A 130541-nucleotide genomic window follows, 5' to 3' on the forward strand; every position below is an offset into this window, starting at 1 on the left:
CAGGATGGGAATGGGGAGAGAGGCAGGATGGGAAAGGGATGGGGACGGGACAGGATGGGAAGGGGTTCTGGGGAGAGGGGCAGGATGGGAAAGGGATGGGGACGGGAACAGATGAGAATAGGCTGGGGAGAGGGGCAGGATGGGCAGGGAATGGGGACAGGGACAGCACGGGGACAGTTTCAGCATGGTGGGAAGGCGCCACGAGTTTTTGAGGCAGGATGGGGGAGAGGACGGTGGGAGGGGGCCAGGGCCGGTGGGAAGGGGAGCAGGGTGGGTGGAAGGGGAGCAGGATGGGTGGAAGGGGAGTAGGGTTGGGGGGCAGGGGAACAGGATGGGGGGCCAGGGTGGGTGCAAGGGGAGCAGGGTCGGTGGAAGGGGAGCAGGGTTGGGGGGCAGGGGAACAGGATGGGGGGCCAGGGTCGGTGGAAGGGGAGCAGGGAGGGGGCCAGAGTCGGTGGAAGGGGAGCAGGGTGGGGGGCAGGCCGGCGGGAGGGGGGCCAGGGTGGGTGCAAGGGGAGCAGGATGGGTGGGAGGGGAGCAGGGTTGGGGGGCAGCCCGCCCGGGGGTCACCCCGCACGTACCCGTGCTGCAGAGGGAAGCGCACCTCCTCCTGCGTGGCGATGCGGCGCCGAGGGACATCACCTGCGGGGATGGGGACAGGCGGGACAATGTCCGGATGGGCGGGGGCACCGCGGGGGTCAGCCCGGGGAGGGGGCGAGGCCGTGGCCATAACCTGCCCCCGAGGCGCTCAGCGGGGGCGGTCTCCTCGCTCTCTCCTTCTGGCGCGGCCGAAGTCTCCGGGCAGCTGTCGGCAGCTTCCTCCTCCTCCTCCTCCTCCTCTTCTTCCTCCTCCTCCTCCTCAGACGGGGCCGGGGACTCCGGCTCCAGCGGAGGGTCGAGCTCCAGGGACCCCCGCGGCCCCGCGTGGTCGCCGCTCTTCAGCTCGGCGTTGTCGCCTGAGGAGCCCAAGGTCGGGGACGTCACCGGACACGTCACGGGGACCGCGTGTCCCCTCCCCGCGCTGCCCGGGGGCCCCGGTGGTGCCAGAGACCCCCGTGGGGCTGGGGGTCCGTTCCTCGTGGGTGACCCCCCGGTGTCCCCCCGGTGTCGCACGTACCGTGCAGGGCGGGCGGCGAGCCGGGACCACCGAGCAGCGGGGCGGGGCGAGGGGCTGGCGGGCAGGAGGCTGAAGGGGCCGGCGTGGAGCGGGGGGCTGGCGGCCAGGTCGGGGGGCTCCTCCAGGGACGATTTGTCGCCCACCAGCTGCGAGTCGTCCATGGCGTACAGGTCGCCGGTGCCGGGTCTGGGGAAGGGGGGTGAGCAGCGGGGCTGGGGGCGCACGGAGCCGCATCTCCGCTCCCGGGGAGTTCGGGGGATGTGTTTGGTGTGGGGGGGGGTGGAATGGGGAAAAAGGCTCCGGCAGCAGAGGGGTTAAAGGGGTTTGGGTAACCTCGCCCCCCCCCCCCCCCCCCAGCCCCGCCTCCTCCTCCTCCTCCTCCTCCTCTGGGAAGCGCAGGAGCCCAAAATGGCCGTGGCGATGCTCAGCGGCGCGGAAGTTCAGGCGCTGAGGAACCGCCTCGTCACGGAGCTGGGAAGGACGGGAAGGCCGGGGAAGGGCGGCGGGGACGCGGGCCCGCCCCTCTCTCTTGCCCCCGCACACGGCCACGGCCGCCTCCTCCCTCCATCCATCCATCCATCCATCCATCCATCCCTCCATCCATCCTCCTCCTCCTCCTCCATCGCCGGGGGCTGCCGCTGCTGCCCGGGCACCGGGGGATGGTTGTGCCCCCTCCCCGCTCCACCACAGCCCCGGGACCCCTCCCCGTACCTCTGGCCAGGGACTCGAAGGGTTTCCAGGGGGTCCTCGCTGAGGATGTGGGTGTCCTCCAGGCGGGGGGCGATGGGCGACGCGTCCCCCAGGCACCCGCTGGCCCTGGGGGCCAGGACGGGCCCCTCCGGCCCCGTGCCAGCGCCTGCAGCCCCGTTGTAGCTGCAGATCTTGAGGTCTGAAGGGAACAACCGAGCGAGAACAGACCCTGAGACCCTCTGAGGGTGACAGAGCCGGGGGATCCTCGCTGCTGTTCCCGGCGCTGGGACACCCATGGGTGACACCCCGAGGTGTGCCCAGCCTGGTTTTATGACACCCCAACGCCTTCTCCAAGCTGTGACCGGCCAAACCCCATCCAGGACGCTGCAGGAGGGCTCAGAGCAGAGATTCCCCAAGGAACCTGCCCGACTCCACCAGGACCCAGCGCCGCATCCCAGAGCTCTGCCAGCCCTCCCAGGCTCCTACCTGGCTGTGCCTCCTCCAGCTCCTGGCTGCCCACCAGCCCACCCCCCGTTCTCCGTAATGGTGCTGCTGGCGGTGCTGGGCATCTCTTTGGCTGCGCCATCGGCGTCTCCCCGGCCGGGCTCCGGCTCGTCCGGAGCCAGCGGGAAGGGCTGCGAGTCCGAGGCCCGCCCCGCCTCGTAGAAGCCGTCGGGCCCGTTCTGCATCAGCTCAAAGCTCTGCTCCTCGTGGAAGGAGTCGCCGTAGAGCTCCTGCGAGTCGAAGTTCAGCCCATGGGCCCGCCGGTGCCGTTGCCCCAGAACTCCTGCCCGGCCGCCGCAGGTTGGTGCCGTGGCCCGGCGACGCCGGCCGGGACCCCCGCGCCGGCCACGCCGTTGAGGGGGAACGGTCCGAGGGCGGGCCGGGGCGCCGTCCTTGAGGCCACCCGTGGGCGCGTAGGGCGCGTAGTCCCACAGGCAGTCGTAGGTGCGGAGGGGCTGCGCCACGGCGGGCGCCGAGCCCGGCGAGAACGTCCCTGAAGTGCCGGGGTGGGATACAGTAGAGAAGCCATTGACATTCATGCCCCCGTTCAGAACCTGCGAGGCGGCGGAGGGACGGCGGGGGTCAGCGCCGCGGGGGCTCTCCGGTGGGTTTGAGGTGGGTCGGTGACCCCAAAAAACCCTGCTTGTGCCCCCCACCCCGGGCCGTGCCTGGATGGAAGCGGGGTGGGGGGAGTTGGCCGTGCCTGGATGGAAGCGGGGTGGGGGGAGTTGGCACGGTCCCCGTTTGCCAAACCGGCTCTGCCACGGCACCGGGCCGAGCGCCGTGGGACGCCGGGGATTAGCCGAGCGCTTGGCAGGGCTGTGCCGGATCAGCTGACCGGCCAAATCCACGCACGGCCCCCGTGCCGGCGCCGCGGCTTTTCTAGGCCAAGGCGGCGGCAGGGACGCGCAGACCCCGGCCTGGCCCCACGCGCTGGAGCTGCTGCCGGCCACGGCCCCTCCATCCCTGCGGGCCCTCCTGTCCCTGCAGCCACCTCATCCCTGTGTCCCCTCTGTCCCTGCAGCACCTCATCCCTGTGTCCCCTCTGTCCCTGCAGCCACCTCATCCCTGTGTCCCCTCTGTCCCTGCAGCCACCTCATCCCTGTGTCCCCTCTGTCCCTGCAGCCACCCCATCCCTGCAGCCCCTCCATCCCTGTGTCCCCTCTGGCCCCACGGCCACCCCATCCCTGTGTCCCCTCGGGCTCCATGGCCAACCCATCCCTGCCACCCTCCCATCCCTGTGTCCCCTCTGGCCCCACGGCCCCTCCATCCCTGTGTCCCCTCTGTCCCTGCAGCCCCTCCATTCCTGTGTCCCCTCAGGCTCCATGGCCACCCCATCCCTGCAGCCCCTCCACCCTTGTGTCCCCTCTGGCCCCATGGCCACCCCATCCCTGTGTCCCCTCTGAATCCACAGCCACCCCATCCCTGTGTCCCTTGTGTCCCCACAGCCACCCCATCCCTGTGTCCCCTCGGGCTCCATGGCCAACCCATCCCTGCAGCCACCCCATCCCTGTGTCCCCTCTGACCCTGCAGCCCCTCCATTCCTGTGTCCCCTCTGGCCCCATGGCCACCCCATCCCTGTGTCCCCTCTGAATCCACAGCCACCCCATCCCTGTGTCCCTTGTGTCCCCACAGCCACCCCATCCCTGTGTCCCCTCGGGCTCCATGGCCAACCCATCCCTGCAGCCACCCCATCCCTGTGTCCCCTCTGTCCCTGCAGCCACCCCATCCCTGTGTCCCCTCTGGCCCCACGGCCACCCCATCCCTGCAGCCCCTCCATCCCTGTGTCCCTTGTGTCCCCACAGCCCCTCCATTCCTGCAGCCCCTCTGACCCTGCAGCCACCCCATTCCTGCAGCCCCTCCATCCCTGTGTCCCCTGTGTCCCCACGGCCACCCCGTCCCTGTCCCCGTGGGTCACTCACTTTTCCCTTGCGGGGGGAAGCCGAGCGGGGAGCTGTGGGCGAAGGGGGAGTCCCCTGAGGCAGGCGTGGGTTTCGGTCCTGAGGCAGCAGCGGGTGCAGAGGAAAGGCCAGTGAAGTTAAAATGGTTGTTTGTTTCCATTTCTGCACAGGGGGACAAAATGCACCGGGGTCAGTCACTGGTGTGGACTGGGGGTACTGGTGTGGTGACCCACCCACCACTGACCCTCCCTGGAGTCCCCAGCCTGGGGCTCGAGGGCTGGGGACAGCGAGGAGTGACAGGGAAGTCCCCCAGGACTGAGATGCCACCTGTGCTGCGCTCTGACCCAGGCCCAGCCACCCCAGTTGGACATTTGCCACCTGCTTGAGCACAGCTTGTCACCAGCGTCCCCAGGGACGGCCATCGCCGGGGGTGTGACCACCGTGTGCCACCATCCCGGGGTGAGGCCATGAAGAATCTCCATGGACACCCCCAAAGCAGCCCTGGGACCCCGTGAGGACCCAGCATAACCCAACGCTTGTGGCACAGCAATGACGCTGTGGTGACAGTGGTGACAGTGTCCCTGCAGGGTGGAGGGGACCCCCTCCCCCCCAGGCACAGCTCGAGGGGTTTGAGGCCGTGTTGGGAGCAGGCAGGAGCTGAAGCCGCAGCGCTGGCTGGGGCAGGAGCCTGGTGAGCTCCATCCCCCAGGAACCCCAAACTTCTCCTCAAACCCACGGCCACGAGGAGGGATCCCGGTGGGGGCAGCCCCAGGACGGAGCACGGGGGAGCCCAACAAACCCAGCCCATGAGGTGGGAGCCCCACAGGGACACCCCGCAGAGCCACCGCTGCTGGCAGCTCCCGGTTGTGCCACGCTTGCCAAACCAGCCACGGTAGCGCCGACCTCCCCGGAAGGGCCAAGGCTGCCGCGCTCGGCGCTTCAGCAGCGGCTGCTGGCACGGCCCGTGTCGAAACCCCGATTTCATCACAGCCTCACCCGCCTCAGCCGTGCCCTGGCAGAGGCCGCAGAGGCCACCGAGCCTGGCCGGGCCGCCACCGGTGATTCACACACCGGAGAAACCCGTACGGGCGGGGACGCAGCCGCCACGCGCGCCCGGCTCCCGGACAGACCAGGATGGACCCGTGGCCACCGAGCCTGAGCCGTGAACCGGCCTCAGCCGGGACCCCCGGGGCTGGAGGAGGAAAAGCCTTCCCGGGCCCACCCGCGTGTGATGCGCCGGGCAGGGACGCGCTGCCGGCTTTGGAGGTCAGAGGAGGCGGCCAAAGGGCCGGGCCAGAACCGGGCAGGTGGCGGCTGCTGGGGCGGACTGGGATGGGCTGGGCACGTGCCAAGGTGGGGAAGAGGCCCGGGAGGAAATAAAAGCCAGCGAGATGGGAATGTCACCCGTGCTCCAGGGACACCCCAGGGCCTGCAGAGGCCAGAGCCGCCCTTGGCATCGCTCAGCCAGTGCCAGGTGTGATGTGGACACCGGCCATCCACGGCCACCTATGGCCACCCACGGCCATCCACGGTCACCCACGGCCATCCATGGTCACCCATGGCCACCCACGGTCACCCATGGCCATCCACGGCCACCCGTCACCTCCCACCGGTACCGGGGCTCCTGCTCCCCCCGCCCTGAGCCGCCCAGTGCGGGGCTGAAACTGGGCCACAGCGCGAAACCGGAGCCGGGCGAGGTGAGGAGGGCGAGGGGCAGAGCCTGGGGACGGCGGCGCTGCGGGGACCTCGGCCACGGTGGGTGACAAGGCGGGCACCGAGCCCGGGGCTGACCCCTGCTCCTGTCACAGCGGGCACGGCCAACGTGGCAGCGACGCTCGCCCGGTGTCACAGCCGGTGGCAGCGGCACCCTGGGATCCCCGCGGGGACACCGGGGCCGGGACTGTCCCCGGGAGCTGAGCTGGGGGGTGGCAGAGCTCCAGGACGGGGGGGAAGTGTCGGTGCCCTGGAGCCGGTGCCGTTCCTCGGGCAGAAAGCTCAGCCCCCCCCCGGGCCGGTGGCACCGGGAGGCCCCGGGAGCGTGACGCGACCTGATTAAAAAGGACGTTTCAAAAACAACGAGACGCAACAACCGGCTGCCATTTCCCGGCCACTTCCTGCGGGGACGGACACACGGGGGAGACACGCACCGGCCCCCCCGGCCCCGCAGCGCCGCAGCCGGCGGGGTCCCCCCGGTCCCTGCGGCAAGGACACCCCCAGCCCCCTCTCGCAGCCCCCTCTCCGGGGATGGGGGGCTCGGTGTCCGCGACCCCCGCCGCTGCAGGGGGGTCCCGGTCCCGGGGAGAGCGGTGGGAAGGGGGGGGACACGGACGGGCGGTGCGGGAGGGGAGGGGGCTCCCCCCGAGCTGCGGGACTGGAGGGCTGCGGGGGGAACCGCACCGGCTACCGGGGACACGGCTCGGGCTCCCCGCGGTCCGGGCCCTTGGCCGCTGCACCGGGAGCGGAGCGGGTGGGTGGCCGGGAGCCGGTAACGGAGGAGGAGCGGGGGGGTCACGTCACAGCACCGGGATGCGCAGGGGGGAGCGGGGAGAAGGACGGCGTCCTCACCGAGGTCGGCAAAGCGGAGCGGGGGTGCCGCCGCCGCCGCCGGGCCCAAACCGCCGCAACCGGCCTTCCCCCCCCCCCGCCACCCCCCCGGCCCGGGCCGTTAACGGCCCGGTACCGCCCGCCCCCCCCTCCTCCGCCGCGACCCCGCACCTGGCAGGCGGCGGCGCGGGCCCGGCTCAGGCGGCGCGGGGCGGGGGGCGGCTCGGCATGGCGCGGCCCCTCCGCCGCACCGGGCCGGCCCGGGGCCCCTCCGCTGCGATGCGCTCTGGTACCGGGCCGGGCCGCGGAGCCGAACCCGCGGCCGCGGCAGGAAGCGCCGGGCGGTCCCGGGACCGCCCCCGTCCCGTCCCGTCCTTCCCCCCCCCTCCCTCCCGCCCTCCCCCCGCACGTCACGGCGGCCGCGGTGGCGTCACCGGGAGCGGCGCCGCCGTGGCGTCACCGGGGCGGGCGCGCGCCCACGTGGGAGGGGGATCCCCGCCCCCGCGGGGGTCAGGGCGGGGGGAATCCCCACGCGGGGACGCCCCCCTACCCCCGGCTGCGGGACCCCCGGTTCTCCCCGGGGCTCCCCTCACCGCGCACCGGCTCCCCCCGGGAACGTCCCCCCGGTTCTCCGCCCCCCCCCGCCCCGCGTTCTCTCGTTCGTTCTCCCCGCAGCCCCGGCGCGACCCCCGAGAGCGGCGGCGCACCGGCACCGGGACCCCGCCGGACGCCGGTGCTCGCCGGTCCGGCCGCGGGGACCGCGCCCCCCCCCCGCCGCTCCCCCCGGTCCCCGGGATCCCCGGTGACGTCACGCGGCACCGGCCGGGCCGCGCTGCGCAGGGCCCGGGGGCGACACCGGCTCCGGGGGCGGCGGGGCGAGAAGGGGGTCCCGGTACGGGGGGGCGGCCCGGGGCGGCCGCAATGGAAAAGGGGGCACGGGGGGTTGTCCCTTCCCGGTGCGGGGCAGCGGAGCCCGGTGCGGGGGTTCCCCGCCTGGCGGAGGCTCCGGGGGGCTTGGGGAGGTCCCGGTACAGAGCCGGGGGTGCCGGTGCTGCTGGCCCGGTGTCAGGGGGCCCCGGTACAGAGCCGAGGGTCCCTGTAGAGCCATCCCAGCCCCATAGGGGGTCCCGGTGGGTCCCGGTATCCCCGTCCGCGGGTCCCGTCCTGCGCGGTGCGTACCTGGGGGGGCGGCGGGGGCGGCCCGCAGCAGCCCCGGTGCCCGCCCGGCCCGGTGCGCTGCGGTGCCGGTGCCGGTGGCGGAGCCGGGCGGGGCGCAGGTGCTCCCGGCCCCGCGTGATGTCAGCGACCGCCGCCGCCCCCTCCGCCACCGGGACCGCGCCGCCATTTAAAGGGACCGCCGCCCTCCGTGGGGTGGGGGGGGGATGTTGGGGAACACCCCCGAAACCGGGGCCGCCCCCCGGGACCCCCCGGCTGCCGCCCCGGCGGGGACACCCCCGGGCCCCCGCTCCTCCGTGGGGCTGAGCTGAGCCCAGCCCGGCACCGGGGGGGGTCCCGGCGGAGCAGTGAGGGGGTGTCGGGACGTGGGGGTGGTCCCGGTACCCTCGGGGATGTCCCCCAGCCCCGCGCTGGGCGAGGTCGGGCCGGAGCGGCTCCCCCGGGACCCCGGGGACAAAGTGGCCGCTGCCGGGGCCGGGCCGGGCCGGGGCGGCGCTTTGTGCTGCGAAATGGTGGAGCTGGAACGGCGCGGGGGGGCGGGGGGAACGGCGGGCACCGGGACAGACAGACGGGGACTGGGACAGACAGACGGACACGGGACACAGACGGGAACTGGGACAGACAAACGGGGACTGGGACAGACGGACACGGGACAGGCAGACGGACACGGGACACAGACGGGGACTGGGACAGACGGACGGGGACTGGGACAGACGGACACGGGACAGACAGACGGACACGGGACACAGACGGGGACTGGGACAGACGGACGGGGACTGGGACAGACAGACTGGGGACTGGGACAGACGGACAGGGACTGGGACAGACGGACAGGGGGACTGGGACAGACGGACGGACACGGGACACAGACGGGGACTGGGATAGACAGACAGACATGGGACAGATAGACGGGGACTGAGACAGACAGACGGACACGGGAGCAGCATCTGTCACTGCCCGCGCTGTCCCGGCACTGGAGAGGCGACGCTGTTGTGGGGAGGGAGGAGGGGGCTCCACAAGTCCTGGAGACCCCACAGGACAAAGGGGGGACTCTTCCCCCTCCTGGGGAGCCCCAGGGCTGGGGGTCCCTGCGCTGCTGGAACCAGCACGACCCCCCCATGGGGGGCTCCAGGGGCCAGGGGGGCTCACAGGGCTCCCTCCAGCCCCCTGAGGGCAGCAGCCACAGCACACAAAGCCTGCGAACGTTTTCAGCGATGTTTTATTGGAAATGTTAAATACTGGGGGTCCGGCCCCAGCGGAGCCGGGGGTGGGGGGCTTCAGGGGGGGCTCAGGCGTGTTCCTCTGCCAGCTTCTCTGCCTTGGCCACCGCCTCCTCGATGGGCCCCACCATGTAGAAAGCCTGCTCGGGCAGGTGGTCGTATTCACCTGGAGGGGACACACCGTGTCAGGGGGGAGTGGGAGGCCCAGCCGGGCTACCCCAGGTCCCCCGGGGGCTACCTCACCTGCCAGGATCTGCTTGAAGCCCTTGATGGTCTCTTTGAGTGGCACCAGCTTGCCCATGTGGCCGGTGAACACCTCGGCCACCTGGAAGGGCTGGGACAGGAACCGCTGGATCTTGCGGGCTCGGGCCACGGTCAGTTTGTCCTCCTCGGACAACTCGTCCATGCCCAGGATGGCGATGATGTCCTGCAGGGACTTGTAGTCCTGGGGAGGGGACACAGGGGGTGAGTGACCCGTGCTGTCCCCTCACCCCACGGGGAGGGGACACAGGGGGTGAGTGACCCGTGCTGTCCCCTCACCCCACGGGGAGGGGACACAGGGGGTGAGTGACCCGTGCTGTCCCCTCACCCCACGGGGAAGGGGCTGCCCCAGCCCCCTCCTCACCTGCAGGATCTTCTGCACGCCCCGAGCCACGTCGTAGTGCTCGGGCCCCACGATGTTGGGGTCCATAATGCGGGAGGTGGAGTCCAGCGGGTCCACGGCGGGGTAAATGCCCAGCTCGGCGATGGCACGGGACAACACCGTGGTGGCATCCAAGTGGGCAAAGGTGGTGGCAGGGGCAGGGTCAGTCAAGTCATCAGCAGGGACATAAATAGCCTGGGGACGCAGAGGGGAGGGGACAGTCGGTGCCAGGTGGGTGACAAAGCCTCCCGGGACGCCGGGGTTGGTCCTGCCCTCACCTGCACGGAGGTGATGGAGCCCTTGCGCGTGGTGGTGATGCGCTCCTGCATGGTGCCCATGTCAGTGGCCAGCGTGGGCTGGTAGCCCACGGCCGAGGGGATTCTGCCCAGCAGGGCTGACACCTGTGAGGGGACAGAGCGTGAGGGGCTGTGCAGGTGGGGGACAGGGGCACCCCCCTGTGCCCAGCACAGACCTCGGAGCCGGCCTGGGTGAAGCGGAAGATGTTGTCGATGAAGAGCAGCACGTCCTGGCCCTCCTGGTCCCTGAAGTACTCGGCCACCGTCAGCCCCGTCAGGGCCACCCTGGCACGGGCGCCCGGGGGCTCGTTCATCTGCCCGTACACCAGGGCGACCTGCGGGCGGCACCCTGGGGTCAGCACGGTGACACTGCCACGCCTGGCACCGCGTCAGGGGACACAGGACATCCCCAGCGCCCCCCTCAGGGTCTCTGCACACCTTGGAAGTGGCATCTTTCAGGTTGATGACCCCAGACTCGATCATCTCGTGGTACAAATCGTTGCCCTCGCGGGTCCTCTCGCCCACGCCGGCGAACACCGAGTAACCACCGTGGGCCTTGGCCACGTTGTTGATCAGCTCCATGATCAGCACAGTCTTGCCCACACCAGCGCCTCCAAACAAACCTGGGAAGGGGGGAAAGAAGGGTCCTGCTCAGCCCCGAGCTGGCCTGGCTGCCCCCAGGGTCTCCCTTCATTCCTTTCCTCCTCAGATACAAAAAGCGTTGCTTCAGCAAAGCTCAGGAGAACGAAAGTCATGGAGTGAATCATCAGTGAAGGAAAAGTTCCCCAGAGGAACTGTTGGAAATCCCAGAGGTGCCCAGCCCGCTCTGGGGGTCACGTACCGATCTTGCCTCCCTTGGCGTAGGGAGCCAGCAGATCCACAACCTTGATCCCTGTCACCAGGATCTCCTGCTCGACGCTCATCTCCACAAACTCAGGGGCCTCGGCGTGGATTGCAGCAAACCTGCAGCAGGAAGAGGAGAGGAAGGGGGTGGGCAACTGCTCTGACCCCCCCAGGCCAGGGGCTGGCAGGGGACAGTCCCTGCTGTGACCCAGGACAGCCAGAGCCACCTCCCTGCTCACACTTGGAGCATCCTCCAGCCCCTCAGCACTCACTGTTTGGTCTTGATGGGGCCCCTCTCGTCGATGGGTTCCCCAATGACATTCATGATCCTGCCCAGGGTCTCGGGGCCCACGGGGATGCGGATGGGAGCACCGGAGTCCAGCACCTTCTGTCCCCTCACCAGCCCTTCCGTGCCGTCCATGGCAATGGTGCGCACGGTGTTCTCCCCTGCCGAGGCCCAAGGACAGCACTGTCACCACAGCGTCCTCAGGATGACTCTGGGGACAGCTGCTGGTGGCTTGGCCCTGCCAAGGGGACATTCTGCTGGCAGAAGGACCGAGAGGAGCAGCAGGAATAAAATACCCCCGAGGAAAACTGAGCCGCAGCCCTCGGGCAGCCATTTTCCTCCTCCTCAGATTGAAATCCTTGGCTTCAGCAAGCTCAGGAGAACGAAAGTCATTGGAAACATCATCACAGGAGGACCCCTCCTTCCCCAGCCGCTCACCCAGGTGCTGAGCCACCTCCAGCACCAGCCGCGTCTCCCTGCCCTGCACCTCCAGGGCGTTCAGGATGGGGGGCAGCCCCTCGTCGAACTGCACATCCACCACAGCGCCGATGACGGCCACGATGCGGCCGGTGGTGGAGCCGGCCTTGGCGGCAGGGGCTGCCTGGGCCGCATAGTCCCGTCCTAGGGGAGAGGGACGAGTCAAGGTCGGCCGGGGCAGGGCGGCTCCGCACGCCTTGGGGGTGCGGAGACGGGGCTGCCCTGCAGGGTTTGGGTAACCCCGAGACCCCTGAACTTCCTTGGGTGCAACCAGGACCCCGTGAGCCCCCTCCTCAGCGCACCTGGGATCCCCAAAACCCGCTTGGTTCACCCTTGATCCCCTCTCTTGAAGCACCCAGGACCCTCTGAACCCCTTCCTCAGTGCACCCAGGACCTCTGCACCCCACTCTGGGAACACCCGCAGGCCCTCAGCGCACCCAGGACCCCCTGAGCCCCCTCCTCAGTGCACTGGGGATCCCCAAAACCCGCTCGGTTCACCCTTGATCCCCTCTCTTGAAGCACCCAGGACCCCCTGAGCCCCCTCCTCACTGCACTCTGGATCTCCACAACCCGCTCGGTGGGCCCAGGACCCCCTGAACCCCTTCCTCAGTGCACTGGGGATCCCCAAAACCCGCTCGGTTCACCCTTGATCCCCTCTCTTGAAGCACCCAGGACCCCCCGAGCCCCCTCCCCGGCACACCCGCAGTCCCTGCAGCCCCTAAGCGCCCCCACGCCCCTCCCTCAGGGCCGCCGCTCCCCTACCGCAGCCCATCCCCTCGCCCTGCCCGCCTGGCACACCGCCCCCCATATCCCGGTAACGGGGGGGGCCTGACCACCGGCACCCCGCGTCCCCCGCCCGGCGCGGGCCCCAAGGTGACCCCGGCCCGCCCCGCACTCACGCGCCCCGACGGCGACGGCCGGGGCGGCCCCGCGGCCGAGGAGCAGCGGGAGGAGGTCGCGGCCCGGGGTGGCCCCGCGGGGCAGCAGCGGCCGGGCCGCGGCGGCGGCGGCGGCGGCGGCGGAACGACCCGCGAGCCCCAACATGGCGGCGCCGACTGAGCCCCGCGTCCCGCCCGCCCCTCACGGCCTCCGCGGGGCGGGGCCGCCGCGCCGCGCGTCACCGCCGCACCGCGCGCCCATTGGCTGCCCCTCCGAGAGGCGCCGCGAGAATTCGCGCTCCTATTGGTCACGCCGATGCGGCGCCCTCTTTGCGCCTCATCGCAATTGGGTTTTGGAGCCATCAGTCAAAACGCGCTGCGGTCTGATAGGGCGGTGTGTGGGAGGGGGCGTGTCCCGGGCGAAGGTCAGCGGAAGTGGCGGCGCACGTGTCCCGCGCTTGTCCTTGGGCGGGCGCCGTGACCGCGGCCGAGGCCGCACCGGGCCCGGGACGGGGCCGCCCTCACCCCGTTTGTGTTTTTGCTCTACCCCGCGTCACTGCACCGCCCCGCACGGCCGAGGGTCACAGCACCGCCCCGCGGGGCCGCCCCGCACGGCCGAGGGTCACAGCACCGCCCCGCGGGGCCGCCCCGCACCGGGCTGGCCCCGCAGCACCGGTTGCTTCCAGAGGCCAAACCCGCACCTCACCGCTCTCCCCGGGGGACTGGGGACCACCGCACCATTTCTCTCCTACCCCCCCAAGGGAGGGGATCGCCCCCTCCTGTCTCCTCAGAGGAGGGGAACCCGCCCCACTGCCCCCTCCTGTCCCTAATGGGAGGGAATCCCACCCTAGGGACTCCTCCAGAAGGGAATTCCACCCTAGGGACCCTCCTCAGGAGGGGATCCCACCCTAGGGACCCCGGGCAGGACAGAATCCCACCCTACTGACACCTCCTGGGAGGGGATCCCACCCTAGGGACCCCTCCCAAGAGGGGATCCCACCCCTCAGTGCCTCCCCAGAGGAGGGAATCCCACCCTAGTGACCCCTGGCAGGAAGGAATCCCACCCTAGGGACCCCTCCTGTCCCCAAAGGGAGGGAATCCCACCCTAGGGACCCCTCCTGGGAGGCGATCCCACCCTACTGACCCCTCACAGGAGGGGATCCCACCCTAGGGACCCCTCCCGGGAGGGGATCCCACCCCCCAGTGCCCCCCAGGGCAGGGGAATCCCACCCCCACTGCCCCCCACCCTCGAAGGGGACCCCACCCCACCACCCCCCCTTACCCCCACAGAGCTGAGGAAGGGCCCAGACCGAAGGAGAGCCAGGGAGTCTTCAACAGTTTATTAGAAAGAATGCAGACATTAAAAAAATCCCAGCTGCTCTGAACACAAAATTGAGGTTTTTCAGCCCGCTGCGCAGGCGCCCGCGCGCCCCACGGTCCTGCCACTCGCTGCCAAACCCACAGTGCAAATACGATTTGGTCTAAAATGTACAGATTGACAAAGCAACAATGTACAGCCACTCGCACCCCTGGGCGAGGAGGTGGAAAAGGTTTGGGGGTCACACGGGACCAGGGGCAGGCTCCGGCCACCTCGGGGGCGAACACCAAAACGAGGAGGATTTTTTAGTTTTGAAAATTTTCATTTTTTTTTTTCGGTATAAACTTTTTAGTGGAACAGACCTGAAGACACCACAGAGGGATGCGGCCTCGCCTGCTGAATTTGGGGAGCCAATGAGGTTTTTGTTCCCGGTATAAATGGATAATTTCAGGCCATGGAAAGAGAAGGGGAAATGCTTTTTTACCATTCAGGGTTCTCCCATTTTAATTTCATCTGCTACGAGGCAAGGAGGCTCTGTAAACTTTATTGCAACTGTTCTGAACGGATTGCCTACACCTCAATTGGGTTGGTTTGGGGGTTTTTTTGTTGTTATTTTTGGAAGTCTGGAAACGGTTCATGCATAACGTTATTGCCTCTCCTGGCTTTAAGACCGCCCCGTGCCATGGGACACACCTACCATCAGTGAAGCCATTTAAAATGGACTGAAAATGGGTTAAAAGGATGCAGGATCTCCCTTTAGGGCTATCAACTCAGGAATTCTTATCTCAATTATGAAATGTTGTGATGAACTTCTTTCCCCAAAACCCTGAAGACGACAGTTTGCCTTACTCCAGATCCGGCATTTCTAGAGAGGGGGGAGAAAAGAAAGAATTAGTGGGTTTAGGGTTGGTTTGTGGGTTTTATACTCTGCTTGGCTGGTTTTTAAAAGCTCCCAGGGCACTGTTATGTCACAAGGGACACGAGCAAGGCAACCTGGCCTGTGACCAAGGAGGTCACGGGGCAGTTTTGGGGCTCCTCCCCAGGGAAAGCTGTGCCAGAGCCACCCCCAGCACGTGCAGCTCCTAAAGCCAAAGCCTGCAGCTGCCTGGGAAGGTCAAACTGGTATTTGGGGCTTGCAGGGAGAGGCTTTCCCAGATTGGATTTGTCTCCCAGGGCTGGCTTTAGCTGGTGGCCAAGGATGAACATCTGCTAGCCCTGCCCTTGGAGCCTTCAGCAGGTTTGTGAGGAGAAAACAACAACAACAACATCAACAACAAATTACTTACTTTCATCATCACTGTCTGGTGAGTCCTGGAAAAGAGAATAAACAACTTTTAAGTGGAGCAGACGGGATTTTTATCACCCCCCTCCCTGCCAGCAAAGAGCTGCTGCTCCCAAATTTGGATTTTGAGCAACTCCAGGTTCCAGAGGACAAAGTTTGAGCTCACTGCAGAACCACAACAACCCCCAGAGAGACACAGACACCAAACTCCTGTCCCCAGCACTGCTGGGAGGTGATTTGGGGCTATTTAAGCCTTTTTCAGTGCTGTGGGGTGAGTTTGAGGCAGCCCTGCAGGGGTTTATTACACTCACATCATCTGCCCCATCTACTTCTGGCAAGTCTACGTCGTCGTCTCCTCCCATGTTGTTCATCATCTGCTCAAGAGACACAACAGCCACGTTTTGGGGTGAATCCAACCCAAATCTCCACCCAAAAAAATAGAAAAACAACACCCACCCCTTGCTTTAACTCATCAATTGCCCCCATGCAGGAATTACAAAGTGATGGTGCAAAAAAACCTTGGATTCGTTGCTTGGCAAATCCCAAAACTTCAAGAATTTGTCATTCTTTACCTCAGAAAAGCGATCGAAATTGGACATGTCTTCATCTGAATCATCCTCCCAGTCTTTCCAGTTGTTGAAGTCCACGCTGAGCCAGTTGAGCTGCACCAACACCAGGAGTTATTTAAGGTTAAATTTAAGTTATTCAAGTTGTTTAAGGACAAGGAATTGTTTAAGGACAAGGAAGGAACTGCTGGCAGTTAGAACAGGCAGGTTAACGAGAGCTGCCGTGGGATCAGGAGCAGGAAAAGTGACCCAAAACTGCTCCAGAATTTGAACATGACCCAAATTTTCACTCAATTAAAAGCCAGGGGAGGCAGCAATGCCCAGACTCACCTTTGCCCTCTCTTTTGTTAACCTTGGCCATGCCTGACCAGATTCTCCTTTTCGTAAACAACACAAGATGGATCTGTCTGTTCTTTTATGCTTTGATTCCTGAAAAAAGACCAAATATTCCATTTTTGACCTTCACCAGGAACTGCTGACATCCCTCCCTTCATCTTCACCTCTTCCCTTACTCCTTGTCCTGGAAAACACCCAGAGAAGCTTTCCTGGACCTGACTTTGAGCTTTTATAAGAAGTAATTTTCCCAAAATTCAGCGAGCAGCCTAAAGAACAGATGGTATTTTTTAAAATCACAGAACCAGGGGATGGTTTGGGTTGGAAAGGACATGAAAAATCAAATTCCAAACCCCTGCCATGGCCAGGGACATCTTCCACTGGCTTAGGTTGTTCCAACACAACCAGAGATGGAAAATCTGCAATTTCTCTGTGCCAGCCCCTCACCAAATATCAGGAAAAGTCAGGATTATACTCACATTTGGATCGATATTATTAAAAAGATCGATTTCATTTAAATGTTTAAAGTTATCACTTCCTCCAAGACAACTGCAAGAGAAAAATAAATCGGTATTTAACCCAAAAATGTCTCTGCTTCTCCTCAGATCTCCCCAGGCTTGAGTTACTCACCTGAACGTGAGTTTGGACTTTTCAAAATTTACATTTACGTCTTTGCTGTCTTCAACACAGAACTCAATAAAGACGTAGTCCCTCCGGTCGTACCACTTTGCAGAGGCAGGCTGCCTGTGGGCACAGCAGGGACACCATTTTCATCAAGAAATCCAACAAAAAACCACTTTTTTCTGCGCTTAAAACCTGCATTTTGAATTTACTGTTATTTTTTAAAGGTGCTTAAAGCAGAAAAGAGAGAGCAGGAATAAAAAGAAAGGATGAATTCGGTGTGTGATGCCCCCAGAAAGCTCCTGGGAGGAGCCACTGAAATCTGAGACTGAAATAAAACGTTTCAGCAGATCAAAATTCTGATAAACTTCAAGATGAGCTGCCACAGACTGTGGCAGAAGCTCCAGCACCTCCCACATCTGCACGGGCAGACTTCAGAGTGGTTTTTGTCACGCAAAGAGTTAAAACTTGAAGTAAAACTACAAAAAAAAACCCCTTTTTTGGGGGTATTGATACTATAAAAATGGATTTGCTGTGATTAAGGCACAATTAAGCCAGCACAGGTTGGAGAATCAGTGTTCCACCTTCCTTACAACCTACCAAAGAGTCCCATGCACTTTGGAATTCTTCTGCCTTTTAACAACCGCTTTAAGAATTGAAGAATTTAAAAATTGAAGAATTTAAAAATTTAAGAATTTAAGAATTTAAAAATTTAAAAATTTAAGAATTTAAGAATTTAAGAATTTAAGAATTTAAGAATTTAAGAATTTAAGAATTTAAGAATTTAAGAATTTAAGAAGCAACAGCGTGTCCAGGGGAGCTGGGACAGCCCCAGAGCTCTGTTCCAGCTCCTGTGTTTGCATTTCCAGCCCTCAGGACTCACCTGCAGCTCTCTGTGCTCTGTGGAGCGGGGAAAATGAACCTGGCTGAGCTCAGAAAACTCCTCCAGCCCTGCCCTGGCAACTGGGAACGGCTGCATTCCAGGAGAACCAAACTGATTCCCAGCAGGGCTGTTGCCAAGGCAGAGAGGCCACGGGTGTTCCTCACACTTCCAGAGATCAGGGAATTGTGGAATTGTTGGGAGGGAGCCTAAAGTTGAGGCAGTGTCACCCCCTGTCACGACAGGGACACCTTGTGCCAGCTCAGGTTGGTGCAAGCGCTGCCTTGGGCACTGCCAGGGGTGAGGGATCCTCTGGGAAATCCATTCAGAGCCTCACAGGGAGGAATTCCACCCCAATATCCCATTTTAATCTCATATTTAACCATTTCCCCTTTTACCTGCCATTCCAGAGCCTCACCAGCATCACCAGGAGGAATTTCACCCCAAAATCCCATTTTAATCTCCATATTTAACCATTTCCTCTTTTATCTGCCATTCCAGAGCCTCACCAGGAAGAATTTCATCTCAATATCCCATTTTTGTCTCATATTTAACCATTTCCCCCTTCATCTGCCATTCCTGTGCCCCACCAGGAGGAATTTCACCCCAATATCCCATCTTAATCTCCTTTTTAACCATTTCTTCTTTATCTGCCATTCCTGTGCCTCACAGGGAGGAATTTCACCTCAATATCCCATCTTAATCTCCTTTTTAACTATTTCCTCTTCCTCTGCCATTCCTGAGCCTCACCAGGGGGAATTTCACCCCAAAATCACATTTTAATCTCCTCTTGAACCACTCCATCTTTATCTGCCATTCCTGTGCCCCACCAGGAGGAATTTCAGCCCAATATCCCATTTTAATCTCATATTTAACCATTTCCCCTTTTATCTACCATTCCTGTGCCCCATCAACCTCACAGGGAGGAATTTCATCTCAATATCCCATTTTAATCTCCATTTTCACCATTCCCCCTTACCTGCCATTCCTGTGCCCCACCAGGAGGAATTTCACCCCAAAATCCCATCTTAATCTCCTTTTTAACCATTTCCCCTTTATCTGCCATTCCTGTGCCCCACCAGGAGGAATTTCACCCCAAAATCACATTTTAATCTCCTTTTTAACCATTTCTTCTTTATCTGCCATTCCTGTGCCCCACCAGGAGGAATTTCACCCAAATATCCCATTTTAATCTCCTTTTTAACCATTTCCCCTTTATCTGCCATTCCTGTGCCTCACAGGGAGGAATTTCACCCCAAAATCCCATTTTAATCTCATATTTAACCATTTCCCCTTTTATCTGCCATTCCAGAGCCTCACCAGGAGGAATTTCACCCCAATATCCCATTTTAATCTCATATTTAACCATTTCCTCTTTTATCTGCCATTCCAGAGCCTCACAGGCAGGAATTTCAGCCCAATATCCCATTTTAATCTCATATTTAACCATTTCCCCTTTTATCTGCTATTCCTGTGCTTCACCAGCCTCAGAGAGAGGTATTTCACCTCAATATCCCATTTTAATCTCCTTTTTAAACCATTCCCTCTTTATTTGCCATTCCTAATATTCCTAATATTAAACATTTTAATCTCCTCTAACTATTTCCCCCTTTATCTACCATTCCTGTGCCCCACCAGGAGGTATTTCACCCCAATATCCCATTTTAATCTCCTCTTTAACCATTTCCTCTTCCTCTGCCATTCCAGAGCCTCACAGGCAGGAATTTCACCTCAATATCCCATCTTAATCTCATATTTAACCATTTCCTCTTCCTCTGCCATTTCTGAGCCTCACCAGGGGGAATTTCACCCCAAAATCCCATTTTAATCTCCTCTTTAACCATTCCCCCCTTACCTGTCATTCCAGAGCCTCACAGGCAGGAATTTCACCCCAATATCCCATTTTAATTTTCTTTTTAACCATTTCCCCTTCCTCTGCCATTCCTGAGCCTCACAGGGAGGAATTTTTCCCATCCCTGCAGTGGGATGAGGTGGGAGGATCTGAGCTGGGCAAGATCTAAACCAGGGGTGACATGGGGTGACAGGGGGTGACATGGGGTGACATGGCCTGTGACAGCAGCTGCCTCCTCACTTTGTGCTGCTCTCTAAGCCAATATCTGACCAAAAAATAACTTTTCAGACCATTTATTAAAGTGACCTTTGCTAAACCTCCAGATCAAGATTTTGGCTCATCCAATCAATTAATTAACTGTGGCACATTTAGCAAAGGGACTCACCCAAAGGCTCCTACTGCTCCCATCCAAATTTCCTGGGCATAAACCCAAATGTGGCACAGCCCAGCTCCAGCTGAACCCCAAATCTGCCACCTCTGAGCTCTCCCAGTGCCACAGGTCCTGGACAAACTGGTGCCAGCTCAGGGAAAGGCAGCAGAACAGCCACGATGCCCTGGGCAGCCCAGACACCTGGGCACAGACCAATGTCCAAGGATTTAATTTCCAAAAGTATAAAAACACGTGGATTCTGAATTTAGCTTTGATTTTTAGCTGTTCTAGGGGTGAAAACCTGATGTTTCCACTCATCACAGCATTTCAGGGAATGTTAAATATCACCTTATTCAGGTAAAGCACAGCAGCAGAGCAGCGATTTTCTTACTGTGATATTTTTAAACCCTTCTTGGACACAGACTCCCTCTTTTAACGAAAAATAAAAGCTTCTCGAGAGGAAAGGAGGAGGAGAAATGCCCTGCTCTGCTCCCTGTGTGCAGGGAGACAAAACCCCCCAGAGCGTGGAGCGCCTGGAACGCGGCTCCAGCTCACAGAAATCTCAGTGTCCCTGCCCGGGTGACGCAGGGGCTGAATGCTGTGAACATTTCCCAGCTCTCAATGTCAATGGAGACATCTCCAGCCTTCCCAGGCTCCTGGAGCTGTGACCTCGGGGGTTTGAGGCACCAACAAAACACAGAGCACCTCCAGAAACCCCAGGCAACACACACACACCCAAACTGGAGAGCTCAGACCCCTGAGAAGTTTTACTCGGCCATAATTCACATTTCTGAACCTAAATCTGTGTTGCTTTCATGGGAATTCACCCCTGAGCGTGTGCTTGGAGCTGCCTCTCCTCCTTTTATCTGCTTTTCCATCCTTTTATCTGCTTTTCCAACCTTTTATCTGCTTTTCCAACCTTTTATCTGCTTTTCCACCCTTTTATCTGCTTTTCCAACCTTTTATCTGCTTTTCCAACCTTTTATCTGCTTTTCCAATCTCCCCCTCCCAAAGGGAGGAGGGAAACCTCCCTGTGAGCTCCAGGCAGGACCTGCTGGAGAGCTGGGACAGGAGGAAGTTCCAGTTGCTTTTTTTTGTCTCCTGCCCACACGGAGATTCCCAGGAGGGAGCAGCCCGTGGGGAGCCCTGCACACACCCACAGAAATCTCCTCTCACATCCACGGAAAATCTCTTCTCACACCCACGGAAAATCTCCTCTCACAGGCACTGACCCACAGCTCTAAAACAGCTCCACCCTGCTCACCCAAACCCCCAGGGAGTTCAGCCTCCTGCCCAGGGGAGTTTTGTTTCTCCACCACCCCCGTGGGATTTGGAAAAGAGAAAGAATTTTAATTTTTTGGGTTTTCAGGGCTCCGTTCCAGCGAGGATTTCCTCTGTCCCTCTGCGTTTTGGGGACTTCCTGAGCAGCTCCTCTGGCTCTTCCAGTCCCCACATTCCCATGGCAAGAGTTATTCCAGCGCTGTGGAACAGGTTCTAGAAGTTTCCTAGCAGCAATGGGGAGGTTCAGCTTCACCCCAAGGCTCTGTTGGATATCCCTGGATGTGTCTCTGGTCTCTGGCACAGCAGCAGCTCCTGACACGCTGAATTTGAGAGGAATCTCAAATCTCCCCGTTTGGGGCACCGAGGAAGTTTCCAAACCTGTTCTCGTGTTCTCTGTGCCTCTGGAATCCCATCTTTGTCTCCTGACAGTTCCTACAGGAGTCAGACCCTCAACAAGATTTTCCTCCCCCAGAGCACAATAAAACCTGTTTTACAAAATGACTTTTCCTTTCATTTATATACCTTGGAAAGGCACTTTTTTTTTCATTTAAAAAACCCTCAATTGAAGTTTTAGGTGATTCTAGCAGTGCTGCAGTTTCAGCATGATGAAATCTACAGAAATTACACCAAAAAAAAACCAACTTGATCACAGTTCTCTCACTTTCACTCACGTTAAGATGAAGCATCTCCACTGCTCAAGGTTTCAGAACGAAAGTAAAAGCCTGGCTGGCAGCAAGGGACCAAAATCCACCTGTCCCCAGTGGTTAATGCTGTCCTCAGAGTGAATTCCTGACAAAACCAAAGCTCAGGAAGTGCTGCTGCCTCCAATCCTTCCAGCCAGACGTGTGGAGGTCACAGAATCGTGGAAAGGTTTGGGTTGGAAGGGACCTTGAAGCACCTCCAAACCACCCCAGGCTGCTCCAAGCCCTGGCCTTGGACACCTCCAGGGATGAGAAATCCTCTGGAAAATCCATTCCAGTGCCTCACACCCTCAGAGGGAGGAGTTTTATCCCCAATATCCCACCTAACCCTGCTTTTTAGCAGCTGGAAGCCTTTTTCCCCTTGTCCTGCCACTGGAGACGTGGGAATGCTGCCTGCAGCTCTTCTTTCCCAGCACACAAAAAACTCCGGTTTTTCTTCCCTGAGCGCCTCGAGGGATCGCTCACATCCACCAGAGCTCTGCCACCAGCCGGGTTCGGGGTCACTGAAGCAGCCCCGGGAGAATTCCAAGGAAGGAGCTCAGTGAGAGCTCCCGGTACCGGGAATTCCACCGGGATGCACGTGGAGAGGAGATCCAGCGCCTCACCTGCACCGGGCACGGCAGCACCGCGGCTGCCCCGGGGCTTTCCATGCGCTTCCACCCCCTCCTGAGCGGCCTTTTCGCTGTTCCTCGGTTTTTTGTGGAATTTTGGAGCGGTTTGGGTTGGAAGAAACCTTAAATCCCGTCTCGTTCCACAGCACCGAGCCCTGTCCAGCCTGGCCTTGGGACACTTTCAGGGACAGCGCAAAAAGCCAGGGACGGGTTTTGCGTGGAAAATTGGAAGTTTACAAACAGCTTCGCACGCCCTGGGTGCTTCCACGCGTTACTTACCGGGGCCTTTCCGCGGTTTCGGTTCGGTGGGTGCCGGTCCCACCGAGAAACGCGCAACACCCCCCGCCACCCCCATTCATTCCGCGGGGACGGGAGATCCCGCCCGCATCGCGGTACCGAGCCGGTCACCGGGGCCGGCGGCCGAGCCGGGGCGCTCCGCCCTCACCCGGTAACCGGGGCCGGGCCCACCCGATAAGCGAGGCAAGAGACACCGGCGCGCTGGCGGGGCCGCCCAAGGTCAGCACACGGCGGGAGCCCGCGCTCGGCGGCGCCGGGGCGGCTCCCCCGGTAGCGCCCGCGGCCCGGCGGGGCCTGGCGGGGCCTGCCCGCGCCGCTCCCACCCCCGGGCCTCACATGGCGGATGGCGACGGCTGCGGCGGGCGCTCGTACGGAGTGCGGCTCGTGCTCCGAGCGGTATCGCGGGCTGTACGGGCGGCGCAGGCGGCGGTCGGGCGGTGCCGGGAGGGTTCCGGGAGAGCTCCGGTGGCTCCGGCGGCGGCTCCGGTGGCTCCGGGCGGGCTCGGGGCTCGGCGCGGCCTCGCTCCCACAATGCCCCGCGCGCGCTCGGCCCGTGGTGACGCAGCAAAATCCCCGCGCCCCGCGCGCGCGCCGCCGCCGCCGCCTCCTCCCGCCGCCGCCACCGCGCGTGCGCGGGGCCCTCACTCCCGCCGCCGGCGCGCGCCCCCGCCCCGCGCGCGCCCCCGCCCGCTGCCCTTCCAGCAGGTTCTGGCCGCGCATGCGCAGTGCGGCCCGGGGGGTGTGAGGGGGGAGCGGAGCGGGACCGGGACCCCCGAGACCCCCGGGACCCCCGGGACCCCCCCACTGCCCCAGAGCTGCTGTTCCCCGGGAGAAGAGACCCAACCAACCCCGCTGTCCCATCAGGGAGTTGTGGGGTGAAAATTCCCCCCTGAGCCTCCTTTTCTCCAGGCAGTTCCAAAGCCTGGTCACCTTTTCCATGGGGAAATTCCTCCTGATGTCCATCCTGAGCCTCTCCTGAGGAATTTGGGGCTGTTCCTTCTCATCCTGAGCCTCTCATCTGTTCAGATCCTAACCTCGCTCTCCCCTCAGGGAGTTGTGGGGTGAAAATTCCCCTCTGAGCCTCCTTTTCTCCAGGCAGCTCCAAGCTCTGACCACTTTTTATGTAGAAAATACCTCCTGATGTCCATCCTGAACCCCTCCTGAGGAATTTGGGGCGTTTCTCTCATCCTGCTGTTCCTTAGGAACAGATTTTGACCCCATCCAGCTCCACTCTCCTGTCAGGGAATCCTGGAGTGAAAATTCCCCCCTGAGCCTCCTTTTCTCCAGGCAGTTCCAAAGCCTGGTCACCTTTTCCATGGGGAAATTCCTCCTGATGTCCATCCTGAGCCTCTCCTGAGGAATTTGGGGCTGTTCCTTCTCATCCTGCTGTTCCCTGGGAGCAGAGCCCGAGCCCGGCCGGCTCCACTCTCCCCTCAGGGAGTTGTGGGGTGAAAATTCCTCCCTGACCCCCCTTTTCTCCAGGCTGAGCCCCTTCCCAGCTCCTCAGGGTTCTCCAGACCCTTCCCCAGCTCCTCAGGGTTCTCCAGACCCTTCCCAGCTCCTCAGGGATCTCCAGACCCTTCCCCAGCTCCTCAGGGTTCTCCAGACCCTTCCCAGCTCCTCAGGGTTCTCCAGACCCTTCTCCAGCTCCTCAGGGTTCTCCAGACCCTTCCCCAGCTCCTCAGGGTTCTCCAGACCCTTCCCCAGCTCCTCAGGGTTCTCCAGACCCTTCCCCAGCTCCTCAGGGTTCTCCAGACCCTTCTCCTGCTGCTCCAGCCCCTCCATGGCTCTGTGGCCCCTCAGTGTCCCAGAACTGGACCCAGCACTGGAGGGGCCTCAGCAGTGCCAGCACAGGGGGACAATCCCTGTCCCCACGGCTGGCACAGCCCAGGTGCCACCCTGGGCACACCTGGGCACACCTGGGCACACCTGGGCACACTCCCAGAGCCTTTCCCAGTTTTCCACCTCCTCTTCCCCAAACCTGGGGTGTTCCATGGGGGGTTGGTGGTGCTTTGTTAACCCATTGCCCTCAGCCCATGGATCCATCCTGTCCACATGGCTCTGCAGAGCCTCCTGCCTTCCAATCAATCCAATCAATCAATCCAATCAATCAATCCAATCAATCAATCCAAGCTGGTGTTATCCACAAACCGAGGCACCCTCAATCCCCTCAGACAGATCATGGATAAAAACATCACACAGGGCAGTCCCTGTGGCCAAAACCTGAACACAGCCCAGCCACCAGGCAGGTTTGAACCCCAAGGAATGTACAAGGAATGTACAGAACAAGGGGACACAGTCTCAAGCTACGTCAGGGAAGGTACAGTTTGGATATTAGGAAAAAATTTTTCACTGGAAGAGTAATAAAGCACTGGAATTGTCCTCCCAGGGAGGTGGTGGAGTCACCATCTCTGGATGTGTTTAAAAAAAGACTGCACATGGCACTGAGTGCTATAGTCTAGTTGAGGTGTTAAGGCATAGGTTGGACTTGATGATCTTAGAGGTCTCTTCCACCCTCATTATTCTGTGATTCTGTACCTGTCCTAAAACCTTTACTGGAGTCCACAGCCCACAGCATTTCCCTCATTCATGATTCTTCATTAATCCATGATTCCCCATTCATCCATGATTCCCCATTTATCCATGATTCCCCATTAATCCACGATTCCTCATTAATCCACGATTCCCCATTAATCCACGATTCCTCATTCCTGCCTGCCACAGGGAAGTGAGGAGCCCCCCTGAAGGGAACCCTGAGGGGATGAAGGGGTGACTGAGGCTGACCCGGGCTCGTGTCCAGCCAGGAAGGAAAGGAGGGAACGGGCAGGTGACGTTCCAGGACGGGGTTTTGGCACCGGGATCTTCCTGGGAGGAAGGCTCCACCCTGGGGCCACCACTCCCGGGGAAGGGCGGCCAGCAAAGCACCACAGAGCAGCCATTTCACCAACAATAAGCCACAACTTTTATTAACCGATAGAAATAGTACAAATTTTAAATCTGGTTGTATTTTACTCTTCTCTGAAACACCAAAAAAGGCTCCTCCCTCCTCCGGCGGCTACATCGTCAGCTCCTGTGGGGAGAAGGGGAGTCAGGAGCCAGCCTGGGGCTAGCAGCTCCCCCCAGGGACCCCCCCAAACCTGCTGCCCCCCAGCACTCACCATTATCGCGTTTACAATGTCGTTACTGTTGTTCTTGAGGGCTCGCACGGCCTTTGCCCGCGACACGTTCGCCTGCGACATCACCAGCTCGATGTCTTTCACCTCCACGCCGGTTTCGTCAACCTGAGGGAGGAACAGACATCAGGATTGGTGCCAATTCCAGGCCTGGCACGGGCTGGGATTGTCTGGACTGGAAGGCAGGAGGGCAGGCCTGCATTGTAAACACCCCCAGGGTAGGAGCCTGTGCTCCCATCACGGCACAGACACGGATGAAGGAGAAGAATCCACGGATTAACCCAAACCACGGCCCCACAGAGAGGCTGAGGAAGGCGTCACCTCCTCTTCCTCGCTCTCCTCCTGCACGGTGGGGGTCTGTGTGTTCTCCTGGATGTTGGACACAGGTTCTCCTTGCACTTTGAACTTTTCGGCGGCCGCCAGCTGAGCCTGTTGGGACAGGTCTTCGATCTGCAGGAGGGAAGGAAAGGAGAGGTGAGGGCAGTGCCAGCATATCCCCTGGCAGGAGCCATGCAGGTGACAGGAAGGACGCCTGGCACGGCATCCAGGGTGGGCTCACCTTGGCCTCGCCGAAGACGATGTAGGTGTCTGACGCCGGGCTCTTGTACACGTCTGGCTTTGTGATGACAAAGAGGATGTTCTTGGATTTCCTGATGGTGACTCGGGTGACTCCTGTCACCTGGCGAAGGCCCAGCTTGGACATTGCCTGAAAAACACCACAGAAAGGTCAGCGCCACTGCTCTCTCCGAGTCCCAGATGTAGTATTTGCTGCATGGAAATGCACATTGCTGCCACGGTGCAGCACTCCTGGGTGTCAGCTGGAGGGAACACTCCAATGCCAGGCCTGGTGAGGTCCCCAGAGCCTCTGAGCCCTGGGGCTGCTCACCAGGGACAGGGGAAGCCTCACCTTGCGAGCTTTCTTCTCGCTCCGGCTCTGTTTTGCTTTGCTGACGGGTTCCTCATCTATTTCGGCCGCTGCCGCGAGCTGCAGGGAGGGAACACCAGAGGGACCTGTGACAATCCTGTGGTGACACCGCGGGGACTCTGAGCCACCACGGATGGCACGTGCCACCTGCCCTACCTGTGCCTGCTGTGTCGTGGCCTGTGTGGAGTCCTGCTCTTCGAGCTCTGGTACGGATTCATCGCTGTCGGACTCTGTGCCAGACCCTGCAGAGACACACACCCCTCACTCTTCTCACCTCGGGTACGTCCAGGGGACGCTGCTGGTTCCCAGTGCAGCCACCAGTCAGCCCAGTTAGGTGGTGGATGGAGCATTCCCTGCACTCTGAACGCCACCAGGAGCTCTCACTGCACCCCAAATGCCACCAGCAGGGTGGCACGAGTGGGTCCTCAGCCTGTCGCCATGGTGGGAGTTGGGTGCCAGAGCCCCACAGGTGCCTGGAGGCTCTGGAATGAATCCCAAGGCAGCTCCAGCTCGAGGAGGGGGTGGGTGGCACTCCCAGGGTGCTGAGGTGGCAGCGGCCCGGTGTGACAGGGTCCCTTTTGACTCTCCTCAAACCCAGAGCGGACACAGGGCACTGAGACCCCACTCACCGAGCCCTCAGGGCTGCTGCACGTGCGTGGCTTCACTACAGGGATGATCTGGGACAACCCCAAACCCCCCATAAGGGAACAGCACCTCTGTGTGCCCAACGGGCCACCAGCTGCAGTGCCACCACCACTTGTGACCCACAGCACCAACCACACCAGGTATCAAAGCAGAGCCAGGTGTCCCCAACCTGGGAGGCCGGAGGTCACCTGGGGGTGACTGTGACGCTGCCATGCAGCCGTTACCTGGATTCAGTCCTGCTTCCTGCTCTGGGAAAGATCTCTGTGCCCACAGGAGCCCTGGCAAAGCTGTCTGTGGACATCAGGGTGTGCCCAGGGTGTGCCCAACGCTTCAGGCAGGGCGTGGGGACCAGCACTGCCCACAGCCCCTCCATTCCACCGCCGGCCGGACACGGTGACACCGCGGGGACACCGCACACAGCAGGGACAGGCACGTGGCAGCTCCTTGGTGTGCAGCCAGCTCAGCTCGCGGTGCCCATGCCACAACACACCACACCGTGCTCCGTGCGCCAGGACACGCGTTAGTGACGTCCCTCCCTGCGCCCCGGCGGATCCCGGCACGCCGGGGGCACACCGGGGGCACACCGGGGGCACGCCGGGGGCACCGGGCAGGGTTAGTACCCCGTGGGCAGCCAGTGACACTCCATGCACACGGCAAACCGCGGCCGTAAATACCCTTGTCATTCTTGAGGGGCGCCGGGAGCCCCGCGGCGGGGGACAGCTCCAGCAGCACGGGCGGCTCGGGGGGGAGCAGAGGCGGCAGGTCCTCATCGTCAGCGCCGAGCGCGGCCTTCGGGGCACCTTTGGGTGGGGGGCAAGGGGCCGGCTTGGCCACCTTGTTATTGGCAGGGGGCTGCTGCTTTTTGGCAGGGGGAGCGGGGTCTGCTTTTGGAGGGGTTGGGGGCTTTAGGGGGGCACCAGAGACACCCGTGGCTGGGGCTGGAGCTGGAGCTGCAGGAGGTGGAGTGGCCTTGGCAGGGCTCTTTGGAGGAGCCTTGGCCTCGGCAGGAGTAGATGGAGCTGGGGTGGTTTTGACAGGACTTTTCGGGGGTGCCTTGGCCTCAGCGGGGCTTTTGGAGGGTCCTTTGGCTGCAGCAGGGGTGGCTGGAGGGGGAGAGGCTTTGACAGGACTTTTTGGGGCTGCCTTGGCCTCAGCAGGAGTAGATGGAGCTGGGGTGGCTTTGACAGGACTTTTCGGGGGTGCCTTGGCCTCAGCAGGGCTTTTTGAGGGTCCTTTGGCCTCAGCAGGGGCTGCTGGAGCTGGGGTGGCTTTGCCAGGGCTCTTTGGGGGTGCCTTGTCCTCAGAGGGGGTGGCTGGAGCTGGGGTGGCTTTGGCAGGGCTCTTTGGGGGTGTTTTGGCCTCAGCTGGAGGAGCTGGGGTGGCTTTGGCAGGGCTCTTTGGGGGTGTTTTGGCCTCAGCTGGAGGAGCTGGGGTGGCTTTGACAGGGCTCTTTGGGGGTGTTTTGGCCTCAGCAGGGGCAGCTGGAGCTGAAGGTGCTGGAGCCACAGGAGCAGATGGGGCAGGGACAGGGCTGCCCTTGGGAGACTTTTTGGCTGCTCCAGGGGAAGCCGAGGCTGGGGTGGCCTTGCCAGGGCTCTTTGAAGGTTTGTCCTCAGTGGGGGTGGCTGGGGTGGCTTTGCCAGGGCTCTTTGGGGGTGTTTTGTCCTCAGTGGAGGTAGCTGAGGTGGCTTTGACAGGGCTCTTTGTGTGTGGCCTGTCCTCAGAGGGGGTGGCAGGAGCTGGGGTGGCTTTCCCAGGGCTCTTTGGGGGTGTTTTGGCCTCAGTGGGGGTGGCAGGAGCTGGGGTGGCTTTCCCAGGGCTCTTTGGGGGTGTTTTGGCTGCTGGGGGTGCAGCTGGAGCTGGTGGAGCTGCAGGAGCTGGGCTGGCAGGGGATGGGGGAGCAGTTTTGGCTGCAGCTGGGGTGGCTGTAGCTGGGGTGGCTTTGGCAGGGCTCTTTGGGGGTGCCTTGTCCTCAGAGGGGGTGGCTGGAGCTGGGGTGGGGGCAGTTGGAGCTGCAGCTGAGGCAGCCACAGAGCCCTTGGGAGCAGCTTTGGCCGAGGGAGGGGCAGCTGGAGAGGCTGGAGCTGCCATGGGCGGGGTGACAGGGACAGAGGGGGCAGTGACCGGGCTCCCAGGAGCTGGTTTGGGCACAGGAGGGGTGGCCGGAGGTGCCATGGGTGGTGTCACAGGGGCAGCAGGAGTGGCTGGAGGTGCCATGGGTGGTGTCACAGGGGCAGCAGGAGGTGTTTTAGGCACAGGAGGGGTGGCCAGAGGTGTCACGGGTGGTGTCACAGGGACAGAGGGGGCAGCTGGGGCAGTGATTGGACTCCCAGGAGCTGCTTTGGCCACAGGAGGGGTGGCTGGAGGTGCCATGGGCAGTGACACAGGGGCAGCAGGAGGTGCTTTGGCCACAGGAGGGGTGGCTGCAGGTGCCACAGGCAGTGTGACAGGGGCAGCAGGAGGAGTTTTAGGTGTAGGAGTGGCTGGAGGTGCCACAGGCAGTGTCACAGGGGCAGCAGGAGGTGTTTTAGGCACAGGAGGAGTAGCCAGAGGTGCCATGGGTGGTGTGACAGGGGCAGCAGGAGGTGCTTTGGCCACAGGAGGGGGAGCCAGAGGTGCCACAGGCGGTGTCACAGGGGCAGCAGGAGGTGTTTTAGGTGTAGGAGTGGCTGGAGGTGCCACGGGTGGTGTCACAGGGGCAGCAGGAGCTGGTTTCGGCACAGAAGGGGCAGCTGGAGGTGCCATGGGCGGTGTCACAGGGGTGGCAGGAGGAGTTTTAGGTGCAGGAGTGGCTGGAGGTGCCATGGGCAGTGTCACAGGGGCAGAGGGGGCAGTGACCGGGTTCCCAGGAGCTGGTTTGGCCACAGGAGGGGGAGCCAGAGGTGCCACAGGCAGTGTCACAGGGGCAGCAGGAGGTGTTTTAGGCACAGGAGGGGTGACCAGAGGTGCCATGGGTGGTGTCACAGGGACAGCAGGAGCTGGTTTGGCCACAGGAGGAGTAGCTGGAGGTGCCATGGGCAGTGTGACAGGGGGACAGCTGGCAGAGGGGACAGCAGGCACAGGAGCTGCTGCTGGGAGCACGGGGCTCGCTGGAGGCCCTGGGACAGACACGGCAGCTCCCGGGGCAGGTGAGGACAGCGCAGGAGCCACCGGGGCTGCCCGAGGGGCCGGGCTCCCAGGGGGGATCCTGGCTACCGAGGGAGGGACTGGGTGTGCCACAGCTGGGACCACCGGGGCAGGGCCCACGGGACAGGCCTTGGCAACTGGGACCAGTGGTGAGACTGGGGCACCAGGGGCTGGATGCCCAGGGGACATCCCAGCTGGCAGCAGAGGGATAGGGGGTGACAAGGGAGCTTTGGGGGCAGCCAGGAAGACAGGGGGAGAGATGGCACCGACCAGGGCTGGGGTTGGAGCTGGGGCTCGGGGAGAGGCTGGAACAGAAGCAGGAATTCCAGGTGACACCGGGACTGCGGGAAGGGAGGGTGAGCCCGGGCTCTGGGGACACACTGCCACAGCGGGAGCAGGCAGCAAACTGGGAGGCACTGGTGGGGGAGAGGACAGAAGGGGACGGGGTGGAGGAGGTAGGAGAGGGGCTGGGGCTGCTCCAGAGGAAGGGAAAGGGGCTGGGGCAGCTCCAGGGGCTGGGAGAGGGGCTGGGGCAGCTCCAGAGGTGGGGAGAGGGGCTGGGGCTGCTCCAGAGGAAGGGAAAGGGGCTGGGGCAGCTCCAGGGGCTGGGAGAGGGGCTGGGGCTGCTCCAGAGGAAGGGAAAGGGGCTGGGGCTGCTCCAGAGGCAGGGAGAGGGGCTGGGGCTGCTCCAGAGGCAGGGAGAGGGGCTGGTGCTATTCCAGAGGCAGGGAGAGGGGCTGGGGCTGCTCCAGAGGAAGGGAAAGGGGCTGGGGCTGCTCCAGAGGCAGGGAGAGGGGCTGGGGCTGCTCCAGAGGAAGGGAAAGGGGCTGGGGCTGCTCCAGAGGCAGGGAGAGGGGCTGGGGCTGCTCCAGAGACAGGGAGAGGAGCCAGAGCAGCTCCCACAGAGGCAGCAGCAGGAGCAGTTTTCATGGGAGAGGTGAGAGCAGCTGGGAGAGAACTGGGGCTCACTGGGGGGACAAGAGGAGCCACTGTCACTGCAGCAGCAGCAGAGGCCAGGCCGGGTGACACTGGAGCTGGGAACACTGGAGACACTGGGCTAACCGGGGCAAGCCCTGGAGATCCTGGGGCTGCAAAACCCCCCGGGGCCTGCAGAGCCGGGGCAGGGGGCTGGGGGGGCACGGAGAAGACGGGGATGGCGGCAGCCGGGACCACCGGGGGGGACACGGGGCCCGGCAGAGCCACGGCGGCGCCGGGCGGCTGCGCCGGGCCAGCCTGGGCAGATGGAGATGGAGTCAGAGGTGGGGAATGAGCAGCGTGAAGAGCTAAAGGAGAGAAACAGAGTGAGCCGTGAGAGGAGGGAGGGAGAGAGGGAGAGACAGGAGGGGGCAGGCAGCCAGCCCTGCCTTCCTCTGGCCTCTGTGCCTGGTTTCTGGCCCTGCCTGCCCTGCCAGGGTCAGCACGGACCAGGACGTTCATTCCCTTCTAACACAGATTTTCCTGAGAGCTCTGGAATTGCAGCAGGCACTCCCTGAGCCATCAGCAGGCCAGGGATGCAGAGATCCAGCTCTGCTGCCGGCTCTGCCCTACCAAAGGGGCTGTCACAACCTCTGAGGAGCCCCAGAGCTCTAGAAGGAACCCCAGGGCAGCCTGCGAGCCTGGAGTCACAAAGGGGGTACAAAGACCCACCTAAGAAAAGGATGGAAAAGTCAACTATAACCCACTGGCACATGGAATTACTCCTGGAGTGCCCTGGGAACCCCCATGGTGACATGGGCAGGTCCCCTGAGGGCACAGTGACACAGGGGTGGTGGGGCCAGGCTCACCAGTGCCCCCCACTTCCCTGGATGCTGTTAGGGTTAATGGAAGTGCAGCCCCCAGAACGGCACACGCTGGTTAATGCGGCACACGAGGGGTTACAGGAGGGTCCCCAGTACCTGGAGCAGGGGTGGGAGCAGGAACGGGGGCAGCTGGAGCTGAACGGGGAGAACAAGAGGTTACTGAGGCAAGTCCTGCTGAGCAGGAGCAGCCTCCAGCTCCCCAGCCAGGCCCACCAGAGCCTGGAGAGGGCCTGGCCCTTCCCAAAGCCATTCCCAACACCAGCTGGGGATCCAAGGGCACTGCTCAGGCAACAGGGCTGAGCTTGCAGCTCCTGAGGCAGAGCTGAGAGTCTGGAGAGAGCCCTGACATTCCCAAAGAAATTCCCAATGAAATTCCCGATGCCACCAGCACTCAAAGGGCCCCATTGCATGAGAACACTCAGGTTCCAGCTCCTGAGGCAGAGCTGAGAGCCTGGAAACATTCCCAGTGAAATTCCCGATGCCAACCAGCACTCAAAGGGCCCCAGTGCATGAGAACACTCAACTTCCAGCTCCTGAGGCAGAGCTGAGAGCCTGGAAACATTTCCAATGAAATTTCCAATGAAATTCCCAATGAAATTCCCAATGAAATTCCCGATGCCACCAGCACTCAAAGGGCCCCACTGAATGAGAGCACTCAAATTCCAGCTCCTGAGGCAGAACCAAAAGCCTGCACAGAGCCCTGACATTCCCAGTGAAATTCCCAATGAAATTCCCAATGAAATTCCCGATGTCACCAGCACTCAAAGGGCTCCGTTTAGGGGCCCCATGACAGGGCTGAGCAGCTCCTGAGGCAGAGCTGAGAGCCTGCACAAAGCCCTGACATTCCCAATGAAATTCCCAATGCCACCAGCAGTCTTTAGGGAAGAGGCCATGACAGGGCTGAGCAGCTCCTGAGGCAGAGCTGAGAGCCTGGAAACATTCCCAATGAAATTCCCAGTGGAATTCCCAATGGAATTCCCGATACCACCAGCACTCAAAGGGCTCCGTTTCATGAGAGCACTCAGCTTGCAGCTCCTGAGGCAGAACCAAGAGCCTGCACAGAGCCCTGACATTCCCAGTGAAATTCCCGATGCCATCAGCACTCAAAGGGCTCCGTTTCATGAGGGCACTCAGCTTGCAGCTCCTGAGGCAGAGCTGAGAGCCTGGAAACATTCCCAATGAAATTCCCAATGAAATTCCCGATATCACCAGCAGTCAAAGGGCTCCGTTTAGGGAAGAGGCCATGAGAACACTCAGCTTGCAGCTCCTGAGGCAGAGCTGAGAGCCTGGAAACATTCCCAATGAAATTCCCAGTGAAATTCCCAATGCCACCAACACTCAAAGGGCCCCGTTCAGGGAAGAGGCCATGAGAACACTCAGCTTCCAGCTCCTGAGGCAGAGCTGAGAGCCTGGAAACATTCCCAATGAAATTCCCAATGCCATCAGCAAGGTTCAGGGAAGAGGCCATGACAGGGCTGAGAAGCTCCTGAGGCAGAGCTGAGAGCCTGGAGAGAGCCCTGACATTCCAGTGAAATTCCCAATGAAATTCCCAATGCCACCAGCACTCAAAGGGCTCCGTTTAGGGGCACCATGACAGGGCTGAGCAGCTCCTGAGGCAGAGCTGAGAGCCTGCACAGAGCCCTGACATTCCCAGTGAAATTCCCGATGCCACCAGCACTCAAAGGGCTCCGTTTCATGAGAACACTCAGCTTGCAGCTCCTGAGGCAGAGCTGAGAGCCTGGAAACATTTCCAATGAAATTTCCAATGAAATTCCCAATGAAATTCCCAACGATTCCCAATGCCACCAGCACTCAAAGGGCTCTGTTCCATGAGAGCACTCAACTTCCAGCTCCTGAGGCAGAACCAAGAGCCTGCACAGAGCCCTGACATTCCCAATGAAATTCCCAATGAAATTCCCGATGTCACCAGCACTCAAAGGGCTCCGTTTAGGGGCACCATGACAGGGCTGAGCAGCTCCTGAGGCAGAGCTGAGAGCCTGCACAGAGCCCTGACATTCCCCAAGTCGTTCCCTGCACCCTCTGGAGAGCTCCGCTGCGGGAAGGGCCGGGCAGGGCCGTGCCGGTCCGACCGGTGCTGCCGGCCGGGGCAGCAGAACCGGCCCGGCCGCGGCGCCGCCCTCCCGGCACCGGCACCGAGCCCAGAGCCAGCCCCGCTGCACGGAGCCTGTCCCTGCCCCACCCCGGGATCACGCAGCGTGTCCTGGTCTCGCTGCCACCCAGGCATGGAATGAAGGCAGGGAATGACATCCCTGCCCCAGGAATGAGGTCCTGGAAGATGCGTAAAATGCCCGGTTTTACCCCAAACCGTGGGGCTGTGGGAAGGATGGGGAGGACAGCGGGTGCCAGGACAATTCCTGCTCCAGGGAATGACATCCCTGCCCCAGGAATGAGGTCCTGGAAGATGCGTAAAATGCCCGGTTTTACCCCAAACTGTGGGGATGTGGGAAGGATGGGGAGGACAGCGGGTGCCAGGACAATTCCTGCTCCAGGGAATGACATCCCTGCCCCAGGAATGAGGTCCTGGAAGATGCGTAAAATGCCCGGTTTTACCCCAAACCGTGGGGATGTGGGAAGGATGGGGAGGACAGCGGGTGCCAGGACAATTCCTGCTCCAGGGAATGTCCTGGTGCCTCCAAAAGGAGCAACAAGTCCTGCTGTGCCCGGGACAGGACAGGCTGTGCAGAGCCACCCTCTCCAGAACAATCCTTTATCCCTGCTCCTGTTTGAGCACATTCCTGATAAACACAATAATTCCTGCTTCCTGCTTTTCCCCCACAGCTTCACCTTTCCTTGGTGCCTTCTCAAACATTGCCAAGCCAGAGGATTGCCCAAAAGGATTCCCCAAAAGGATTCCCAAAAGGATTCCCAAAAGGATTCCCAAAAGGATTCCCAAAAGGATTCCCCAAAAGGATTCCCCAAAAGGATTCCCAAAAGGATTCCCAAAAGGATTCCCAAAAGGATTCCCCAAAACCACGGGATTTTTAAGGGATTCTCAAACCACCAGAGCCCCTCTGGATCAGGGTTTTTCCCAAAAACCCATCTCCAGGGTTTTTCCAGGCACTTCCAGGGAAGAAAAAAATCCAAGAAGTTGCCTGAGGAATCCCACGACGCCAGCAGAGACTTGGGAGCAGCAGAATTTTGGGAGCCACTCCAGGGAAGGGGCCCCAAATAAGAATTCCAGCCATGCCGGGAGGGATAAGGAGCTCAGCAGCTCCTGGGAATCATCAGTGCAGCTGTCACAGCAACAGCCATCACTCAGCTGCCTCCTGTGTCCCCTCTCTGTCACCAACCCCTGTGGTCCCCAACGGGACAGTGCCCAAATCCAGTGAAAGACCCCAAATCCAACGGGGCAGACCTCAAAAATTCAGTGAGAGACCCCCAAATCCAACGGGGCAGACCCCAAAAATTCAGTGAAAGACCCCCAAATCCAAAGGGACAGACCCCCAAAATTCAATAAATGACCTCAAAATCCAAAGGGACAGACCCCAAATCCAACAGGGCAAACCTCCAAAATTCAGTGAGAGACCCTCAAATCCCACAGGCAGACCCCAAACCAAAGGAGCAGACCCCAAAAATTCAATTAAAGACCCCTGTATCCAAAGGGACAGACCCCAAATCCAACGGGACAGACCTCCAAAATTCAGTGAGACACCCTCAAATCCAATGGGGCAGACCCCAAATCCAAAGGGGCAGACCCCAAATCCAAAGGGGCAGACCCCAAAATTCAATTAAAGACCTCCAAACCCAATGGGACATACCCCAAATCCAAAGGGGCAGACCCCCAAAATTCAATAAATGACCTCAAAATCCAAAGGGACAGACCCCAAATCCAAAGGGACAGACTCCAAATCCAAAGGGACAGACCCCAAAAATTCAGTGAGAGACCCCCAAATCCAATGGGCAGACACTCAAATCCAGTGGAGGAGACCCTCAAATACAACAGGGCAGATCACCAAATCTACTGAAGACCCCCAAATCCAACAGAGGAGACCCCCAAATCCAACAGGAGAGCCCCAAATCCAACAGGAGAGCCCCAAATCCAACGGGAGAGCCCCAAATCCATCAGGAGACCCCCAAATCCAACAGGAGAGCCCCAAATCCAACGGGAGAGCCCCAAATCCATCAGGAGACCCCCAAATCCAACGGGAGAGCCCCAAATCCATCAGGAGACCCCCAAATCCAACAGGAGAGCCCCAAATCCAACGGGAGAGCCCCAAATCCATCAGGAGACTCCCAAATCCAACGGGAGAGCCCCAAATCAAACAGAAGAACCCCGGTCACCCCTGAGCACTCCTCTCACATCGGGTGACAACCCCCGGTCACAGAGCAGCCCCAAAATCAACGGGAAAGCGCCGAATTCGGCAGGAAAAACTCTCAAATCCAAGGGGACAGACCCCAAATCCAGCAGGAAAGACCCCAAATCCAAGGAGACAGACCCCAAATCCAAGGAGACAGACCCCAAATCCAAGGGGAGACCCCCAAATCCAAGGGGACAGACCCCAAATTCAACAGGACAGACCCTAAATCCAACAGGACAGACCCAAATCCAACGGGACAGACCCCAAATCCAACAGGAGAGACCCCAAATCCAACAGGAGAGACCCCAAATCCAACGGGACAGACCCCAAATCCAATGGGACAGACCCCAAATCCAACAGGGGAGAGCCCCAAATCCAACGGGACAGACCCCAAATCCAACGGGACAGACCCCAAATCCAAGGGGACGAAGCCCCAAATCCAAAGGGCCAGACTCCAAAAATTCAGTGAAAGATCTCCAAATCCAGAGACAGACCCCCGAAATTCAGTGAGAGACCCCCAAATCCAACAGGGGAGAGCCCCAAATCCAACGGGAGAGCCCCAAATCCAACGGGATAGCCCCAGATCCAACGGGATAGCCCCAGATCCAACGGGAGACCCCTAAATTCAACAGGAGACCCCCAACTCCAAAGGGACAGACCCCAAATCCAACAGGACAGACCCCAAATCCAACAGGGCAGACCCCAAATCCAACAGGACAGACCCCAAATCCAAGGGGACAGACCCCAAATCCAAGGGGAGACCCCAAATCCAAGGGGAGACCCCAAATCCAACCCAAAGCAGGCTCCGAGCCCTCCCCATCCCAAAATCCCCGGGATTTGGGGACACGTCCCCGCCGCCACCCCGGTGACGTTCCCCGCGGGATGAGCCGCGTGTTTTGGGTGGGAAATCACGGAACCGGCGCGGTTTGTTTCGGTCACAGCACGAGAGGACGCGGAATGGACACCCCAAAAAGAGAAGAACCGGGGTGACACAACCCCCGCCGCCACCGGGCGACACCGGGTCACCGGGCCGCCCACCCCGCCCGGGAATCGCCCCCCAAAACCGCCCCGGAGCTCCCCCCGGTCTCACCTGTCTCCGCCTGGGGCTGCGGCAGCTCCTGCTCCGTGGCCGGGACGGTTTCTGTGGCTTCGCCGGGCATTTCTACGGGAATGGACAAACCGACAGGCCCGGGCTCGCCGGGGCTCCGGGACAGCACCGGGGGTGACCGCCGGTAACGCGTCCTTCCCACCCTGCGCCTCCCAATACCGGGAAAATCTACCGAGGCAGCTCGGCCGCACGGCACAGGCAGAGCCCGATCCCCATCCCAGTCCCGGTCCCGGTCTCCGGTCCCGGTCCGGGGCCTAGGCCGCCTCCTCCCCCCCCCCCCAGCCTGAGTGCGAGGCCGCCCCCTCTGCCCTGCCCGGCGGGCCCGCGACTCCATCCACGGCCTCAACCGGGTCCTCCCGGCCATCCGCCCATCCCGTTAGCGGCGAGCGGCGCCCTGAGCGGCGGATGGCGGCGGATGGCGGCGGATGGCGGCGCGGGACTCACTGTGCGGGGAGCGGGGCCCAAGATGGCGGCGGAAAGAGACCGAGAGGGAAGCGCGACTTCCGGGAGCGCGCGACTTCCGGGGCAGGGGGAGTGGCTGGGAACACGGTCCGGCCCGGCCGCCAAGGCCGCGCTCCGAGGTTCCGGGCGCTGTTCGGGCCGCACGGTGGGTGCGGGGAGCACCCCGGGGTGGGGGTGGGGATCCCCCGGGGTGGGGGTGGGGATCCCCCGGGGTGGGGGTGGGGAACCCCCGGGGTGGGGGTGGGGTCCCCGGGGTGGGGATCCCCCGGGGTGGGGGTTGGGATCCCCCGGGGTGGGGGTTGGGATCCCCCGGGGTGGGGGTGGGGAACCCCCGGGGTGGGGGTGGGGATCCCCCGGGGTGGTGGTGGGGAACCCCGGGCTGAGGTGGGGTGAGGGGTGAGATGCTGTGAATGTGGGGCCTGGTTTCAGCCGGTGGGGCAGGGATTGCTGGGGCTGGTAGGGACTCCAGAGGCGGGGTCCAGGCAGGGTTAGGGGGTCCAGGCAGGGTTAGGGGGTCTAGGCAGGATTAGGGGGTCAGGGCAGGGGGTCCAGGCAGGGTTAAGGGGTCAGGGCAGGGGGTCCAGGCAGGGTTAGGGGGTTAGGGCAGGGTCCAGGCAGGGCAGGGGGTCCATGCAGGGTTAGGGGTCAGGGCAGGGGGTCAGGGCAGGGTTAGGGGGTCAGGACATGGTCTGTGCAGGGTTAGGGGGTCCAGGCTGGATTAGGGGGTCAGGCCAGGGGGTCCAGGCAGGTTAAGGGGTCCAGGCAGGGTCATGGGTCAGGGCAGAGTTAGAGGGTCAGAGCAGGGTCTACGCAGGGTCCAGGCAGGTTAAGGGGTCAGGCCAGGGGGTTCAGGCTGGATTAGGGGGTCCAGGCAGGGTTAGGGGTCAGGGCAGGGGGTCCAGGCAGGGCAGAGGGTCCAGGCAGGGTTAGAGGGTCCAGGCAGGGTTAGGAGGTCAGGGCATGGTCTGGGCAGGATTAGGGGGTCAGGCCAGGGGGACCAGGCAGGATTAGGGGTTAGGGGAGGGTCCAGGCAGGATTAGGGGTCCAGGCAGGGGGTTCAGGCAGGGCAGGGTGTCAGGGCAGGGGGTCCAGGCAGGGTTAGGGAGCCAGGACAGGGGTCCAGGGCAGGATTAGGGGGTCAGGACATGGTCAGGGCAGGGTTAGGGGGTCCAGGCAGGGTTAAGGGGTCAGGACAGGGTCCAGGCAGGGTTAAGGGGTCAGGACAGGGTCCAGGCAGGGTTAGAAGGTCAGGGTAAGGTCCAGGGCAGGATTAGGAGGTCAGGACATGGTCAGGGCAGGGGGTCCAGGCAGGGCAGGGGGTCAGGGCAGGGGGGCCAGGCAGGGTTAAGGGGTCAGGGTAGGGTCCAGGGAGGATCAGGGGGTCAGGACATGGTCAGGGCAGGGTTAAGGGGTCAGGGCAGGGGGTCCAGGCAGGGTTAAGGGGTCAGGGCAGGGGGTCCAGGCAGGGTTAAGGGGTCAGGGCAGGGGGTCCAGGCAGGGTTAGGGGGTGAGGACAGAGGGTCCAGGCAGGGGATTTGGGGCAGCGACCCCCCCACAGCAGAGCAGGGACCCCTCCCCCAGCTCTCCCCCACCCCCCTCTGCACCTCCCTGTCACAGCACGAGGGTGACCTGAAACATTTAATGGTCTTTGAGTAGAAAACAGTACAAAAGGTACAAAAACTGGGGAACGGGCAACAAGCCCGTGTGGTTTGGCTCCTCCAAGGCTCCCCCATGGCCAGGGGAGGTGACAATGACAAGATGTGACGCTGGCAGTGGGTCCTGCAGCGTCCAGGCCTCAGAAATCTCCTTGCAGATCTGCAAAGAGGAGAAATGAGAAGGTTTTTCCAAAATGAGAAAAGTTGTCAAAGCAACATCACTCAGCTCCCTCCTCCTGTCCCTCTCTGTCCCCAACCCTGGTGGTCCCAAATCCAACGGGACAGATCCCAAATCCAATGGGACAGACCCCAAATCCAATGGGACAGACCCCAAATCCAATGAGACAGACCCCAAATCCAACAGGACAGACCCCAAATCCAACAGGACCAACCCCAAATCCAAAGTGACAGACCCCAAATCCAACAGGGAAAACCCCAAATCCAACGGGACAGACCCCAAATCCAACTGGGCAGACCCCAAATCCAAGGGGACAGACCCCAAATCCCACAGGAAAGACCCCAAATCCAAAGGGACAGACCCCAAATCCAATGGGACAGACCCCAAATCCCACAGGACAGACCCCAAATCCAACGGGACAGACCCCAAATCCAACAGGACAGACCCCAAATCCAACAGGGAAAACCTCAAATCCAACAGGACAGACCCCAAATCCAATGGGACAGACCCCAAATCCCACAGGACAGACCCCAAATCCAACAGGACAGACCCCAAATCCAACAGGACAGACCCCAAATCCAACAGGACAGACCCCAAATCCAACAGGGCAGACCCCAAATCCAAAGGGACAGACCCCAAATCCAACAGGGAAAACCCCAAATCCAACAGGAGAGACCCCAAATCCAACGGGACAGACCCCAAATCCAACGGGACAGACCCCAAATCCAATGGGACAGACCCCAAATCCAACAGGACAGACCCAAATCCAACAGGGCAGACCCCAAATCCAACGGGACAGACCCCAAATCCAACGGGACAGACCCCAAATCCAAAGGGACAGACCCCAAATCCAACAGGACAGACCCCAAATCCAACGGGACAGACCCCAAATCCAACAGGGCAGACCCCAAATCCAACGGGACAGACCCCAAATCCATCAGGAGAGCCCCAAATCCAACAGGGCAGACCCCAAATCCAACGGGACAGACCCCAAATCCAACAGGAGAGACCCCAAATCCATCTGGGCAGACCCCAAATCCAACAGGAGAGCCCCAAATCCAACTGGGCAGACCCCAAATCCAAAAGGGAAAACCCCAAATCCAATGGGACAGACCCCAAATCTAACATGGAAAACCCCAAATCCAACAGGGCAGACCCCAAATCCAATGGGACAGACCCCAAATCCAACATGGAAAACCCCAAATCCAACAGGACAGACCCCAAATCCAACTGGGCAGACCCCAAATCCAACAGGGCAGACCCAAATCCAACAGGGCAGACCCCAAATCCAACAGGGCAGACCCAAATCCAACAGGGCAGACCCCAAATCCAACGGGACAGACCCCAAATCCAACAGGACAGACCCCAAATCCAACAGGGAAAACCCCAAATCCAACAGGACAGACCCAAATCCAACAGGACAGACCCCAAATCCAAAGGGACAGACCCCAAATCCAACGGGACAGACCCCAAATCCAACAGGGCAGACCCCAAATCCAATGGGAAAGACCCCAATTCCAGCAGAGCAGACCCTAAATCCAACATGGAAAACCCCAAATCCAACAGGAAAGACCCCAAATCCAACTGGGCAGACCCCAAATCCAACAGGACCCACCCCAAATCCAATGGGACAGACCCCAAATCCTACAGGAAAGACCCCAAATCCAACAGGACAGACCCCAAATCTAACTGGGCAGACCCCAAATCCAAGGGGACAGACCCCAAATCCTACAGGAAAGACCCCAAATCCATCAGGACAGACCCCAAATCCCACAGGAAAGACCCCAAATCCAACAGGACGGACCCAAATCCAACAGGGCAAACCCCAAATCAAACAGGACCCACCCCAAATCCCACAGGAAAGACCCCAAATCCATCAGGAGAGCCCTGATCCCGTTCCCAGCCCCAGGGCCCCTCCTGGGGTCCCTCGGGGGGCACTGACCGCTCCGGAGGATTCGCTCTCCCCTCCGGGCGCTCTCCAGCCCCTCCACGAACTGCTCGAAGAGCCGCACGTACGGGGCCAGGCTCGTCTTCTTGTAGTCTGCAGGGGTTGGGGAGAGGGCAGGAGTGGGCACTGGGCACCCCCAAAATCCAGCCCTGAGCTCCAAACCCTGAGCCTGACCCCCACACCCCAGCCTTAACTCCTAAAACTGCAACCTTGACACCTAAAACCTCAGCCTTGACCCCCAAAACCGCAGCCTTGACCCCAAAACCCCAACCCTGAGCTCCAAACCCTGAGCCTGACGCCCAAAATCCAGCCCTGTGCTCCAAACCCTGAGCCTGACGCCCAAAACCCCAGCTTTGACCCCCAAAACCCCAATCCTGAGCCCCAAAACCGCAGCCTTGACCCCCAAACCCCAACCCTGACCTCCAAACCCTGACCCTAGCCCCTAAAACTGCAGCCTTGACCCCCAAAACCGCAGCCTTGACACCTAAAACCCCAACCCTGACCCCTAAAACCCCAACCCTAACCCCCAACCCTAACCCCCAAACCCCATCTCTAACCCCCAAACCTCATCCCTGACCCCCAAACCCCATCTCTAACCCCCAAACTCCAACCCTGATCCCCAAACCCCAAACCTGACCCACAAACCTCATCCCTGACCCCCAAACCCCACCCCTGACCCCCACACTCCCACCCATGACCCCCAAACCTCATCCCTATCCCCCAAACCCTATTCCTAACCCTCAAACCCTGATCCCAACCCCTAAAATCACAGCCTTGACACCCAAACCCCCAAACCTGACCCCCAAAACCCCACCCCTGACCCCCAAAATTCCAACCCTGACCCCCAAACCCCATCCCTGACCCCCAAAACTCCAAACCAAACCCCCAAACCCCATCCTTGTCCCCCAACCCCAAACCAAACCCTACCCCTGACCCCCCAAACCCTATTCCTAACCCTCCAACCCCAACCCTAAGCCCTAAAACTGCAGCCTTGACCCCCAAACCCCAAACCTGACCCCCAAACCCCATCCCTGACCCCCAAACCCCAAACCTGACCCCCAAACCCCATCCCTGACCCCCCAAAACCCCACCTCTGATCCCCAAACCCCAACCTTGAACCCCCAAACCCCACCCCTGACCCCTCAAAACCCCATCCCTGACCCCCAAACCCCAAACCTGACCCCCAAACCCCAAACCAAACCCCATCCCTGTTCCCCAAACCCCATCCCTGACCCCCAAACTCCATCTCTAACCCCCAAACCTCATCCCTAACCCCCAAAACTCCAAACCAAACCCCCAAACCCCCTCCCTGCCCCCCAAACTCCAAACCAAACTCCATCCCTGACCCCCCAAAATTCCATCCCTGACCCCCAAAATTCCAACCCTGACCCCCAAACCCCAACCTTGAACCCCCAAACCCCATCCCTGACCCCCAAACCCCAATCCTGACCCCCAACCCCAAACCAAACCCCCTCCCTGACCCCCCAAAATTCCATCCCTGATCCCCAAAATTCCAACCCTGACCCCCAAACCCCCTCCCTGCCCCCCACACCCCGTCCCCCCTCACCCCTCGTGCGCCGTTTCGGCTGCGTCTCCCCGGCCTCCTCCTGCTCGCCGTCACTTCCAGCCGCGTCCAGCTCCTGGCACAGCGACCTGTGGGGACAAACAGGACCTGCTGGGCAGGGTGGGCACTGCCAGGACCCTCCCCGTGCCCGTGCCCACCCTGCCAGCCCACGTACGTGATGGTGGGGACGGCGAAGGGGTCAAACTGCTCCAGGTTCTGCAGGTCCAGCGGCACCGAGACGCGGCCTGGGGGACACAGAGGGGACACAGCGGGGGTCACCACGGCCACCCCCCGCGCCTGCTGCACCCCTGGGTGCTGGGAATGGGGACCCTCAGGAGGGTGGGGACCCTCAGGAGGGTGGGGAGGGCTTCCAAAAATGAGGGATGGTGTTGGGAGTGTGCACGTGGAGTTTGTGTGGTATGGGGGGAAAGGTTTGGGGGTCAAGGATGGGAGTTTAGGGGGTTGGAATTGGGATTTTTTGGGTCAGGGATGGGGTTTGGTTTGGTGTTTGGGGGTCAGGGATGGGGTTTCAGGGGTTGGAATTGGGGTTTGGGGGTCAAGGATGGGAGTTTGGGGATTATAATTGCAGGTTTGGGGGTCAGCATTGGGGTTTTAGGAGTTAGGGTTGGGTTTCGGGACTCAAGGCTGGGGTTTTGGGCATTAGAATTGGGGTTTGGGGGTCAAGGATGGGAGTTTGGAGGTCAAGGTTGGGGTTTTGAGGGTCAGGTTTGGGGTTTGGGTGTCAAGGCTGGGGCTTTGGGGGTTGGAATTGGGGTTTTGGGGTTCAAGGTTGGGGTTTTGGAGGTCAAGGCTGGGGTTTTGGGGGTCAGGGTTGGGGTTTCAGGGGTTGGAATTGGGGTTTGGGGGTAAGATTTGGGGTTTGGGGGTCAAGGATGGGAGTTTGGGGGTTATAATTTGGGTTTAGGGGGTCAAAGATGGGGGTTTAGGGGTCAAGGTTGGGTTTTGGAGACTAGAATTGGGGTTTTGGGGGTTGGAATTGGGATTTTTGGGGGTCAAGGATGGGAGTTTGGGGGTCAGGGTTGGGGTTTGGAGGTCACGGTTGGGGTTTGGGGCACAAGGCTGGGGTTTTGGGGTTATAACGGGGTTTTGGGGGTTATAATTGGGGTTTTGGGGGTCAAGGTTGGAGTTTTGGGGGTCAAGGATGGGAGTTTGGGGATCAAGGTTGGGATTTTGGAGGTCAAGGTTGGGGTTTGGGGGTCTAGATTGGAGTTTTGGGGGTCAAGGTTGAGGTTTTGGGGGTCAAGGTTGGCGCTTGGGGGTCAAGGCTGGGGTTTTGAGGGTTGGAATTGGGGTTTAGGGGTTGGAATTGGGATTTTGGGGGTTGGAATTGGGATTTTGGGGGTTGGAATTGGAGTTTTGGGGGTGGAATTGGAGTTTTGGGGGTCAAGGATGGGGTTTTGAGGGTTAGAATTGGGGTTTGGGGCATTAGAATTGGGGTCTGGGGGTTATAATGGGGATTTTGGGAGTCGACCTTTCGGGCAAGAAAAGCTCAAAAACCCCTACACACCTCAGTGAACACCAACCCCAAGGAGAACCTCCGAGAAAACCAACTTTTAAACTTCACCACGCTAAAAAAACCTCATTTTTCACCCCCATAAACACCACCCCCACACCTGTTGGAGTCTAGAACATTCCTGTGGCCACCCTGGAGGGTTTGGAGACCGGACAGGGGGTCTGGGGTCTGTCCAGGGGGGTCTGGGGTCTGTCCAGGGGGGTCTGGGGTCTGTCCAGGGGGCTCAGGCAGCCTCACACAGAGCCCAGGAGGGCACTGCCTCTGATCCCTGCCATGGCAGTGAACACTCACATGCAGGAAGAATCACAAATCCTAAGAATTTAAAATAAGTAGTGGACGGTTTATTATAGAATATAAATGTAGAAATTAGGATTTTTAGTAGATGGGGCTGAAGAGACAAGACAGAGGAATTGGGGAGTGGCCCCTGTGCTCCTTGTTCTTGCTCTCGTCCCCCATTTTCTGCTGAGTTGGGTTTTAGAGATTGGTTTAGAGTAGAAATGACATGTTAGCATAGGTAGTAGGTATTGGTACAATTTTGTAAATAAAAAGTTCATTTTGGATGGTGGTTGGGTCAGGGGTACATAAGGTGTGGGGCTCTCTGACCCACCCAGTCCTGCTCTGCTGGGGACGCCCTGCAGAGCTGAGAAAGAATTAAGATAAAATTAAGAATAAACAACCTTGGAAATGTGCACTGGGGACTCAGCTTGTCGTCTCTACCTCTGGTGTGAAACACTCAGGGCAAAGAGAAGACTGAAAATCTGATTTATTATTATTATTACCTCTGGGAACAGCAACCCAGAGGAAACTCCCAGGGAACAGCAACCCTGGGGGAAAAACCTTTTTACCTTGGGGAACACCAACCCCAAGGAGAACCTCAGCGAAAACCAACTTTTAAACTTCACCACGCTAAAAAAACCTCATTTTTCACCCCCAAACCCCCACCTGTTTTGGGGTGGACGCTGAAGGGGCTCTTGAGGAGGTGGCCCAGGCCCTTGCTGACGTTGATGTCGAGGCGAGGGAAGCAGAACTGCAGCATCACCTCCCAGTCGGGGTAGCAGGGTCCCGTGGGTGCCCGCGCCCGCGCCCGCTCCGCCCGCGCCCGCAGCAGCTCCCAGCGCTGCCCCGAGTCCTTCCTGCGGGGGAACTCGGCCTGCAGCGCCTCCCGCTGCTGTGCTGCCACCGGGTCAAGGCTCAGCACGCACTTCTGACTGTGGTTGATCTTTCTGGGGTGACATTTACCCTTGCAGGACCTCATTTATCCTTCCAGGACCCTATTTACCCTTTCAGGACCCCATTTACCCTTCTAGGAGCTCATTTACCCTTCCAGGACCTCATTTATCCTTCTAGGACCTCATTTACCCTTGCAGGACTTCATTTATCCTTCCAGGAGTTCATTTACCCTTCTAAGAGTGCAGTTACCCTTCCAGGACCCTATTTACCCTTCCAGGACCCCATTTACCCTTCCAGGAGCTCATTTACCCTTGCAGGACCCCATTTACCCTTTCAGGACCTCATTTATCCTTTCAGGACCTAATGTATCCTTCCAGGACCTCATTTACTCTTTCCAGGAGTGCATTTACCCTTCCAGGACCCTATTTACCCTTCCAGGAGTTCATTTACCCTTCTAGGATCTCATTTACCCTTCCAGGACCCCATTTACCCCTCTAGGAGTGCATTTACCCCTCTAGGAGCGCATTTCCTCTTCCAGGACCCCATTTACCCCTCTAGGAGATCATTTACTCTTTCCAGGACCCCACTTATCCTTCTAGGACTCCATTTACCCTTCCAGGATCCCATTTACCCCTCTAGGAGATCATTTACTCTTTCCAGGACCCCACTTATCCTTCTAGAACTCCATTTACCCTTCCAGGAGCTCATTTACCCTTGCAGGACCCCCATTTACCCTTCCAGGACCCCAGTGACCCCATGTTTAAACCCACGTTTTAATTTTTAACCCCATGTTTTAACCCAATGTTTTAATTTTAACCCCACGTTTTAACCCCATATTTTAATTTTTAATCCCATGTGTTAACCCCATTTTAACCCCACATTTTAACCCCAGTTTAATCCCATCTTAACCCCATATTTTAACCCCACGTTTTAATTTTAACCCCATGTTTTAACTCCCTGTTTTAATTTTTAACCCCACATTTTAACCCCATATTTCAGTTTTATCCCCACATTTTAACCCCATATTTTAATTTTAACCCCACATTTAAATTTTTAACCCCAGATTTTAACCCCATATCTTGGGGTTATATTAACATTATATTATAATATAATATTATATATTATTATAATATAATATTAAACCCACATTTTAATTTTTAACCCCACATTTTAACCCCATGTTTTAATTTTAACCCCACGTTTTAATTTTAACCCCATGTTTTAACTCCATGTTTTAATTTTTACCCCCACATTTTAACCCCATTTTTTAATTTCACCCCCACATTTTAACCCCACATTTTAATTTTATCCCCACATTTTAACCCCATATTTTAATTTTAACCCCATATTTTAATTTTAACCCCACATTTTAATTTTAACCCCACATTTTAACCCCATATTTTAATTTTGATCCCATGTTTTAACCCCATTTTAACCCCGTGTTTTAACCCCATTTTAACCCCACATTTTAACCCCACATTTTAACCCCATTTTTTAATTTTAACCCCACATTTTAACCCCATTTTTTAATTTTCCCCCCACATTTCCATTTTCCCCCCACATTTCCATTTCCCCCCCCACATCCCAACCCCCATTAACCCTTTCCTCGCCTCCCCCTCCCTCCTTCCATCAAGGATATCCTCGGGGAGCAGCGCCAGCACCTTGTCCCACCTCTGGGGGCTGCCCAGGATGTCCTGGCCCTGCACCGCGTAATCCTCGAAATATTTCTGCACCAGCTCCACCGAGCGCCTGCGGGGGGCACGGGGGGCACGGGGGGCTCAGCGCCCGCCGGTGCCCGCGGGGAGGGGCACGGAAAGGGGGTCCTCACCCACCTGATGAAGGGGTGCACGGGGTGGGCGAGGGTCACCTTCTTCAGGGAGTCCGCTCCGCCCTGGGGGTGGCAGGGGTGGGTAAGGGGGGTGGGCAAGGGGGGGGTTGGGCAGCTAAAGGAACCTGGGGGTGCTCAAAGACCCATAAATCCTCCTGCTCCAGAGTCTGGGGGTGTCCAGAGCCCCATAAACCAACTTTAACCAGGGTGAGGGGGGATCCAAACCCACCTTCACCAGGGTGAGGGGGGATCCAAACCCACCTTCACCAGGGTGAGGGGGTGCCCAGACCCCCATAAATCAAATTTAACCAGGGTCAGGGGGTGCCCAGACCCCCATAAATCAAATTTAACCAGGGTTAGGGGGTGCCCAGACCCCCATAAATCAAATTTAACCAGGGTTAGGGGGTGCCCAGACCCCATAAATCAACTTTAACCAGGGTGAAGGGGTGCCCAGACCCCCATAAATCAAATTTAACCAGGGTCAGGGGGTGCTCAGACCCCATAAACCAACTTTAACCAGGTTGAGGGGGTGCCCAGACCCCCATAAACCCACCCTCACCAGTGCCAGGGGTGGGCAGGGGGTGTTTGGGCACCTAAAGGAACCTGCTGGAGGGTTGGGGGGTGCTCAAAGACCCATAAATCCTCCTACTCCAGGGTTGGGGGGTGCCCAGAGCCCCATAAATCAACTTTAACCAGGGTTAGGGGGTGCCCAGACCCCCCTAAAGCCACCTACTCCAGTGCCAGGGTGGGCAGGGGGTTCCTGCCCCCCTCTACACCCATCCTTGACCAGGCTCAGGGGGTGGCCAAACCTCCATAAATCCACATTTTCCAGGCTCAGAGGGTGCCCAGAGCCCCCTAAACCCACCTACTCCAGGGTCAGGGGGTGCCCAAAGCCCCCTGCACCCACCTTGACCAGGCTCAGGGGGTTCCTGCCCCCTCTGCACCCACCTTGACCAGGCTCAGGGGGTGCCCAAACCCCCCTAAACCAACTTTAACCAGGGTCAAGGGGTGCCCAGACCCCATAAACCCACCCTCACCAGTGTCACGGGGTGCCCAAACTTCCATAAATCCACATTTTCCAGGCTCAGGGGGTGCCCAGAGCCCCCTAAACCCACCTCCCCCAGTGCCAGGGGTGGGCAGGGGGTTCCTGCCCCCTCTGCACCCACCTTGACCAGGCTCAGGGGGTGCCCAAACCCACATAAACCGACCTTTACCAGGGTCACAGGGTGCCCAGAGCCCCCTAAAACAACCTGTTCAAGGGCTGGGGGGTGCCCAAAGCCCCCTAAAGCCACCTTCACCAGTGTCACGGGGTGCCCAAACCTCCATAAATCCACATTTTCCAGGCTCAGAGGGTGCCCAAAGCCCCCTAAACCCACCCTCACCAGTGTCATGGGGTGCCCAAAGCCTCATAAACCCGCCCTCACCAGTGCCAGGGGTGGGCAGGGGGTGTTTGGGCATCTAAAGGAACCTGCTGGAGGGTCAGGGGGTGCCCAGACCCCACTAAAGCCACCTTCACCAGTGTCACAGGGTGCCCAAACCTCCATAAATCCACATTTTCCAGGCTCAGGAGGTGCCCAAAGCCCCCTAAACCCACCTACTCCAGGGTGAGGGGGTACCCAAACCCACATACACCCACCTTCCCCAGTGCCAGGGTGGGCAGGGGGTTCCTGCCCCCTCTGCACCCACCTTGACCAGGCTCAGGGGGTGCCCAAACCCCCCTAAACCAACTTTAACCAGGGTCAAGGGGTGCCCAGACCCCATAAACCCACCCTCACCAGTGTCACGGGGTGCCCAAACTTCCATAAATCCACATTTTCCAGGCTCAGGGGGTGCCCAGAGCCCCCTAAACCCACCTACCCCAGGCTCAGGGGTGGGCAGGGGGTTCCTGCCCCCTCTGCACCCACCTTGACCAGGCTCAGGGGGTGCCCAAACCCACATAAACCGACCTTTACCAGGGTCACAGGGTGCCCAGAGCCCCCTAAAACAACCTGTTCAAGGGCTGGGGGGTGCCCAAAGCCCCCTAAAGCCACCTTCACCAGTGTCACGGGGTGCCCAAACCTCCATAAATCCACATTTTCCAGGCTCAGAGGGTGCCCAAAGCCCCCTAAACCCACCTCCCCCAGTGCCAGGGGTGGGCAGGGGGTGTTTGGGCATCTAAAGGAACCTGCTGGAGGGTGAGGGGGTGCCCAGACCCCCCTAAAGCCAACTACTCCAGATTCAGGGGTTGCTCAGGGGGTTCCTGTCCCCCTCTGCACCCACCTTGACCAGGCTCAGGGGGTTCCTGCCCCCCTCTGCACCCACCTTGACCAGGCTCAGGGGGTTCCTGCCCCCTCTGCACCCACCTTGACCAGGCTCAGGGGGTTCCTGTCCCCCTCTGCACCCACCTTGACCAGGCTCAGGTACTCCACGGCCGCTGCCCGCAGTGCTGGTGACCATTTCCTCACGGCGTCGTCGCACACCCAGCAGTGCACACCCCTCCTGCCCGAGTACACCCACAGGCGGTGCCGCACGCCCAGGTCCTCTGCGGGGGCACAGGTGGGTTTAGGGGGGGTACAGGTGGGTTTGGGGGGGGTACAGGTGGATTTAGGGGGGGTACAGGTGGGTTTCAGAGGGGTACAGGTGGGTTTTAGGGCGGCACAAATGGGTTTAGAGGGGGCTTTAGGGGGCACAGATGGGTTTTGGAGGGGGGCACAGATGGGTTTTAGGGTGGCACAGATGGGTTTTAGGGGGTACAGGTGAATTTTGGGGGGGCACAGATGGGTTTAGAGGGGCACAGATGGATTTAGGAGGGCACAGATGGGTTTTAGGGGGCAGAGATGGGTTCTAGGGGGTACAGGTGAATTTTGGGGGGGCACAGATGGGTTTGAGGGGGCACAGATGGGTTTTAGGGGGTACAGATGAGTTTTAGGGTGGCACAGAAGGGTTTTAGGGGGTACAAGTGAATTTTGGGGTGGCACAGATGAGTTTAGGGTGGCACAGATGGGTTCTAGGGGGTACAGGTGAATTTTGGGGGGGCACAGATGGGTTTAGGGGGACACAGATGGATTTAGGAGGGCACAGATGGGTTTGGGGGGCACAGAGGGGTTTAGGGTGGCACAGGTGGGTTTTAGGGCGTACAGGTGGGTTTTAGGGGTACAGGTGGGTTTTAGGGGGGCACAGATGGATTTAGGAGGGCACAGGTGGGTTTGGGGGGCACAGATGGGTTCTAGGGGGCAGAGATGGGTTCTAGGGGGTACAGGTGAATTTTGGGGGGGCACAGATGGGTTTAGGGGGGCACAGATGGATTTAGGAGGGCACAGATGAGTTTTAGGAGGGCACAGATGGGTTTTAGGGGGTACAAGTGAATTTTGGGGGGGCACAGATGGATTTTAGGAAGGCACAGATGGGTTTGGGGGGCACAGATGGGTTTGAGGGGGGCACAGATGGGTTTTAGGGGGTACAGATGAGTTTTAGGGTGGCACAGAAGGGTTTTAGGGGGTACAAGTGAATTTTGGGGTGGCACAGATGGGTTTGAGGGGGCACAGATGGGTTTAGGGGTACAGGTGGGTTGTAGGGGGCCACAGATGGATTTAGGAGGGCACAGGTGGGTTTTAGGGGGTACAGGTGAATTTTGGGGGGGCACAGATGAGTTTTAGGAGGGCACAGATGGGTTTTAGGGGTACAGGTGAATTTTGGGGGGGGCACAGATGGATTTTAGGAAGGCACAGATGGGTTTGGGGGGCACAGATGGGTTTTAGGGTGGCACAGATGGATTTTAGGGTGGCACAGATGGGTTTTAGGGGGTACAGATGAGTTTAGAGGGGCACAGATGAGTTTTAGGGGGGCACAGATGGGTGTTAGGGTGGCACAGATGAGTTTTAGGGGGGGCACAGAGGGGTTTTAGGAAGGCACAGATGGGTTTTGGGGGGCACAGATGGATTTATGGGGGCACAGATGGGTTTTAGGGGGGGCACAGATGGATTTATGGGGGCACAGATGGGTTTTAGGGGGTACAGGTGTGTTTTGGGGGCACAGATGGGTTTGGGGGGGCACAGATGGATTTATGGGGGCACAGATGGGTTTTAGGGGGGGCACAGATGGCTTTAGGGGCCACATCGGGACCGGCTGTGGCGACCACCCAAAGCTGCCACAAACCTGCTGGGCACCAGCGTGTCCCCCCAGCTCAGTGACAGCATTGACCCACCCCCTTTTTGGGGACCCCCCGTGTGTCCCCTCACCCACGAGCGCGCGGTCGATGACGCGCACGGCGATGGTCATCAGCGTCCAGCACTTGGAGCAGATATCGGCCGAGCTGGGGGCAGAGCGAGGGGGCTCAGCAGGACCCCCCACACCCCTGAACCCCCACCCCAGCCCAGAGACCCCCCCAGGAACCTGCGGACCCCCCTCACCCCTGAACCCCCAGCCCAGCCCTGAGCCCCCCCCCAGGAACCTGCGGACCCCCCACACCCCTGAACCCCCAGCCCAGAGACCCCCCCAGGAACCTGCGGACCCCCCACATCCCCTGAACCCCCAGCCCAGAGACCCCCCCAGGAACCTGCAGACCCCCCACATCCCCTGAACCCCCACCCCCACCCCAGAACCCCCCCAGGAACCTGCGGACCCCCCACATCCCCTGAACCCCCACCCCCAGCCCTGAACACCCCCAGGAACCTGCGGACCCCCCACACCCCTGAACCCCCAGCCCAGAGACCCCCCCAGGAACCTGCGGACCCCCCACACCCCTGAACCCCCAGCCCAGCCCAGAACCCCCCCAGGAACCTGCGGACCCCCCACACCCCTGAACCCCCACCCCAGCCCAGAGACCCCCCCAGGAACCTGTGGACCCCCCACACCCCTGAACCCCCACCCCAGCCCAGAGACCCCCCCAGGAACCTGCAGACCCCCCACACCCCTGAACCCCCACCCCAGCCCAGAACCCCCCCAGGAACCTGCGGACCCCCCATACCCCTGAACCCCCAGCCCAGCCCAGAGACCCCCGAGACCCCCCCAGGAACCTGCGGACCCCCCCAGGAACCTGCGGACCCCCTGAACCCCCAGCCCAGCCCAGAGACCCCCCCAGGAACCTGCAGCACGTCCGGACATCATCGTAATCCGTCATGTCGATGTCGAACACCAGCTCCTTCTCCTGCGGCTGGAACGCTCCCAGGTGCACCGTGTTGTGCTGGTTGGGCTGCAGGAGGGGCGGGGTGGGCTCAGCGTGACCGGGGACCCCCGCGGCCCCCCCCGGTGCCACCGGGACTCACCCGGTGGGAATAGACGGCGCCGATGTCGATTTTGTAGGGGTTGATTTTCTGCAGCTCCCGCTCCAGCTCCTGCGGGCTGCCGAAGGATTGGAAGCGCAGGTAGACATCGTCCCGCAGGGTGAAGGAGAATTCTCGCCGCTGGAAGTAATTCTTCTCCACTGCGGGAGGGGCGGGGGGCGTCAATGCCCACCTGAACCCCCCCATTACAGCCCCCCGGTCCCGCTCCTCCCGGTGTCCCGGTCACTGCATCCTCCCGCCGCCTGCCCCGGCACCACAGCGTGCTCCGGGATTCGGAACCGCCGTGTTCTCGTCCGGTATCGGTGCCCCTCGCCCGGTATCGATGCCCCTCGCCCGGTACCGCCACCCGCGACAGCTCACCGAGCCGGTATCGGTCCCTCTCCTCCGGTATCGGTGCTCCCGGCCCGGTATCGCTGCCCCCCATGGTGTCCCGGCGATACCCCCGGCCCGGTATCGATGCCCCCGCCCGGTACCGAATCCCCGACGGCGCCCCCCGCCCCGTATGGGTGACCCCGCCCGGTATCGGTGCCTCCCCGCCCGGTATCACGGTCTCCGGCAGAGCTCCCCGCCCGGTATCGGTGCCTCCCCCCCCGGTACCGAATCCCCAACGGCGCCCCCCGCCCGGTACCGATTCCCCCCGCCCGGTATCGGTGCCCCCCGCCCGGTATCGGTGCCCCCCGCCCGGTATCACGGTCCCCGGCAGAACCCCCCGCCCGGTATCGCTGCTCCCGCCCGGTACCGCCGCATCCCCGGTGGTGCCCCCCGCCCGGTACCGGTTCCCCCCCGCCCGGTACCGGTTCCCCCCGCCGCTCACCGCCGCCGTAGCTGAGCCAGCGGCCGTAGGGGCCGTGCGGGAAGAGGCGGCGGTAGAACACCGGGAGCAGCTCGGGCAGCGCCGCCGGCTCGAACCGCGCCATGGCGGGAGCGGAGCGGCGGCAGCGGCGGGAGCGGCGGGAAGCGGCGGGGCCGGGCCCGGGGGCCGCCGGGAGCTGTAGTCCAGCCCCGGGCAGCGCGGACGGGGGCACCGGGGGGCACCGGGGGGCACCAGGGGTGCGGTGCTCGGGGGGGGTGGGAGAAGCTCAAAGCACCGGTACCGGGATGGAGGGGGGGGGATGCCCCGGTGCCCGCGGGGGTCTGGGGTCGTGGGGTACGGGGGTGGTCCTGGCGCGCTGAGGGGTCCCGGGATCCGGGGAGGTCACCGGATCGGGGAGGGTCGCGGGGTGCTGAGGTCCGGGGAGGTTGCGGGATCCGAGGGGGTCCCGAGGCGGGCGCTGAGGTTGGGGGGATTTCGGGGTCCTGCAATGTCCCGGGGCGGGTGGGTCCGGGAGCGCTGAGGTCCCGGGATGTCCCGGTGGCCGGGGGTGTCCCCGGATCCGGAGAATTCCGGGGGCGTGGGGGTCCAGGGGGTGCCCCGGGATCCAAGGGGGTCTCAGGAGGGGCTGTCCGGGATTGTCCCGGGGTCCGGGGGGGTCCGTCCTGGGTTGTCCCGGGGTCCGATGGACCCTGAGGTGCTCAGGGCCGGGGGTGTCTCGGGTTTCGGGGTGGTCCCAGGATCAGGGAGTGTCCCGGGTTAGCCCCGTGACCCGGAGGGCTCCCGGGGGAGGAGGGACGCGGGGATGTTCCGGGGTGGTCCCGGAGTTCGGGGGCTTCCCGGGAGGGCAGCGCAGCGGTGCGGGGACCCCCGGGCGCTGCCCGGCTCCCGTTAACCATTCCCGGCAATAGCGGCGGGAGCGAAGCTCCGGGCACATCCCGGGGCAGCGCCCGCAGCCCGGCTGGCTCCAGGCGGCAGCAGCGGGACGGACGAGCCCCGAAGGAGAACGGGGCGGAGCCGCTCCCTCAATCCGGTAGTACCGGGAGGCCCAGCGGCATCTCCGCGATCATTATCCCGGACTCCGCTAATTAATTATTAACAGCGCAACGCCAAGGTCGGGACAAACCGCTCCTGCTCGCTTCGCAGTCCCCATCCCGCTGCCCAGGATGTGGCTGTACGTGCTGCTGGCGCTGCTGGCGCTGCTCCTGCTCCGCCGCTGGCACCGGGAGCGCCAGACGGTGCCGGGGCTGTCGGAGAGGCACGTGTTGATCACAGGATGCGACAGCGGCTTCGGGAACCTGCTGGCGCGGCAGCTGGACGCGCGGGGGCTGCGGGTGCTGGCCGCCTGCCTGAGCGAGGCCGGGGCCGCGCAGCTGCGGGCGGCCACCTCCGAGCGGCTGCAGACCGTCCTGCTGGATGTCACCTCCAGCAAGAGCATCGCCGATGTCACCGCCTGGGTCCGGCAGCGTGTGGGTGATCAAGGTAGGTTGGGGCGGCCCCCGTGTTGTCACCTCGTTGTCACCCCAACAGCCTTTCTTCCACCCCGCCCGCTTGTGCCAGCACGGGCGAGGCTGGCACAGCCCTTTGGAGCAGCCCCAGCTGATGCCATCCCCTCTCGGCAGGGCTCTGGGGGCTGGTGAACAACGCGGGCATCGCCATCCCCACCGCCCCCAACGAGTGGCTGAGCAAGGAGGACTTTGTCAAGGTGCTGGATGTCAACCTGGTGGGGCTGGTGGAGGTGACGCTGAGCCTGCTGCCGCTGGTGCGGCGCGCGCGGGGCCGCGTGGTCAACGTGGCCAGCGTGATGGGCCGTGTGTCCTTCTTCGGCGGCGGCTACTGCATCTCTAAATACGGCGTGGAGGCCTTCTCTGACAGCCTCAGGTGAGTCTGACCCGACTGGTTCCATTCCTGATTTCCCAATTTGTTTTTCTGGACTTTAGCTGGCACGGTTGTCAGCTCCTATCCGCGTGCAAGCGTGGCTGAGCACAGGTCGAACCCGTATCTGGTGCTGAGGTGTGAACAGCTCCTGGCACGGAGCTGGCATGGAGCCTCCCCTGTGGACGTTGCCCCTGTCCAAAATCCTGCAGGATGTGGCCCTGCTGTCCCGAGCTTTGCTTTGTTCCAAACCCATCCAGATGTGGCAAATGTCACGCTGTCTCAGCCATGTGCCAGGCTGGCACAGGGTCTGGCTCTGCTCCGTGCCTCTGGCACCAGCTGCATCCCACGAGAGACGTGGGCATGGACACGCCCCGGTGCTGCTCCCGTGTCCCACGGGACTCCCTCCCTTCCAGGCTGGAGATGCGCAGGTTTGGGGTGAAGGTCTGTGTGATCGAGCCGGGCTACTTCAAAACAATGATCACCAACGTTGAGAGCCTGGAGAAGAACTTTTATTCCTGCTGGGAGAAGCTTCCAGAGGAAATCAAAACGAGCTATGGGGAGAGTTACTTGAAGCAGTGTAAGTACCTCCCCCAAAGGATGAGTGATTCTCCTGACACAAGGGACATCACGAGGGTCCCATGGGTGTCCCACTGCCCCAACACCCCATGGAGCCACTGGCTCTGCTCAGCTCCAGGATCTCAGTGCTTTTTCCTGCCTCTGCAGTTGTGGTGATGCTCAAGCTGCTGCAGAAGACCTACAACTCCGACCTGTCGCTGGTCACCAACTGCATGGAGCACGCTCTGACCAGCGTCCACCCCCGCAGCCGCTACTCGGCCGGCTGGGACGCCAAGCTGCTCTACCTGCCCGTGAGCTACCTGCCCTCAGCCCTCAGCGACGCCCTGTTCGCCTTGTTCTACCCCAAATAAGTTGGGAGAGCCTCAGGTGGGGATGCAGCCAGGAGCAGAGCGGGGTCCGATGATGCACGGTGGGATCCAGAATCAGCTGCTGCCAGGACCACGCTGCGGGCTCTGAATTTGTAACTGCATTTTTATGTGACCCTCTGTGGCCTGGGTTTGTCCTGAATAAAGGCCCCCTGTCCCCTCCTGGCAGAGCGTGGTGTTACTCTCAGGCTGTGGCATTGAGGCTGTGCCTGGAGGCTCTGGCTGCTCCCCTGAGCACCTGCTGGGCTCAGGATCCAGCCCCTGACAAGCTGCCAGGGGCCTTGCCCAGACTGGCACCCCGGGTATTGACACACGAAAGTAAAACTCAGACATGTTCCAGCCTGAGCAGATTTCCCTCTAGGCAAAGGACCCAGCAGCCTCTTATAGAATCCTCCTCGTCTGCTTCCTCCTCCTCCTCGTCCTGCAGAGCTGGCTGTGGGGAGCTCTCCTGCTCCATCACCACATTTGGGGACATGGAGAGGGAAAGCTCCAGGCCTGGTGCTGCTGTCGGTGTCTGGAGGGTTCCACCAAATCCAGCTCCGTGGGGCACCGGGACCCACCGGCCGAGGGCACAGCAGAGCCGCGGGCACGGGGAGTGGGGCAAGACAAATCCAGGAATTACCAAAACTACAAATCAGGAGGACAAAACTCCCCCGGGGGCGCTGCCGCAATCCCGGCTCTATAAATGAGCGCGGCCGGAGCGCGGCTGTCACCACCTCTGCCCAGGATGTGGCTGTACGCGCTGCTGGCGCTGCTGGCGCTGCTCCTGCTCCGCCGCTGGCACCGGGAGCGCCAGACGGTGCCGGGGCTGTCGGAGAGGCACGTGTTGATCACAGGATGTGACAGCGGCTTCGGGAACCTGCTGGCGCGGCAGCTGGACGCGCGGGGGCTGCGGGTGCTGGCCGCCTGCCTGAGCGAGGCCGGGGCCGCGCAGCTGCGGGCGGCCACCTCCGAGCGGCTGCAGACCGTCCTGCTGGATGTCACCTCCAGCAAGAGCATCGCCGATGTCACCGCCTGGGTCCGGCAGCGTGTGGGTGATCAAGGTAGGTTGGGGCGGCCCCTGTGTTGTCACCTCGTTGTCACCCCAACAGCCTTTCTTCCACCCCGCCCGCTTGTGCCAGCACGGGCGAGGCTGGCACAGCCCTTTGGAGCAGCCCCAGCTGATGCCATCCCCTCTCCTCAGGGCTCTGGGGGCTGGTGAACAACGCGGGCATCGCCATCCCCACCGCCCCCAACGAGTGGCTGAGCAAGGAGGACTTTGTCAAGGTGCTGGATGTCAACCTGGTGGGGCTGGTGGAGGTGACGCTGAGCCTGCTGCCGCTGGTGCGGCGCGCGCGGGGCCGCGTGGTCAACGTGGCCAGCGTGATGGGCCGCGTGTCCTGTTTTGGTGGCGGCTACTGCATCTCTAAATACGGCGTGGAGGCCTTCTCTGACAGCCTCAGGTAGGGCTGGGGCAGCCCCTGAGCTCGTCCAGCAGTTCTGGCGTTGCCCTGTTCCCCAGAGAGTTTGAGAAACGCTGACCGCGAGCGGGCCGGGAGCGTGGGCAGGGCTGGGGCTGTGGGTGTGCAACCAGGGGAAGGGTTTCAAGGAGCTCTGGAACGTTAGAGGGATCTTGGGGTGGGGGTGATGGACGGGTCTGGGTGGTCCTGGGGTGTCCTAGGGCCTGGGGTTCTGGAGTCCTGGGGAGTCCTGGGGTGCTGAGATTCAGGGAAGTCCCAGGATCCAGGAATGTTCTGGGGTGGTCCCGAGGCACTGAGGGGGATTCGAGGATCCACAGAGGTCCAGGGATGTGTCAGGATCCAAGAGGGTCCCTGGAGCAAGGACAGGGCTCCCCTGTGCCCATAATGGGATTCCTGGAGGGGGAACAGCCTCTCCCTCACTCCTCCACCCCCAATCTCTGCCCTCCTCGGGGCAGCAGCTCCCGCTGACACCCCAAACCTGGGGCAGGCGGGAGCTGCGTCCCTTCGGGGTTCAGGTCTCCATCATCGAACCCGGAGGATTCCGGACGGGAATGATCAACCCCACACCTCTGGTGGAGGAATTCGCTCGCCTCTGGGAGCGGCTCCCGGCAGAAACCCAGGCAGCCTACGGCCACCACTACCTGCACAAATGTGAGTCCTGGGAGGGAGCTGAGCTGTTTAACCTGGAGAAAAGGAGACTCAGGAGTGTCCTTATCACTCTCTACAACTTTCTAAAAGGTGGATGTGCTCAGGTTTGGGTCAGTCTCTTTCTCCAGGCAGCACTGACAGGATGAGAGGACACAAACTTAAGCTGTGCCAAGGGAAATACAGGTTGTGTATCAGGAAAATGTTTTTCACGGAAAGAGTGATGAAATACTGGAATGGCCTGCCCAGGGAGGTGGTGCAGTCACCATGCCTGGATGTATTTAAGAAAGACTGGATGTGGCACTGGGTTTAGTTGAGGTGTTGGGGCATGGGTTGGACTCGATGATCTTGAAGGTCTCTTCCAGCGTATTCATTCTGTGAGTTCTGTGATTTCTGTGAGTTCAGGGAGTTATGTGAGTTCTGTGAGTTCTGTGAGTTCTGTGAGTTCTGTGATTTCTGTGATTTCTGTGATTTCTGTGAGTTCTGTGATTTCTGTGATTTCTGTGAGTTCTGTGAGTTCTGTGAGTTCTGCGATTTCTGTGATTTCTGTGAGTTCTGTGAGTTCTGTGAGTTCTGTGAGTCCATCCCCACCCCACACCATCACTCCCAGTGACCCTCCCTCCCTGGGGCTGACCCCCTTCTGCCCACCCAGATGCCGACACCACGGCCCTGCTGCAGCGCCTGAGCAGCTCCCGCCTGTCGCGTGTCACCGGTGCCATGGAGCACGCGCTGCTGTCCCGCTGTCCCCGCAGCCGCTACGCCGCCGGCTGGGACGCCCGGCTGCTCTTCCTGCCCCTCAGCTACTGCCCAGCCTGGCTGTCCGACACCCTCCTCGGCCTCCTCCTGCCTGTCCCGGCCAGCGGGGTCCCCTGAGGGTGGCCACCACAGCGGGGACGTGGACACGGCGCCCATGGGTGCCTCACGCCCTGGAGAACGTGATAAAGTCACTGCAATGATCAATAAAGTCACTGCAATGATCAATAAAGTCACTGCAATGGTCAATAAAGTCACTGCAATGCTGGGAGGTTTCCAGTGGCCACTTGGCCACTGTGCTGGTGACCTGTCCCACCCGGGGGTCCCGTGGTGGGATCGCGGCTGCTGCCTGTGCCCAGAGCAGCCGAATATCCCGGGATAGCCTGGCTGGGCCGGCAGGGAACGGGCTGGGAAAAGCCGAGCACTGTTTATCCATCCCCTGGGCACGGCCAATCCCGGGATATCCCGGTTAGACCGGCAGGGAACGGGCTGGGAAAAGCCCAGCGCTGTTTATCCATCCCCCGGGCACGGCCAATCCCGGGATATCCCAGTTAGACCGGCAGGGAACAGGCTGGGAAAAGCCGAGCGCTGTTTATCCATCCCCTGGGCACGGCCGGTCCCGGGATATCCCGGCTGAGCTGCCGGGGAACGGGGCTGGGAAAGGCAGCGCGGTGTTTATCCATCCCCCGGGCACGCCAATCCCGGGATAGCCCAGCTGGGCCGGCAGGGAACGGGCTGGGAAAGGCAGCGCGGTGTTTATCCATCCCCTGGGCACGGCCGGTCCCGGGATATCCCGGTTAGGCCGGCAGGGAACGGGCTGGGAAAGGCAGCGCGGTGTTTATCCATCCCCCGGGCACGGCCGGTCCCGGGATATCCCGGTTAGGCCGGCAGGGAACGGGCTGGGAAAAGCCCAGCGCTGTTTATCCATCCCTTGGGCTCGTGGGCGGTGGTCCCTGCGTCACTCCCCGAGCTAATTAAGAGCTGATTAGTAGCTGAGGGGCCCTCTGAGATTGTGCGGGACCAGAGCAGCGCCGAGGCAGCCCCGCTGCCCCCAGCCCTGGCAGGGACCCCCGAGATGCCCCTGGGAGGGCGAGAGGGGTGAGGAGGAGCCGGGATCTTGCACAAGCTGCCTTCAGCTCGCCGAGCCGCTTCCCCAGCCAAGGAAGCTTCTCCGGAGTGTTTTATTTGGCTTAGAAAGCGAAACGGCCGCGGCAGCCCCCGCAGGTCGCGTTCGGGGCGGGGATGGGGCGTGCCAAGCCCCGGGAGCCGCTGCCTTGGCCGTACCTGCCCGGGCACACCTGAGCCCGCATCCCTCCGGCAGCATCCCGGCCCGGCGGGGGAGGAGCGGGAGAAATGCAGCCCCCCGGCCTGGAGCCCACCCCTCCAGCCCCCGAGGGAGGCTGAGGGCTCCCGGGCACACATTTGGGGTGCTGAGAGCTTCGGGGCGCCGCAGGGATGGGCAGAAAGGGCTGAGCCTGTCCCAACCCCGCGGCTCGGCTGGCTTGGAAATACAACCAAGGGCTCGCAGACCTCGCTGTTCCCACCAGGATCCACAGCCCCTGCACGACCCTTGACGCCTCCCAAATCCTGCCCAGCCCCAGAGCTCGGCGTGGAAATTCCCTGAGCTGTTCAACAGCACCAGCAGAGCTTTGCTTCCCCTCGGGTGGGGCAAAGCCCCCCAGCCCCTCGGCGGCAGAGCGACCCCTCACCCCCTCCACAACCCCGACTTGTTGGAGCCTAGAACATCCCTCTGGCCACCCTGGAGGGTTTGGAGACCGGACAGGGGGTCTGGGGTCTGTCCAAGGGGCTCAGGCAGCCTCACACAGAGCCCAGGAGGGCACTGCCTCTGATCCCTGCCATGGCAGTGAATGCCCACAGTGTGTGAAGAATCACAAGCTGGGAGAATTCAAAATAAGCAGTATTTAGTTTATCATAGAATGTAAATGTAGAATTTAGGATTCTCAGTATATGGGGCTGAAGAGGCAAGATGGAGGAATTGGGGAGTGGCCCCTGTGCTCCTTGTTCTTGCTCTCGTCCCCCATTTTCTGCTGAGTTGGGTTTTAGAGATTGGTTTAGAGTAGAAATGACATGTTAGCATAGGTAGTAGGTATTGGTACAATTTTGTAAATAAAAAGTTCATTTTGGATGGTGGTTGGGTCAGGGGTACATAAGGTGTGGGGCTCTCTGACCCACCCAGTCCTGCTCTGCTGGGGATGCCCTGCAGAGCTGAGAAAGAACTGAGATAATGAAGAATAAACAACCTTGGAAATGTGCACTGGGGACTCAGCTTGTCGTCTCTACCTCTGGTGTGAAACACTCAGGGCAAAGAGAAGACAAAAAACCTTATTATGACGAAAAACCTGATTACCTCGGGGAACAGCAACCCCGAGGAGAATCTCAGGGAAAATAACCTTGAGACCAACTGAGCCAAAATATGCCCGGGGCCAGCACGGAGCTGCCGAGTTCCTGTTTGGAAGCCGCTCCTGCCGAGGTTGGTACCCGCACTCGGGGTCACCAGCGCCGGGTTTGTTGTTGCGAGCCCCGACTTTATCAGCGCCCTGGAGCTTCCCCGCTCCCCGGGCCTTCCTTCCGAGCCGATTGTTGATCCCGCAGTCTTGGCTGAGTTGGAAAAAAAAAGGAGATTTCCTGCAATTGTTTTCCAGGACTTGCAGCCCCATGCAGATTTTTCTGCCTATCAGCCCCTTCCCCAGAGCCGGGGCAAGGCTTGAGCCCCGCGCTTCCCCTGCCGGGCCGCGGGGCAATTAATGTGATTAATTGCTGCCTGGCCAAAGGTGCTGCTCGGGCGACATCCATCTGCCATCGGCTCCTCCGGGAGCGCTGCCCGGGAAGAGAGTTCAGTTTTCAGCCCTTCACTCACCCCCCCCGGCCACGAAAAGAACCCCGAGCTCATCCTGGTATTGAGGTGGCATCAGGGAGAGTTTTGGCACCTTTGTTATAACCCACCCCAAACCCCTCAGGATTCCCAGATAAATTTCCCGGGATTTGTTTTCCCTACAGAGGGATCCAGGCAGGATCTGTGAGTCTGAGGTGACAATGAAGGGGACACTCAGGAAGCCTCGGGGACCCTCCTCCATCCCCAGGCACCTGCGGCTCCCACACCGACACCTGCCCGGGGCCTCCCCGCAGGTGTCCCGTCCCTACCCCGCCACAAAATCAAACTGGAGGCGAATCCCGGCGCTGGAAATGCAGGGAAATGTCCCTGAGCTGGGCTGTCTCAGGATGTTGCACCACGGTCATTTCCTGCCCGGCCAGCGGCCACCAAGGCCACCCGCGCTCCGCGCCCAGAGGCGCCTGAGCCGCCGAGCCGAGAGGATCCCCCCGCTCCCGAGCAGCCCCCCGCAGCCTCCGGTGAGCCCGGGCCGTCCCTCCTCCCTCGTGTCCCTTCTGCTGTCCGTCTGTCCCCTTTACCATCCGTCTGTCCCCTCTCCCGTCTGTCCGTCCCTTCTCCTGTTTGTCTGTCCCTTCTCCTGTTTGTCTGTCCCTTCTCCTGTCCGCCTGTCCCTTCTCCTGTCCGCCTGTCCCCTTTACCATCCGTCTGTCCCCTCTCCCATCCGTCTGTCCCCTCTCCCGTCCGTCCATCCCTTCTCCTGTTTGTCTGTCCCTGGTCCTGTCCGTCTGTCCCCTCTCCCATCCGTCTGTCCCCTTTACCATCCATCTGTCCCCTCTCCCGTCTGTCCGTCCCTTCTCCCGTTTGTCTGTCCCTGGTCCTGTCCGCCTGTCCCTCCTTCTGTCCGTCTGTCCCCTTTACCATCCGTCTGTCCCCTCTCCCATCCGCCTGTCCCCTTTACCATCCGTCTGTCCCCTCTCCCGTCCGTCCATCCCCTCTCCTGTTTGTCTGTCCCTGGTCCTGTCCGCCTGTCCCTTCTCCTGTCCATCTGTCCCCTTTATCATCCGTCTGTCCCCTCTCCTGTTTGTCTGTCCCTTCTCCTGTCCGCCTGTCCCTTCTCCTGTCCATCTGTCCCCTTTATCATCCATCTGTCCCCCTTTACCCTCCGTCTGTCCCCTCTCCCATCCGTCTGTCCCCTCTCCCATCCGTCTGTCCCCTTTACCATCCATCTGTCCCCTCTCCAGTCTGTCCGTCCCTTCTCCCGTTTGTCTGTCCCTGGTCCTGTCCGCCTGTCCCTCCTTCTGTCCGTCTGTCCCCTTTATCATCCATCTGTCCCCCTTTACCATCCATCTGTCCCCTCTCCCGTCTGTCCGTCCCTTCTCCCGTTTGTCTGTCCCTGGTCCTGTCCGCCTGTCCCCTTTACCATCTATCTGTCCCCTCTCCTGTCTCTCTGTCCCTTCTCCCGTCCGTCTGTCCCCTTTACCATCTGTCTGTCCCCTCTCCTGTCTCTCTGTCCCTTCTCCTGTCCGTCTGTCCCTTTTACCATCCGTCTGTCCCCTCTCCTGTCTCTCTGTCCCTTCTCCTGTCCATCTCTCCCCCCTCCTGTCCATCTGTCCTGTCTTCCATCCGTCTGTCCTCAGCCCCAGCGACCTTTCAGGACCTGCAGCGCAGCGAGGACGGGAGGTTCAGGGGCTCTGGGGGCAGCAGGTCCAGCCTCCCCCTGGTTTTGTGTCGCTGTAGGACACGAAAAAAGATGGGAGACCCCAAATATTTCAGAAAACAAATAGGAAAAGCTTTATTTCTCTAATTCTTATTACTTTTTATAAGGTGTTCTGATACAGACTTAACGTGATTGGTGAGTAGGAATGACACCTCTCTAATTCCATTGGTTAAACCGGAGAAACAGCTAAAATATTTTCTTTTAGAAGTAGAAAGGCAAAACACCACCTGGAGAAAGCTTGTTTTGAGAAAGGACAGTTGTTTGCCGAGATTGTTTTGAGAAAAAGATTTTTCTGGAGAAATTTTCCATTGGGAAAAAAAAAAGTTAGCAGCTGCTGGCAGGCTAAAATCTCAGAAATATCAGACCCACAGTTTTGGGGCTGGTGGGTGCCAGCCTGGGTGCCACAGGGGTGACTTTCGAGGGGGACACTTGGCTGTGGCTTCATCCTGGTTTGCCAGGCTCCAAGAAAAGCGGGAAGACCCCTCTGGAATGAATTCCCAAGGGAAGAGCTGCTCCTGAACGCTTCCAGCAGCGTCTCGGCTGTGCGGATGCAGCTGTGCCGGGATCGGAGCTCTCACTTGGGGCAATAAGAGGATGCTCGGGTCAACTGCATTTCCCTGAAATTTATAATTTTCTCACCTACTCCGGCGTCCCGATGGCTCCCGGCAGAGTCATCAGAGGGCGGCTGGGGGGCGACCACACCCCGAGGGAGCTTTCAGGTGAATCTCTGGGACAGTCACCAGCACCTGCCTGTGTCCCAGGCCAGCCTCTGGGACAGGGAACTGCCACCACTGTGGTGATGTCGTTTGTGGCTGGCATTTATCCCGGGATCTGAGGGGATCACCTGGGCGAACGCAGCATCTCTTGAGGGTTGATGTAGGGAGTCACCAGGGGAGTAAAAATTGGATTAGGAGCCCCCAGAAGGATCTTTTTGAGCCCTGCACAAGAGCTCTGTGTTTCAGGCACTCAGCTCAGCGCTCTCCCTTTCTCTGCAGCCACCAGGATGGCCGAGGTGACCACTGCCCCCGTGGAGACCCACAGTGTCCCCAGCGAGTACGGGGACTACCACAACTGGTCCGAGCTGTTCTACCTCCTGAACCACACCTACACCTACTGCGAGTTCAGCCTGGACGAGAACGTCAAGCGGGTGTTTCTCTTCATCCTCTACCTGGTCATCTTCGTGGTGGGCTTGGTGGAGAACCTCCTGGTCATCTGGGTCAACTGGCAGACGCGGGGCCACAAGAGCTTGGTCAACCTCTACATCCTCAACATGGCCATCGCCGACCTCGGGGTGCTGCTCTCGCTGCCCGTCTGGATGCTGGAGGTGATGCTGGATTACACCTGGCTCTGGGGCAGCTTCCTCTGCCGCTTCACCCACTACTTCTACTTCGCCAACATGTACGCCAGCATCTTCTTCCTCACCTGCCTGAGCGTGGATCGCTACGTGACCCTGACCAGCTCCTCCCTCTTCTGGCAGCGGCACCAGCACCGCGCTCGCCGCGCCGTCTGCGCCTGCAGCTGGCTGCTGGCCGCCGCCATCCCCGTGCTGGAGGTGGCTCACATGCAACTGGTCAACACTGGGGAGCCCCTCTGCATTTTCATGGCCCCTTTTGAGACTTACGACGAGTGGGCTCTGGCGGTCAGCCTGGCCACCACCACCGTGGGCTTCCTCATCCCCTTCCCGGTCATCGCGGTGTTCAACGTGCTGACGGCGCGGTTCGTGCGGCGCGCCAAGCCGGAGAGCCGCAAGCACTGCCTGCTCATCTACGCCTACGTCGGGGTTTTCCTGCTCAGCTGGCTGCCCTTCCACGTGGTGCTGACGCTGCTCACCCTGGAGGGCAACCACATCATCCTGCACTGCACCTTCGCCCACCTCCTCTACTTCTTCTACGATATCATCGACTGCTTCACGCTGCTGCACTGCGTCGTCAACCCCATCCTCTACAACTTCCTCAGCAAGAGCTTCCGCAGCAAACTCATCTCTGCCGTGGTCAAGTACATCCCGAAGGAGCAGAAGGGCGCTGGGAATTCCTCCTCCAGCACGCAGCACTCCATAGTCATCGCCAAGGACAACAGCCCTGCAGTCTAAGGGGGTTGGACTCTCCCAGTCTCCGTCGTGGTGGCTCCCTGGGGACAGTGGGACTGTTTTTTTCCTCTTGCTGAGGGCACAGTTTGCTTGGGCACAGCCGTTTTTGGCTGGGCACCTCCCGTGGCAGGTTTGAGGAGAGCTGGGAGTTATGCACATCTTGCCTCTGTGTCCAACATAAAGAAAGGAGAAGAGAAAATTTTATTCCCTGTTTGATGAGTGAAACCCTGGCAATAATAAAGGCTGTTACTGCACTCAGTGTCTGACACAACCCAGCCCCGAGAGCAGATCCCCATCCTGCCCCAAGCTGTGGGGTTGGAGGGCACCATCTGCCCCTCACGGCTGTTCCTGCATCCCCAAACTGTCCCCGAGCACGGCACTGCCTGGTGAGAGCCATCCTGAACTGGAGAGGAGGAATCCTCCCTCTGGAATGGAACAAACCTCCCCTCTCCGTGTCCAGAACCTGATTTTTGATTTTTGAGAGATGAAGGTGAAGCGGCCCAAAGGGCTGAGCAGGGCACAGACCTGAGGGGAGGAACAATTTGGATTTGAGATCAGCCTCTCCTTCAGAGCAATTTTGCAAACCAGTGGTAAATTAGCGATGACTAAACTGGGTTTGACCGGGAAAGGCAGCTCCAGACAGACTTTGGATCCCCCATTAACTCCAGCCTCCTCTGGAGCATCCCCTGGCAGGTTTTTATTTTTATGGGTGCATTTCTCAACTCCACCAGGGTCCAACAACCCTTCCCCTTCCTCCAAAGTCCCTGTGGGAGCAGAGGCACGTGGAGAAAACCTCGGAGCTGGAGCACGGGCTGGGCTGGTGCTGAGTGAGGAACTGAAGCATCCGGAGAAAGTTCATCCTTGTCTGGATCTTTATCTCATCACGTGCTGCAGGTCGAGCCCTCAGCAGGGGAAGGTGACAGAGCCCATAAATCTCCCAAAGGCCTTGAGCTGCTCGAGGAAGACATCGTGAAAAAAACAAAGCATAAGCAGTTCTGGGGACAGGATGCTGGCACAGGGGGTGGGAGCAGGATGTCCCGGGAGAAGCCCAGGACCAGGGGTTGAGGAGGATGCGGGGTTATCGTGGGGCTGGCTGGGAAAACCCTGCCAGTTCCAGGGGTCCTGGATGGGGTAAAACCCTAAATACCTCAGGGTTCCTTCTGCAGGGGTGTTCCTCTGTACTGAGCACAGAGGGGACAATCCAAATCCATCTTAGAAACTCTGGCAAGGCTCCAGCCCCCTCCTCAAAATTCCCCGTTCAGGGCAGCAGCTCAGGACATTCCCCTTCCTCTGCTCCTCCCAGCTCTGAGTGCAGAACCCCAGGGGCTGTGAGACCCCCGAGCTGAAATCTGCACCCAAAGGACCCCACCACCTTCAATCGCTGATCCCAAACCCTCCCTGAGCTTCCCTTTGCTAATTCCCTCCCGTTTCCAACGAAGAAATGGATGATAAACACACAACCAGCCACTCACTGGGGCAAAAATATATTCAAGATACTTAAGCATGTAAAATTCGGTATTTCACCTAATAAACTTAATTTTTAACTGTCTTCATTTCTTTGTACTTTTGTCCGTAGACCTTAGGGCCAGAGAGGCCTCAAATAAACTCAAATAAATGTGGTGACCTGGGTGTTCTGCCACCTCCATGGGAGGTTCTTCCTTGTGTTGAGGTGGAACTTCTCAAGGTTTAATTTATGGCCATTTATTGCTCCTTGTCCTGTCACACCACTGAAAAATCCTCTTGGCTTTGAGGAATTGCCATGGATTGATGAGATCCTCTCTTAAATGAGATATTTATATGGATATCTGAGTTTTTTTATGGATTGATGAGATCCCCTCTTAAATGAGATATTTATACAAATATCTGAGTTTTTTTATGGATTGATGAGATCCCCTCTTAAATGAGATATTTATATGGATATCTGAGATATTTTTATGGATTGGCAAGATCCCCTCTCAAATGAGATATTTATACAAATATCTGAGATATTTTTATGGATTGGCAAGATCACCTCTCAAATAATATATTTATACAGATATCTGAGATATTTTTATGGATTGGCAAGATCACCTCTCAAATAATATATTTATACAGATATCTGAGATATTTTTATGGATTGACAAGACCCCCTCTTAAATGAGACATTTATACAAATATCTGAGATATTTTTATGGATTGGCAAGACCCCCTCTTAAATGAGACATTTATATGGATATCAGATATTTTTATGGATTGACAAGATCCCCTCTCAAATGAGACATTTATACAAATACCTGAGATATTTTTATGGATTGATGAGATCCCCTTTCAAATGAGACATTTATACAGATATCTGAGATACTTTCATGGACTGACAAGATCCCTTTCAAATGAGATATTTATACAGATATCTGAGATTTTTTTATGGATTGGCAAGACCCCCTCTTAAATGAGACATTTATACAAATATCTGAGATATTTTTATGGATTGACAAGATCCCCTTTCAAATGAGATATTTATATGGATATTTGAGATATTGTTTATGACACAGGGTTCTTCCCAAGCATTCCTGGGAGCAACACATTTTATAAAAAAGCAGCTACAAGAGGCCAATGTTTTCCATTTTATTATTCTAAATAAAAAACACACTTTGTGCTGAACAATGGAGTAGAAAAGAACCCGATGTACAACGATTTTAGACATCTACGATTTGGGGGAGTGGGGGGAAAGTTTACAAAATATACAAAACTTTACAGCAAATAGATAGTAAACACTTAAATAGCAGGAGGTCAGTACCTACGATTAACTTAACAAAAAGGTTAGACAGCAAATTCAACTCTTGTTTTTAATTCTTCTGCTCAATTATTCTGATGAGAGACCTGGAATCTACTGAGAAGAGAGAAAATGGATTTTGTGTTGGGGGTGGGAGTGAGCCTGAATTCCCTGTCCAGGCTCCCCGGGAGGCTCCGTGACCTGGACGCTGCCAGAGTTTTCCCTCTGCCACCCCAGGACCCCAAAGCGCTTTGCAGACACCTCAGGAGAGGTACCTGGGTGTCCCCAAGGCCACCAGGGGCAGTGGGGACAGGGGAGAGCCAGGTTTGTCCATGGTGGTGGAGAGGGAACAAAATCCAGCATGGAGCTGCTCTGGCTCTCCCAGCACTGAACTGGAGCTCCCAGGCAGGACACGGGGACAGGGGTGACATCCCTGTCACCTCCTGAAGGCTTGGGGACACCCAGGACCCTCCTGGGGGGCAGCACTCAGGGGTCTCTGACCCCTCTGGGAATCGCCCCCCAGGATTTAGCAGCAGCAGGTTCAGACCCATCCCTGCAGCCCCTCCACTGCTGATTTCGGGATGTTCCACGTGGGAATTATTCCATTTTAACCCAGGCAAACAGAAATTCCCTGGATCAGAGGCAGCAGCAAGCAGGGGGCTCCTCCTTTCCTCCCCCTGGGCCAGGAGCTGGCTGAGCCTGTTGGTGTTTCGGTGTAAAAACGTCTCTTTTTGGTTTACGTGCACAAAAGGCTTTTGCTTTTCAGCTTTGTGAGATCTGTGGATCCAGACCCTCCCTGAAGGGCTTCTAGAACATTCCAGGAGGGTCTCAAGGCTCTCCCAGCCTTGTCTGTCCCTCACACCCTTCACAGCCACCTCCAGAGCAGCGCAGGTCGTGTCCACCCCTGTCCCCAGTCTGTCACCAGCCCTGAGCTCTGTGCCCGAGGGGACGAGCAGGGGGTGGGACTGGGTGACCCCAATGGTCCCTTCCAGCCTCATCCACCCCCAAATTCCATGACAGAAACCCCAGAACCCAGAGAGCAGCTCAGAGGAGCCCCCACACCTCCCAGAGCACCACGGCGTTCCCAAAATTACCATTTCTGTCCTCAAACCTATCACAGCTCAACACAGAGACCACGAGGCCACAGTTTAGAACTCAGAGCTGAGCAGCCAGGCCAACCCAGGGCATTCCCAAAATTATCCTTTTTGTCATTAAACCTATCACAGCTCAACACAGAGACCACGAGGCCACAGTTTAGAACTCAGAGCTGCAGCAGCCAGGGCATTCCCAAAATTATCCTTTTTGTCAAAAAACCTATCACAGCTCAACACAGAGACCACGAGGCCACGGTTCAAAACTCAGAGCTGCAGCAGCCAGGCCAGCCCAGGGCATTCCCAAAATTATCCTTTTTGTCATTAAACCTATCACAGCTCAACAGAGACCACGAGGCCACGGTTCAGAACTCAGAGCTGAGCAGCCAGGCCAACCCAGGGCTGTCCTTGGCTCTGGTGCCTCCCCCTGTCCAAAGCCAAGCTCCAGGCACCCTCCCCGCTGCCGGAGGTAGGTCGGTACCACGGGAGGTACCACCCTCATTTTACAGATGAGGAAACTGAGGCAAAGAGGTGAAGTGACTTGCCCAAGGCCACGGCGGAGCTGCAGGAGAGACCCCTGGGTGCTCTGAGCTCTCCGAGTCCAGCCCCCAATGCAGGGTGGCCCTTCCTGGGTGGCCCTTCCCGGGTGGCCCTTCCCAGGTGGCCCTTCCCAGGTGTGAGTTTCCAGGGCTTGCAAATCACTAGTTTTTAGTTTAGTTTAGTTTAGTTTAGTTTAGTTCAGTTTAGTAACAGCAAAACTTGACAGAAGCGCAGGAGCCGATCCACGGCCGCCCAGCCCCGAGCACTTCCATGTTTGTGAGGTAGAATTGAGTTACCCGAGGGCAGTCCCAGCTTGGGTGTTCCTGCTCCTCCCCACTTCTGCCCCACTGCAGGGTGACACGGGGAGAAGATAATCCACGCCCTTCCCAGTGTTAATGGTTCTGGCACCAGTTGATCTCACTGGGGTGGCCAGGAGAGACCCCAGGAGTGGCCAGGAGAGACCCCAGGAGTGGCCAGGAGAGACCCCCTAGGAGTGGCCAGGAGAGACCCCAGGAGTGGCCAGGAGAGCCCCCAGGAGTGGCCAGGAGAGACCCCAGGAGTGGCCAGGAGAGACCCCAGGAGTGGCCAGGAGAGACCCCCAAGAGTGGCCAGGAGAGACCCCCAAGAGTGGCCAGGAGAGACCCCAGGAGTGGCCAGGAGAGACCCCAGGAGTGGCCAGGAGAGCCCCCCAGGAATGGCCAGGAGAGACCCCAGGAGTGGCCAGGAGAGACCCCAGGAGTGGCCAGGAGAGACCCCCAGGAGTGGCCAGGAGAGACCCCAAGAGTGGCCAGGAGAGCCCCCAGGAGTGGCCAGGAGAGACCCCAGGAGTGGCCAGGAGAGCCCCCCAGGAGTGGCCAGGAGAGACCCCCTAGGAGTGGCCAGGAGAGACCCCAGGAGTGGCCAGGAGAGACCCCAAGAGTGGCCAGGAGAGACCCCCAGGAGTGGCCAGGAGAGACCCCCTAGGAGTGGCCAGGAGAGACCCCCAAGAGTGGCCAGGAGAGACCCCCCAGGAGTGGCCAGGAGAGCTCCCCAGGAGTGGCCAGGAGAGACCCCAGGAGTGGCCAGGAGAGACCCCCAAAAGTGGCCAGGAGAGACCCCAGGAGTGGTCAGGAGAGACCCCCAAAAGTGGCCAGGAGAGACCCCAGGAGTGGTCAGGAGAGCCCCCCAGGAGTGGCCAGGAGAGCCCCCCAGGAGTGGCCAGGAGAGCCCCCCAGGAGTGGCCAGGAGAGACCCCAGGAGTGGCCAGGAGAGCCCCCCAGGAGTGGCCAGGAGAGACCCCAGGAATGGCCAGGAGAGACCCCCTAGGAGTGGCCAGGAGAGACCCCAGGAGTGGCCAGGAGAGACCCCCAAGAGTGGCCAGGAGAGACCCCCAAGAGTGGCCAGGAGAGACCCCAGGAGTGGCCAGGAGAGACCCCAGGAGTGGCCAGGAGAGACCCCCAAGAGTGGCCAGGAGAGACCCCAGGAGTGGCCAGGAGAGACCCCCAAGAGTGGCCAGGAGAGACCCCAGGAGTGGCCAGGAGAGACCCCAGGAGTGGCCAGGAGAGCCCCCAGGAGTGGCCAGGAGAGACCCCAGGAGTGGCCAGGAGAGACCCCAGGAGTGGCCAGGAGAGACCCCCGTGCTGAGGTGGAGCTGGCACAGGGCAAAGAGAGATCTCTGTGCCCAGCAGAGCTCCCTGTGCCAAGGAGAGCCTGGCACGTGCCCAGGAGAGCTCCCCATGCCCACAAGAGGCTCCTGCACCAAGGGGCACTGAAATGTAGAGGGGGAGAGCCCCCCATGCCCAGGGGAGCCCCCCAAAACCAGGGGAGACCCCCAAAACCAGGAGTCCCCCACACCCAGGGGAGTCCCCACACCCAGGACAGCCCCCCACACCCAGGGGAGACCCCACAACCAGGGAGACCCCACAACCACGGGAGTCCCCCACACCCAGGAGACCCCCAAAACCAGGGGAGACCCCCACACCCAGGGGAGACCCCCACACCCAGGGGAGACCCCCAGGAGAGTCCCCCACACCCAGGGGAACCCCCACACCCAGGGGAGCCCCCCACACCCAGGGAGACCCCCACAACCAGGGGAGACCCCCACACCCAGGGCAGCCCCCACACCCAGGGAGCTCCCCACACCCAGGGGAGTCCCCACACCCAGGGAGACCCCCACAACCAGGGGAGACCCCCACACCCAGGGGAGACCCCACACCCAGGGGAGCCCCCCACAACCAGGGGAGTCCCCCACATCCAGGGGAGCCCCCACCCCCAGGGGAGACCCCAGAAGTGCCCAGAGAGGCCAAACCATCGCCGTGGCTCCATGAACAAACTCACATCACTCCAACCACACACATTTGCCACAGGACACGTCCAGGCCGTGGCGATGCAGGGCGTGGGAGAGGGACCCCCTTGGCAGGAGAAGGGTCCCTCCTCCTCCCAGGGAGTTAAGGCAACAGCTCCATCCTGACTCAGGGAGCAGAGCCAGGAGACTCCTGGCTCTCTGTGACCACCACAAATCACCTCTAGTGAGCACAGACTGCTCCCCTCCCTCTCCAGTCCTGCGGGAGATCCCCGTGCTCGTGCGGCTCCTTCATCTCCTCCTCCTCCAGCTCTCAGGGCGTGACAGAGTCCCAGCCACAGCAGGGAAAACACGGCCTGGGAATCTGTGAATCCTCTGCTCCCGGTTTCCTGCTGGGATTCCTTCTTGTTTACACACTCAGGTGCTTCCTGCTCCTCTCCCCAGCAACGCAGCAATCCCAGAGCACGCTTTGCTCATCTCCTGGCAGTAGCAGCAGAACACCAGGGATGCCCAGAATGTCTTTTTTTTATTATTATTAATCCTTTTTTCTTCCTCTTTTGTTCCTTTCCTTCGAGTCCAGCACCTGCTCTGGCTCTGTCCCTCTCCACTGAGGTCAAGTGTGAAAATCTTAGCAGCATCAGTTTGTGGACAAGCTCAGGGTTAGCCTGGTCAAGTGGGCTAAAAGGTTCGAAAAAAAGAAAAAATAGAATCTAGGCTCAAAAAACTAGTGAGAAATGCTATAAGCACAGAACTCGATGGCCTCTAACAGGACCAGAGGTAAGTAAACACGACAGACTCCTTGAAACAGTGATGTACCTCACGTGCTGTTAATTTGTACAACGCCACCACTCTAAAAAGCCCCTAGGAAGGCTCTCCCAAAAAAAACCCAAAAAACCAACCAAACAAAATTAAACCAAAACCAAAAAAGAATTCCATCCATGACGCCTGACCATTAAATAAAACGAAACAACTTCTTTTTTCTTTTCTTTCTCCTTTTTTTTTTGTTGTTCTCCTCCGCCGTTAACGCCCGCCTGCTTCTCCAGCGCCCGGCATCAGCTCTCGGCGTTTTTCTCAGCCTCTTTGGAATGGATGATGTACATGAAAGTCTGCTCGATGGTGAAATCTGGCGGCAGGCTGCCCTTGTGCACACCTATGTGCTTGCTCATCAGGTTGAGCGTGGAGCTGTAGTGGCCACACACCGTGCAGCGATACATGAGGGCTCCCGAGTGCGTCCGCAGGTGACACTTGATGGTGGAACGCCCACGGAAGAATTTGTGGCACACCTTGCACTGGTACGGCTTCTCGCCCGTGTGGATGCGCCGGTGGTAGTTGAACTCGCTGGTGTGAGCAAACCTTTTGCCACACACCTTGCAGCTGTATTTGCTGTTGCCTGCTTGGCTCTGCAGCGCCAGCTCCTCGCTCAGGAATTCCTCGGGGAGTTTCCTCTTGGGCGGCCCCGGCGGCTGCAGGCGCTCCCCAAAACCTGCACGGATGTCCAGGGTGCCCCCACATTTGTGCTGGCTGACGTGGTAGCGGTAGGCGGCCTCCAGCTTGAAGCTCTGGCTGCAGAAGTGGCACTGGAAAAGAGCCTCCTCTGCGTGCTGGTGCACGGCCAGGTGCTTCTCCAGGAGCTGCCGGTCCACGAAGCTGCTGGAGCACACGGAGCACGAGAAGACGGAGACGCCCAGGTGGGACAGGGCGTGCCACAGGAGGCTGCACAGGCTCAGGTGCCGCTGGTCGCACACGCCGCACGTTTGGCTCTTCAGGTTCACGTGCTCCAGCAGGTGGTTCCGCACCGTGTGGAAATCTTTGGCCAAGGGCTTCCCGCAGGCGGCGCAGGCCAGCTCGGGGCCGGGCCCTCCCCCAAAAACAGCCACCTTCCCCGGCAGAGGGTCACTGGGGTGGACAATGACGTTGTTGTCGAAGACCCCGTCCCGCCGGTGCAGCGTCAGCTGCCACTGCGTGAAGAACTTGGTCTCGCACATGTCGCAGGAGAAGAGGAAGATGCCGATGTGGGACAGCACGTGAGTGACCCTGGAGTTGCGGTCCTGGAAGTGGGTCTCGCAGACTTTGCAGTTCCCCGTCAGCAGGTCCACGTGGTCCCTGGCGTGCTGGCGGATCAGCTGGATGTTGGGCTCCAGAACCTTCTTGCACACCTGGCAGGGCATGGCCTTGCTGTCCCGGCCGTCGCTCTCGAAGGCCAGCTCCTCCTCGCTGTCATCGCTCAGCTCAATCACCTCCTCGGACGGGACCAGCTCTTCTCCAGCATCCTCAAAATGCAGCTCGGCCTCTCCCAAATCCTCCAGCTGCAGCTCGTCCATCTGCTCAAAGCCCTGCTCTTTGGAGTGGTCGCTGTTGCTGGGGCAGGAATTGCTCCCCGTGGACACATCCAGGGAGGGATCAGCGGGGAAGAAGCCGCCCTTGCCGTAGTCTCCGTTGCTCTGGGCTTTGTACGGAGGGCAGGAGCTGCCGGTGCTCTGCACCACGACATTCCCACCTGGCTGAGCCCCCAGCCCCGCCACCGGAGCGAACTGCCCTGGATCCACCTCCTGCTCTGTCTTGGGAGGCTGCTGTGGGTGCATCAGGGGGAGAGCCTGGCTGGCCTCCCCTGCAGGATTCCTCTCATCCTCTTTGTAGCCGTCTCCGTGCAGGAGGTAACTCCGCTCGGGGCCGAAGTGCTCCGCGCCGCTCCGGATGTCCCCCAAAGAGTGGCTCTGCTCCGAGGAGGTGCTGCTCAGCCCAGCCCGGCCTTCCCCCACAGACAGAGCAGGCTGCTTGGTGATAACCGAGCTCTCCAGGTCGGGGAAAGTGGAGTGGCAAGCCTGCAGCAGGTCCTCCATGCCCAGCCGCTCGGCCACCTCATAGATAACACCCACATTGATGAGGTCGGTGAAGAGCTCCGAGGTGTACACAAAGCTCAGGATCTTCTCAAAGTTGGCCGGCGTGATGAAATCCACCACGTAGGTCCTGGCAGCGTCCAGCCCCGTGTTGAGGAAGAGGTTCTGGAAGTAGCCGGCGGCGCAGGCCAGCACAGCCTTGTGCGCGGCGAAGGAGCGGGAGCCCACCAGGATGGTGACGTCGCACATGGTCTCGGAGAGCCGGCACTTGTTGAGTTCTTTCAGCAGGTTGTTGGGGTGGTTGGTGCTGTGCAGTTTGATCCTCATGCCCATCTTAGCAGCTGCTTAAAGAGTCCCTTCTGCTGGTCGGCTCGGCCTTCACGCTTTCAGCCGCGGCGGGAGCAGGAACTGGCAGGGCAAGGGGCTCTGCAGAGGGGAAACGCAAAAAAAAATGTAATTTAACAACCAAAGCAACACCATTCTGGTCATGCCTCCCATTTTTCACCTTTCTGAGGAGCCAAGGAGCAGCAGCTCAGCTGGAGATGGACTAAACCTGTCCTGTCACCTCACAGACTGACTTGCAAAGCAAAAGGCTGGATGTGCAAAGCAGCAAAGTCAAAATAAAAAGAGCCTGACTCTCAGAGGCAGCCTGAAGGTCTCACTGCTCTTGGGGCAGGAACAGAGATGCTGCTGACTCTGAGACCCAACCAGAGCCTGTTCCCCTCTTCCTGAGCTGGGGATGAGGCTCCTCTCTAAAGAGATGTCACTCGGGCTGGATTTAAATTTGCTCAGTTGAATTCACCCCTAGGTCTCCTCCAGCCGCAGCCACCTCATTCCTTCACTTCAGATTCCACCTGTACCCACAAGGAGACTGCAGGCTCCCAGGTGGGATTCTCTGCATTCTTGGGGATTCCCCTGGGATTTCTTGTCCGCTCCAACGGAGCCGGTGGCACCTCTCGGATTCCCGGGCTGTCACCACCCCTGTCCCGCAGCACCGGCCATTCCCCCGTGTCCTCCTCCCAGCTTGTCCCACTGCCTTTGTCACCCTGTCCTGCTCAGGGATGCCTCAACAGCTCTTGGGATGTTATGAACTTACCCAGGGAGCTCTATCCTTAATTCCCCTATTCCTGATTCCCTGCCTTCCCCTCCCTGAGACGGGGAACAGCGAGCCCAGAAGGCAGCAAAGAGCAGGAGTTTGGAAGGGGCTGGAGCTTTGGTTTTTGGGGAAAACCAAAGGACCAAAGGACGGGCTGTCCTCCCCGGGATGCGGAGGGATGGGGGAAACACCACCGGCAGCTGGGGAGGGCGAGCAGGAGCACGAAGGGAAGGCTTTGGAAGGCAAACGCTGCCCAGCCCAAAAAGCACCCGGGCAATTCCTGCGGCGTGGGGATCGCTGAGAAGGGGATGGGAAAGGAGCGGGAGAGAGGATGGGGGGCCTGGGGGGCAGCGGGAAGGGGCGCACGGGCGGGCAGGAGGCTCCGGGGGAGCCCCAAAAGTGCTCCGGGAGAAACGGGAGGAGACGGGGGGAGAACAGCGGGGTCCGCGGAGTGGGGGCCCGGGGGGAGCCACGAAAGGCGGCGGGAGGCTCCGGGGAGGGGGGAAGGAGAGGGGCGGCGCGGGGCTGGCGGCGCGGGGGCCCTGCGGGGGCCGGGGGTGGCGGGCGGGGGTCGCTCCTTACCCGCCCGGCGCCCCGCACCATCCCGGCCCGGCTCACACAAAGGCGCCGACCCGCCCCGCGCCCGCCCCGGCCCGCGCCGCCTTCCGGGACCCGCGGGCGGCGGCGCCCCCGAGCGGCGCGGAGGACCCAGAGAGGGGCACGGGGAGGGACACACGGACATGGAATGGGACACACGGACACGGGGAGGGACACACGGACACAAAATGGGACACACGGACATGGAATGGGACATGGGACACACGGACACGGGGCGGGACACACGGACACGGGGCGGGACACACGGACATGGAATGGGACACACGGACATGGACCGGGACACACAGACATGGAATGGGACACACGGACATTGAACGGGACACACGGACATGGAACTGGACACACGGACACGGAACAGGACACACGGACACGGAACAGGACACACAGATACGGAACGGGACACACGGACACGGAAAGGGACACACGGAGACGGAACGGGACACACGGACATGGAATGGGACACACGGACACGGAACGGGACACACTGACACGGGGCGGGATACACGGACATGGAACGGGACACACGGATATGGAACGGGACACACTGACACGGGGCGGGATACACGGACATGGAATGGGACACACGGACATTGAGCGGGACACACGGACACGAGGCAGGACATAAGGACACGGCACATACGGACAGGGACGCACGGACATGGAACGGGACACACAGACACAATAATGGACACAGACACTGGAAGGGACACGGGGACACGGGAAGAGACACGGTCACGGACACTGGGACGAGCAGAGACACGCGGACACAAGAAGGGACATGGACAGGGGCACGGGAAGGGACATGGACGGGGCACGGGCACTTCTCCAGTGACGGAGGCTGCTGTGAGGAAGGGACAGGTCGCTGTGAGGAAGGGACAGGTCACTGTGGGGAAGGGACAGGTCGCTCTCGGGAAGGGACAGGTCACTGCGGGGAAGGGACAGGTCACTGTGAGGAAGGGACAGGTCGCTGTGGCCCGAGCCCCGGCCCCGCGGGTCCCACGGGCTCATCCCCATCCCCGTGGGCTCATCCCCACCCCTGTGGGCTCATCCGCATCTCCGTGGGCTCATCCCGGTGGGCTCATCCCCATCTCCGTGGGCTCATCCCGGTGGGCTCATCCCCATCCCCGTGGGCTCATCCGCGTGGGCTCATCCCCATCTCCGTGGGCTCATCCCCATCCCCGTGGGCTCATCCCCGTGGGCTCATCCCCATCCCCGTGGGCTCATCCCCGTGGGCTCATCCCCATCCCCGTGAGCTCAACCCCGTGGGCTCATCCCCATCCCCGTGGGCTCACCCCCCCTCCGTGGGCTCTTTCCCTCATCCCCACCCCCGTGGGCTCATCCTCATCCCCGTGGGCTCATCCCCACCCCCGTGGGCTCATCCCCACCCCCGTGGGCTCATCCCCATCCCCGCGGGCTCATCCCCACCCCCGTGGGCTCATCCCCACCCCCGTGGGCTCTTTCCCTCATCCCCATCCCCGTGGGCTGTCCCGAGCGGGTCCCGGAGGCGCAGCTAAGACACGGAGACGCAGTTTGCGGGTGTCCCGGGCGGACACGGGTGGGTGTATAGCGGGTGTACACAGGGGCACGGACACGCGCGTGTGGGGCAGAACGGCCGCGCTCCCGGCGGCTCCCACGGCGGCTCCCGATGGGGACCGGCGCCCGGGACGCTCCCGCAGTCGGTCCCGCCGTCCCCGGGACACCGGGCACGACCCCGCCCGGGCCCCTCCGCGAGTGGGGGGCTCGTTCCGCGGCTCAGGCCGCCCGCAGCGGGGCCTCGCCGGGAGCGGGGGGTCCCGGGGAGCACCGGGGGGCTGGACCGCCTCCCCCCCGCCCCGCCGCTCGCCCGGGCTCCGCCGCTCGCTTCCCCATGAGCCCCACGAAGAAATCGTGCATGTCTCCTGCGGAGAGACCGGCCGTCAGCGGCACCGGCACCGGCGGCGGCACCGGCGCCGGCACCGGGCGGGACTTACTCTTCTGCGGCGCCGCGGGGGGACCTGGAAGAGACCGAAGAAGGTGAGCGGGGACCGGGGGGACCGACACCCACCCACCCGAGCCCCCCACGCCGCTCACCGGCGCCCTCCTCCCGCAGCAGCTCCAGCGCGGCGGCGGCGGCGGCGGCGGCCCCGGGGCTGCCGCGGGCGCTCCACGGCAGCGGCTCCGGGACGGGCATCCCCTGCGGGAGGGAAGCGGGTGAGAGCGGTGAGAAGGGGTCTGGGGGCTCCCGGGGATCCGGGATCCGCCCGCCCGCTCCCCCTCGACGGCCGTACCTGCGCGGGGCCCGGGGGGACGGCGGGGACGCGGCGGGCGAGGGCGAGAGGCAGCGCCAGGAGGAGCAGCACCGCCAGTGTCGGTCGGTTCCTCATCCTCAGGGGGAGCTGGGGGCGGCGATCAGCGGCGGAGCGGCGGGGCCGGGGCTGTCCCGAGCCGGCGACTCCTCGATGGGGCGGCCCGGGATGAGTTTGGGACCGAACCGGGCTCTGGGGAGGGAAAGCAGCGAGAGGGGAGACGGGGAAGGCGGCGGGACCCGCTCTGGGGTGTGCGGAGGAGGGACCGCGCCGCTTCCCGGGCTGCCGGTGTCCCTTGGACGGGGCTGCACCCCGGGGATGCTTTACAGGGCTCGGGGGTCCCGTTACGGGGTGTGCAGAGGGACACGGCCCGGCCGTGGCCCTGGAGGTCCTGGGTCCTCACTCGTGCCCGTGGTGCCGTGGTTGTGACTCACACACGAGCCGTGCAAACACTCACGAGTGCAGGGCACGGACATGGCTCGGGCTCGGTCCTGCACGCTCACCCATCTCAGCACACCCCTGACACACTCCCTGGCACGCTGGCATCCCCAGTCACCCTCCCTGGCACGCTGGCATCCCCAGTCACCCTCCCTGGCACGCACACACTCACCCACAGCCAGACTTGCTTCCAGAGCCCCCCACTAAACCCTCCCCAAATTCAAGCACCACCTTCACCCCACCTCTCCTCCCGCCTGTGCCCTCCCCAGCGCTGTCCCAACCTCCGCTTCCTTTAATCGAGGTGAGGACAGGGCACAGCAGGGGTGAGGACAGGGCACAGCAGCTCCCTGCCACCCCGGGAAGCCCCCAGGGGACACGGGGACACAGACCTGCCGAGCCTTCTGGTGGAACCGAGGCCTGGGGGACCCTCGTCGCCGGTGGTAGTGGAGAAAGGGAATCCTCGAGGCGTGGTGGGCAGTGGTGGTGGTCAGCAGCGGTGGTGGGCAGTGGTGGTGGGCAGCAGTGGGCAGCAGCAGTGGGCAGCAGCAGTGGGCAGGGATGCTGGGAAGCTCCCCCGGCCTGGGCTCAGCCGGGAGGCGAAGTCCCGGGGCAGCGGCTGCTGCACGGCGCTAAATAAGGGGCTCTGCCCGTGGCACGGCGTGGGTGGGCAAGAGGAGAGCTGCCAATGGGGGCCGGGGGGGTGGCATCCCCACCCCGCAGCTTCACGCCCACGCAGGCACCGTGACACCGACAGCGCTGGCGGAGTCACACAGCGGCACACGCGTGTGGCACCCCGGGGCGGGGGTCAGCGCACGGGCACCGTGCCCACGCCGCCCCCGACCCCTCATTGTGGGGACGTCACGATGTGGCTGTCGGCACGTGTGGGGACACGCGTGGAGGGATGGTCCTGGCTGGATGTTGGGCTCTGCAGTCAGGATTTGGGGGTCTCATGGGGGAGAGGGGATTGGCCAGGCTCTCACCGTGCACACGGGATGCACACACGAGTTCACCTGTGCACACAAGCACGGGTGTGCCCACACACACACACATGTACCTCACACCCTGCCCCACTGCTGCACTCCTGGCCTGCCGCTCCCGTGCCAGGATGTGCCAAGGTGGAAGATGAGGAGGAAAAACTGGGGGAAAGCAGAAGGGGACCCAAGGAAAGAGGGAATGACTGGGTCAACAAATGAAAGCCACCGACTCCATCCCAAAGCAACAGGCAACGGTGACTGCTCCGGTGGCTGCGGCAGCCCCCCGGGAAGGCGGCCCGGCATCGGCGGCTCACGTGGCAACACAGCCCGGGGCAGGGCAGCATCTGCAGTGCTGGGAACGTTAATTAAACCGGAGCCTGGCCAGAGACGGTCTAATTAATTAATAACACCTACTTGTGCGATGCCAAGTGCGACGCAGCTGTGAAGAGCCGCGGTGCCCCCCGGGCTTGTTTACGGCTCTCGCCCCTCGCAGGGGGAAGGTCCCTGTGCTGGGTGGGACGTGACAGAGCCCGCGGGGGAGAGCGGGGGACCCGCGGTGCTGAGACGTGGCCAGGCCACCAAAGTGCCACCGAGCACACGCACGTGCCACCCCCACGTGCAGGAGCTTCCCCTGCACGACAAACCGAGCTCCAGGGCCCACCTGGGAGCTGGTGCTGATGGTGACGTGACGGGGAGCTGGCAGCTCCCGAAGGTAGCGCGGGTGATGTGTGGGGACAGGATAAAAACCCTCGCCAAGAGCTTGATGAGTGTAGGGGGGGGAAAGGCAGTAAAGGGGGGGAGACCCTGTCAGGATGGCTGTGGGGTCCTGGGGGCTGCAGGAGGGGTGGGAGTCCTGAGGGTTTGGGGGGCTGGAGGAGTGAGGGGGGTCTGGAGGGTTCTGGGGGACTGGCGGGGGTTCTGCAGGTCCTGCAGGGCTGGCAGGGGTCCCGTGGATCCTGGGGGCGGGAGGACTGATGGAGCCCCTGAAGGACCTGGGGGCTGCAGAGCTGATGGGGGTCCTGAGGATTCTTGGGGGTGGAGGACTGGCAAAGTCCCACAGATCCTGGGAGCTGCAGGACTGGTGGGGGTCCAGAGAGTCCTGGGCACTGCAGGACTGACGGGGATCCTGAGGCACCTGGGGGGTGCAGGACTGCTGCAGGTCCTGCGGGTCCTGGGCTGCAGCAGCGTCACTGGGGCTGTGCAGCAACTTCCCTCTGTCCCATGCTCTGTGTCCCTGGTCCCCAGTGCAGCTGCAGGGTGGAAAGACCCTGGGCAGGGGGACAAGGACATCCAGCACAGGCAGGAGGATGACAGGGACTTCACACAGATCCACCCACGGCCACCAAGAAATTGCCTCTGGGGCAGCATGAGCCACTTTGATGAGAACAGTGGCCACAATTTGGAGCCTTTCCAATCACCATAAACTGAGCCCTGACTGCAATCAGACATCAGGAAAAGCCAGGAAAAGCAGGAGGCCAGGATGAGGGGCTGGGCTGTGCCCCTCAGCTTGGGCTCTGTGTGCTGAGGTCCCACCCTGCCCATAATGGGGTGACACCACCCTGGTACTGACACCTCAGCAACCTTTTAATGGGTTTGGAGCGATGCTTGGGTGCTGCCAGCACCCACGGGGCTGGGGGATGATGCAAGGGGGGGTCACGGGTGCCAGTGTGAGGGTGGGGGTCCTGGTGAGGGGCGAGGGGTCCCTCAGTGCACCAGGACCTCCATCTTGTTGCTGCCCTTTTTCCTGCAGATGGGGCCGTCGGTGCCGGCCTTGGGTGACTCCACCACGGTGATGGACACGTCGCCCTTTGGGAAGCGGGTGGAGAACCTGGGGTGGCAGGATGGAGGGGGGGGGTTTGGATAGGGAGGGGTCAGGATGGAGAGGTGGGAAGGGGACACGCCCAGGCCCATCCCTTCATTGCCCAGTGAGCTGCTTTGGGCACACCCAGTCCTCAGCAGCTTCCCAGTCACGGCACTCACATGGAGCCACACCCTTGGAGGCTCCACCCCCACCTGAAAAACACCCTGGGCACCGCCCTGTCCCACCCACATTAACCCCACCCACTGCAGCCCCACCCTGCCCCAGCCACACCCACATCAGCCCCACCTTGCCCCACCCACATTAACCCCACCCACTGCAGCCCCACCCACATTAACCCCACCCACTGCAGCCCCACCCACATTAACCCCACCCACTGCAGCCCCACCCTGCCCCACCCACACCCACATCAGCCCCACCCTGCCCCACCCACATTAACCCCACCCACTGCAGCCCCACCCTCCAGTACCCACACCCACATCAGCCCCACCCTGCCCCACCCACATTAACCCCACCCACATCAGCCCCACCCTGCCCCACCCACACAAGCCACGCCCTCTGTGCCCCCAGCCCTCCCCATCCACAAAGCCCCACCCATCAGAGTCCCACCCTTCCGACTCCACCCACTGTGACCACACCCACAACAGCCACGCCCACCAAAGCCCCGCCCACACCTGTCCGTGATGTGCAGGGGCAGCGCCTGCCCGGTGACGGCCTCGAAGGTCTGGTGCAGGCGGGTGACCAGCTCAATGAGGTGGTCACTGACCAGCAGGAAGTCGCCCTTGGCCCCCACTGTGGAGACCTGTGGGGCAAGCGGGGGGTCAGCCCTGCTGGGGTCCCCCTGAGCCCCCCGGGCCCCCCTCCCCAGGTACCTCCTTGAGGTGCAGGGCCAGGAAGCCGTCGGAGAAGCGGGTGACAGAGACGCCACGGATGTCACCAAGGCTGACCACGGTCTTGGGCTGGGCGGCCTTGGGGTCAGCCAGGACCAGGTGCTCGGTGGTGAGGAGCAGCAGGCGTGGCACTGTCTGTGGGTGGGGGTCAGCGTGGGCAGGGGGTCACCATGAGCCGGGGGAGGATGGTCACGGTGTCAAGGCAGGATCTCACCTTTCCACTGGCCCTGTTCACCTTCCTCACCGTGTCGGCCATCACCAGCTTGTCCTTGGCCACGGCGTGGAGCTTCTGGTACTTGGGGTTCTGCTTCAGCCCCAGGTACTCTCCACGGAAAGGCTGCTGCAGGCTGGGGGTGAGGCCATCAGCACTGCTGCCCTGAGCTCCCCTGCACCCCCAGCCCCCCGCCCTGGCACCTTTTGGGGTAGAGGGTCTTCTTGTCCTTGAAGAGCTCGCTGGCGCGGAGCTTGGCCTGCAGCTGTGCCCGGCGCGACGGCGGCAGCTGGTCCCGGTATTTCTTGCACTGCCGAGGGAGGGGGCGGTTTGGTGCTGCCAAAAACCTCTCGGGTGAGCAAGATCCCAACTGGGATTCTCCCCATCTCCCCCTGCTCCCACCTTCCAGCGGTAGAAGATGTTCTTCAGCTCCCGGTTGGCGTCATCCAGGAACCCGTACGGCGCCGGGGGCCAGGTGTGGTCCGTCACCGACAGCGGCGGGAGGTTCTTTGCCAGCCCCACCAGGTACCTCTGCACCTGAGGGTGACAATGCAGCAGGGGGTCAGGAGAGGACAGAGGGGCGTCCAGCTGCAGGGCAGGGGGCTGGGAAAGCCCCCTCTCCCCCAGCCCCACTCACCAGCCCTCGGTAGATGAAGTTGGCCAAGCGGGTGCTGGCGCTGGAACGGAAATACCTCCGGTAGGTCCTGCGTGCCTGCGGGGACAGCGCCAGCGGTGGGGACACCGGGCATCACCACCAGCCCCACAAAGACAAGGGTGTCCTGTCCCCCACGTCCCCCATGTCCCCCACGTCCCCCACGTCCCCCACATCCCCCACGTCCCCCGCGTCCCCCCATCCCTAACTGGCCCCAGCGCAGAGGACAGAGGCTCCAGCCCGACAGGGTGGGCAGACAGACAGACAGACAGCCCGGACACAGCGGCACGGACAGCAGGACAGAGGTGGCCGGAGGGCGTGCGTGGCCCTGGTGGTACCTGGTACCCTCTCCAGTGAGCGGCGATGGTGGTGGCGGCCGCGTGGCGTCGGCGCTGGCGCTTCAGCTCCCGGAGGAGCCGGCGAGACTGCGGGGGTGAGAGCCCAGGGAGCCCGAGGGAGACACCAACACAGACATGGAGCGAGAGGGAGAGGCAGGAGAGAGGCAGGAGAGAGGGAGGAGAGAGGGAGGAAAGACGGGGAGAGGAGATGAGGGTGAATCCGGTCCCACCGTGGGACACACGGAGCTCCTGGTCCCGCCATGGGGCACACAGAGCCCCTGTCCCCACCCTCCCTCCTCCCTCACACCAGGCCAGTCCCACTGGGGGTGCCCAGCCCTCACCTTCCAGCCCCGTGCGTACGCCTGCAGGATCAGCGCCGACCGCTTCATCCGCTTGTACCGGTTCATTTGCTGCGGGGGAACGAGGTCGGGTGGGCTTGGAGAGCCAGGGGGAGAGCGATGGGCAGGGGAAGCACAGCCAGGACCTGCCCTGTGCTCACCCTGTGGCCACGGAACCAGGCAGAGATGAGGATCTGGCTCTTGCGCATCAGCTGGTACTGGGTGCGGCACCGCCAGCCCCGAAACATCTTCTGGATGAGCGTGGCCAGCTGGGCCACGCACTCCTGGCGCTGCTGCTCCAGGTCGAAGAGCTGGGGGGGACAACCATGGCAAGCGCTGGGTCAGGGAGCACCTCCAGGGGCTGTGGCATCACCCAGGAGCTCCCAGGACGAGCCTGGATCCCCACGGATTCCCCCATTCCCAGACTCACAGTGCGTGGTGAGCGGATGAAGACCTTGGTGTGCCCGAACGCCAGCTCCTCTGCGGGGAACTCCAGCCCTGCCAGCAGCACCTCGGCCCCCTCCCTGCACCAGGACAGAGACAAGGCTGGTCAGAGACCCCCCTCAGCAGCACCTCGGCCCCCTCCCTGCACCACGACAGAGACGAGTCCCATCAGAGACCCCCCAAGCAGCCCCCCAGCCCTCAAGGTCCGTGCCAGCTGTTGCTCTGGTTTTTCTGAGATTTTTTTTTAAGCCTTCTACTTGCTTATAAAATGGAGTCAGTTCTTTAGTTAGAATATTAAGGGTCAGTTTTTCACTTTCTCACGCTTTGGAACATAAACAACATTTCTTGGTTTTGTTCACTGTCCTTTGCTTACATATTTCCAGCTTGAAAATAATGTTAGTTGACAGCTGGTCTGGCCAGTGGAGTGAAGGGGTGGCAACCCCAGAAACCAATCCACTACCAGACCCACAAAAATTATAAAACGAAAAGAAATAAACAGGCTAAGTCCCTTTTTACTGGGGAGCAACTTTTCACTGCAAACCTCTGTCTCCGTGTTGTTGATTTTGCGTTCCAGCCCCGTACCTGTCCCCACCATCCCAGCGTGGCCACGTGCGAGGGTTGAGCATCTTGTAGCGCTGCAGGAAGGGCCCGTAGAGCTGGCGGAAGGCGTAGCCCGCCCGCCGCACCCGCACGTTCTCCAGCAGCCCCAGGTACCGGACCTGTGCCAGCACCAGCTCCGGCGTGAACACCATCGCAGACTTGGTGTCGTTGGGTTTGATGCACCTGCAGAGCGCAGGGAGGGTTTGGTGTTGGGAAGGATGAAGTAGAAAGGCCTTGCGAATATGATAGTTTAGATTCTGAGAGTATGAGATCGACTGTTGGAGTCTAGAACATCCCTGTGGCCACCCTGGAGGGTTTGGAGACCGGACAGGGGGTCTGGGGTCTGTCCAGGGGGGTCTGGGGTCTGTCCAGAGGGGTCTGGGGTCTGTCCCAGGGGCTCAGGCAGCCTCACACAGAGCCCAGGAGGGCACTGCCTCTGATCCCTGCCATGGCAGTGAATGCCCACAGTGTGTGAAGAATCACAAGCTGGGAGAATTCAAAATAAGCAGTATTTAGTTTATCATAGAATGTAAATGTAGAATTTAGGATTTTTAGCATATGGGGTTGAAGAGACAAGATGGAGGAATTGGGGAGTGGCCCCTGTGCTCCTTGTTCTTGCTTGATTCTGTGATTCTGAGATTCTGTGATTCTGGATTTCTGTGATTCTGGATTTCTGTGATTCTGTGATTCTGTGATTCTGGATTTCTGTGATTCTGGATTTCTGTGATTCTGTGATTCTGTGATTCTGTGATTCTGGATTTCTGTGATTCTGTGATTCTGTGATTCTGGATTTCTGTGATTCTGTGATTCTGGATTTCTGTGATTCTGTGATTCTGTGATTCTGGATTTCTGTGATTCTGTGATTCTGTATTTCTGTGATTCTGTGTCACCGAGTAACTCCTACAGGAGGGGTCTCACAGGCGCCAGATCCCCCTCCCACCCCGCGGGGGTCTCCGGTACCTGATGTAGTTTGGGTTTTTGGAGTAGAGATTTTTCATCAGCATCGCCACGGACGACTTGAACTGGAAGCCGGCGGTGGGTGGCAGCTTGAGGGAGATTTTCTGGGGGTCCCCCTCGGGGAAGAGCGAGCGCAGCAGCGCGTGCCGGGCCGCCCACATGGCCTGAGAGAGGTCACGGAAGAGCAGATCGTTGTTCTTCTCGATGAAACCCGTCACGTTGTAGGTCACCTGGTCAGGGAGTGGGGCACAGCTCAGCACCTCCATGCCTGTTCCCAGTCCAGCCCCACATCTCCTGTGTGAAGCTGGGAAGGGGAGCAGGGCACTGGGAAGAGAAGTGAGGCACTGGGAAGAGGACTGGGATGCTGGGAAGAGGATTGGGATGCTGGGAAGAGGATTGGGGCACTGGGAAGAGGATCAGGGTTCTGGGAAGAGGATCAGGGTTCTGGGAAGAGGATCAGGGTGCTGGGAAGAGGATCAGGGTGCTGGGAAGAGGATCAGGGTGCTGGGAAGAGGATCAGGGCACTGGGAAGAGGATCAGGGTTCTGGGAAGAGGATCAGGGTGCTGGAAAGAGGATCAGGGTTCTGGGAAGAGGATCAGGGTTCTGGGAAGAGGATTGGGGCACTGGGAAGAGGATCAGGGTTCTGGGAAGAGGATCAGGGTTCTGGGAAGAGGATCAGGGTGCTGGGAAGAGGATCAGGGTGCTGGGAAGAGGATCAGGGTTCTGGGAAGAGGATTGGAGCACTGGGAAGAGGATTGGGGTGCTGGGAAGAGGATTGGGGCGCTGGGAAGAGGATCAGGGTCCCAGGAAGAGGAGCAGGCGCTGCCGGACCTTGCCGGCGTAGTGGTGGATGCGGAAGCAGCGCGGTGGCAGGCTGGCGTCGGTGACACGCCGCGCGTTCTGCGTCTCCTTGCTCTCGTAGTGCTTGTGTGTGGCCAAGAGCTGGTTGAGTTTGGTGAGGAAGGTGTCCTCGTTGACCACGCCGGGCCGCAGACACTCCTCGTCCAGCATGGCCAGGATCCCGCTGGTGCTCTGTGCCACGATGGATGGGGTCACCCCAAAAAATCATGCCCCAAAAATCCCAGTTTGGGCTACGGGGCGGGAGCTGGAACCCCAAGACCCCAGCACTGGGCAGGCCACTCACATTCTCAATCAAGTTGCAGATGATGCTGTTGTCGAAAAACTCCACCGGGGTCCACTGGATGCCCTGAGAGCAGATGTGGGTCAGACACTCAGAGAACCCCGTGGACACCCCCGGCTGATGTGGGGCAGGAACCGGACGTCCGGCCACGGGGATGAGGATCCCGAATCCCTTCCTGCCATTGAATCTGCTCTCGGCAGGGAGCGGCGCGAGGGAGGGACGTGGAGCAGAGCTGTCTCCAGCACTTCCCCACCCCAGGGGGGGCTGAAGCTCCTTGGGGCCGTGCTCTGGCGGGGCTGGGGGTACCTCTCGCACGTATTCCTCCTGCTCCTCCTTCAGCGTCATCAGGATGAAGATCTGCTGCAGCTTCTCGTTGCAGTAGTTGATGATGAACTGCTCAAAGCCGTTGTCCTGCGAGGGGAGGGTCCTGTATTTTTCTGAGCCCCCAGCCCTGCCCCGTGTCCCAGCTGCTGTTCCCAACCCCGTGAACAGCACAGGGGTGAACCTTGGTGGGTCCTTTCCTCACCTGGAAGATCTCGAAGCCGTAGATGTCCAGGACGCCCATCACCTTCCTCTGCTCGTCTGACTTTACCTGGGGAGATAAGGGGGTGTTGAGTCCTGTGTGGGGCGGGGGTCCAGGTCCTGCTGGGGCTCCAGGATCCCCTGGAGCTCACCTGGATGCTGGCGTTGATGCGATTCACCAGCCAGTCGAAGAGGCGGCTGTAGATGTTCTTGGCCAGCGCGTCCCGGCCGTAGTAGCCCTGGGGAGAGAGGAGAGGGGCTGGTGCCGGCTCATGGGGGACTGCCGGGCATCACCCCAAGGCTGGGGGTGGTCCTGCTCACCTGGGGGACGGTGAGGGTGGTGAGCACCGCCTCATCCCGCGCCTTCACCGTGCGGGAGCACAGCGCCTGCTCCAGCGTGCCGGGCTCCAGCCCGATCAGCTCGCAGATCTCGCGCAGCTCTGCGTGGGGAGACGGCAGTGCCAGGGCCGAGGAGGGGCTGAGGGGGTCTCCACACGCCCCAATCCCTACCCTGGGGCTCGGTGATGCTGCAGGCCTCCATCCCGCTGGCCTGGAAGCTGCTGCTCAGCTGGATGTTGCCCAGTTTGAGCACCACGGCCGTCACCTCCAGCAGCTCCGTCACCTCGGCGGGCGAGAAGCCGATGACCCTCATGGCATCCTGGGGATGGACACAACAGCTCAGGGCATGGGGTGGGCTCCAGGATTTTTTTGGGGAGGGATTCCTGTCTTCCCGTGGGTACCTGCATAGCGTGGAAATTGGCTGCATCGTCCACGCCGGGCAGGCTGGAGCTCTCCCGGTTCAGGTATCCGTAGTGCCCACAGTCCTGGCGGAGCTTCAGCTGCTCTGGTTGAGGGGACACAGGAGGTGACAGTTCAGTCATGATCCCTCCCCCAGCTCCTGTTCCACCTCCAAATCCCCCATCCTGCGGGGTCTGGACCTACGGAGCAGCTGCGGTGAAGCCCCAGCCAGGAGCTGGTAGAAGATGTGGAAGTTCCTCTCGCCCTTGACGTGCCGGACAATGCGGGACTTCTCCAGCAGGTCTGTGGGGAGGGGTCAGTGGGGAGGGGTCAGTGGGGAGGGGACAGTGGGGAGGGGACAGTGGGGAGGGGTCAGTGGGGAGGGGTCGGTGAGGAGGGGACAGTGGGGAGGGGTCGGTGGGGAGGGGTCGGTGGGGAGGGGACAGGGGGGGAGGGGACAGTGGGGAGGGGTCAGTGGGGAGGGGTCGGTGGGGAGGGGACGGTGGGGAGGGGACAGTGGGGAGGGGTCGGTGGGGAGGGGTCGGTGGGGAGGGGTCGGTGGGGAGGGGACGGTGGGGAGGGGACAGTGGGGAGGGGTCGGTGGGGAGGGGTCAGTGGGGAGGGGACGGTGGGGAGGGGACAGTGGGGAGGGGTCGGTGGGGAGGGGTCGGTGGGGAGGGGTCGGTGGGGAGGGGGACAGTGGGGAGGGGTCGGTGGGGAGGGGACAGTGGGGAGGGGACAGTGGGGAGGGGACAGTGGGGAGGGGACAATGGGGAGGGGTCTGTCACTGGGGTGTGTGGAGTGGAACCCCCCGGGATGGGGGGTGGGTACTCACAGTTGCTGATGACCCCTCCCAGGGGCTCTCCCTTGAAGTCGAACTCAATGTCCATGTACTTGCCCTGGGGGAGGGGGCTGGGTCAGGAAAGGGGGTCCTGGTGGGATTTGGGGGATGGGATGGGAAGAGGTTATGGGGTCTGGGATGGGGACTGGGGGGGCTGCAGGGTCTGGGACGGGGAATTGGGGGGGCTGCAGGGTCTGGGATGGGGAATTGGGATATGGGGTCTGAGAGGGGGATTGGGGGGGCTGCAGGGTCTGAGATGGGGATTGGGGAGGCTGTGGGGTCTGGGATGGGGAACTGGGATATGGGGTCTGGGATGGGGATTGGGAAGGCTGCAGGGTCTGGGATGGGGAATGGGAGAGCTTCAAGGTGAGCAGGATACGGGATCTGGGTTGGGGAAAAGGATCTGGAGAATGGGAGAACTGCAGAGTCTGAGGTGGGGAGCAGGAGAACTTTGGGGTCCAGAGTGGGAACAGGGTGTGGGGCCTGGGATGGGAAGTGGGAAGGCTGCAGGGTCGAGGATGGGGAGCGGGATTTGGGGTCTGGGATGGGGAGAAGGACCTGGGCAGCAGGAGGGCTGCAGGGTCCTGGGATGGGGAGCAGAACAGAGGGTCCTGGGATCCTGTGGCCCCACATCCCCATCCCCACATGGCCCTAGCAGGGTCCAACGCCCCTCCCCAGGTCACTCACAAATCGAGAGGAGTTGTCATTGCGGACAGTCTTGGCGTTCCCAAAGGCTGCAGGAGAGGAGGGGGGTCACGGTGTGGTCAGGGGGACAGCGCTGAACCCTGGCAGGGTCCTGAGCTGGGGCTCAGCGTGGGGGGCACTCACCCTCCAGCACAGGGTTGGACTGCAGCAGCTGCTCCTTCACCTTGTTCACCTCCTCCCCTTTGCTGCTCACAGCTGCCACGTAGGACATCACCAGCTTGCTGGCCTCTGCCGGGACAGGGCCAGGGGTCACTGGTGAGGGGCTGTGGGCACTGGGGCTGTGCCCCTCACCCCACCAGGCCCTGGCAGTGCCCTGAGCCCCCCTGGCAGCCCTGGCTGTACCTGTCTTGCCGGCGCCGCTCTCGCCGGTGATGAGGATGCACTGGTCCCTGTCCCGGTCCCTCAGCGAGCGATAGGCATCGTCAGCGATGGCATAGCTGTGGGCAAAGGGGGTTGGAAGGGGCTGGAGCCATCTGGGGGCTTCAGGAAATGCCAAGACCCCCTCGTTGTGGCTGTGGTGTTGCCCCAAGTGGATTTCCTTGGACTCCAACACCTTGGGATTGCCCGGGAGTGATACCCTTGGCACAATGCAGAGGACCAAGGGCACCACCAGCCTCCCTGTGCTCACATGTGAGGCTTCACAGCGAAGAAGCTGCAGTTGTGATACTCCTCCACCTTCTCCGGGGTGTAGATGGGCAGGGACTGGTACGGGTTCACCGAGATCACCACATTCCCAATGTACGTCTGTGGGACAGCAGGGATGAGGGGCTGGGAGGACCCAGACCAGGTCCTGGTGCTCCCCATCTCCATCCCAGATCCTTGTCTTCATCCCAGACCCCAAATCCCTCTCATCACCCTCGACCCTGCAGCCTTCCCACTTCGCATCCTAGGCCCCATACCCTGTTCCCATTCTGGACCCCAAAGTTCTCCTGCTCCCCACCCCAGACTCTGCAGTTCTGCCACTCTCCAGATCCTTTTCCCCAACCCAGACCCCGTAGCCTGCTCACCTTGAAGCTCTCCCATTGCCCATCCCAGACCCCACAGCCCCCCACAATCCCCATCTCAGACCCCATATCCCAATTCCCCATCCCAATTCCCCATCCCAGACCCCATATCCCAATTCCCCATCCCAATTCCCCATCCCAGACCCCATATCCCATTGCCCATCCCAGACCCTGCAGCCCCCCCAATCCCTCTCAGACCCCATATCCTCTTCCCATCCCACACCCCACATCCCAATTCCCCATCCCAGACCCCATAGTCCCCCCAGTCCCCATTTCAGACCCCATATCCCATTGCCCATCCCAGACTCCACATCCCAATTCCCCATCCCAGACCCTGCAGCCCCCCCAATCCCCATCCCAGACCCCACATCCCAATTCCCCATCCCAGACCCCACATCCCAATTCCCCATCCCCAACCCTGCAGCCCCCCACAATCCCCATCCCAGACCCCACATCCCCCTCTCACCCCTGCAGCCCCCCTCGCCCCTCCCAAGCCCCCCGGTCCCGCTGCCCACGTAGATGTCGCGGCGGCGGAATCGCTCCTGCAGGGTCTGGACCAGCGACTCCTCCGTCAGCGGGTCCAGCAGCACCAGGTCCGCCACGGCCTCGGCGTCCAGCAGCGGTGAGGAGCCTTCCATGGCCGGGCAGCTCCGGGGCGGCTGGGACACGGCACCGAGTGGGGCTGCAGCCACGGACACGCAGCCCCTTCCCCAAAACACCCCAGCAGGTCCTCAGAAATCTCTGGGATCTTGGCTGCTCCCCCTCTGCAACGCTGGGGACAGGGGACAAGGCAGCCACGCACCCACAGAGGCACGGGGGGCACCTTCCCCAGGGTGCCCACGACCCCGAGGTGGAGCTGGGGGCAGCCGGACGCTGGAGGGAAGCGGGGACCCGGCCAGGAAATGCGGACACCTGGATCCTGTTCTTGGGGCAGGGATTAATTCAGCCTCCACTTCCTCCCTCCTTCCTGGCAGGGGGAAGCCGGGGCGGGGAGGGGAGCCCGAGCCCCCCGACAGGTCACCCCCGGGAGCCCCCCGGAGCTTCTTCTCCCCGCTGTTCCCCATCTCTCACCTGTCTGTGTCACGTTCCCGGGGCTGACCTTCACCCCTGCTTTACAGCTGGGGCGCAGGGCTGTAAACCCAGCCCCGCTTATCGGTGCCCCGGGGAAAGTTCAAGAGCGAGGAGAAGGTGGGGAAGGATGAGGGGAAAAGGGTGACGGAGGTGGCCCCAGCAGCCCCCCCCGGGGGTCTGAGCCCCCCCGAGTTGCGGGGTTGAGACCCCAGGCTCAGCAGGCAGGGGTGGGAGCCGCAGGAAGAGCCCCCCACAGCCCCAGGGCAGCGCTGGGCTCACCCCGGGGCTCGCAGTGACACGAGGCCCCCACGCCCCGTGGGATGGAGAGCCCTGGGATGGGGGTTATGGGGACAGGGTACCCCCATCAGCTGAGGATTGGGGGGCTCGGGGGTTTCAGGGGCTGTGTGGCAGCAGAGGGGTCCCAGACTCACCTCCCTGTGGCAGAGCAGCAGCTGCGGCTGGAGCGGCTTCGGCTGGAGCTGCCCCGGAACCGGCGGGGCTCAGCCCAGCCCAGCGCCCGGTGTTGGCCCCGTCCGGCCCACGGAGGGGCGGGGGGGGAGCGCAGGGCCCTCCCCTAGAGCTTCCAGATGGGGAAACTGAGGCACGAAGGAGCAGCCGGAGCGGATCAACCCCAAGAGCGCCTCGGGCCACAGCTCCTGCCCGCCGTGTGCCTTCCCCAGCCGGCAGCTCAGAGCAGGAACAAGCAGGGAAAACCCTGGAGCAGAGCAAACAAAGGGAGCTTCCTCTCCTGAGCTGAGGGAAACAGGGGCAAGGTCCAGGGCTGGAGAATTGGGAATGGCCAGGGCTGCTTGAAGGAGGACACCTGTCCCCAGAGAGGACACCTGGTGCCAGCCCAACCTGAGGCCACGGTAGGTGCTGCCACGGGGAATGTGTCACCCAGGGGCTGTCGTGTCCCCCCAGCAGAAAGAATTCCCACAGCTGGCTGAGCCCTGGGGTCACAGCGGGATGAACAAATGAGGCTCGGGTCCTAAAAAATACATCTTTATTAAAAATATAATCGGTCATTCACCACGCTGAGGGTGGGGGGATGGAGTAACAGAGTCTCCTCACATTTGAGCAGGGAGGAAGGTGCAGGAAAAGCTGGGGAGCAAAGACAGACCTGGGATTGGGACAAAGTGATGGCAGAAGCTCCAGGTGAGGTAGGGGCTGGGCTGGGGGTCCCCAGGGCTGCGAGGAGGTGAGGGCAGTGTTATTGCTTAGGAAGTTGCATAGGTTGGGGTGTCCCCTCCAGCTCTGTGCTTTGGCAGAGCTCCCCAGACAGCACCTGGAGCTGGAACATCACTGGGGTCACCCTCAGTCCCTGCCCGCGCCCACTGGGAGAGGAGTAAGCAGAAGGGCAGGGAGGAAGGACATCCGCACTCATCCTCAGCTCTGGCACGGGGAGAGGGGGCTGAGCACGGCCTCTACCCCAACACCACACCCAGGGGCAGCCAGCAGACCCTGAGGCTCCACAGCTCCATCGGGGAAGCGCTGGGAGTTTTTGGTATCCACACGGGACTGAAGCCAAGGCAGAGGAGTGGCCCGAGCAGCTGGAGCCCTCTGATGTGTTTGTAACAGGAGGAGGAGGAGGAAGAGGTCACTGGCAGCTCCCTCAGCACGGCTCCAGGCAGGTGCTGAGCACACAGGTACCAGCGGGACAGGTCCAAAGTTCCTCTCGTGTGTGTCACCCTCAGGCACCTGCACAGGAGATGGAGGGGAAGGTCCATCCCCACCCCAGGCTGCCCAGTGAAGGGAAAGGAGCTCCTGTCTGCAGCCCCTGGCACTGAGGGATGGAGCCAGATGAGTCCCCAGGTTTGGGAGAGGGTCCCTGCCCTGGGGGTGCCACCCTGGGTGCTCACAAACATCCACGGCACAAGTTGGGGTGGGTCCAGGCTGCATCCAGGACCAGGTGACCTCTCAACTTTGGGGGGCTCCCATGTGTCCCCCAACACCCAGAGCTGTGCTGACAACAGCGTTCACACCTCAGGGAGGAGCTGGGAAAGGAGATCAGACCCCTTTTCTCCCTGTCAGAGGGGGTCCATCCCCACAAGGACCATCCCTGCCACGTCTGGAGCAGCCCAGCAGAACTTCTGCTCCTTGGCCCCAGGACAGCTGACCTCACTGGACATCCAGGTGGTTGTGGGGCAGGGAATCACTCCTGTGATTCCCAACAAAGGAGTCATTGACATTTTCCTCCTCTTCATCATAATCATCATCATCCTCCTCGAAGAGCTCCTCGTCGATGCAGAGACTCGCCAGGCCGAACTCCCGCTCGTGGGCAGACACCTCGATGGGGGTGACGTGGGAAGCACCACCCACAAAATCAGCAAACCTGGGAGAAGCACAGAGCAGCACCTTGGCCAGGTGTGTCCTGGAAAGGCCCTGACACACACAGGTGAAGCATTTTTGTGCCGGGACCTGGTGCTCTCCATCCTTTCCCCCCAGCACTCTGTGCTCCCACACACCACAGATGTGTGTCTGTCTCTAGGGACAGAGGTGACAGCACAGAAGGACACGGGGTCCTTCCAGGGGCACGTTACCTTTTGGGAGACTGGATGCGGGACACCGTGCTCCAGGCAGAGAATTCGGGGCTCTTGCAGACGCTCCGCAGCTCTGCCAGGGCCTTTTGGGTCTCCACCTCGCCCTGCACCCGATATTCCTCCTCCGACAGCAGCCGAGGGGGCGTCGGGCCCAGCTTGGAATTCTGCACTCTCCTGTTGGGGGGCAGCATCAGTTAATGCCTGCCTGGATGGGGAGGGACCCCAGGGCAGGATTGCAGAGATAGGAACTGTCAGGACAGAACTCCAGGGCAGGAATTCTCAGGACAAAACCCTTGGGGCAGGACCCCAGGGATAGGAACTGTCAGGGCAGGATCCCAGGGCAGGAATTCTCAGGACAGAACCCCTGGGGCAGGACCAGCTCCCAGGCAGGACCCCAGAGCAGGAATTCTAAGGCAAGACCAGATCCTGAGGCAGGACCACCTCCCAGAACTGGAAATCTGGGGCAGGAGCAGCTCCTGGGGCAGGAACCCTGAGGTAGAACCAGTTCCTGGGGCCAAAGCAGCTCCTGGAACACGAACCTCTGGGGCAGAACCAGCATCTGAGACATGAATTCCTAGAGCAGCCCGAGCTCCCAGGCCAGGAGCAGCCCCTGGGCCAGCTGGCAGTGGGGAGAGTGGAACACACCCCTCTAACCTCTGCTCCCAAGGGCCTCTCCTGCCCCAGTCCCAGGGGAAAAATGGCCCAGTTACCCACCCCACTCCCAACCCCCAGTGAAAACAACCCTGTTTTGTGACACAGGCTCCATCCAGCAGCTCATCCCGAGCCAGCAGGGAGCTGGGAGCCAGCTGGAATCCCACAGGGCTCACCTGTAGGCAGCGAAGGCCCAGTGCAGGGGGTAGTCCAGGTTCTTGGTGCAGACAGCCACGAGCACCAGACCCAGGGCCACGGGGTGGATTTGGATGCCTGAATACATCAGCAGCAGCCCCAGGAGCTGCAGGGCCCACGAGAGGAGGTTGATGCTGCGCTCGTTCTCCAAGGGGCCGTACCTGTAGCACACGGCGAAGCTCAGGAGGCCCACGAAGAGCAGGTAACCTGTGGGAGAGCCCAGGTGTAACAGTGGACACGGGAACAACCACACGAGGATGGTGAGCAAAGCAGGAAAAAAGGGCCGAATTTATTTACAAAACTCAGTTTTATACATTTCTTATGGTGCCCGTGGATTGGAGGATGGAATTCCACCTCTCAATCCACGTTGGTCAGGCTAACTGTCAATCACATTTCTCCTCCTACATAGAAATATGTAAACAATAAAAGACAGTTAGCAGAACATGGCCAGTGTTTATAGTAGCAAGTGTGATAAAGTGAAATTTCTGACTCCAATATGAAGAATATTACAGAAGGCCTAGAAAAGTCTTCAAAACCAGGGTGACACCCAGGGAATGGTGGCAGGGATTGGGGGCTCCGTGAGGATGAGGGGGGAGCCTGACACCACCCCCTGGGAGCTCCTCAGCGTTGCCCCCCAGCTCCTGGTGAGCCCCAGAGGTCCCACTTACCTAACAGGTACTGCCAGTAGGACTTGCAGATCTCCCGCAGGTTCTTGAAGATCAGCTGGAGCAGGTAGAGGGAGAAGGACCAACCTCCGACCAGCAGGAAGTACACAGGGCTTTTCTGGGGGAGCACAGGCAGGCTCTGGATACCTCCCCCAGGTGCTGAGGGGTAGAAAACCCAGTCCAAACCAGTATGGAAAGGGCTACGAGGCCTCTGACCCCCTCAGGATGTGACACCTACCTTGGGCATGACCTTGGACATCATGTAAACGAGGACGAGCAGCGAGGCCAACAAGCCAACGCTGATCCCAGCTGAGTAATAGAAGATTTGGCTCCTGCAATGATCACACAGGGAATCAATCCCTGCAGGTGATTTATGGATACCTGTGCCATAAAACACCCCCGGGGTCTCACCTGCTCAGTGTGTCCCCACAGAAAAACAGCAGCAGGCCCAGGAAGGAAACGATGAACAGCTTAGGATCAAAACCTGGAAAGAAAGCGAATCCCAGTGGGGAGGGGTGAAGGAATATCTCTGAGATGGTAGAGTTGGCGATAAAATATCTCTATAAGCAAAGTAGCAGGGGTAGCAGGTGGTTTATTGTTTATTTAGGCACAGCTAAAGCAGGCCAGGAGAGCAGGAACAGAGGAACAGAGGGCGAGAAAGAGAAGAGGGAAAAGAGAGGGGAAAAGAGGGGATAAGAGGAAAGAGAGGAAGGCAAAAGAGAGGACGGGATAAGAGAGGGAGGTTCTGAATACCGTACATTAAATATCTTTCCAGGTTGAATAGTCTGTGCTGGACTAACCAATCTAATACAAGATAACATTTACTTACACCAAATAGAATTGTCCCATCACCTAAGGCAAGCAGAAGGGGATTGTTTAATCAAGGGAGCTGCCCCTCAGCTTAGTACATCATTATTCACTAGCTGATGGCTCTGTACCCCACACCCTAAATCTCAAAGCTTGCTTTCATTTCTATCTCTCTTGTTGAACTCAGACTCCCAGAATCTAAACCCCCATATTTGCAAGGTCTTTCTACTTCATCCTTCCCAACAGAGGGGCACGGTGGGGAGCTCCCACCTGCCACGGGGTCACAAGGACAGGGCAGCACCCAGGTGTGTGAGCCTGGGAGGCCTCTCTGGTGGTCACCTAAGGGCAGAAATGCCTGGTCATGGTGACTAGGCCAAAATAACCCTTCTCCCGTGCTTGGACCCTCTGTTATCTCCCTGTAAGACAATCTGTCACTTTCTACCCCGACTCAGACCATTGGACACCTTTCTCAAAACCTCGGTATCCTATAAAAAACCCCACTTTTCCCCCCAGCTCAGTGAGGGTGCAGTGCTGAGGGTCTCCCTTTCCCCAGGTGTGAGAGCCTGGTCGAGGTTTACTTCCAGCTGCAGCAGCAGGGGATGGCAGTGAGCACAGAGCTGGGCCCTGAGCTGCTGCCCCGGCTCCTGGAGCGCTTCAAGGAGGTGTTGTCCAGCCTGGTCAAGAGGCTGTGGTGGCCAGGGGTTGAGGTGGGGCTGTTGTGCCAAGTGCCGTGGTGTCCCTTTGTCCCCTCAGCCCCTTCCTGGTGGAGAAGCAGCCCCCACAGGTGCTGAAGACCCAGACCAAGCTGTCCCTGAAACCCTTCACGGAGAGAAGCCATAAAGATTCATCTGTGGAACTTCACACAGCGCTTCTCCTCTCTCTGCCTGTGTCTGCCAAGGCACCTCAGCAAGCTCATGAGCTGAGAATCACTGCAAAAGAGCTGATCACTGCTAAGAGCTGAATATCACTTTAACTAAGCTTGCTAAAAGTGTTGCCTGTGCCTGGGAGCTTTGCCGGAGTTGCTTGGGCAGGGGTAGGTGCACCCCTAACCCGGAACAACCGAGGCAGCCGAGACTGACTGAAGCCACGGGGAGAAAAACAAAACAGGTGAACTCCAAATTCCTTCTGCAGACCAAATTCCCTTCCTGAGGAAGGAACAGGTCCTTGGATCCTGAGCTGCCCTGTCCTGCTGTCCCCTGGGCAGCCCCACGTACGTCGGAAGAGGACGACGGAGTAGTTGGTGTTGGGCTCCAGCAGCTCCACCTTGAGGCAGGTTTTGCTGCTGTAGAGATCCACGTCGATGCTGGTGTCGTTGAGCTTCCCCCGCAGGAAGGAGAACAGCACGTTCCACACGCTGAACCTCTCCAGCTCCTCCTCGCTGTCCACCTGGGTGACGCGGATCATGCGGCTGCTGTTGACGCGGATCTGCGGGAGGAGAGGGCGGGGGATGGACGGAGGGGCTGGAGCAGGGAGGATCTGCTGCCTCCTCCTCCTCCTCCTCCGCCTCATCCTCATCCTCCGCCTCATCCTCCTCCTCCTCCTCTTCATCGTCATCCTCCTCCTCCTCCTCCTCCTCATCCTCCTCCTCGTCCTCCTCATCCTCCTCCTCCTCCTCCTCATCATCCTCATCCTCCTCCTCCTCCTCCTCCCTCCGCCTCCTCCTCCGCCTCCTCCTCACCCTCCTCCTCCTCCTCACCCTCCTCCGCCCCCTCCTCATCCTCCTCCTCCGCCTCCTCTTCCTCCGCCTCCTCCTCCTCCTCCTCCACCTCCTCATCCTCCTCCTCCTCCTCCTCACCCTCCTCCTCCTCCTCCTCACCCTCCTCCTCCTCCTCACCCTCCTCACCCTCCTCCTCCAGCCTCCTCCACCTCCTCCTCCGCCGCCTCCTCCTCCTCCTCATCATCATCCTCCTCATCATCCTCCTCCTCATCATCCTCCTCATCCTCCGCCTCCTCCACCTCCTCCTCCTCATCCTCCTCCTCCGCCTCTGCCTCCTCCTCCTCGTCCTCCTCCTCCTCCTCATCCTCACCCTCACCCTCCTCCTCACCCTCCTCCTCGTCCTCCTCCTCGTCCTCCTCCGCCTCCTCCTCCTCCTCATCATCCTCCTCCTCCTCCTCCTCATCCTCCTCCTCATCCTCCTCCTCCTCCTCCTCCTGTCACCTGTGTCCTTGTCCAGACGTCGTTCCATTGCGGGGCTCTGGTGTTGGTGTAGCAGAACCGCTGGGATTCCCCGTGGTGGGAGGTGTGGCTCTCTTGGAGGGGGATGATCCCATCCTTGGCGCCTGGGAAGGGCACAGGGAGGGGTTCAGGTCCTCTGCTTCACCCCCCAACCCCTTTCCCTCCCCGAGGATTCTCCATTTCAGCACATTCCCCCCGCTCCTTCCGCTGTTTTCCTTGGAATGCACCCTCTGGTTCCTTTTTGGGATAACCCCGTGCCCTGAGCTGTCGGGATCAGTCCCTTCCACACCGACTCCTAGCCCCAAAATCCTCAGGGATGTGATAAACGCTTATTACTCGCTTTTTGAAATTTATGAAAATTTCATAAAGAATAAAAATTGGTTACAAAAAAAAAAAATTAATACAATAATAAAAGTTCAAAAAGTTTTCAGAGACAGGACAAATAATGAGACAAATAAGAGCAAAGAAAGGTAGCTCGGGACTACTGTCCCTCTTCTTTCTCAGACAAAGGCTGCAGAGGAGAAGGGTAACTTAGAGAGAAATTTTGGTCTTTTCTGTAACCTCTTCATTACTATGCATATTTTCCTTGCCGTCTGCAAGTCTGGTTTAAGTCTTTGAAGAGGTTACTTTTGTTAATAAGGAGCTATAAATTCTTCTTCACTAGAATATTTTTTGTAACTGTTATCTCTGTACGAAAAACCTCCTGGTCATCTTTTCTTTCTTTTGAGCTAAAGAAAATATCTCACACACAAATTTTCTACTAAGACTTAATGTTAAAACTACATTTACCATATTATTTAAATGTTAATATTGCATAACTTTTCTACCTAGCATATTACATATAGTAAATATCTGCGTAGAGCCACACACACAATATGCTTTTTTCACAGGGATATAAACCCGAGGGTGTTTCCGGTGGTACCGGGGGATCGCGACAGCGGGACACGAAACCCCGGTCCCACCGAGCCCCAGAGCGTGGAGGCCCCGGGAAGCGCTCAGCGGGTGCTGCCGCCGCCCCGCTCCCCACCATGACTCCCCCGGTCCCCGTTCATGGACGCCGCTGCCCCCCGTACCTGCAGCTTCCAAGAGCAGGAAGGGCAGGAACAGCAGCGGCAGCAGCGCGGGCAGAACCGGGAGCCGCCACCGCCGCTCCGGAGCCGCTTTCATCGCTCCCGCCGCGGCTGCGCCGGCCGCTTCCGCTTCCGCCTCCCGCCCTGCTCGGCCGCCGAGGAGCGACCACAACCAATAGAAGAGGAGCTCGCCGGGTTTGTCATTGATTGACAGCTGATTGAACCTATCAACAATCACTTCTCCCTGCCTGCCACGTTGATTGACAGTGCATTTAACCTATCAGCAGTGCGCGTGCGGGAAGCAGCCGTGTTCCCGCCCTCGGTTACCACGGTGACCAACTTCCCCCCCCGCCATTCACTCAACAGCCACGCCCCGCTCTGGTAACGGCTCTGACAGACACGCCCCTCAACCAATCAGAAAGCAGATCTGATCGGCCACGCCCTCCACCTACTTGTGTACCCCGCGTGATTGACAACCGCCTCCGCCTATCAGGGCGCGGCCTCGCGTTGTTTGTGTGACTGGGTCAGGCGTGGGGGGCGCGCAGGTCCCGCCCCTTTTCCCGCCGCCTCTCCCCCGGTACCGAACCCGCGGCCCCGGGACCAGCCGGGGCTCTGCCGGGGCTCTGCCGGGGCGGGCGTGGCTCGAGGGTCCCCGGTGCCCCGCGGCGCGGAGAGGGGGTCCCACACCCCACGGGCCACGGGGCGGCGCGGCCGGGCTCGGCCGGGGGGGCTCCGGTTCGCCCCGGCTCGGCCGGGGGGGCTCCGGTTCGTCCCGCTGCCGGCACCGCCCGTCCCCTCGCACCGAGGCTCCCGCAGCCCCGGGCAGGGGGTGCCGCCCTCCGCGTGGGTCCCTCCCCGTGGGGCGGCGGCCGCCCGTGGGCGGGCAGCGGGGAGCGGGCTCGGGCGGCCCCCCCGCTCCCCCTCCGCGGGCCGTGGGCGGCGGAGCCGGGAAGCGGCGGCGCCGTGGGCGGAGGATGTGCGTCAGCCGGGGGCAGCGCCGGGGCTGGGAACGGCCCCGCCGCGCCGGACGATCGGTCGTGGAGGGGGAGGGGGGCGTGACAGGGGCGGTGGGGACGGGGGTGAACCGGGGGGGGTCGGGCAGGACCCCCGCCATGGGGACCGTGCCCGTGCGGGATCCCGCGGCTGCTCCCCCGGCAGCTCCGGGGATGTGCCCCGGACACCGGCACGGTCCCCCCCGGCCAGGATCGCGCGGGGGCGGTTCTGGCCCCACGCCAGGCGCCGGCCGCGGTATAAATAGCGCCGAGCCACGCAGGGCCGGAGCGGGGCGTGGGCCGTGACACCCTCCCCCCTCCCTCCCGCGGGAGGGACCCCGGTGCTGCGGGCGAGGGGCTTCAGCATCCCCCCAGCCCACCCGGGAAACCTCCGAGCGTTCCCGTTCTCGCTGCTCCGCGGCGCCGCCGGGGTGCTCACCCCGAAGCCTCTCGATGGCAGCGTGTGCGTGCCGGTGACACCGAGCGCCAGCCCTTCGCGAGGGCTCCGCCACCGGGGGCGACTGCCGGGACAGCGCTGCCGGTACCCGGAGCATCCTCGGGTTGTCACCGACACCGGGGATGCTGCGAGCGCTGCCCGCGGGACCTCCGCGATCCAGCAACACCGAGCACCGTGTCCCCTTCGGTGCCTCTCCCACGGCCCCCCCGTGCCACGCGTGTCCCCCCCGGTCCCTGCCGGGGCTGCAGGACCCCCGATGCCGCCGTGCGGGGCGCCGCTCCCCTCCCGCTGCTCCGGGGTACCGGGAGGGGGGGAAGAAGAAGGGGGCCCGGTGCCGCCGCCCCCGCCGCTGTCCCCCCCCGCGCTCGGCGGGGGCGGCAGCCGCGGGATCCGCCCCCGGGGCCTCCCACGCGCGGCGCAGCCGGGGCCGCTGCTATTTCACGGTCCCGCCCGTGTGGGCGGCGCGCAGAGCGGCGCGGCGCGGCGGAGGGAGCGCGCCCGGCCCGGCCGCGGGACCCCCCGAACCCCCGGCACCCACCGGACCCCCGGTTAGAGCCGGCCCCGGAGCCCCCCCGCCCCTCCCCGGCCGCCCGGCGGGGCGGGCGGAACGGACGGAGGCGGTTCCAGGCGGCGGTGAGCGAGCGGGGGGCGGCGGGAGGGGACGGGGCACCGGGGGGCACCGGCCAGGGCGGGAGTCCCGGGGGACGGTGGCCATGGTGGCACTGAGGGGACCGGAGGGGGACAGGGCAGCGAGGGACACCGGGCAGGGCGAGGGGTCCAAGGGGTGTTGGCCGCGGGGCTCCGGGTGGGTCCGGGGTGCCGGGATGCACGGGGATGGTCCCGATGGGACCGGGGGCACCGCTGCACCGGGGGGTACCGGGCGGGGTGGGGGGATCGTGGGGGGATGGCCTCGATGGGACCGTGGGAGCACAAAGGGACCGTGGGGACGGCGGGGGGATGGGACACCGGGGGTCACCGGGCAGGGCAGAGAGCCCGGGGAAGGGATGACCCCGGTGGGTCCGGGAGGAATGGGGCAGGGGTGGGGCACAGGGTGGGTTTGGGGCGCTGGAGGGCACCAAGCAGGCGCGGGGAGGGTGGGGGAGGATGGCCCTGGTGGGACCAGGGTGGGGATGGGGGCACCGAGCGGGGCGGGGTCACCAGGGAAGGATGGTCCTGATGGGATCCAGGGGACCACAGGGGAACAGGGCACGGGCAGGGCGGGGGGCCTGGGGCGTGCTGGCCGTGGTGGGATCGGCACTGGCACAACACCCCTGGAGATGGGGGGCTGGGGGAAGCCCCACGTGTGTCCTGCCCCGTGTGAGGACCTGGCGTGGATGGGGCAGGGGGGCAGAGGCTGGGCACTGCCCAGGGTAGGGGGTAGGGGCTGGGATGGGGGTGACCCCACTCGTGTCTGTGCCATGTCCAGGGGCTGTGGCTGCAGGGACCAGCCCAGCCCAGGGCACAGGATGGTTCCTGGGTGGGACAGGGCGCCCCGTGGTGTTCAGGGACCCTGGCACACCCATACACAGGAGTCCTCCCTCTGCCCTTACCCCCAAGCCCACAGGTGGGGAGTGGGTTTCTCCTGCACGTCCGTCCGTCCCGGTGGTGAGTCCGTCCGTCCTCTGCCCACCACAGGCTCGCCATGGCCCTGCCCCGCACGCTGGGGGAGCTGCAGCTGTACCGGGTGCTGCAACGAGCCAACCTGCTGGGCTACTACGAGACCTTCATCCAGCAAGGGGGGGACGACGTGCAGCAGCTCTGCGAGGCGGGCGAGGAGGAGTTCCTGGAGATCATGGCGCTGGTGGGCATGGCCACCAAGCCCCTCCACGTCCGCCGCCTCCAGAAAGCCCTGCGTGAGTGGGCCTCCAACCCGGGGCTCTTCAGCCAGCCCGTTTCGGCCGTCCCGGTCAGCAGCATCCCGCTCTTCAAGCTCTCTGAGACTGGCGGGCGCAAGGCGCTCAGCAACGGGCACGCCAGCCCCGGCGAGGCCGCGGGCAAGGGGAGCGGCAGCGCCGGGACGCCCCCGGCCCGCAGCCCCACGGAGCCAGGGGAGAAGCTGTCACCGTCAGCGGCTCCGCCGTGGCCGGGAAGGAGCACCCCCGAGTCGGAGGGTGGTGGGGATGAGGAGCCGGGGGTTCCTCCCTTCTCCCCGGGCGGGAGCAGCGGGGAGCAGGCGGTGGGCACGGAGCTGGAGCCGGAGTTGGCACGGACGGTGGTGGAGAGCGTGGAGCGGCTGCTGCAGAGCTGCCCCCGGGGCGGCGAGGCCGAGCTGAGGGCGCTGATGAAGCTCAACAAGAAGCTGGCCAAGACTGTGGGGCACATCTTCCAGCTGGAGGATGGTGACCGGCAGAAGGAGGAGGAGATCCGCCGGCACAGCGCGATCTACGGCCGCGGCGAGGCCCGGCGCCGCGAGGGCAAGCAGCTCACCCTGCACGAGGTGGGCTCCGTGCTTGAAGTTCTTGGGGTTTGCTGGGTTGGGACAGGGACCGGGGAGGCTCTGGGGGTGTGGGTGAGTGGGAATCAAGATCTGCTCCCACGCAGGTGGCATCTGCCAGCCTGGATCCGGCGTTGCCTTAGCCGAGGGTCGCGTGGGCGCTGCTGTCCCGTGGGCGCTGCCGTCCCTGTCCCCACTCACGCATCATCTCTGCCCCCAGCTCATCATCAACGAGGCGGCCGCCCAGTTCTGCCTGCGGGACAACTCGCTGCTGCTGCGGCGCGTCGAGCTCTTCTCGCTGTCACGGCAGGTCGCACGGGAGAGCACCTACCTGTCCTCTCTCAAGGTCGCCAGGTGAGCCCAGACCTGGGGAACCCCCCTTGGGGAGAGCCTGGGTGTCACCCCCTTGCACCCCGTGATCCAGCACTTGTGGATGGGGCCAGGACCCTGCGGCCCCCAGTTCCCCTTTGGCAGCGTGGGTGGTTTCTGCCTGACCTCGGAGCGTGGGAGGTGGGGAGGATGGGAATGACGGGGATGCCAGGCGTGGGGGGGATGCCAGGCAGCAAAGGGATGCCGCTGGGGATACCCCATCTCTTGCCTCCATCCCCGAAGCCCCCTGCCCACCGTGCCAGGGTTGCCTTTTCCCTTTGCTTTCCAGCTGCTTCCCTCTTTTTCCACCCCCAATTCCATCTGTGCCACAACCCCAGCTTCTGGCAGTGCCCTGCCTGGTGGCTCAGCTCACAACGTGGGGCTTTGCTGTGGCCACCCCCACGCCTGACACAGCCCCTTTCCACCTCCAGGGCCCATCCCGAGGACAGCGGTGCCATCGTGGCCAAGCGGCTCAAGCAGGAGGTGGGTGCAGGTGCAGGAGAGCATGTGCAGGTGTGCACACCTGTGAGCGTGGGCGTGACAGCGCAACGTGCCCGGGGCTGCCCATGCCAGCTCGGGGTGGTGGCCGTGGGTGTTCTGGGGTGGGTGGCGCAGGGGACCTGCTCACCTGTGCGCTCCTGGCAGGCGGGAGAGCAGAGCCGCCCTGAGCTCCTGGCGCTGCCGGTGGGGCTGGAGCCTCCCGGGGCCGGGTACCGACCCAGCTTGGAGGAGGACACGGGCAGCCTCTCCGGGGAGAGCCTCGATGGCCACTTGCAGGGTGAGTGAGGGGTCCCTCCCCTTCCCGCGGGGCTGGCGGTGGCCGCCTCCCGAGCCCTGGCGCTGACTGTCGCCCCTCTCTCGGCAGCGGCGGGTGCCTGTCCCCGGCTGACCCCTCCGCCCGCTGCGGCCCCGGACGTGCCCCTCGGCCTCGCACCCCACGGGCTCTGGAGCCGCCACATCCTCCAGCAGACGCTGATGGACGAGGGGCTGCGCCTGGCCCGGCTGGTGTCGCACGAACGCGTGGGGCGGCTCAGCCCCTGCCTGCCGGGGAAGCCCCCCGGACCAGGTGAGCCCCCGCGGGGCCGGGGGGGCTTCGCCGTGGGCGGGGGTCAGCGCGGCACCGCTGCCTTCTCCTGTGCAATCGTGACCTGACGCTGTCTCCGTGTTCTCCCCGCAGAGTTCGAGGACGGGCTGGCAGAACGGGGTCCGCCGGCCCCCCCAGACCCCCCTCGGGGCACCATCAAGGTGGAGCAGGAGACCAGCAGGCAGTGAGGCCCCTGTAGCCCCCCCGCCACTATTAACGAAGCAATAACGTGCTGGGGGACGGGTGCGGCGGAGCTCCGGGCCCGGGGAGTTTGGGGTGGGGAGGGGTCTCAGCCACAGCCCCCCCCCCCCCCCCTCCCGGCTCCCTCCCGTCCCACACCGACGCTCTGGTTACCTCAGCCGCGGCGGGATGCGATTCCCCGCAGCAGCAATACCCTCATCCCGCCCGGCTCCGCGCCCCCCGCCGCCCCCCAGGGCTGGGGAGCCCTCGATGGACTGGAGCCCCCTGTACAGCCCCCTCCCCTCTCCCGGTGCTGACCGTCCCCGTCACCGAGCGGGGACAGACGCGTCGCACTGTGCGCTCCCACGTCAGCGCTGCCGCCCACGCCGGGCACACGGTCCCCCCCCCACCCGCAGCGCCCACGCAGCAGCCGCCAGCCCCCTCCCCGCAGCACGTGCCAGCTCACTGTGCACCCCCTCCCCACCCTGAGACCCCCACCCACCCCCCCAGCACCGCATCGGCTGTAAATACCCTTCCCCCTCCCCCCCGCAGCCCCCGCACGCACCCCCCCATCCCGCCCCGCACCCCGATACCTGCGTGTGCTTCAAGCATGGTCCCTGTGCCGGGGGGTGTCACACGTGCCGGGGGTGTCACCCCCTCCCAGCACGACGCAGGCGGCGTTTGGGGGGCACTGGGGAGGTGCTGTCCCCCCCCTCGACCCCTCGGGGTTCCTCCTCTTCCTCCCCTCCCATCCCTACAAGCCGTGCCCAGCCCCGGGGTTCCCATCCCCACTCCCCCCGTTAGGACTGTGTGGTGTCTTTTTAGAGGATTAGCGACTCTTCCTTTGTACCGTGTACAGTAGATTATTTATTTTGTTATTTTGGAATAAAACTTTATTTTATGGCTTATCTTCCTGCCCCCTGCTCCAGCCTGGAGGAGGGGGGGGTGGGGAACAGCTCAAAACCCCAAAGCAAGCGCTGACTGCGGGGGTGCGCGGGGTCCGTGTCCCCCTGCATGGGGGTCCCGGCGTCCCCCCCTCCCCAGCCGGGGCACCGGGCTGGCACCTCCGCCCCGGCGCCGTTCGCGCTGCCGCCTCCCGCCCCCGCGGTGACTCATCCCGGCGGCGTGGGCTGGGGGCACGGCGTGCGGCTGCCGGTGCCCCCCACGCAGGACGGGGCCCCTGCACCCCCTCACCCGTGGACCCCCGGCAGCGGCGGGGGCGGGCAGCAACGCACGGAGGAAGGAGGGGCGGGGGTTACCCCAAATTCCCCCCAAACCCCGCCTTTTCCCAGCTGGAGTTTCCAGCCCTGCTGGAGTCGTATCAAGTCCATGAACCCAGGCAAGGCTGGGAGGGAGTGAGAAGAGGGGAGGGGGTCTCAGTCCGATGCCGCCCCCCACAGCAGCCCCCTCACGCGTGTCTCGGCCGGATGCTGTCATCCCAGCGCGCCTCCCCCAGCGCCCAGGAGGACAGGCTGGAGTTGGGGTACCCGCTGTGCTGCGGGAGGGGCGCGAAGGGGGGCAACAGGGGCACCTCCTGCACGAACTGGTCCAGCTCCGAGGCTGACGACTGCTCCATGCTGGGGGACATCCTGGGGACAGAGACAGCAGGGTGACCAAAGGGGGGACCGGGAGGGGCTTCCCCGTGCTGACCCCTCCCCGTGCTGACCCCTCCCCGTGCTGACCCCTCCCCGTGCTCACCACCGCGGGGAGCTCTGCAGGGACGCGTCCTCCACGGCCGGGAACGGGGGCAGCTCGGGCATCTCCTCGTCCTGCGGCTCCGCAGAGGGACCCGCGGGCAGCAGCTGTGAGACCTCCCCAGACATGAACTGGTTGGGCATGAAGGGTCTGGGGGGGCAAAGAAAGGTGTAAACTCTGCCCCCCAGGGCACCCCGAGGCATTGGGGGGCACTGTTTGGTTTGTGGGGCTCCTCCTCCTGGGAGCACAGGGGAGAAGAGCACTGGGAGCACTGGTCAGCTGGGCATGGCCACTCCAGGTGTGCCAGCCCGGGGTTTGGGGGGGAAAAGGGGTGCAGGGCAGGGTGCCCCCTTTCCACCTGTGTGCCAGGTCTTACCCGGGGGGCCTGAAGGAAGGGTCCTGGCAGTGGGACAGCGAGGGAGGCGAGAGCATCGGTGAGGGGCTGTGGGGGACAGAAGCACTCAGAGAGAGGGGAACACCCCTGACCCCTGGAGAGACCCCCACTCTGCCCCCCACCCTACCCTGCTCCTACCTGTGGAAGGGGGAGTTGAGCCTGTCAGGGACCATCATGATGTTGCTCTCAACCGTGGGGTAGCCCGTGGGCATGGGCTGGGGGCAGAACGGAGTGGAGGGGCTGCAGTGAACACACAGAGAGGTTCAGATTGAGGGAGGGGGCTCTGCCACAGCCCCCAGCCCACGCCCCACAGCAGGGCACTCACCACATGGGGGCCAGCAGTGGCTGCAGGCTCTCAGGGTGCAGCTCGGGCTGCAGCATGGGCAGGTTGAACATGGGTGCCTGGGGGGCCTCGGGGGGTGGCCCCATGGTGCGTGGAGGCTGCTGGTCCCTGCAAAAGCACATGGTGTCCATCAGCACTGCCAGGTCCAGGCTCGGAAGGGAGAGTTGTGCCAGTGGGTGCTTGGAGGGAAGGAGGAGGTGAACAGAGGTACCCCAGCGCAGCTCAGGGGCTCACGGGGGACTCTTTGCTCACCAGCACAGCTCTGTTCTTCCCAGTCAAGGATTTCCCTGCCCAGGCTGGCCATGGGTCTGTGCAAACCCCGGCCCATGTGCACACACCTCCAGCAGGGACACGGCCTCACACCCACCTTTCGCTTTCCACAGTCATCTTGATGGCAGTGGAGACGTAGCCCCGGCCGTCCTTGCCTGTCTGCTCTTCTGCTCAGGGAGGAGAAGCACCCATGAGCCACCACCCCCACAACCTTCCTTGCCAGCCCCAGTTGCCCCTGCAAGCCCTGGAGCCACCTGGGTGAGACTCAAGACCCACCCCACCCCACCGCAGCATTGTTGGGGTGCAGAGGGGCTGTCCAGGGCCCTTCCCAGCCCTCCCCACTCACTGTTGTAGTGACTCCCAAACGCCTGGTCCTTGGGGATGTTGGGGTACAGGTTACGGAGCTGCCCCAGGTCCCGGATCCGGTCGCCGAGGGAGCGGATGGACAGGTCCTTGGCAGAGAAGGGCTGGATGTTCTCCACCTGGCTGGAGCCTGAGTGAGGGGAAAAACGTCTCTGGGTTCCAGTGCTGGTTCCTGTAACAGCCCAGAGCCCACAGGAGCCACAGGACTCCCCTCACAGCACCCGGCTCACCGTCTTTGCCGCGGATAACGTAAGCGATGGTGATGCCGCCGATCTCGGAGTCGCTGAAGCGCAGCAGGAAGGTCCCCTCCGGCTCCATGCTCAGCAGTTTGCACACATACTGCTTGCTGATGAAGCCCATGATGAGCCTGGAAGGGTGGACGGGTGGGGAACAGGGATCAGGACCACCCTGGGTGGTGGGGTGGGATCAGGACCACCAAAGCCCAGCCCAAGGGCACCCACCTGTCTGACCAGTAACTTTTGAGGCATCTCTTGGTCAGGTCCAGGACTCCATCAAACCACTGCCAGAAGGTGAATCCCCGCCCAGGGAGGATCTCCTGAGGCAGAGAGAGGCCATGAGGCTCCTCATGGCCATGCTGGTCCCTGCCCACCCTGGCCCAGCCCTCCCAGTCACCTTGTTGAACTGGGCCCAGGAGACGTGGCGGCTCTGGAAGTCCTCGGGGCTGGCGCTGTGGTCATTGAAGATCTTCTGGGCCAGGAAGAAGTAATGCTCCTTGAGGAGCCCCTTGGTGGTCTGCACCTCTGCCATGAACTTCAGGTTCAGGGTGTCACACATCTTGTCCCAGGGCACCCGCTCGGCCACCACGAAGGGCACCCGCTCCTGTGGCCGGGCAGGGGGACATCAGGACAGGACGCTCACCACATCCCACCCCTGGGCTCTTGCTCCCACCTGCCCTGTTCCTCCCACCCTCCAGAGCCCAGTCAGCCCCAGTTCCAGCTCCTTCCCTCCAGCTCGTGGCACTCACGATGTCGGAGAAGGCGTTATCCCACAGCACGGTGGCTTTGGCGTTGTTGTCCTGGTTCCCGTGGACGATGACCACGATGGGCAGAGACAGGACCTGGGGGCAGAGGGTGGCCCTGAGCCAAACGTGGTGGGACAGTCCCAGTGCAGCACAGGCGTCCCAGCACATCCAGCCCCATCGCAGGAGGGAGGAGCTGGTACCTGCAGGTGGAAGGAGATGTTGCTGGGGGTCAAAGTGACATCAGTGCTGAACAGGACAGCGCATTTCTCCTCCGTCACCGACTCGGAGCCCTTCCGCTCGCAGCGCTTGATCTTCTTCAGCAGCTGGGGATGGAGAGCTGAGCACCCCCAGCCTTGGGACCCCCACGGAGCCCCCAGCACAGCCCCTCACTGGTGGCTCTTACCACGTTCTTGAAGTTGGCGCAGCAGGTCCCACTGCTGGGGTTGGTCTCCAGGGCCACCGTGTTGTGCAAGATCTCCCCCGTGCTCTCGCTGGGCAGAGGAGGGGGTCAGGGGGGGAACAGCGGTGGAGAAGCCCCCCTGCCCTGACATCCACTGCTCACCTGAGGGTGTTGCTGTAGTTGCTGAGCTCCAGCTCCCGTGCCTGCTTCTCTGTCACCATGTCAGCCCTCACCACGTAGGGCTTGGGCGCTGCCTTCAGCAGCTGCGGGCCCAGCAGGAACCGGACGCTTGCCTGGAACTTGGTCTGGGTCTTCAGCACCTGTGGGGGCTGCTTCTCCACCAGGAAGGAGCTGAGGGACAAAGGGACACCACAGCACTTGGCACAACAGCCCCTGCAGACCCAACTCAACCCCTGGCCACCACAGCCCCCAGGTTTGTTACCTCTTGACCAGGCTGGACAACACCTCCTTGAAGCGCTCCAGGAGCCGGGGCAGCAGCTCAGGGCCCAGCTCTGTGCTCGCTGCCATCACCTGCTGCTGCAGCTGGAAGTAAACCTCAACCAGGCTCTCACACCTGGGGAAAGGGAGACCCTCAGCACTGCACCCTCACTCACCCAGAGCAGTTCGGGCCAGCGGGGGGAGCAGGAGGTTGCCTTGTGCCCCCTCACCTCTTCTGCAGCGGTGCCAGATTCTCCTCAAAGATGGCCCCATTCCCTGCCAGCTGCTGTTGTCTCTTCCAGATCTGGATCCTCTTCAGGACCTGCTGTTTGGCTGCCTCCAGCTCCTTCACAGCCTCCATGATGAGGGTGGGCAGTTCCTTGGGGGGCGTGGGGCTCTGCACGGCCCCGTCCCGCCCCGGCCCCTCCTCCTGGAGCGCTCTGATCTCACGGACTCGGTGCTGCAGCCGCTGCAGCCCCAGGCTGAACTTCAGCTCCTCCTGCCGCCGGTGGAAGCTGAGGGGCAGGTGGTGGTCCTGGGGCAGGGCAGAGCAGGGTCAGGGGGGGCTGCAGTGGGTCCTGCACCTAAGGGTGCTCGGGAGGGGAGCAGGGAGCACCCACCCTTTTGAGCACAGCCGCCTTCTCGCCCTCCAGGACGGCTCTCACGACGGCCACCAGGCGCAGCGGGTCCCGACGGAAGGTGTTCTGAGAGGGGACAAACAGGGGGTGTCAGGGGGGACAGGACAGTGCCCCCTGTTCCTGACCCCCTCCCACCCCAGCCTCTTCCCACAACGTCCATCCACGGCAATTCCACAACCACCACAGAGCTGATTTCCAGCTTTAAAACCACTTTAAATGGTGCACAGAATCGAGGAATATCAGGAGGGAATATCGGGCTCACTGGGTTCAACTCTGTGTTTTTTGTATAAAAAGTAGAAGAATCAACTTCAATTTGGAAAAAAAAAATCCAAACTGAAAGGAATTCTCCATTCCTGTGAGCATTTCCTCCAGCCTGACACCTGGGGGAGACTCTCCCAGCTGCCCTGGGTGGATCAATGCTTTCTACTGAAAACAGCGAGAGGAATTCCCCTGCTGGCTGCAGCTCCCGCGTCCCGTGCCAGCTCCTCCGGCCTTCACGCATTTCCCAAATTAGCTACTTCCCAAAACAGCAGCAGAAACACGACGGGGGGAATGGCTGATGACGCGCTTGGTGGGTTCCTGCGCCGGTGGGAGCTCCAGTGCGGGGGTCTGGATGCAGCACTGGGAGCCCCGTGGGCTTTTCCATGGAAAATGTGGGATTTAGGGGATGAGAGGCCCAGGTTTGGCTCCCACCCAACACCTCCAGCCCTGTGGTTGCCCATCCTGGGCCCACCCAGCTCCCACTGCCCACCAGAGCAGGGAACAGCCTGGCTAGACACAGAGAAAAGAGGATTTGGTGTTCTGGGATGAGGGATAGAGGGAGGAAGGAGCACTGCAGGGCTGCTCTGCTTCAACATTTTAAATAATAAAAAATCCCTAAGCTGAAACATCTGCTTGTTTCCTACAGCAAAAAGCAAGAGTCTTGTTTTGGAAAGTCACCCCGCTCCTCAGAAGTTGTGACTAAAGCTGATCCCTTCCCAAATGTTGGATATTAAAAAGGTCTGTTACCAAAAAAGCAGAGTTTTCAACCAGAATGGGGCTCTGGGAGTGACCCCTGCTCAGCTCTGGTGCTCTGAGCTCTGCTGGCCAGAGGGGATAAATCAGAGGGTTGGGAAAGGGGCAGAGCAATTCCAACAGCCTTGATAAGATAAAGAGCCCCAAAAACGAAACCCAGAGCTCACAGCAGGAGGAAACGCAGCCCCACACGGCCTGGAGGAAGGAGAAATCAAACACTCGAGCAGAAAATGGGGAACATCTGGTGAGACAGAGCCCTCAGGTGCCAACAACTGGGGAGGAATGAGGCCGTGGGGGCTGAAGGGCTCAGGAGGGTCCCCATGGGACCATTCCAGGGAAGATGTGGCAGCTCCCTGTGGGCTACTGGGCTGCAGAACCCAGGTCAGCCTCAGGATGCAAACAAATCCCCTGTGTTCTCTGGAACAACCCTAAACCAAATCGCTGAGTCCACTCATTGCTGACAAGCCTGGAAAAGGGTGTCACACAGAGACCATCCTAAGGCAGTGAGCAATTCCAGCATAAAATAATCAAGTTTTCCTGGGAGCTGGCTGCAATCCCAGCGTGGCCCAGCCCCAGGGTCCCTGCACACCTCGATGCTGTTGACTTGCTGCAGGATCTGGCACTGCTGCCCATCGCTGCCGGCAGCGCTGCGGAGTTTCTCCAGCATGGCCGAGAGCATCCTGCTGGCCACGCTGCTGCAGAAGGCGTCTGAGCCATTGACAAACTCCCTGGAGAGGGGAAAATTTGGGAGAATGGGCATGGATCCCTCGTTCTCCCCTGTGTGACCCCCAGCCCCGCGCTGCTCCGGGGAGGAAGGGTCTCAGGACACTCACCAGGGCTGGTTCTCCAGCCACTCGGCCAGGAGACAGCGCAGGCTCCGCGGAAACTCCGTGGAGAGGCTGCTGAACTCCTCCGCTGGCATGTGGGACACGAGGCTCCACAGGGACATCTTGGAACAGTCACCTGTGGACAGACAGGAGTGGAGATGCGGGCAGGGCATCTCGAGCAGCCCCCAGCCCAGCCCTGGGGGGGTTGAGAGCCCCTCAGGGAGGGGGTGAGAGCTGCTGCTTGTCTGAACCTGCTGCTCCACTGGGCTGGGGCTGCTGGGGAGGAGAAGGAGGATTGGGAAGGTGGATGCAGGATCAGCCTCTTGGGCAATCCTGGGCAGGCTGGCAGGCTGCTTGTGCCTCAATTTCCTGCATCTCCGGGGAATCCCTGCTCCTACTCCCACAAGGACACTCGAAGGGATGGGCAAGTGCTGCTGGACTTGGCATAGGAGAGCTGGGAGAGCTGGAAGAGTGCGGAACCCGCCAGGAGTGGGAGAAGAGTGAACTCCCCCGAGCTTGGTGAGGCCACTTCGCCAGGCTGATCCCAGTGAGGTGGCTTGGCTGCCCCCCAAAACCTCCTCAGGTGTCCCCCGCAAGAAAAGCCCCTTCCCCAGCCTCCCCTCACACTCGGTGGGTTCAAGAGATCACGGAAAGCAAGAAGAGGTCTGGAATCAGGCGCTAGACAGGGAACTCCACCCGCAATGCCCGGACTGAGGGCTCACAGCCCCGCCTCACCTCAGGGTGGGCGTTGGAAGCCCGACATTCCCACCCCGTCCCCTCAGCGCTGCCCGTCCTCCCGGCCCGCCGCAGCCCCGCGGGCCCCGGGCACACACACACCTCGCCGGCCCCGCCCGGGGCCAAGGCCCGATCCCGCGGCGGATCCCGAGGCGGATCCCGCAGCGCCGGCGTCTCACGGCCCAGCCGGGGCACCCGCGGGACCCCCGGGCGGCGCAGGCCAGGCCGGCCGGGCCCTCAGGCGAGGCACGGCCGAGTCCCCGCGGGCAGCGCTCGCCACGGGCCTGGGCCGCGCCGAGCCGCAGGGCGGAGGTGGAGCTGAGAGACTCCGAGAAGCCTGCGAGAGGGGAAGGAAGCCGGCGTCACTGGGCAACGTCGCAGCCGGAGCAAACAAACGCCTGCGGCCTGCAGCACCCCGGGGTGGCGGCGGCAGCACCCCGGGGTGGCGGCGGCAGCACCCCGGGGTGGCGGCGGCAGCACCCCGGGGTGGCGGCGGCAGCACCCCGGGGTGGCGGCGGCAGCACCCCGGGGTGGCGGCGGCAGCACCCCGGGGTGGCGGCGGTGGTGGCGGTGTGACCCTCTGGGCTCACCAGCCCCTCACCCTGTGAGGGACCAACCGTGGTGGCGCCTTCCTGAAATGCTTTTGCTTTCGACTCCACGCTGCCCGGTGCAAACAGATCGCAGGGATTCTGTCACAGTGAGCTGTTGCATTGGGTTTTCTGAGATTTTTTTTTAAGCTTTCTATTTGCTTATAAGATGGAGTCAGTTCTTTAGCTGCTGTTGCGATGTTAAGGGTCAGTTTTTCATTTTCTCACGCTTTGGAACATAAACAACCTTTCTTGGTTTTGTTCACTGTCCTTTGCTTACATATTTCCAGCCTGAAAATAATGTTGGTTGACAGCTGGTCTGGCCAGTGGGGTGAAGGGGGAGTAACCCCAGGAGCCAATGTGCTCCCAGACCCACAAAATTATAAAAGGAAAAGAAATAAACAGGCTGGGCCCCTTTTTCGGTTGGGAGCAGCTTTCACTGAAGACCTCTGCCTCCGTGTCGTTGATTTTTGCGTTCCGGGCAACAGTGAATGGCCCAGGGGATGAGGTTATTCCGAGGGGTCAATGCCCGGTGTGAACAAACACGGCAATTCTGGGAATGCTGCTGGGCTTTTCCCCACAGCCCCAGCGGGATCTTGGCAGGAGGGGAAAAACAGCCTTTCCTTTTGCCACTCTCGAGGTTAACACCCATCCTCCTGCCACATTAAACCTGTATTTCTGCTCAGCCCTGGGAGGCAGCTGCTGGCTGGAAGCGCCAACCTGGAGCGTAAGCCTTAAGCCAGGCATGCCTGGATCTGCTGAGAGTCTGCAGGAGAAGCTGCGCTGCTCCCTCCTCCCACAGCCCAGGAGGAGCTCTAGGCAGGGGACATGCCTGTCCCCTCCTGCCATCAGTCACAGCAGTTCCTTCAGCCCAGCCGTGCCCTGAATCCTTCCCATCCTAATTTCCACGTTTCCCTCTTCTCCTCCTTCTGCAGAAGAGCTTTTCCCTCCTGGGGTCAACATCCCATGGGGACGCTCCTCCAGGTCACCCCGGGAAGCCGAGGTTGCGTTGTGGCCGGGGAAACCGGCTCAACACGGGGCAGGATACGGAACCAGGGAGGGGGAGCAGCCGCCCTGCACTCCCCAAACCCCCCTCGACACAGCCGCTTTCGCTTCCTCCTCCACCCCAGAGGCTTCACCTCCTCATGGGGCTGAGGGTCTCCCGGGCCAAAAGGAGGAGCCCAGGCACGGGAGGGGGGCTCAGGGACCCCCACGCTCTCAGTACGGACTTTGCGCTTCCTCACTGAACAGGAAACCCTGTCCCCGAGCCGTGCACTCCCCGTCTCCTTCCCTGTCCCGAGGTGCCGCACACCGCGCGGATGTTACTCATTAACTACAGCCCTTCCTGGCAGCCGACCGCAGCCCCCCACCTTGGCGGCGGCTGTGTCGGGGTGGGGGGCACGGGGACGGACCCCTGGCCGTGTCCCCTCTGCGATCTCCCAGCTTGGCACAGGGGGTCCCTCTGCACCCTCCTCATCCTCCGCGCCACCGCAGAGCACGCTCCCTATCCTGCCGGCGGATTCCCCGGGGCTTTGCACGGACAGATGTTCCGAGGTTTTCCAAATGTTATGGACGCCCGGACTTTTCCCTGAATCTGCCCTCACCGGGAAGAGCCCGAGGGACATCGCTGTCCCCTCAGCGTGCCTCAGTTTCCCCGAGATGCTGGGGACACGGCTGCTGCAAGCGTTCTCCATCTGATGCCAGAGCACAGGACACGGTGGGACACCGGTGACAGTGCCATGGGGAGGACACCCAGATGTTGGGGGCGGGGTTGCCCACCGCTGACCGCTCGGGGAGTGAAAGTTCCTCTGGTGCGTAGGAAGAAGAGCGGGGCCTTCCCGGCCGACCCAGCCCACGATGACTCATGGCTCGGGGAGTCCGGGCTGCATTTGGTGCCGCTCCCGTGCCAGGAACTCGCTGTCCTGATCCACCACCGGGACGGGGGAAGGGGTCTTCCTTTGCCCCACGCACACCCCCGTTCCCAAATATCGCCATGCCAGGAGAGCGGGGTGCCAGGAGAGCTGGGTGCCATCCTCTGTACCCACCCAGCAGCGGGTGCTCTGGACCCGAGGTCGAGCTGGGCTGCGTTTCCACCTGGGAGGACGATGCAGCCTCGGCGCCACCAGTCCCGGAGTCCCTTCCCCTTCCCATCCCATCCCCAAACACCCCAGTGAGGCGCTGCCAGTCGCTCCGCTCTCCCTCAGAGGCCCCACTCAGCCTGTCACACGTCGCACTGCCCACCCCCGGCGCAGGGAGGTGGCCCTGGACAGGCGTCCAGCCCCGGGCAGCCCCCGCCCCTGGAATACCCCGCAGAGCCCCGTCCCTCCCGGCTCCCAGCTCGGTGCCCCTGCACAAGTTCCGGGCCGGGGCGGGAGGTGCCAAGCAGCGACAGAGTCCCTCGTCCCGTCCCCCCGTTACCTGGCGGGCGGGGGGCGGCCGGTCCGGCCGGTTCCCGCGGCCCCTCGTTCCCTCCCCAGCGGCGGCGGGCGCGGCCGGTCCCCGCGGCGGCCCCGCTCCGCCGGGAAGCGCCGAGCGCAGGAAGGGGGAGGAGACGCGCGAGCGGAGGGATGGGAGGACACCGGGACCGGGACCAGCCTCGGCAGGACCTGGGAGCCCGGGACGTCCCTACCGAGGGGTTGCGGCACCCACCGGCTCCGCGTCCGCCCCATTTCAGCCCCCACCCACTCGTGACCCCACTTTTGCCCCGTATCTCCCCATTCCTGTTCCCCATCATGAGCGCACTCTTGCCCCGTGTTCCACTCGTGACCGCACATCTGCCACATTCAGCCCCCACCCACTGCTCGCACCCACCCGTGTCCCCCCGTCCCATCTGTGACACTCCTGACCCTACTCTCGCACTGATCAGGTCCCTTTTATTGCCCGTCCAAGCCCCCCGCCCACCCCCCTGCGTGCCCCCCGCCCATTACCGCGGGTGCTCTCGCACCGGGGCAACCCCGGTTCCGTGGCCCCGCCATTCCCGGGTGCACCGGGCCGGGCTGCACCTTCCCCGCACGGTTCGAACCCCGGTGCTGGGGTCCGAGCCCGTGACTGCTCCCGGGCTGTGCCCGCCTCTGCCTGCGCCCTCCGGTACCGAGCCGAGGACGGGAGCGGGGGCACTGAAAAGGGGTGCTCGTTGCTTGGGGGGGCCTTGCTGCTGCCCCGTCCTGCCCCGGGGCGCTCCTTCGGCCGCTCAGACCCCCGCGCCCACCGGAGCGGCGGGGCAGCACCGGGCAGGGCGACCTCGGGGCCGCCAGAGGGCGCTGCCGCACCGCCGGTGCCACCGGGGCGAACCGGGGGATGCGGGACCGGTGCTGGCAGGGCTGGGGGTGCGGGACCGGGGTAGAGCCGCGGGGTCCCCGCGTTCGCCCCGGCTCCTCCCGGGCCAGTGAAGTCTCCGTGCTGCCATTTCGAGCATCAAACGCGCCCGCGGGCCCCGTGAGCGCGGCTCGCTCGCTGCGTACCGGGACATCCCGCGAGGGCGGACATCCGCCGGGGCTGCTCGGGACTGGGAAGGGGCTTCCCGACCTCCCCACGCCCCCGTCCAGGACGGTACCGAGTGGGGAGGGGGCTGTGGAGCGCTGGCCGCGACCCACGCGTGGGAGGAATGAGAATCTCACTCACTCCCGGGTCGTGTGTGACTTTTGGGTTCTCTGGGGGAATGGGGGGGACAGAGCCGGCCCCCAGAACCCCTCCAGCCCGCCGGGTTATGCCGCTCTTTTTGCCACCCCGGCACTTCTGCTGGGGCGTCGTCCCAGGAACATCTGGACCTTCTCCCGAACATCTGGCGCCGCAGCAGCCTGAATCACCCTCCCCCCCCGCAGCTGCCTGGCCGGGGTGGGGCGGAGCAGGCGTGTGACATAATTAAAAAAACATATGACATCACGCGGACGGGGTCGCACGGTGCCTGATGACGGTGCCGGTACCGCTGCCCATCCCCCTCCCCCGGCCCTCGCAGGCAGCGGATTGGCCAGTGGATGACGTCACGGCTCTGGTTCTGACGTCACGGTTCTCAGTCAAAGCCGGAGTTGGGTGAGTGATGACCGGCCATGAGTGATGGGACCCCCATGATGGGGGTCCGCTGTTCTGGCCCCCCGGCCCTGAGCCCTGCTGGGACGGCTGGGGGGACAGCGAGGGTCCTGTGGGAGTGACGAGGGTCCCCCTGCCTTGGAGGGACAGCGAGGGTCCTGTGCCCTGGGGAGTGAGAGGGACCCCTGCCTTGGGGGGACTGTGAGGGTCTCGCTACCCTCGGGCAGAGTGAGGGTCCTGTGCCCTGTGGAATGACGAGGGACCCCCTGCCTTGGGGGGACAGACCCCTGCCTTGGGGGGACTGTGAGGGTCCTGTGCCCTGGGGAGTGATGAGGGACCCCCTGCCTTGGGGGGACTGTGAGGGTCCTGTGCCCTGGGGAGTGATGAGGGACCCCCCGCCTTGGGGGGACAGCGAGGGTCCTGTGCCCTGGGGAGTGATGAGAGACCCCCTGCCTTGGGGGGACTGTGAGGGTCCTGTGCCCTGGGGAGTGATGAGAGACCCCCCGCCTTGGGGGGACAGCGAGGGTCCTGTGGGAGTGATGAGGGACCCCTGCCTTGGGGGGACAGTGAGGGTCCCACTACCCTCGGGCATAGTGAGGGTCCTGTGCCCTGGGGAGTGATGAGGGACCCCTGCCTTGGGGGGACAGTGAGGGTCCTGTGCCCTGGGGAGTGACGAGGGACCCCCCTGCCTTGGGGGGACTGTGAAGGTCCCACTACCCTTAGGCAGAGTGAGGGTCCTGTGCCCTGGGGAGTGATGAGGGACCCCTGCCTTGGGGGGACTGTGAAGGTCCCACTACCCTCGGGTATAGTGAGGGTCCTGTGCCCTGGGGGAACAGTCCGGCCATAGGGGGGGTGATGGTTTTGCTGTCCCGGGACAATTGCAAGGCTCCTTTGGGGATGCTGAAGCACTCACTACCCTGGGGACAGGGAAGGTTCTACAGCCCAGAGAGGAAGATGAGGATCCCGCTGCCCTTGAGGATGATGAGGGTCCTGCTGCCTCGTCGGTCTCTGACCCGCAGCCGGTACCGTGTGCCGGTAAAGGGGAGCTGGGCCGCTCCAGCGCCTGGGGGAATGGGGGGCCACCAGAGCAGGGACGGGCCGGGGGCTGGAGCGGCATCGTGGGCCGGTACCGCTTGTGGGCACGGAACTCGCAGCGCTGTACCGGTACCACACCGGTCCGGCTCTGGTCCCGTACCATACTGACACCGATACCGACACCGACACCGACACCGGCACCGGACCCCTGCCCACACCATACTGACACCGACACTCCCACCGGATCTCTGCCCGTACCATACGGACACTGATACCGGCACTGGCACCACATCGCTGCCGGTACATTAATGACACCGACACCGGACCCCTGCCCGCACCGTACCGAGACAGATACCGGTACCGGTACCGACACCGGACCCCTGCCCGCACCGTACCGGGACAGATACCGGTACCGGTACCGACACCGGACCCCTGCCCGGACCATACCGGGACAGATACTGGTACCGGTACCGACACCGGACCCCTGCCCGCACCGTACCGGGACAGATACCGGTACCGGTACCGACACCGAACCCCTGCCTGGACCACACCGAGACAGATACCGGTACCGGTACCGACACCAGACCCCTGCCCGGACCATACCGAGACAGATACCGGTACCGGTACCGACACCGGACCCCTAGCCGGACCATACCGGGACAGATACCGGTACCGGTACCGACACCGGACCCCTGCCCGCACCGTACCGGGACAGATACCGGTACCGGTACCGACACCGGACCCCTGCCCGCACCGTACCGGGACAGATACCGGTACCGGTACCGACACCGGACCCCTGCCCGCACCGTACCGGGACAGATACCGGTACCGGTACCGACACCGGACCCCTGCCTGGACCACACCGAGACAGATACCGGTACCGGTACCGACACCGGACCCCTGCCCGGACCCTCTCGCTGCCCACACCCACCGGGGGGCGCAGCCCCGGTACCGCACGCGCATGCGCGTAGGACCCCCAAACCCCCCCCCAACGCCACGCGCGTGTCCCCCCCCCCCTCCCCGTTCCCGTCCGCGGCGGCGGCGGCTCGAGCCCGGTGACGTCAGGCAGGCGGCGGCGCGCGCTCCATCTCCCCCCCCCCATCGCCGCCCTCCCTCCGCCGCGGCGGCGGCGCGCGCAGACCCCCCCCCCACCCCCTCCCCATCCCCCGCCGCCCCCCGGCCCCGCCGCCGCCGCCCAGCCCGGAGGGTCCGCCCGCCCCCGGCCCGGCCCGGCCCGGCCGCCGGCCCGCCCCCGCCCGCCCCCCGCGGATGTCGGTGCGCGGGCCCGGGACGCGCCGCCCCACGGGCAGCACGGCGTGAGGAGCCGCCGCCGCCGCCGCCGCCGAGCCGCCGGCATGGGGCCGCTGCTGGCCCTCGCCGGGAGCCTCCTGGCCCTGCTGGCCGCGCCCGCCGCCCGCGCCCTCGAAGGTGAGTCGGGGGGCGGCGGGGCCGGACCCCCGCGGGGCGATACCGGCGGGGAGTGGGGGGACACCGGCGGGGAGCGGGAGGCGCCGCAGCCGCTGTCGGGGGCGCGGGGCTCGGCCGGGCCGGGCAGGGGGCGGGGGGCGCCGCGCGTTCCCCCCCGCCCCGCCGCCGCCGCCGTGACAAAGCAGAGCGGGCGCAGCCCGGCCCCTCCGCACCGTGGAGACACCGGAGGGACCGGGAGGCAGCGGGGAGCAGCGGGCCGGAATGGGGAGGCGCGTCCTCCCCGCACCCCTCCGCAGCGCACCGTGCGCCCCCCGCTCCGTCTCCCCGCAGCCGCGGGGGCCGCTCGCTGGCGCTCCCCGTTTGCTCCTCTTCGCCCCTTCCCGTGGCTCCCACCCGCCCTCCATCCCATTTTCTTCTGGAATCCAAAGTTTTCCCCGCAGCCAAGCAGGAAAGTTGGAGCTCAGCACCGCCGCGGGAGCCGGGGCCGGGGCTCCCGGTGTCCCGGGGGTGGCCGGGGCCGGGGTCGCACCGGTCCCGGGGGTGCCCGTGACAGCCCGGCCTCGCCCCACGCTCCCGCTCTTGCATAATCGGGGCTGCTTCTCCCGGAGCCGCGACGCCCGGCTGCGGAGTTTGGCTGTGACCGGGCCTGGCGGCACTGGGAATGTGTTTATCCATGGACCGGGCTGTCCGTCCCCCCCCCCGTCCGTGTGTCCGTTTGTCCAGCCTCCCCCCCATCGGTCCATCCAGCTCCTTGCCAGCCGCGCGTTCCCAAGCCCTGCACGTCGCGTTCCCGGCTCTTATTGATCTATTCAGTAAATACTTGAGCTCGTCAGCTCCATGGCCGGGCTGGGAATGTGCGAGGGGCCGCTCTTGGCAGCGCCCGTGCTCCGCGCTGGCAGCCGCTCCCGCCGGGAACCGGCGGCTGTGGCGAAGTTCCTCGCAACGCTTGGACGCGCAGGGCTGTTTTTCCCTTCTAAAGCAGAGAAATGAGGGGATCTTTGCTTTCCTCTGACGGATTCTCCTCTGTCCGCATGGGAATGGCCTGGTGAAATGAGAGGCCGGAATGATGGATGAACGAGAGGGGGTTTTTTTGTTGGTTTTTTTGGAGGGAGGTTTTTCTGTCCCGTTTCTTTGCCCACCTTGGAGCAAAGAGGGAGAAGGGATTTGGTGTCGTGGCAGCGGCAGCATCTGACCCGTCGCTGGGTCGGAGGGATGGAGGAGGAGGAGGAGGTTTGGGCAAACGCCAGATCCTTGCCCCAGATTCATGTCTGGGGCTGCAGGAGGCCGGAACCTGCGGTTTCCATCCTCCAGCCCTTCCTCACCCTACTCAATCTGTGTCCCTTGGAGGGAGGTGACAGCAGCGGAGCAGCTCAGGGCACCCTGCAGCCCCCCCTCGGTGGCACCTGCAGGGCTGATTGAGCCGCTGGCACCATCCCGGTGAGCTCAGCGGTGCAGGTGACAAACAGCTGAGCCCTCTGGGGTCACCCCTCCAGGGATCTGAGGTCTTGGAGGCATCATCCCCGCTCGGAGGTGGCTCTCGGAGCAGCCGGCGGATCCAGAAGTTGGTGGGGGCGGAAGGGAAGCATCACTCATTGCATAAGCTGCGTTGCCTTTGGAAACGAGGCTGCGGAAAGATGATGAGCTGGAGGGAAATTCCTCCATCCTCTTCTCCACACCCCAGGAGCTGGAGTGGGGCAGACACAGCCCTTTCCTCCTGGTGCATGTCCCCCTCCTGAGGGGCTCCCCTGTGGGGATTGTGATGGGGACAAGGTGCTGTTCCACCACCTCGGGGTGCCGGGAGCTGTGTGAACCTGTGGGTGGGAGGATGTGCAGGCATGTGGCGGATGTGGAGGCACCATAAGCACGTGGTTGGGCTGATAAGGAGGCAGAAAGTGCCACCCAGGTGCCACCTGAGCTGGTGCCTCAACCCTGGCAGTCCTGGCTGGGCTCTGCTTTCCCTGATGCCAGTCTCCCACTGCCCCAGCTGGGGCTCTGGGAGAGGCCAGGATGTCATTGGGAGCAGGGTGCAGGTCCCCATCCTTGTCTGGAGAGCTGATTCCTCTCAATCACTGCCTCTGTTTGCAGCTCTTTGCTTGTTCCTGGAGAAGAGGAGGACAAAGTCCAGCCGTGGGGTGGGAGGAAGTTCTGCCATGGGGAACAAAGGGCGCTGGCGTGCAGCTCCTGCCTGCCCAGTGTGGTGTGGGGCTCTGCTGCTTCCCGCTGTGGTGTGGGGCATCCTGTGGTGGCAGAGCCCCGGGAGAGGAGTGAGGGCAGGCAGGGGTCACCCTGTTCCTATTTAGGAAATACCTGTGGTTAAGCGTGGCTGGGGTGTTTTGGTGCAGCACTTCCCTCTTTGCCACCCTGGTGGTCTGGCGTGTCCTGTGTGTGTTCCCAGGTGTTCCCATGTGTGGCCTGTGCGTTCCCAGGTGTTTTCCCGTGTGTTTTTCCGTGTGTTCCCGTGCGTGTGCACACGTGTAGGTGTGCACACACCGTTTCCCTAAGCGTGCACAGACACGCCCGGAGCTGCGCTGGGTTCAGTGGAGGTGAAGAGTGGAGGTTTGGGGTGCTGGGAGCAGAAGGAGCTGCTGGAGGGGCAGCTGGGGGTTCAGTGGAGGTGAAGAGTGGAGGTTTGGGGTGCTGGGAGGAGAAGGAGCTGCTGGAGGGGCAGCTGGGGGTTCAGTGGAGGTGAAGAGTGGAGGTTTGGGGTGCTGGGAGGAGAAGGAGCTGCTGGAGGGGCAGCTGGGGGTTCAGTGGAGGTGAAGAGTGGAGGTTTGGGGTGCTGGGAGGAGAAGGAGCTGCTGGAGGGGCAATGACTGGGGGTTCCTCCATGCAGAGGGATGTCACATGGAGCATCCCAGCAGGATGCTTGAGGTTCCAGCATCCCTGTGGGGCTCTGTCCTGGCATGAGAAGTGCCTGGTGACACTGTGGTGTCCCATGAGAGTGCTGAGCTCTGCCCCCATCCCATGTCCATGACATACGAGAGGATGGGACAGCACCGGAGCATCCCTGGGGTGAAGCTGTCACCTCCTCGCCGCTCCCGAGGCGCAGTGGGCGGTGAGGGGGTGGCAGCAGCTGTGGCAGCCCCCTCGCCTTCGCTGCCTCAGCCCCGCCACTCGCTCCTCGTGTTCCCTCCGTGCCGGTTCCATGTGCTCCGGGGGAGCCTGCGAACCGGGAAGGAGCGGGGGCTGCTCCAGCTGGTGATGCTTTTCCTCCAGTGTTAAGAACCGGTTTGGGATGATGGGGAGCAAAACCACCCAGGTCCTCCCTGTGCCTCCAAGGCCCTGGAGCATCCTCCTCTGGAGGAGCTGGCTCCAGCTGGTGTCCCACGGTTCCTCTTTGCCCCCAGCCCGTGTCTGACCCGATGGGGCTGTCCAGGCTCTCCTCTCCTCACAGGAACAGCAGGATTGGAGCAGAAAATCAGAGACAAATTAAGGGCAAAGCTGCGGAAACCAGCTGGTGGGTGGGGTCCTGAGAACAGCCCTGGAGTCAGCCTTGGGGACAGGGTGGTGGCACGAGAAGCTTTGAGGAGGGAGGGTTGGCTCCCAAAATCCGTTCTCCCATTGCCTGGGATGAGGGTGTTTGGGGAAGGACCATGGCTCCTTCCCCACTAGAAGGGCATGGGGGGACCTGGCTGTCCCCTTAAGGTTGTGACAACATCCAGGTCACCTCCCAGTGCTCACTGAGGTGGGGAGGGGGATGGAGGGTGGGCACGGTGAGGGCCAGGAGCCCTTTGGGCAGAAACTGGGAGCACTGGTAGCATCTCTAGAGGTGATGGTGGTGGCAGGGTGAGTTCACTGGGGTCTGTGCCAGCACTCCCCTGCCCTGTGGCTGCCTGGTGAGGCTCATCCCTGCTGAGGAGGGATCTGCTCTGGCTGTCAGGTGGATCCTGCTGCCGAGGGTTTGCCACCATCTCGTGAGCACTGGGATGCTCTGCGAGGAATGGGGGTCCCTCCTGCCCCTGGGGGTGGTGCCCACCCCGGGGTTTGGCAGTGCTGGGAGGCAGCAGGAGCTGTGCCCGTGTCTGTGACCCCCACAGCACTCCAGGGGTTCAGCTCTGCCTTTGGGGAGCTTTCCCAAGCCCTTGGATGCTCTTTTGGATGGAGCCTCTCCAGAAGGGTGCAGAACGTGGTTCTGCAAGCCCAGCAGGGGGGTGGACGGGATGTGCTTCCCAAAACCCAAAATCACAGCCAGGGCCGAGCCCTCGGGAGCCGTGGAGTGCCTGGGGACACACAGGATGTGCCACATCCTGCTGAGTCAGCACAACAATGAGCCCGCGGCTTTGTCATGGGGCAGGAGGTTCCTCTTCCAGCCGTGGAGATGATTTCAGTTCCCAGATCCAGCCCAAGCACTTTCCTGAGGCAGAAAAATCGTTTTTCCGTGCCCCTCAGACCTCCCAGCCCTGCCAGGGTGTGAGCCCTGAGTCTCTGAGAGGTGCCTGCCCAGTCCAGAGGCCTCTCCCAGCTCACCCCAACAAGCCATGAGGCTCCCCTGAAGTTCCTGGGTGCTCCCAGTGGTCCCAGGGTTGGGAATGAACTCCTTGGAGTGGGTGCTGATCCCAGGAGTGGCATCTGGCTTGGACTGTGAGCAGCGGATGCATCAGCCCCTTTCCTTCCCACAGTCCTGCCTGTGCCAGGCAGACAGGAGAAATGGGAAAACCTCTCCTCGTGCTTGGGATGAATTTTATCTCCATCACCTCCCACAGAGCGTGGCCAGCTGTGTTCCCATGGACATCTCTCTCCAGGGACTTGGGCTTGGTGGCCTTGCTGAGCCCTCGGGGACATTTTGCATCCAGCTCTGCCACCCTCAGACTCTCAGACCCAAACAGAGCATCTGCCCTGGCTTCAGCTTCTTTTCCAGGGGATGCTTTTCCCCCTCTCCTTGGGATTTTGCAATTTGAGGCCACCTCGAACTATTTACAGCCCAGATTTTGCTGTTGATTTAACTTTCCAGCCCTTTCCACCGCTCCTGGGCAGCCCGACCTGCCGGCTGCGGCCGCACCGAATATTTCCAGCGTTTTCTAATTCGGCTCAAACTCGTTGTTTTCTTTCCTTGTGCCACTCTTATTTTTGGAGGAGAAGCACAGGGTGGGCCGTGAGGGCTGTTCTGGGTGTTAACTCCGTCGTGAGAGGTTGCGTTCCCCATCGTGGTCCGGCCATTTCTGGGGCTAAATATAGACTCCAGTGTCCTTCCTGAGCCAGGGAACGGAGCGGGCTGGAGCTGCAGTCATGCAGATGCTGTGCAGGATCACAGACGGTCCCAGCACCGCTCCTCGTGGGCTTGGCAGCAGAATTGTTGGATAATGACCTTGCTGGCAGCCCTGAGCTTCTCCGGTGGCACCGTGCTCGCAGTGACACCCAGGGGAGGGATGGGAAGAGCATCCCGGGCTCCAGGGAGTGTCAGGAAGGTGAGAGCGGGTCTGGGATGTCCAAAACTCATGGGCTGGGGCAGCAGTGGGAATTGTGGATGTCTGGGAGGGAGCCTAATTGTGTTGGAAGTCACATCTTTAATTGAGTGGACTAATTAGCCTCTTGCCAGATGCTGTTTCTCCAAGTGAGACCATGGTGAGGATGGGCAGGTGTTGGGGGTCTCATCCTGGGGACAGGGAGGTGTTGGGGGTCTCATCCTGGGTGTCCCAGAGCTGGGCAGGTGGGAGTTGCTGTTGAACTGAGGGACTAATTAGTGGACTATTCATTGAGTAGACTAATTAGCCTCTTGCCAGATGCCGTTTCTCCAAGTGAGACCATGGTGAGGACGGGCAGGTGTTGGGGGTCACATGGGGGGACAGGGAAGTGTTGGGGGTCTCATCCTGGGGACAGGGAGGTGTTGGGGGTCACATCTGGGGACAGGGAGGTGTTGGGGGTCACATGGGGGGACAGGGAGGTGTTGGGGGTCTCATCCTGGGTGTCCCAGGGTCGCTGTTGATCTGAGGGGCTGCAGGTGCAGGAGGTGGAGAGGAGTCGCTGCTCTTGGACTCAGGGCTCTGCCATCCCTCCCTCGGTGACTGAGTCGAGGATTCCAGCTGGGGTTAAAAGCTTTGGGGGCCATCCTGCTGCTGCCCCCATGCCTCAGCCTCCCTGGGGGTGGCTGGGTTTGTTTGCTGGGGGCTGCCAGGCAGAAATTTAAATGTGCTGAGAGCTCTGAATTGCATCAATCTCACCCATTTACCTGCAGCTCTTTGTTCATGGGCACGGGCTCCTGGGTCACACGTGGCTCTTTCAGGCCACCAGCAGCCACAGCTGGCCAACAGTGTGGCCACAGCTCGTGCAGGAGTCTCTGCACCCCCTGGCCCTGCCCTGGGCTCCTCAGGACCGAGTCCCTCCCGCTGTCCCCTCCCTCTGCTGCCCTGTGCCCTTGATGCTGGCACCTGATAATTGTTTCAGAACTGGACTGTCGTGACCTAAAGAGTGACCCAGGGCCACCAACCCTTGGCCCTGGGGAGCAGCAGAGGCTCCTCTGCCCACCCTGCCCTCTGGCATGCTGCTGGTGGGCTGCCAGCGTGTGCCTACCCTGAGGCCACGCGTCTTTCCTGTCCCCTGCCGCCGGTGTTGACACCCCTTGGCTGTCCCTGCCTCTGTCACTGCCTGGAGAGCGGCTCCAGATGATTTATGACACTTGAGGGGCTCTGACCAGGGTGGCACAGACACCCCAAACCGCGATGCTTACGGTGATCCCGTCCTCTGCCGGCGCTGCGAGCTGCACCCTCCCAACTCAGCGAAAAACTGTGAAGAGTTTCCTCCCGGCGGGTGCCGCGGGGCTTTTTTATTGTTTGGAAAAGGAAACACTTGGGTTTAATACTTCCCGCTCCCGCCGCCTTCCCAGCGCCCGGCGGACGCTGCGGGGCTCGGCCGCGTGGAGCCGGGGCCGGCTCTGCCTCCTTGGGTCGGTGCCCGCGCCAAGGCTCCGCTTCCTGCCGCAGCCCCCGGCCCTTCCAGATGCGTTTGCTCAGCCTCTCCTCGTTTGCTCAGCGTCTCCTCGGCCGGCCTGGAGCTCTTTTTCTCCCGGGAAAAGCGGATTTGGAGCCTGGCACTGCTTATTCACCGGCGCCACGCTCTCCTCATAGCTGCTCTGATGCCCTTGCCCAGCTCTACGCCCTCTCAGCTCTCTAAACCCCTAAACTTTCTTTTCCTGCAACCTACAGAAGTTAAAACCAGCCAGAGCAGGATCCCTGACCTGCAGGAACCCCCTGGGAGCATCCGGTGGAGATGCCAAGGGGTCAGGCGGCATCTGGGACGCAGCAGCAGCAGCTCGGGGATGACTGTGCCAATTCCTCCTTCCCCGTTTGTACCAGTTACAGACAGATGGGACCTTTCACCGTGCCAGGGATGTTTTTCCAGTGGAGCAGCTGCCACCTGGAAGCCGTGCAGGACCTGCTTTTCCAGAATTTGCTGTCAAGGAATCCCCAGACCTTTTGCCCTCGCCGGCAGCACGTGCTCGCCGTGATGGGTGACTGGAGTTGTGTCCTCACAGGCTGGCTGGGCTTGGTTTTGGGGACTGGGATGGGAATTGGTGGCAGCCAAAAACTGTGGCAGGAGCAGGGCAGGGCTGTCAGGGGTTGTTATCCCTGGAGAGACCTTGGAGTGGCAGGAGATTGTGATGGTGGCTCCCCTGTGCTCCCCAGAGCTGGGAGATGCTCTGAGGTCCCCCAGGTGACCCAGGTCCCCAGAGGGACCTCAGGAGGTGACTTGGACCCTTGGAGCAGGTGTGGATCTCCATGTTCTCCATGTTCTCCATGTTCTCCATGTTCTCACGCCCTTCTTGCTGTTCTCAGAGCATCCAGCATCTCCTGGTGGGTGACACTTCCCTGCCCTGGCTGGGGTGAGACCCCCATGTGCTCTCCAGTGAGGACCCCCAGGTGTGGCCACCCCAAAGGGACCCCAAATCCCATCTGGATCACCCCTGGCTCCGTTCACACGGGCAGGTGGAGCCGAATCCAGAGCAACTCCCCGCGCGGCCGCGCTGCTCGGGAATAAAAGTCCCTTTATGCCGGAATAATTAGTGTACTCAGAGCATGCTAATTATTCTGGGATAAAAGTGACT

At 61.8% G+C, this 130541-nt stretch overlaps 16 protein-coding genes and 2 non-coding genes across 28 annotated transcripts in view; 6 read left to right on the forward strand and 12 right to left on the reverse strand.

Moving 5' to 3' along the window:
- The first annotated feature begins 5720 nt into the window (after nt 1-5720).
- Nucleotides 5721-7858, forward strand: LOC134565537 (collagen alpha-1(I) chain-like). Its single transcript, XM_063425151.1, has 2 exons — nt 5721-5909; nt 6380-7858. The coding sequence occupies exons 1-2, from the start codon at nt 5721-5723 to the stop codon at nt 7856-7858; spliced, it is 1668 nt and encodes a 555-aa protein (XP_063281221.1).
- Nucleotides 7859-9133: 1275 nt separating this feature from the next.
- On the reverse strand, nt 9134-12784 carry ATP5F1B (ATP synthase F1 subunit beta). The gene is made up of 10 exons (XM_063425161.1): nt 12597-12784; nt 11659-11841; nt 11207-11381; nt 10933-11054; nt 10530-10714; nt 10268-10426; nt 10074-10196; nt 9778-9990; nt 9396-9597; nt 9134-9318 (listed from the first exon to the last, which is right to left on the reverse strand). Exons 1-10 carry the CDS (start codon nt 12739-12741, stop codon nt 9221-9223), a joined length of 1605 nt encoding a protein of 534 aa, XP_063281231.1. The 5' UTR covers nt 12742-12784; the 3' UTR covers nt 9134-9220.
- Nucleotides 10792-10867, reverse strand: LOC134565566 (small nucleolar RNA SNORD59). The gene has a single exon (XR_010083937.1). It is a non-coding gene; the product is annotated as a small nucleolar RNA SNORD59 (small nucleolar RNA).
- Nucleotides 11561-11634, reverse strand: LOC134565565 (small nucleolar RNA SNORD59). Its single transcript, XR_010083936.1, has one exon. It is a non-coding gene; the product is annotated as a small nucleolar RNA SNORD59 (small nucleolar RNA).
- Nucleotides 12785-13900: 1116 nt separating the features above from the next.
- On the reverse strand, nt 13901-23324 carry PTGES3 (prostaglandin E synthase 3). Of its 2 annotated transcripts, none has more exons than XM_063425150.1 (8): nt 23024-23324; nt 16705-16818; nt 16554-16623; nt 16072-16170; nt 15748-15837; nt 15487-15549; nt 15180-15204; nt 13901-14758 (listed from the first exon to the last, which is right to left on the reverse strand). In XM_063425150.1, coding segments are annotated over exons 1-8 (483 nt in total). In that variant the 5' UTR covers nt 23026-23324; the 3' UTR covers nt 13901-14738. The 2 variants fall into 2 exon arrangements, with proteins under 2 accessions (XP_063281220.1, XP_063281219.1); XM_063425149.1 differs by lacking the exon at nt 23024-23324 and adding an exon at nt 22670-23008.
- A 2301-nt stretch (nt 23325-25625) lies between these two features.
- Nucleotides 25626-38309, reverse strand: NACA (nascent polypeptide associated complex subunit alpha). Of its 3 annotated transcripts, none has more exons than XM_063425109.1 (8): nt 38227-38309; nt 37765-37836; nt 26942-27027; nt 26768-26845; nt 26420-26566; nt 26182-26310; nt 25846-25968; nt 25626-25757 (listed from the first exon to the last, which is right to left on the reverse strand). In XM_063425109.1, exons 2-8 carry the CDS (start codon nt 37832-37834, stop codon nt 25743-25745), a joined length of 648 nt encoding a protein of 215 aa, XP_063281179.1. In that variant the 5' UTR covers nt 37835-37836; nt 38227-38309; the 3' UTR covers nt 25626-25742. The 3 variants fall into 3 exon arrangements, with proteins under 3 accessions (XP_063281179.1, XP_063281177.1, XP_063281178.1); XM_063425107.1 differs by lacking the exon at nt 38227-38309 and adding an exon at nt 28105-31839; XM_063425108.1 differs by lacking the exons at nt 37765-37836; nt 38227-38309 and adding exons at nt 28105-28230; nt 32452-32620.
- Nucleotides 38310-39869: 1560 nt separating this feature from the next.
- PRIM1 (DNA primase subunit 1) lies at nt 39870-54354 on the reverse strand. Its single transcript, XM_063425131.1, has 12 exons — nt 54197-54354; nt 53365-53522; nt 53185-53291; nt 52339-52412; nt 50506-50642; nt 48126-48184; nt 47932-48042; nt 46066-46292; nt 43765-43834; nt 43593-43678; nt 42020-42118; nt 39870-40059 (listed from the first exon to the last, which is right to left on the reverse strand). Exons 1-12 carry the CDS (start codon nt 54297-54299, stop codon nt 40040-40042), a joined length of 1251 nt encoding a protein of 416 aa, XP_063281201.1. The 5' UTR covers nt 54300-54354; the 3' UTR covers nt 39870-40039.
- Nucleotides 54355-54763: 409 nt separating this feature from the next.
- LOC134565529 (retinol dehydrogenase 7-like) lies at nt 54764-57177 on the forward strand. The gene is made up of 4 exons (XM_063425140.1): nt 54764-55675; nt 55816-56074; nt 56485-56648; nt 56795-57177. The coding sequence occupies exons 1-4, from the start codon at nt 55360-55362 to the stop codon at nt 56995-56997; spliced, it is 942 nt and encodes a 313-aa protein (XP_063281210.1). The 5' UTR covers nt 54764-55359; the 3' UTR covers nt 56998-57177.
- Nucleotides 57178-57332: 155 nt separating this feature from the next.
- LOC134565527 (retinol dehydrogenase 16-like) lies at nt 57333-60102 on the forward strand. The gene is made up of 4 exons (XM_063425137.1): nt 57333-58055; nt 58196-58454; nt 58960-59123; nt 59770-60102. The coding sequence occupies exons 1-4, from the start codon at nt 57698-57700 to the stop codon at nt 59988-59990; spliced, it is 1002 nt and encodes a 333-aa protein (XP_063281207.1). The 5' UTR covers nt 57333-57697; the 3' UTR covers nt 59991-60102.
- Nucleotides 60103-64527: 4425 nt separating this feature from the next.
- On the forward strand, nt 64528-68113 carry GPR182 (G protein-coupled receptor 182). The gene has a single exon (XM_063425134.1). It carries the CDS (start codon nt 65442-65444, stop codon nt 66525-66527), a length of 1086 nt encoding a protein of 361 aa, XP_063281204.1. The 5' UTR covers nt 64528-65441; the 3' UTR covers nt 66528-68113.
- A 1001-nt stretch (nt 68114-69114) lies between these two features.
- On the reverse strand, nt 69115-71374 carry LOC134565526 (uncharacterized). The gene is made up of 2 exons (XM_063425136.1): nt 70591-71374; nt 69115-70387 (listed from the first exon to the last, which is right to left on the reverse strand). Exon 2 carries the CDS (start codon nt 70371-70373, stop codon nt 69363-69365), a length of 1011 nt encoding a protein of 336 aa, XP_063281206.1. The 5' UTR covers nt 70374-70387; nt 70591-71374; the 3' UTR covers nt 69115-69362.
- A 1747-nt stretch (nt 71375-73121) lies between these two features.
- On the reverse strand, nt 73122-77782 carry ZBTB39 (zinc finger and BTB domain containing 39). Its single transcript, XM_063425117.1, has 2 exons — nt 77704-77782; nt 73122-76451 (listed from the first exon to the last, which is right to left on the reverse strand). The coding sequence occupies exon 2, from the start codon at nt 76356-76358 to the stop codon at nt 74241-74243; it is 2118 nt and encodes a 705-aa protein (XP_063281187.1). The 5' UTR covers nt 76359-76451; nt 77704-77782; the 3' UTR covers nt 73122-74240.
- Nucleotides 77783-79244: 1462 nt separating this feature from the next.
- TAC3 (tachykinin precursor 3) lies at nt 79245-80102 on the reverse strand. Its single transcript, XM_063425145.1, has 4 exons — nt 80007-80102; nt 79810-79912; nt 79710-79733; nt 79245-79637 (listed from the first exon to the last, which is right to left on the reverse strand). Exons 1-4 carry the CDS (start codon nt 80100-80102, stop codon nt 79492-79494), a joined length of 369 nt encoding a protein of 122 aa, XP_063281215.1. The 3' UTR covers nt 79245-79491.
- Nucleotides 80103-82898: 2796 nt separating this feature from the next.
- On the reverse strand, nt 82899-94689 carry MYO1A (myosin IA). Of its 2 annotated transcripts, XM_063425112.1 has the most exons (30): nt 94567-94689; nt 94140-94423; nt 93153-93296; nt 92262-92377; nt 91976-92070; nt 91757-91861; nt 91616-91662; nt 90923-90986; nt 90292-90390; nt 90090-90193; nt 89860-90007; nt 89671-89789; nt 89502-89588; nt 89354-89419; nt 89134-89238; nt 88831-88893; nt 88518-88718; nt 87689-87915; nt 86711-86911; nt 86115-86208; nt 85846-85995; nt 85688-85756; nt 85347-85433; nt 84994-85068; nt 84759-84893; nt 84560-84666; nt 84360-84492; nt 84128-84280; nt 83930-84057; nt 82901-83264 (listed from the first exon to the last, which is right to left on the reverse strand). In XM_063425112.1, exons 3-30 carry the CDS (start codon nt 93273-93275, stop codon nt 83141-83143), a joined length of 3225 nt encoding a protein of 1074 aa, XP_063281182.1. In that variant the 5' UTR covers nt 93276-93296; nt 94140-94423; nt 94567-94689; the 3' UTR covers nt 82901-83140. The 2 variants fall into 2 exon arrangements, with proteins under 2 accessions (XP_063281183.1, XP_063281182.1); XM_063425113.1 differs by lacking the exon at nt 85347-85433 and having other exon boundaries at nt 82899-83264; nt 94140-94612.
- A 5-nt stretch (nt 94690-94694) lies between these two features.
- On the reverse strand, nt 94695-102060 carry NEMP1 (nuclear envelope integral membrane protein 1). Of its 2 annotated transcripts, XM_063425130.1 has the most exons (10): nt 101816-102060; nt 100725-100846; nt 99781-99991; nt 98171-98243; nt 97998-98091; nt 97763-97877; nt 97076-97301; nt 96249-96422; nt 95826-96040; nt 94695-95406 (listed from the first exon to the last, which is right to left on the reverse strand). In XM_063425130.1, exons 1-9 carry the CDS (start codon nt 101907-101909, stop codon nt 95827-95829), a joined length of 1323 nt encoding a protein of 440 aa, XP_063281200.1. In that variant the 5' UTR covers nt 101910-102060; the 3' UTR covers nt 94695-95406; nt 95826. The 2 variants fall into 2 exon arrangements, with proteins under 2 accessions (XP_063281200.1, XP_063281199.1); XM_063425129.1 differs by having other exon boundaries at nt 94695-96040.
- Nucleotides 102061-103696: 1636 nt separating this feature from the next.
- On the forward strand, nt 103697-107782 carry NAB2 (NGFI-A binding protein 2). 3 transcript variants are annotated; one of them, XM_063425121.1, is made up of 7 exons: nt 103697-103894; nt 104897-105698; nt 105916-106049; nt 106496-106547; nt 106710-106842; nt 106930-107130; nt 107242-107770. In XM_063425121.1, exons 2-7 carry the CDS (start codon nt 104904-104906, stop codon nt 107334-107336), a joined length of 1410 nt encoding a protein of 469 aa, XP_063281191.1. In that variant the 5' UTR covers nt 103697-103894; nt 104897-104903; the 3' UTR covers nt 107337-107770. The 3 variants fall into 3 exon arrangements, with proteins under 3 accessions (XP_063281191.1, XP_063281193.1, XP_063281192.1); XM_063425123.1 differs by lacking the exon at nt 106930-107130 and having other exon boundaries at nt 107242-107782; XM_063425122.1 differs by lacking the exon at nt 103697-103894 and having other exon boundaries at nt 104654-105698.
- Nucleotides 107783-108191: 409 nt separating this feature from the next.
- Nucleotides 108192-118580, reverse strand: STAT6 (signal transducer and activator of transcription 6). 2 transcript variants are annotated; one of them, XM_063425115.1, is made up of 21 exons: nt 118433-118572; nt 115530-115764; nt 114699-114828; nt 114455-114593; nt 112834-112917; nt 112444-112748; nt 112218-112349; nt 111938-112126; nt 111779-111866; nt 111576-111698; nt 111379-111471; nt 111027-111233; nt 110855-110949; nt 110624-110760; nt 110377-110523; nt 110128-110197; nt 109743-109868; nt 109556-109657; nt 109400-109465; nt 109027-109173; nt 108192-108917 (listed from the first exon to the last, which is right to left on the reverse strand). In XM_063425115.1, exons 3-21 carry the CDS (start codon nt 114812-114814, stop codon nt 108737-108739), a joined length of 2547 nt encoding a protein of 848 aa, XP_063281185.1. In that variant the 5' UTR covers nt 114815-114828; nt 115530-115764; nt 118433-118572; the 3' UTR covers nt 108192-108736. The 2 variants fall into 2 exon arrangements, with proteins under 2 accessions (XP_063281185.1, XP_063281184.1); XM_063425114.1 differs by lacking the exon at nt 115530-115764 and having other exon boundaries at nt 118433-118580.
- Nucleotides 118581-122339: 3759 nt separating this feature from the next.
- The window catches only part of LRP1 (LDL receptor related protein 1), a 101363-nt gene continuing 93161 nt past the window's right edge, over nt 122340-130541 (forward strand). For 2 of the 3 annotated variants that reach the window (XM_063425105.1, XM_063425106.1), the window contains exon 1: nt 122342-122503. In XM_063425105.1, coding sequence (XP_063281175.1) covers nt 122431-122503 — 73 coding nt within the window. In that variant the 5' untranslated portion in view covers nt 122342-122430. Of the gene's footprint in view, nt 122504-130541 lie in introns of all 3 variants that reach the window. The other variant, XR_010083935.1, reaches the window with a different exon arrangement.

Source organism: Prinia subflava, unplaced genomic scaffold (genome assembly GCF_021018805.1).
Source record: "Prinia subflava isolate CZ2003 ecotype Zambia unplaced genomic scaffold, Cam_Psub_1.2 scaffold_53_NEW, whole genome shotgun sequence".
Lineage (NCBI taxonomy): Eukaryota > Metazoa > Chordata > Aves > Passeriformes > Cisticolidae > Prinia > Prinia subflava.

Bases quoted from the DNA above. Each gene is read 5' to 3' on its own strand.
- MYO1A (XM_063425112.1), bottom strand. From the start codon at position 93,275: ATGGAAGGCTCCTCACCGCTGCTGGACGCCGAGGCCGTGGCGGACCTG. The intron at 89,239-89,353 runs GTGAGGAAAGGA...CTCCCCTCGCAG, and splicing joins ACGGCTTCGAGATCTTCCAG to GACAACGGCTTTGAGCAGTT. The intron at 86,912-87,688 runs GTACCGGAGACC...TGCGCTCTGCAG, and splicing joins AAAAACCCAAACTACATCAG to GTGCATCAAACCCAACGACA.
- GPR182 (XM_063425134.1), top strand. From the start codon at position 65,442: ATGGCCGAGGTGACCACTGCCCCCGTGGAGACCCACAGTGTCCCCAGC.
- LOC134565526 (XM_063425136.1), bottom strand. From the start codon at position 70,373: ATGGTAATTTTGGGAACGCCGTGGTGCTCTGGGAGGTGTGGGGGCTCC.
- PTGES3 (XM_063425149.1), bottom strand. From the start codon at position 22,749: ATGAATGGGGGTGGCGGGGGGTGTTGCGCGTTTCTCGGTGGGACCGGC. The intron at 16,819-22,669 runs GTAAGTAACGCG...CTGTGCCCACAG, and splicing joins GAAACCGCGGAAAGGCCCCG to GCAGCCTGCCTCTGCAAAGT. The intron at 15,550-15,747 runs GTAAAGAATGAC...TCTCTTGAGCAG, and splicing joins ATTTCGATCGCTTTTCTGAG to ATGATGAACAACATGGGAGG.
- TAC3 (XM_063425145.1), bottom strand. From the start codon at position 80,102: ATGAGGAACCGACCGACACTGGCGGTGCTGCTCCTCCTGGCGCTGCCT. The intron at 79,913-80,006 runs GTACGGCCGTCG...TCCCTCCCGCAG, and splicing joins TCCCCCCGGGCCCCGCGCAG to GGGATGCCCGTCCCGGAGCC. The intron at 79,734-79,809 runs GTGAGCGGCGTG...GGTCTCTTCCAG, and splicing joins GCTGCGGGAGGAGGGCGCCG to GTCCCCCCGCGGCGCCGCAG.
- NEMP1 (XM_063425130.1), bottom strand. From the start codon at position 101,909: ATGAAAGCGGCTCCGGAGCGGCGGTGGCGGCTCCCGGTTCTGCCCGCG. The intron at 98,092-98,170 runs GTGAGACCCCGG...TGATCATTGCAG, and splicing joins TGTGGGGACACACTGAGCAG to GAGCCAAATCTTCTATTACT. The intron at 97,878-97,997 runs GTAGGTGTCACA...GTGCTCCCCCAG, and splicing joins TGTCCAAGGTCATGCCCAAG to AAAAGCCCTGTGTACTTCCT.
- LOC134565527 (XM_063425137.1), top strand. From the start codon at position 57,698: ATGAGCGCGGCCGGAGCGCGGCTGTCACCACCTCTGCCCAGGATGTGG. The intron at 58,455-58,959 runs GTAGGGCTGGGG...AACCTGGGGCAG, and splicing joins GCCTTCTCTGACAGCCTCAG to GCGGGAGCTGCGTCCCTTCG. The intron at 59,124-59,769 runs GTGAGTCCTGGG...CTGCCCACCCAG, and splicing joins CCACCACTACCTGCACAAAT to ATGCCGACACCACGGCCCTG.
- PRIM1 (XM_063425131.1), bottom strand. From the start codon at position 54,299: ATGGCGCGGTTCGAGCCGGCGGCGCTGCCCGAGCTGCTCCCGGTGTTC. The intron at 52,413-53,184 runs GTTCCTGGGGGG...CTCTGCCCCCAG, and splicing joins GATGTCCGGACGTGCTGCAG to CTCGGCCGATATCTGCTCCA. The intron at 48,185-50,505 runs GTGGGTGCAGAG...TGCCACCCCCAG, and splicing joins AGTACCTGAGCCTGGTCAAG to GGCGGAGCGGACTCCCTGAA.
- LOC134565529 (XM_063425140.1), top strand. From the start codon at position 55,360: ATGTGGCTGTACGTGCTGCTGGCGCTGCTGGCGCTGCTCCTGCTCCGC. The intron at 56,075-56,484 runs GTGAGTCTGACC...CCTCCCTTCCAG, and splicing joins GCCTTCTCTGACAGCCTCAG to GCTGGAGATGCGCAGGTTTG. The intron at 56,649-56,794 runs GTAAGTACCTCC...CTGCCTCTGCAG, and splicing joins GGAGAGTTACTTGAAGCAGT to TTGTGGTGATGCTCAAGCTG.
- NACA (XM_063425107.1), bottom strand. From the start codon at position 37,834: ATGCCCGGCGAAGCCACAGAAACCGTCCCGGCCACGGAGCAGGAGCTG. The intron at 31,840-37,764 runs GTGAGACCGGGG...TCTCTCCTTTAG, and splicing joins GCAGCCCCAGGCGGAGACAG to CTCTTCACGCTGCTCATTCC. The intron at 26,311-26,419 runs GTGAGCCCACCC...TCCCTCCTGCAG, and splicing joins TCGTCTTCGGCGAGGCCAAG to ATCGAAGACCTGTCCCAACA.
- LOC134565537 (XM_063425151.1), top strand. From the start codon at position 5,721: ATGGCCACCCACGGCCATCCACGGTCACCCACGGCCATCCATGGTCAC. The intron at 5,910-6,379 runs GTGAGGAGGGCG...CCGGCCCCGCAG, and splicing joins CGAAACCGGAGCCGGGCGAG to CGCCGCAGCCGGCGGGGTCC.
- NAB2 (XM_063425121.1), top strand. From the start codon at position 104,904: ATGGCCCTGCCCCGCACGCTGGGGGAGCTGCAGCTGTACCGGGTGCTG. The intron at 105,699-105,915 runs GTGGGCTCCGTG...CTCTGCCCCCAG, and splicing joins AGCAGCTCACCCTGCACGAG to CTCATCATCAACGAGGCGGC. The intron at 106,843-106,929 runs GTGAGTGAGGGG...CTCTCTCGGCAG, and splicing joins CCTCGATGGCCACTTGCAGG to CGGCGGGTGCCTGTCCCCGG.
- STAT6 (XM_063425114.1), bottom strand. From the start codon at position 114,814: ATGTCCCTGTGGAGCCTCGTGTCCCACATGCCAGCGGAGGAGTTCAGC. The intron at 111,472-111,575 runs GTACCAGCTCCT...CTCTGCCCCCAG, and splicing joins ACATCTCCTTCCACCTGCAG to GTCCTGTCTCTGCCCATCGT. The intron at 110,198-110,376 runs GTGAGTGGGGAG...CTCCCTGAGCAG, and splicing joins GTTTGGGAGTCACTACAACA to AAGAGCAGACAGGCAAGGAC.
- ZBTB39 (XM_063425117.1), bottom strand. From the start codon at position 76,358: ATGGGCATGAGGATCAAACTGCACAGCACCAACCACCCCAACAACCTG.
- ATP5F1B (XM_063425161.1), bottom strand. From the start codon at position 12,741: ATGTTGGGGCTCGCGGGTCGTTCCGCCGCCGCCGCCGCCGCCGCCGCG. The intron at 11,382-11,658 runs GTGAGCGGCTGG...GGGCCTCGGCAG, and splicing joins GGAGGTGGCTCAGCACCTGG to GGGAGAACACCGTGCGCACC. The intron at 10,715-10,932 runs GTACGTGACCCC...CCCCCTTCCCAG, and splicing joins CGCCAAGGGAGGCAAGATCG to GTTTGTTTGGAGGCGCTGGT.